The sequence below is a fragment of the Dendropsophus ebraccatus genome, chromosome 1 (genome assembly GCF_027789765.1).
Source record: "Dendropsophus ebraccatus isolate aDenEbr1 chromosome 1, aDenEbr1.pat, whole genome shotgun sequence".
NCBI classification, from domain to species: Eukaryota; Metazoa; Chordata; class Amphibia; order Anura; family Hylidae; genus Dendropsophus; species Dendropsophus ebraccatus.
The window spans coordinates 215,162,449-215,306,627 of record NC_091454.1 but is presented as its reverse complement, the minus strand read 5'-3'; the positions used below and the strand labels follow the sequence as shown (position 1 = coordinate 215,306,627).

At 46.9% G+C, this 144,179-nt stretch overlaps 8 protein-coding genes across 16 annotated transcripts in view; 7 read left to right on the top strand and 1 right to left on the bottom strand.

The window, feature by feature from the left end:
• Window positions 1–1,521, top strand: part of TUBB4A (tubulin beta 4A class IVa) — a 9,287-nt gene extending 7,766 nt beyond the window's left edge. Inside the window, exon 4 of the mRNA XM_069948130.1 lies at window positions 1–1,521. This exon is cut by the window's left edge and continues 566 nt beyond it. Within this exon, the coding sequence (XP_069804231.1) occupies window positions 1–492 (492 nt within the window). The 3' untranslated portion in view covers window positions 493–1,521.
• A 9,990-nt stretch (window positions 1,522–11,511) lies between these two features.
• DENND1C (DENN domain containing 1C) lies at window positions 11,512–28,788 on the top strand. Of its 2 annotated transcripts, none has more exons than XM_069948119.1 (22): window positions 11,512–11,860; window positions 13,124–13,188; window positions 15,821–15,864; window positions 17,647–17,696; window positions 17,776–17,892; window positions 18,253–18,322; window positions 18,403–18,483; window positions 18,564–18,617; window positions 18,876–18,986; window positions 19,265–19,365; window positions 19,454–19,499; window positions 19,581–19,682; window positions 21,861–21,986; window positions 22,730–22,831; window positions 23,766–23,853; window positions 24,182–24,222; window positions 24,598–24,669; window positions 24,753–24,809; window positions 26,543–26,647; window positions 26,780–26,838; window positions 27,104–27,296; window positions 27,379–28,788. In XM_069948119.1, the coding sequence occupies exons 1-22, from the start codon at window positions 11,844–11,846 to the stop codon at window positions 28,234–28,236; spliced, it is 2,559 nt and encodes an 852-aa protein (XP_069804220.1). In that variant the 5' UTR covers window positions 11,512–11,843; the 3' UTR covers window positions 28,237–28,788. The 2 variants fall into 2 exon arrangements, with proteins under 2 accessions (XP_069804220.1, XP_069804214.1); XM_069948113.1 differs by lacking the exon at window positions 11,512–11,860 and adding an exon at window positions 12,563–12,726.
• Window positions 28,789–31,949: 3,161 nt separating this feature from the next.
• Window positions 31,950–46,397, bottom strand: CRB3 (crumbs cell polarity complex component 3). The gene is made up of 4 exons (XM_069979353.1): window positions 46,166–46,397; window positions 44,880–44,993; window positions 34,583–34,626; window positions 31,950–34,395 (listed from the first exon to the last, which is right to left on the bottom strand). Exons 2-4 carry the CDS (start codon window positions 44,944–44,946, stop codon window positions 34,192–34,194), a joined length of 315 nt encoding a protein of 104 aa, XP_069835454.1. The 5' UTR covers window positions 44,947–44,993; window positions 46,166–46,397; the 3' UTR covers window positions 31,950–34,191.
• An 11,321-nt stretch (window positions 46,398–57,718) lies between these two features.
• Window positions 57,719–72,539, top strand: LOC138769543 (mitochondrial adenyl nucleotide antiporter SLC25A23-like). Of its 3 annotated transcripts, XR_011359266.1 has the most exons (11): window positions 57,719–58,010; window positions 60,250–60,376; window positions 63,398–63,485; window positions 64,045–64,156; window positions 64,537–64,695; window positions 64,787–64,939; window positions 66,982–67,089; window positions 67,219–67,386; window positions 67,465–67,618; window positions 69,483–70,116; window positions 70,248–72,539. XR_011359266.1 is itself a non-coding variant. In XM_069948094.1 (10 exons), the coding sequence occupies exons 1-10, from the start codon at window positions 57,870–57,872 to the stop codon at window positions 69,665–69,667; spliced, it is 1,395 nt and encodes a 464-aa protein (XP_069804195.1). In that variant the 5' UTR covers window positions 57,719–57,869; the 3' UTR covers window positions 69,668–70,176. The 3 variants fall into 3 exon arrangements, 2 of the variants coding, with proteins under 2 accessions (XP_069804195.1, XP_069804207.1); XM_069948094.1 differs by lacking the exon at window positions 70,248–72,539 and having other exon boundaries at window positions 69,483–70,176; XM_069948106.1 differs by lacking the exons at window positions 57,719–58,010; window positions 70,248–72,539 and adding an exon at window positions 58,649–58,698 and having other exon boundaries at window positions 69,483–70,176.
• A 10,527-nt stretch (window positions 72,540–83,066) lies between these two features.
• KHSRP (KH-type splicing regulatory protein) lies at window positions 83,067–103,582 on the top strand. 2 transcript variants are annotated; one of them, XM_069948083.1, is made up of 20 exons: window positions 83,067–83,235; window positions 95,093–95,186; window positions 96,407–96,445; window positions 97,243–97,279; window positions 97,361–97,413; window positions 97,529–97,600; window positions 97,967–98,024; window positions 98,228–98,399; window positions 98,520–98,618; window positions 99,071–99,214; window positions 99,298–99,400; window positions 99,490–99,590; window positions 99,680–99,821; window positions 99,907–100,067; window positions 100,776–100,885; window positions 101,844–101,974; window positions 102,074–102,274; window positions 102,486–102,557; window positions 102,642–102,850; window positions 102,931–103,582. In XM_069948083.1, the coding sequence occupies exons 1-20, from the start codon at window positions 83,161–83,163 to the stop codon at window positions 102,937–102,939; spliced, it is 2,082 nt and encodes a 693-aa protein (XP_069804184.1). In that variant the 5' UTR covers window positions 83,067–83,160; the 3' UTR covers window positions 102,940–103,582. The 2 variants fall into 2 exon arrangements, with proteins under 2 accessions (XP_069804184.1, XP_069804176.1); XM_069948075.1 differs by having other exon boundaries at window positions 83,078–83,235; window positions 101,874–101,974.
• A 6,460-nt stretch (window positions 103,583–110,042) lies between these two features.
• On the top strand, window positions 110,043–114,393 carry MRI1 (methylthioribose-1-phosphate isomerase 1). The gene is made up of 6 exons (XM_069979236.1): window positions 110,043–110,218; window positions 111,348–111,583; window positions 111,656–111,828; window positions 113,108–113,284; window positions 113,840–114,064; window positions 114,143–114,393. The coding sequence occupies exons 1-6, from the start codon at window positions 110,087–110,089 to the stop codon at window positions 114,262–114,264; spliced, it is 1,065 nt and encodes a 354-aa protein (XP_069835337.1). The 5' UTR covers window positions 110,043–110,086; the 3' UTR covers window positions 114,265–114,393.
• Window positions 114,394–116,651: 2,258 nt separating this feature from the next.
• C1H19orf53 (chromosome 1 C19orf53 homolog) lies at window positions 116,652–120,168 on the top strand. The gene is made up of 3 exons (XM_069979139.1): window positions 116,652–116,841; window positions 119,634–119,689; window positions 119,936–120,168. The coding sequence occupies exons 1-3, from the start codon at window positions 116,763–116,765 to the stop codon at window positions 120,080–120,082; spliced, it is 282 nt and encodes a 93-aa protein (XP_069835240.1). The 5' UTR covers window positions 116,652–116,762; the 3' UTR covers window positions 120,083–120,168.
• Window positions 120,169–120,803: 635 nt separating this feature from the next.
• On the top strand, window positions 120,804–143,865 carry ZSWIM4 (zinc finger SWIM-type containing 4). 5 transcript variants are annotated; one of them, XM_069948063.1, is made up of 14 exons: window positions 120,804–120,853; window positions 136,541–136,742; window positions 138,479–138,826; window positions 138,912–139,060; window positions 139,144–139,294; window positions 139,384–139,560; window positions 139,886–140,209; window positions 140,300–140,437; window positions 140,554–140,820; window positions 140,914–141,049; window positions 141,134–141,288; window positions 141,420–141,583; window positions 142,328–142,409; window positions 142,501–143,865. In XM_069948063.1, exons 2-14 carry the CDS (start codon window positions 136,628–136,630, stop codon window positions 143,376–143,378), a joined length of 3,084 nt encoding a protein of 1,027 aa, XP_069804164.1. In that variant the 5' UTR covers window positions 120,804–120,853; window positions 136,541–136,627; the 3' UTR covers window positions 143,379–143,865. The 5 variants fall into 5 exon arrangements, with proteins under 5 accessions (XP_069804164.1, XP_069804138.1, XP_069804130.1 ...); XM_069948037.1 differs by lacking the exon at window positions 120,804–120,853 and adding an exon at window positions 128,957–129,381 and having other exon boundaries at window positions 140,560–140,820; XM_069948029.1 differs by lacking the exon at window positions 120,804–120,853 and adding an exon at window positions 128,957–129,381.
• The last annotated feature ends 314 nt before the right edge of the window (window positions 143,866–144,179 follow it).

Below are 144,179 nucleotides of genomic sequence, written 5' to 3'. Positions count from 1 at the left end.
CGTTCCCTGACTGTCCCTGAGCTCACCCAGCAGATGTTTGACTCCAAAAACATGATGGCCGCCTGCGACCCAAGACACGGACGTTACTTGACAGTGGCCGCCGTGTTCAGAGGCCGCATGTCCATGAAGGAAGTGGACGAGCAGATGTTGAATGTCCAGAACAAGAACAGCAGCTACTTTGTGGAATGGATCCCCAATAACGTCAAGACCGCCGTGTGCGACATCCCACCGCGAGGTCTGAAGATGGCCGCCACCTTCATCGGCAACAGCACCGCCATCCAGGAGCTGTTTAAACGCATCTCCGAGCAGTTCACCGCCATGTTCCGGCGTAAGGCTTTCCTCCACTGGTATACGGGAGAGGGCATGGACGAGATGGAGTTTACAGAGGCCGAGAGCAACATGAACGACTTGGTGTCGGAATACCAGCAGTACCAGGACGCCACGGCGGAAGAGGGAGAGTTCGAAGAGGAGGCCGAGGAAGAGGTTGCTTAAATCCACACTTTACCCACCCACAAATACGCCAACCCTCCTCCCGTCGTGCCATCTTACGTCCCGTCACCAGGACAGCACCCACCACCCCCCTCCACAGACAGCAGAGCCTCAGAATAGGTGAATGCTCTTCCCCCCCCCCCCCCCCCCCCCCACACCACATTGGAACATGCACTATAACCAATCCGTTTTCCAGTACACTGGTATCTCTTGGCATCCATTTTCTTTTGTGTTGTAACTAAGCTGGTGCCAGGCCAGTCTATCGTGAAGACTTTGGTATTGTGATCTATAGCATGTGATGAAGTTTACGGATCCGTCTGAGCCAGAGAGAGAGACGCTCGCTCTCATTGATCATGGAGGATCCAGGAATAGTTCTCGTCTGGTTCAAGAAAGTCATTTGTGATTGTCCTAGAGGTCACCTTCTGCATATTGGACTGTGCCCATAGTAGCCGTGCCACGTGCACAGCCTCTGGATGCCCCTGACCCCCAGTGAATAGGAAACTAGAGGGGGGCAAGGGGCTAAAACGTTATTTTACCCCTCTGACTACTTGCACTGCCGTACCTGTTCCAAGGCTCCGCTGCCCACTCTTCTTACTGCCTCACCTGCCCCCCTATATTTTAATGCCACGCTGCGTAACCTCGGCTTCTGTGCATGACCAGTCTGTCCACAAATTTGGCCTGGGCCCCTTTAACTCCTTCCACGCCACGGAGGTAATAATAATGGCGCTCCCTGGGGAGGAAGGAGTTACAGCGGCTGTGGGTGGCACGTGTCTTTTTAATCTAGGAAAGATCCATTCCTTGCGCTTATGAGGATCGCCGATCCGGTGTGTCCAGATTACTCCTCCTTCCCCAGCCCCCGCCCCTTTGTCTTTTTGCTGCATTTCTTTTTGTCTGTATGGTTTCAGTGAGTACATACATGTGATTGTGAACCTGTCGCCCGTATCATTGGACCTGTCGCACAGGGTGACGGCACTTATCCCAGCCATGCTAATAAGTCTGCACACTACTGAATAAAAGCCTGTGCGAAAACTATTCTTGTGTCGTCTATTGACTTTAATACAGGGAAGGCTTCTTTACGGTTACAGCAGTCTATAGAATAATCAGTATATACAAAGCGAGTTAGCACTAGTGATGTCACGATACCAGAATTTTGAGTTCGATACCAATACCAACTTTTTTTTTTTTTTTTCAATGCTCGATACCAATTCGATACTTAATAAATTATATTTTAAAAAAAAAAAAACACAATAGAGATCCCCCCCCCCCGACTGTCAGGTCTGTACGAACCATATTACTTTATAAATAAAGTTTCCATTATTTAAAATAAATGTTCTTAAAAAAATAGCCCTATTCTGATTCCTAACATGGCTATGGGGCAATCTGTAGTTTTATTTAGTACCATGTTTTTATGTGGTACTGAATTTGGTGGTTTCTCCGCTTGCACCATTTACCGTGCGTCATCAGGAAGGTGATAATCTTATAATATGCACAATAACACTTCAGCTATCAGGGGGGATGATGGGAACTGTAGTCATGTGATACACTTCAGCTATCAGGGGGGATTATGGGAACTGTAGTCATGTAATACACTTCAGCTATCAGGGGGATGATAGGGGTTGTAATTGCACTATTTCAGCTGGATTCGGGGGGCAGAGTAATGTGCAGGCTACCGCCCCCCTCCCACTTCCCTTCACAGTCGCAGCCAGACCGACCTTTTATTCACCCCCCACATTGCTGATGCCGGCCCCAGGGATGTCCTGACGGCCCGGCCTCACAGCTACCTCCTGTAAGATCTCCTCCTCGCCTCCCCCACCTCCTGCGTTCTCCTCTCCCGGACTGTGCCGATCTCCTGCCGCCGACCCTGTGCTGCCCCTCTGCCTTTTCAGACACTCACCGGCCCAGCTGTGTCTCATGCTCGGTGCCTGTGGAGGGGGGGGGAAGGTCCTCATCTTAGCCCATAGGACCCGCAGTTGCCAACCCCGCAGTGACACACACGGGTCTCGGGGCTGGCACTGTCAGAGGCAGGAGCGGCGACGGAAAATTTGCCGGCGGCAGCTGCATGGTAGGTGGATGATCTGGGCCCGAGTGAGCGCGCAGGGTCCCGGGTTTGTGTCCGCAGGGGTGGCACAGAGAAACATGACAGGCGCTCAGGTAGCTGCCTGTCATGTTCTCGGCACTATATGTTAAACTACGCTATTTTGTAGTTTAACATAGTATCGATACCAGGAAATTCTGGTATTGAACAGTTTTTATTTTTTTTTGCCCCGAAAATCGATAGTATCAGTTTTTCGGTGCATCGTGCATCCCTAGTTGGCACTACGGCATGTGGTGCGTGTAGATAATAGTATACAGTAATATGAATTCCCCGGCACTCGCCACTGTAACTTGCAATTAAACTTTATTCCATACAGAGCTGCATGCAACACGGGACGCATTTCGCCGCAGTCTGTGCAATTGCGATGGACCATGCCGAAATGCGTCCCGTCTGTTGCGTGCACCTCTGTATGGAATATAATTTAATTGCAAGTTTACAGTCTATACCAGGGATAGAGAACTTTCAGCCCTCCAGCTGTTCCAAAACTACAACTCCCATCATGCCTGGACAGCCTTTGGCTGTCCAGGCATGATGAGAGTTGTAGTTTTGGAACAGCTGGAGGGCTGAAAGTTCTCTATCCCTGGTCTATAGAATAAAGCTGCAAATGGCTACTGTATTGCAAAAATAGCCACCCCAGTCCTCAGGGTGTGTGGTATTACAATTCAGCTCCATTCACTTTAATGGGCACTGTTTCTTGAACAGAAATGTTCCCACCATTTACCTTCTGGTCCTGTCACACCTCCATACTAGGTAATGCTGCAGATAAGCTGCTGTTCTCTCATCCAGGTGTGACATCACTGGTATCGCAGGTCGGGTGTGGCAGATGGATGACTTCATCGGGCGGAGACTTCAGGTGCTCAGGATACTAGATAGTGAGTGTCTAAGATCAGCCGTATATCAACATAGGGGCAAAGGTATAGCGGGAAACTGCTCTTTCTACTGTAGATGTTATATACTGCTCCACCTCTGTGCGTTGTGGGTAAGAAGCCTATAGCTGCTGCTCCACCCGTGACTCTGCAGTGGTTGATAAACTACAACTCCCAGCATGCCCCATTATTGCTGCCAATGTACAAGTGCTCAATCAGATGCTCTGCAGACCGTATGAGTGACTACAGTGCAGTTACATCCAGGTACTTTGTGGGGAGGTAGAAATTATTCCCTTGCCGTTCTCCATCTAGTCCAGACCACCATGAAGACTACTGACCATCACACGATAATTTGCTCAAACATCTTAGGCTCGGCTCCTTTCCTCCTCAATAACCTCTCTACCCCACGCACATACCCCAATACACTTTTTTTTAGTGCCCCCAGCTATGCTAATAAACTTTTTAGTGGCCATAAGACCCCGTTCACACTACAGAATCGGCGCCGAATCCAGCCTTTGAATGGGAGGGCGAGCGCCTCTCCACTTTGACGTCTCCCATTCGCCGATTCCATAGTGTGAATGGAACCTTACAAAAAAAACATTAGCCTCTCCCTTTTCCCACCCAAGTCCTAGCTCTGTTGTTCTTATGGACATGTGCCTGACCACCACTCTATCCAGTGGGGGCTTATAGGATCAGGCTCTCGAGTCACAGCTGTCAGATACACCGCAGTCACACTCTTACTGACGTGGCACGTGACATTGGGAGCAACTGGGGGCCATTTCTGCCCATTGCTTGTCAACTAGCTGCGTGAGTGATGACTGTATCTAAGCTACCATCCGGACGCCCATCCTGAAAAAAGATGTACGTGACACAATAGTAAAGTGGTACTCTGCTGCAAAAATCTTTTTCTTTCAAATTAACTGGTTTCAAAAATTAGATTTGTAATTTAATTCTATTTAAAAAAATCCCCAGTCTTCCAGTACTAATCAGCTGCTGCCTGTCCTGCAGGAAGTGGTGTATTCTCTCCAGTCTGACACAGTGCTCTCTCCTGCCACCTCTGTCCATGTCAGGAACTGTCCAGAGCAGGAGAGGTTTTCTATGGGGATTTGCTACTGCTCTGGACAGTTCCTGACATGGGCAGAGGTGGCAGCAGAGAGCACTGTGTTAGACTGGAGAGATTACACCACTTCCTGCAGGACATACAGCAGCTGGTAAGTACTGGAAGACTGGAGATGTTTAAACAGAAGTAAATTACAAATCTATATAACTCTTTGAAACCAGTTTATTTGAAAGAAAAAGGTTTTTTTTTGCCAGAGTGCCCCTTTAACCACAGGAAACAATTCCCTCTCATTGAACACGTAGAAATAACACGAAACCGATGCTCCAACCAGACATCCATGGCCTCAGAGCAATGAACGGCGGTCCATAGTCCATGTAAGCCGCGTGCTGAGCAGCTGTACTGCCGGGTGTGTCGCCATAAGGATCCACGTGTAACACGCCGCCAGCGTTTGTGTAAAGAGCGACTCGAGGAAGAAGTTTCCATTGACACGAATGATAAAAAAAAGCTAATAAAAACTATGTCAGGCAGATAATAGTGGATTATGAGTGAGCCGGGGAGTCAGCCAGCTGCCGGCTGGTAGTTCAGGGGTTAATATTTTCTGCATATGGATCTGACAGGATAATTATACAGCCCAGAAGTCGCTGACGCTGGGCCGGGAGCTGCTGTGACAGGACATTCCAGCATGGGGTCATCCCCACCGAGACAGCTGCAGCTCAACGCAAAGGGGGGCTGGAAGTCTGAGGCCGCGGTGCCCCCTACAGGACGCAGAGTGAACTGCACCTCATAACTGTGTGTACACCATATAATCTCCATCAGCTAACATACAATCTATAACGCCACAGTGCTGGAAAGTTTGTGAACCCCTCAGTCTACCTCACATTAGGTAATGTTAAGGGGATACTGCGGAGAAAAAATTATTTTTTACAAATCAAATGGGGTCAGAAAGTTCTATAGATTTGTAATTGACTTCTGTTTGAAAATCTACAGTCTTCCAGTACTTATCAGCTGCTGTATGTCCTGCGGGAAGTGGTGGTCTGACACAGTGCTCTCTGCTGACACCTCTGTCCATGTCAGGAACTGCATCATGTAATATACAATCTGTAACTATATTTATATACACTTTTCACCAAAAAAAATAAAGGGAACGTTTAGATAACAAATCCTAGATCTGAATGAATGATATATTCTCATTAAATACTTTTTTTCTGTACAAAGCTGAATGTGCTGACAACAAAATCTCACAAACATCATCAATGGAAATCACATGTATTACCCAATGGAGGGCTGGATTTGGAGTCACACACAAAATTACAGTGGAAAAACACCCTCCAGGCTGATCCAACTTCCAGGTAATGTCCTTAAAACAAATCACACTGAGGCTGAGTATTGTATGTGGCCTCCATGTGCCTGTATGACCTCCCTACAAGGCCCGGGCATGCTCCTGATGAGGTGTCTGTATGACCTCCCTACAAGGCCCGGGCATGCTCCTGATGAGGGTGTATGACCTCCCTACAACGCCCGGGCATGCTCCTGATGAGGTGTCTGTATGACCTCCCTACAAGATCCGGGCATGCTCCTGATGAGGTGTATGACCTCCCTACAAGGCCCGGGCATGCTCCTGATGAGGTGTCTGTATGGCCTCCCTACAAGGCCCGGGCATTCCCCTGATGAGGGTGTCTGTATGGCCTCCCTACAAGACCCGGGCATGCTCCTGATGAGGTGTCTGTATGACCTCCCTACAAGACCCGGGCATGCTCCTGATTAGGTGTATGACCTCCCTACAAGGCCCGGGCATGCTCCTGATGAGGTGGCTGTATGACCTCCCTACAAGACCCGGGCATGCTCCTGATTAGGTGTATGACCTCCCTACAAGGCCCGGGCATGCTCCTGATGAGGTGTCTGTATGACCTCCCTACAAGACCCGGGCATGCTCCTGATGAGGTGTCTGTATGACCTCCCTACAAGACCCGGGCATGCTCCTGATGAGGTGGCTGTATGACCTCCCTACAAGACCCGGGCATGCTCCTGATTAGGTGTATGACCTCCCTACAAGGCCCGGGCATGCTCCTGATGAGGTGGCTATATTGCAATGCCCGGGCCCCTAGGGGCCACTCCGCTGAGAAGATGTTGTTACTGGCAGGAACGGGGGCAGCTGCTGAGCAGAGGATTGTCACGGTTTTGGCACGAGGGCAACACAGCTGAGAACCGGGCTCCTGACCATGCGGGAATACTGGGCATGCAATTCTTCGTTGTCCTTAGTCAGGGCACCAATTATCACACCAATGCCAAGGTTCAGAAACAACGGTAGTTGTATATTTATTGTAACGGTGGTAACTAGTAGCAACAGTCTCTCCGGATGCAACCGGGAATAAGGCAGACTTGGATAAGGCAGAGTAATGGGTGATGCTGCAATAGGCTGTGATGATAGCGTACTGAATGATGGGAGTAGTAGTAGTGATACTGAGGATAAGAATCCTGTATGCCCCCCCCCCCCCCCCCCCCCGGCAAACACAGACAATGACACACATATACACACACAGAGGCACCATTAACGTATATACAGATCCGCCACTGACATACACACATATACACTGTAATGTGATTACACTAGTGCTGATGTATACACCATGAGTAGACTGTACACAGGGAAATCATCTCAGTGTAATAAGAAATACTCAACCAGATATAAAAGAAAATGCAGCAGATATTAGTGGTGGGTTCTTTTATTAGAGCCCAGCATTATTAGAAGCTGCTGCAAAACATCTTTGAGAGCAAACACACACATATACACCAGTGTTACAGACATTGCTGACATATACACACGTATATAGCCACAGATACATAGTCATACTGACATATAAATATATACACAGATACATATATACACACACTGACATATACATATACCCACAGATACATATATACACACACTGACATATACATATACCCACAGATACATATATACACACACTGACATATACATATACCCACAGATACATATATACACACACTGACATATACATATACCCACAGATACATATATACACACACTGACATATACATATACCCACAGATACATATATACACACACTGACATATACATATACCCACAGATACATATATACACACACTGACATATACATATACCCACAGATAAATATATACACACACTGACACACATACACAGCACTTACAGCTTCCCCCTCCTCCTCCTGTAGTCCAGGCTGATCTTCACATAGAAGTATTCAGGACCTTTGGGTCATGTGACCCAAAGGTCCTTCATCCCTCTCCTGTGCCGTCTAGCAGGTCCTGCTCCTCTGTTCAGCCCATTCACCCGGCACTACAGTGAGGGGGCTGAACAGTGCAGTGGGGGTCCCTCTTCCTCTCTGGACCCCTGGGGGAGCGGGGTACCTACCATGAAGGCAGGGCAGGCTTCCTCGGGCCCCCTTCCTGCAGGGGCCCCATAGCCGTTGCCTTCCCTGCCTTCATAGTAGCTACGCCACTGCATACAATAAATGAATGAAATAGCAGACCTGAATACTGCAGGGGGTGACACAACACACACAATTTGCAGTGGACCATAGCTTTCCAGAACAGGAATGGTTATAATAAAAGTGTGAGGATAGAACAGCAGACCAAAGGGCCTGTTCTGGGACACTGCAATATGACCTCCCTACAAGGCCCAGGCATGCTTCTAAAGAGGGTGTATGACCTCCCTACAACACCCGGGCATGCTCCTGATGAGGGTGTATGACCTCCCTACAACACCCAGGCATGCTCCTGATGAGGTGTCTGTATGACCTCCCTACAAGGCCCGGGCATGCTCCTGATGAGGGTGTATGACCTCCCTACAAGGCCCGGGCATGCTCCTGATGAGGTGTCTGTATGACCTCCCTACAACACCCAGGCATGCTCCTGATGAGGTGTCTGTATGACCTCCCTACAAGGCCCGGGCATGCTCCTGATGAGGTGTCTGTATGACCTCCCTACAAGGCCCGGGCATGCTCCTGATGAGGGTGTATGACCTCCCTACAAGGCCCGGGCATGCTCCTGATGAGGTGGCTTTATTACCTCCCTACAAGGCCCGGGCATGCTCCTGATGAGGTGGCGGATGGTCTCCTGAGGGATCTCCTCCCAGACCTGGACTAAAGCCTCCACCAACTCCTGGACAGTCTGTGCTGCAACGTGACGTTGGTGGATGGAGGAGACATGATGTCCCAGATGGGCTCAATAGGATTGAGGTCTGGGAAATGGCCGGCCAGTCCATAGCTAGGGCGGCAGTGGCGAATCTGCCAATCCTGTTGTTCTCTGGTGAATGCCAAGCGTCCTGCACAGTGTTGGGGTGTGAGCACAACCCCCATCTGTGGACATGGGGCCCTCATACACTCCTCATGGAGTCGGTTTATAACCATTTGTGCAGACACATGGATATTAGTGGCTGCTGGAGGTCATTTTGCAGGGCTCTGGCAGTGCTCCTCCTGTTCCTCCTTGCACAAAGGCGGAGGTAGCGGTCCTGCTGCTGGGTTGTTTCCCCTCCTATGGCCTCCTCCACGTCTCCTGGTGTACTGGCCTGTCCCCTGGTAGCGCCTCCAGCCTCTGGACACTACACTGACAGACACAGCAAACCTTCTCTCCACAGCTCGCATTGATGTTCCAGCCTGGATGAGCTGCACTACCTGAGCCACTTGTATGGGTTGTAGAGTCCGTCTCATGCTACCACGAGTGTGAAAGCACCACCAACATTCAGAAATGACCAAATCATCAGCCAGAAAGCATAGGTACTGAGAAGTGATCAGCCTGGAGGGTGTTTCTCCCCTTTAATTTTGTGTGTGACTCCAAATCCAGCCATCCATCGGGTAGTAAATATGATTTCCATTGATGATTTTTGTGTGAATTTGTCAACACATCACAGAACAACCCCACAATCTGAATGGCAAAAAAAAAACAAAACACAAAAACATTTTTCGTAAGAAACAATTCCATAAGCTATTATGTATCTCTATATGGAGTGAATTGCCTTCCATGTCCTGTAAGAGTTGGATCCTGTAAGAGTGGTGATCTGTGTACAGCGCTACAGAACAGGTTGGCTCTGTATATACACAGGATGAAGTAAGAATATCATTGCTGTGTGATACGCCACCTGGTGGTCATGTGTGGTAATGCATCTTATAACATCTGCCAGTCCATCCGTTCAGCAAACAGGAGGAAACTCCAGTGTTTTCCTATTTGGTAAAGGTGTTATCCCAGAATTACGTCCTATCACGTATGCACAGGAGAGCGGCACTCAGCTATGCCCAGATCTCCCATAGAGAGTGAATGGAGTGATGGGCCAGTATCATGTAATACATAGACATCAGGGGGGGGGGGGGGGGGGGCACAACACTACTTCCTCCAGTGTAATGTCTATTCTAATGGTAACATGTAGTATATAGACATCAGGGGAGGCTGCAGCACTAGTGACACAGACAGCTCCCCCAGTGTAATGTCTATTCTAATGGTAACATAATATATAGACATCAGGGGAGGCTGCATCACTAGTGACACAGACAGCTTCCCCAGTATAATGTCTATTCTAATGGTAACATGTATTATATAGACAGTAGGGAAGGCTGCAGCACTAGTGACACAGACGGCTCCCTCAGTGTAATGTCTATTCTAATGGTAACATGTATTATATAGACAGTAGGGAAGGCTGTAGCACTAGTGACACAGACAGCTCCCCCAGTGTAATGTCTATTCTAATGGTAACATGTATTATATAGACAGTAGGGAAGGCTGTAGCACTAGTGACACAGACAGCTCCCCCCAGTGTAATGTCTATTCTAATGGTAACATAATATATAGACATCAGGGGAGGCTGCATTACTAGTGACACAGACAGCTTCCCCCTGTGTAATGTCTATTCTAATGGTAACATAATATATAGACATCAGGGGAGGCTGCAGCACTAGTGACACAGACGGCTTCCCCCAGTATAATGTCTATTCTAATGGTAACCTGTAATATATAGACATCAGGGGAGGCTGCAGCACTAGTGACACAGACAGCTCCCCCAGTGTAATGTCTATTCTAATGGTAACATGTATTATATAGACAGTAGGGAAGGCTGCAGCACTAGTGACACAGACAGCTCCCCCCAGTGTAATGTCTATTCTAATGGTAACATAATATATAGACATCAGGGGAGGCTGCATCACTAGTGACACAGACAGCTTCCCCCTGTGTAATGTCTATTCTAATGGTAACATAATATATAGACATCAGGGGAGGCTGCAGCACTAGTGACACAGACGGCTTCCCCCAGTATAATGTCTATTCTAATGGTAACCTGTAATATATAGACATCAGGGGAGGCTGCAGCACTAGTGACACAGACAGCTCCACCAGTGTAATGTCTATTCTAATGGTAACATGTATTATATAGACAGTAGGGAAGGCTGCAGCACTAGTGACACAGACAGCTCCTCCCAGTGTAATGTCTATTCTAATGGTAACATAATATATAGACATCAGGGGAGGTTGCAGCACTAGTGACACAGACAGCTTCCCCCTGTGTAATGTCTATTCTAATGGTAACATAATATGTAGACATCAGGGGAGGCTGCAGCACTAGTGACACAGACAGCTCCCAACAGTGTAATGTATATTCTAATGGTAACATGTAATATTTAGACATCAGGGAAGGCTGCAGCACTAGTGACACAGATAGCTCCCCCAGTGTAATTTCTATTGTCATACTGTCATGCATATAAACATTTTTTTTTTTAAGTTTCTTATTGCTAGAATACCCCTTTAAGATTTCAGTTAAAAGCAGAATCTGAATAGGGCCATGTCTGTCTTGTGTGGTATAAGAAGATTGTACAGAGGAAGATGGAAAAGATATAATTGAGAAATCAGGGGAGGAGCGGTATCAGCCCCTCATACATTATATGCTATATTAGGTGCCCATCTGAGATGTCAGCCACCATTAGTCGGTCCTGTTGTATAGATATATAGCATATAGCTTTTCTGTCATCCTATATAGATATATGCAGCTAAAAAAGAAATTGTACATAGGTTAAAAACTTCTTGTCACACCAGACGACTTCCTCTACAAACCCACACAGGAAATCTGACAAGCTGAGCTCACCATCATAGACGACTCTCCGAGCTCCTCGAAAAGAGCAAACCTGGACCTCAAGTGACGGCGACCCCGGGGGTCTAATGAGCCCCGAGAAGCCCTGACAGCGAACACTATGCAATGAGCCTGCTACCCAAGACCAACGGAGACCAAGGACTGGAGGCCATGAGGCTGTAGGACACAAAGGACGAGAGTAGCTGGCACCGAACCGCCATGGGGTCCCGTATCAAGTAAGAAACTGATCATATCTGTGTCAATAGATCTGTGTAGTAACTGATCACCTTCCTCTTTCATCTGCGTCTTTCTAGCAGGAGGCCTCACATTTTGCAGAGTTAGGGCCCTATTCCACTGGACGATTATCGTTAACATTATCGTTAAATCGTTTGAATCTAAACGATAATCGTTCGGTTGAAATGCAGTTAACGATTAACGACTGAATGAGAAATAGTTGATCGCTTCATAAGACCTGGACCTATTTTGATCGTTGTTCGTTCGCATAACGTTCGCAAATCGTTCGCATTGAATAAGACGTCGTTCAGTCGTTCGCAGTAGATACGAACGCAATAGCGAAGAAAAAAAACAATCGCAAATACGATCATAAGTAACGATTATCGTTCCATGGAAATGAGTGAACGTTTTCATGAGTGAACGATAATCGTCCGGTGGAATAGGGCCCTTATACTAGTGACGTATGAGGCGATATACAGCTGGAGCAGAATTTACTCTCATCATTCTGTTAGTGCACGGTCCTTGCAGGAATTTACTTAATGGTTCATGTACAAGATAATGGAAAAATCCTCAAACTACCCAACTGGTGTCAGCACCTAGAGAAACTGGCCCAGTTGCCCCTAGCAACCAATCAGATTCCACCTTTCATTCCTCACAGACTCTCTGGAAAATGAAAGGTGGAATCTGATTGGTTGCTAGGGGCAACTGAGCCAGTTTTACTTTACACCATGTTTGATTAATCTCCCCCAGTATGTCTACAATAATATAGCAACCCAATGTCACTGGACCAATTCCCCCCGCCAGCAGAGAAAGCTTCCACCAAGCACAAGTGTGAACAAGGTCTTATCACTCACCATTGCTCCTGCAGGTAGAATGGGAAAAATAGTAGTTACTAGTCATGTGTGCACAGGTGCCTCCTGCTGACTGCGGTCACGGGGGTCTGACCAGGAGGATACACATAGTATACACTCCGGCTGGGATCTCTTGTGGCGCCGAAAACAACTAACATTCATTGAATAGCGGCCACAGAAAACCTCCGGCCACTCGCTCCATAGTGCGCAGTGGAGAGTTCTGGTGCGGGCGTGCAGGGATGCGCCCGCATCAGAACTCTGTGGCCTGAAAGATTATCCTACAGTACCGGCCGGGATGATCTTTTCAGAGAACGGCCGTTCTGTGATCCGGACGGGTCACGGAACGGCCGATCTCTTACATAGTAGGAACATAGCCTGATACTGTGTAATAATTGTGTATGGTTTTGTTTGCAGAGAGAATCCAGACAGAATATTTGAAGGATTCTTTGATGTTGTGTGTCCGGCATCTAAGGATAAAGGTGAGAAGTCTCTGTGATATACAGACACCCTTGTTTCCAGTTCTGCGTGTTATCCAGGATTGTGTCCCCCAATTCTATGGCGCTTCAGGCAGAATCCTGCATAAGACACTGCAGCTGCTGCAGAACCTCCTTTTAATCCATGAATGACATTTAGTTCTTCACAGTTCTAGAAAAAAAATCTGCAGCAGCTGAGGTGTATGATGAGGTTCTGCAGCAGCTGAGGTGTAGTATGAGGTTCTGCAGCAGCTGAGGTGTATGATGAGGTTCTGCAGCAGCTGAGGTGTATGATGAGGTTCTGCAGCAGCTGAGGTGTGTTATGAGGTTCTGCAGCAGCTGAGGTGTATGATGAGGTTCTGCAGCAGCTGAGGTGTGTTATGAGGTTCTGCAGCAGCTGAGGAGTATGATGAGGTTCTGCAGCAGCTGGAGTGAAGTATGAGGTTCTGCAGCATCTGAGGTGTGTTCTGAGGCTCTGCAGAAGCTGTGTGTATGAGGTTCTGCCGCAGCTGAGGTGTGTATGATGAGGTTCTGCAGCAGCTGAGGTGTGTATCATGACATGTATATATATATATATATATATATATATATATATATATATATATATATATATATTTGGCCTTATGTTAGGGGTGTTTCGGCCTTTCTATATTACGTCAGTCTCCGGCTTCCTGTCAGGTCTGAGCACAGATGGAGAAAGAGAAGAGGAACTATCTGTCCTCCTGCCCTGACGTGTGCTGTGTTATGTGTCTGTGCGGATAGTCTTCCGGGATACTGTGCTGCTGACCCGATGTATCTAAGCCTATCATGTGTGATACTATGTACTAAGCTGGGTATCTAAGCCGATCATGTGTGATACTATCTACTAAGCTGGGTATCTAAGACTATTATGTGTGGTACTATCTACTTAGCTGAATATCTAAGCCTATCATGTCTGATACTATCTATTAAGCTGGGTATCTAAGCCTATCATGTGTGATACTTTTTACTGAGCTGGGTATCTAAGCCTATCTTATGTGATAATATCTACTGAGCTGGGTATCTAAGCCTATCATATGTGATACTGTCTACTGAGCTGGGTATCTAAGCCTATCATATGTGATACTATCTACTTAGCCGGGTATCTAAGATTATCATATGTGATACTATCTACTAAGCTGGGTATCTAAGCCTATCTTATGTGATACTATCTACTGAGCTGGGTATCTAAGCCTATCATATGTGATACTATCTACTGAGCTGGGTATCTAAGCTTATCATATGTGATACTATCTACTGAGCTTGGTATCTAAGCCTATCATATGTGATACTATCTACTGAGCTGGGTATCTAAGCCTATCATATGTGATACTATCTACTGAGCTGGGTATCTAAGCCTATCATATGTGATACTATCTACTGAGCTGGGTATCTAAGCCTATCATATGTGATACTATCTACTGAGCTGGGTATCTAAGCCTATCATATGTGATACTATCTACTGAGCTGGGTATCTAAGCCTATCATATGTGATACTATCTACTGAGCTGGGTATCTAAGCCTATCATATGTGATACTATCTACTTAGCTGGGTATCTAAGACTATCTTATGTGATACTATCTACTGAGCTGGGTATCTAAGCCTATCATCTGTGATACTATGTACAGAGCTGGGTATCTAAGCCTATCATGTGTGATACTATCTACTGAGCTGGGTATCTAAGCCTATCACGTGTGATACTATCCACAGAGCTGGGTATCTAAGCCTATCACGTGTGATACTATCCACAGAGCTGGGTATCTAAGCCTATCCTGAGTTATAGTGTTTGCTAAGCAGATACATCTAACCCTATTGTGTATATTTGCTGTATCTAAGCCAGTCCCCTCTTAACTACAGTACTGGCATATAATACACTAATCAGAGGTGGAGCGGCCTTATATATAGGAGGAGCACCTATACATAGGAGCAGTCAGTAATAATAAAATGCTTTACCTGCAGCTGCCAATAGGGGGAGCTCCTTATATGCAGTCTTAGGGTGGTATTTCACGAAGCGATTATCGTTCGAATAATCGTTCAATCGGTCGTATTTGAACGATTATCTTTAAGTGTAATAGTAGACAACGATTAAACGACGAACGATTGGTCGCTGGTCGTTTAATAGGTTTTGAATCTATTTTTATCGTTTGTCTTTTACACATCGTTCGCACATCGTTCGTTTGAATAAGATGTCGTTAGCCGTTCCCTGTTCATTCGCAAATTGAAAGGGGAGTGTTCTTGAATTTTGTTGCTCCAATATAACCGATAATCTTTCCGTGTAGTAAAACGAACGATTATTAGGCAACCGCTATTGCGATCGTTGGAGATCGTTTATCGTTAATCGTTAATTGAAAAAAATCGCTTCGTGTAATACCACCCTTAGTATTGGGTTAGGGAGCTGTATAAATCTGTATGCTGTGAGCTCCCCCTAGTGGCGGGTGTAAGCAGAGAGCTATATATAATTTAGCTGCAGCTGTGTACCCAGAGATGTTCACTACTGTACATAATTCCTGAACCACTGTCTGCACTACTACAGCTCGCTTTACTGTCATATAGTGGAAGCAAAAGAAACCTATAACCTATTCCTTGGAATCGTTGCATCTCGTACTTGTTTCATTCCAGACCCCGAGCTAAAAAGACAATTCCCGGAACACTTTGATGACCAGGTAAGAAATAGATATTATAAATGTGGATTATATTAGATTGTGCCAGATGATAGATGACACCAACAGCTTAAAGGGGTTGGACACTCTTTAGTAAAATAGTTCAGTGTACAGTAATAGTAAGTGTACTCCCTGTATATACTGACAGCAGCTCCCTGTGTACTCACTGTATATACTGACAGCAGCTCCCTGTGTACTCACTGTATATACTGACAGCACCTCCCTGTGTACTCACTGTATATACTGACAGCAGCTCCCTGTGTACTCACTGTATATACTGACAGCAGCTCCCTGTGTACTCACTGTATATACTGACAGCAGCTCCCTGTGTACTCACTGTATATACTGACAGCAGCTCCCTGTGTACTCACTGTATATACTGCCGGCAGCTCCCTGTGTACTCACTGTATATACTGACAGCAGCTCCCTGTGTACTCACTGTATATACTGCCGGCAGCTCCCTGTACTCACTGTATATACTGACAGCAGCTCCCTGTGTACTCACTGTATATACTGACAGCAGCTCCCTGTACTCACTGTATATACTGACAGCAGCAGCTCCCTGTGTACTCACTGTATATACTGACAGCAGCAGCTCCCTGTGTACTCAATGTATATACTGACAGCAGCAGCTCCCTGTGTACTCACTGTATATACTGACAGCAGCTCCCTGTACTCACTTTATATACTGACCGCAGCTCCCTGTGTACTCACTGTATATACTGACAGCAGCTCCCTGTGTACTCACTGTATATTCTGACAGCAGCTCCCTGTGTACTCACTGTATATACTGACAGCAGCTCCCTGTGTACTCACTGTATATACTGACAGCAGCTCCCTGTGTACTCACTGTATATACTTACAGCAGCTCCCTGTGTACTCACTGTATATACTGACAGCAGCTCCCTGTGTACTCACTGTATATACTGACAGCACCTCCCTGTGTACTCCCTGTATATACTGACAGCAGCTCACTGTGTACTCACTGTATATACTGACAGCAGCTCCCTGTGTACTCACTGTATATACTGACAGCAGCTCCCTGTACTCACTGTATATACTGACAGCAGCAGCTCCCTGTGTACTCACTGTATATACTGACAGCAGCAGCTCCCTGTGTACTCACTGTATATACTGACAGCAGCTCCCTGTACTCACTTTATATACTGACAGCAGCTCCCTGTGTACTCACTGTATATACTGACAGCAGCTCCCTGTGTACTCACTGTATATACTGACAGCAGCTCCCTGTGTACTCACTGTATATACTGACAGCAGCTCCCTGTGTACTCACTGTATATACTGACAGCAGCTCCCTGTGTACTCACTGTATATGCTGACAGCAGCTCCCTGTGTACTCACTGTATATGCTGACAGCAGCCCCCTGTGTACTCACTGTATATACTGACAGCAGCTCCCTGTGTACTCACTGTATATACTGACAGCAGCTCCCTGTGTACTCACTGTATATACTGACAGCAGCTCCCTGTGTACTCACTGTATATACTGACAGCAGCTCCCTGTGTACTCACTGTATATACTGACAGCAGCTCCCTGTGTACTCACTGTATATACTGACAGCAGCTCCCTGTGTACTCACTGTATATACTGACAGCAGCTCCCGACATGGAGGAGCAGCGTTCTCCATTGGCAAATACAGGCTCCCAGGGAAACAGTGTATGCAAATAAGCTCTACAGTAGATCTCTCTAGTGCCACCTATTGGAGTTAGCGTTATAAAGCAGGAGTTCCTGACAGGATGTAATACACTCTCTATCTCCTCTCAGGACTCTGTAGTGACTCTGACAAAGTTCTGCTTTCCCTTTGATGTGGAGCGGTAAGTATCCCATTACCCTATGTCCCTATCCCCTATAGACTTCTCCCTCACCTATAATATATTTGTTCCTATAATCCAGATGGCAGAACTCGTCCGTCCAGCACTTCAGCTTCACTTTGACCGATCTTCAGGGTTACCAGCGCTTTGGGTTTTGTCGCCTGTCTGTCAATGCCAAAAGCTGCACCTGTATCCTCAGGTGAGTGACCCCAGGGCGTCTATATGTGTGAGGGGTCGTCTGCAGGGGGTCATGTGTCGGGGGCACTGTGTGTAGCGGGACTATACAAGGGCAGCAAAGGTGGAGGGTTACAGATGTAGGGAGGAACTTTTTTCAGGATCGGCTCTACAACCCACCCTATTTTGTGGTGGGGGAGGATGAGGGATGCCCATTAACCCATCATGGCACATGTACTGTGGCCAGAGCACTCGTGTGTATGGGGGTATCAGGAAAAATGTTGGCTGAGTGTTTGGCGTACAACTATATGAGTGTTTGGTGTACAACAATTGATGGCGTGCTTGGTCTACTTCGGCCAGTATTGACCCTTGATTCTTCTTCCAGCTGTCTTCCATGGTTTGAACTCTTCTACAAACTTCTCAATAACATTGCGGAGCATTTAGTAAAGGATCAGGTACTGTATACCGCCACTTATCTGGTTCCCAGCCCCCCTACCGCTCTCCTCTCACCCTGTGTCCTTTGTCTCATCTACAGGTCAGCGAGGTGACCGAGCTCCTCCAGGCGCTTTACGACCACCCCATACCCGAGGTGAACAAACCTCTAAACATGGACATGGTAAGTTCTCCATCCTGCATAGAACACCTAAAATATCCATTCATAGATATCCCAGGTCTTACACTTCTCTCCATTCACAGTTTTCATACTTTGTTGTCCCGGATCCGACAAAACTTCCATCAATCCCCGAAAACGTAAGTTTCTTCTCTGTTGCATTGTCCAGTCCAGGCCACCATCCTTTCTATCATCTACTTGTTCAACAGATGGTCTTTGGTTGACCACAAATGGGGCAATTCTTCATAAACATATGGCCGCCATTATATGTTATATACATTGATATAGCATAGGTGTCACATTGGAGTGTACCATAGACTTGGCGTCCACTAGACCCTTTTTACAGAACGATGACCACTGTGTCTAACCAATCTTGGACCTTCTTTCTTCTTCCCCAGAGAAATCTTACAGAGTTCCTCGTGGCCGTGCAGGTAGACACCATGGTGCAGTTGTACGCCAGCTTGTTGTGTGAGAGACGGATCCTCATAACTTCTAGCAAACTCAGTACGGTAAGCAATGGACCATTGTCTACCCATGAGTTAGGGGCAGAACTGGACATCAGGACCAAGAGAAAAAACAGGACCACAACCAAGACACAGGGCTGAGCCACAACCAGGAGAGGCCACACTACAAAACACCAAAACCAACCTGACAACGAATCTAGGGGACACCAGCAAAGTTTAAGTAGAAGGCATACCAAGATAGTGAGGACTATTCTGGACATTGTAGTTGCATAGACTTGTATAATATGGACCCTCATACATATGTCTTTGGTCTTCTCCGGCAGCTTACAGCCTGTGTCCATGCCTCCGCCGGTCTCCTGTATCCCATGTACTGGCAGCACATCTACATACCTACACTACCGCCTCATCTCCTGGATTACTGTGGGTCAGTCCATCATCGAATACTATACCAGTCTGTATTTTCACACTTCTCTACTCCTCTAACCTAACCCCATGTCTACGTTCCTTCCCAGTGCCCCCATGCCCTTCCTGATCGGGGTTCACAGCAGTTTAATGGAGGTAAGTAGTTTTTTCTTGTATCCATGATATTTGTTTAAATTGGATTTTGGATTGACTGTCCATCCATTCCTTCCTCTATAGCAAGTGAACTCTGGAGTCCTGGAAGATGCCGTAGTATTTGACATGGACACAAACAACTTGGAGACCCCTTTTCAGGACCTGGACAATCTGCCTCAACATGTGGTAAGACCAGCGGGTTCCTTTATATTACTAAATACATTTTTTACCCTTGCCCTGTGGATGTTTCTTCAATGTGCTCAATAAAATAGGTAAACAGTACAATTGTTTGTGTGTTATTAGTTTAGTTAGATGGTTATGTAATCTAATATTATGGACAAACCCAATCAGGCCTCATTTTAAAAGTTCAGGATATTCACTTTTTCTTTCTCCCTGCACTATAGATATTTACTCAGTGTGCTCAATAAAGGGTATGGACAGTACAAGCCTCTGTGTCTTATTAGGTTGGTTAGATTCTGTTTGTCTATAATTGTGATTTAGATAATAATCAGACCATATTTTATAAGTTGTTGGCACAGAAATGTAGGTAATTGCAATGCATTCACATAATTTTTTCACTGTGGATGTTTACTCAAGGATATGAATAGTACAACCCTCTGTATGATATTACATTAGTTGGCTTGCTATATAGATCACAATTATAGGCCAACAAAATTCGACCACATTTTATTAGAAATCAACACAGAAATCCAGGTAATTTTCATAAGGTTTTCTTACTTTTCCACCTGCACTGTGAATGTTTACTCAGTGTGATCAATAATGGACATGAACAGTACAACCCTGAGGGAGACATTTATGAACATTATGGCGTACACAGGGGAGAGGGCGCAGTTTTGCCTTTTCTCCCTGCCGTATGCCCTGCTTGCCTCATGGGTGGCAAGGAGGGGCTTGAGGGGTGTAAATCATGATCAAAATCTACAGCTGCTGAAAGCAGGCATAGATTTGGTACACCTGGCACAGGGTCGGGAGCCCGGCCGGTCGGATTCACTTAGAGGCGTTCGCCTCTTAGTGAATGAGGGAAAGGGGGCGACCGGTCTTAATAAATGTCCCCCTATGTGTTTTATTAGGTTAGTTAGATTGTATCTGTGTATAGTTGCTTCAAATCCAGGTAATTACAGCGAGTTCTCTTACATTATCACCCTGCATTGTGGATGTTTACTCCCTCTATACATGCAAATCTATCCATATGTATTCAAATAGATTTCCTGACCCACAGGGTTCTATTGGGCACGGACACCCTTCATGATTCATATGTATACTGTACTTCACTCTCCCAGTAGTTGGTGCCAAGTGATATGGGGTACCTCACCCCCTATCGTATAGTATCCAACTAATTACCGCACTTAGAAAGCAATGTGATTGCAAATATAGGGATTTATTCCAAAAGGTAACTAGATATACTCCAACCAGACGCGAAGAGCAATATCAAGTGATCATATAGGCCCAGTTCACACTGAGCAAGAACGCCATGCTCAGTGTCCTGCAGTGAGTGAATGGGAGGGCGCGCGCATGCCACAAGAGGCCGCTCTACCCCTAGCATTGTGACGCCATTCGCGCCCTTGCAGAGCCGTAAGAGAGAAGGAGAAGCTGGAGGATTGCACTGCTGCAACAGGTGAGTATGTCTTTTTTTTTTCCTGTTATGTTTTTACAGTCACGAAATACTGACGAGTTACCTGAAGTCTCCTGATCAGTGTTTCCTGATAGTAAAAACGTCCACAAACGTGTGCAGGAGGCCTAAATGGATGGTAAAACTGTTTGGGGGTCCAATTTAGTTACATTGTATTTGTCTATAATTGTGACTAAGGGTCCTATTAGATAAAGCGATTTTTAACAATTAACGAAAAACAAAGATTGTTTATGACTAACCTGAAATTGTTCCCCATATTACACAGAATAGTTGTTAGTTACCATCGTTACCATGATAGTTACTACGATCGTTTACTCCATCTGATCCCGGCAAATGAAGGAACGATGCGGAATTACAGCGAACGATTAATGGTGATGCTGGTGTCAGCACCAAATGAATGATGAACGATTTCTCGTTGGTCGTTTGATCGTTGGCACGAGTTTAAATTTGAACAATATTACGATAAATCACATGATATTCGTCACGTGTAATAGGGCTTTTAGATACATCATCTTCTTGCCATTGTATACGCCTCCATCCACAACATTACCGATGTGTCCATAAGTGGTTCATATCCAAACATGTACCATGCCGAAACTTCCATACGAGTCCATTCCATGTGTAGCTAATGGCAGAGTGACCAGCATACTGCCCAGCAGTGCTGAGGACTCTAGGCTGACTACTCTTTGAGGTTTTTTATTTCTCTGTGTTCTCAGGTTTCGTTGCTGAAACTGCGTCTGACAAAACAGTCCGCCTTAATGGGTGATGGGGTGTCACATGCATTCCTTGGAGCCCAGGCCTTGCTGTTCGGCAGCTATAGGGAAGCCTTGATCTGTAACCCGGTATGTGATGGTGCCATCGGTTCTGATGTAGGACTATAAGGGCCATTAATATTATTATATATTAGTACAATATCATGCAACATAATATCATAGCATGTTACCTGTCAGGCCTGAGTATAAGGCTTTTATAGGGTTACGGTACATTGACGACGTTTCTCTAGAATATGGGAGCCCTATGTTATATATAACCCCCTTGTCTCAGATTTACATCGTACAGATTGAGTTTGATCTCTTCGGCGCCTTCGCTAAGCTCTGTAATGGGAGGTCTGGGACGTGTATCCCAGGGGGCTGAACACTTGACTTATTTATTCTGTATATGTGTAATGGAACATCTCCTGCCAACTGCACATGAATTATTAACAGGACAAGATCTCCATCTATCTGAGACAAGATCATTTCTTCTTAAAGATGCAGTCACCATCACAGCCCTGCTGGAAATATTATATGATGTTTTATATAGCTAGGTCGGCCATTACTATGTAAAAATTGTGCAAAATACCAAAATAGACATCTAAAGAGATAGTGGTAATAATTTGTCATATGGGGTAGTATTATGTGGGTACTGTGTGGCGGTAACATTATTGGTTACATTAAGCTATCACTGGACGGCTGGGCTCTATATAATGTATTATTCCTATTACTAGTGCTAGCCACTGCCTTGATGGTGGCGCTGTACCACGTGGGTCGCTAAACTGTTTTCCCTGATAATTCCACCATTCACCTTCCAGTTCTTGTCCATTCAGGGGGAGCCCATTACCTTCTGCCAGGACACATTTCTGAACCACAAGTGCAGCTCCATGAGGACCTTCCTGCAGAACGCCGTGCACCTACAGCTCTTCAACCAGGTGGGACGGACGTTATATGACCCGACCAATGGGCAGTGCGCCCCCATGAGGATGCAGCTGGTATTCCAAGGGCCACACATTAGGACAGATGGATCACAGTAGTTAGAGTGAAGTCTCTGGGCCTGGGACATCTCTCCAAGCACACAGCAATGGTCACGTACAATAGCAGCATCAAAAATACATCATAAAACATGATCGGTATAGAAGGGGTTAATCGCACGTCCATTCACACCAAGGGGGTAAAATAAAGACAGGTGTAAACTGTCCCCAGCAACCAATCACAGCTCAGCTACTACTACTACTGCTACTACCACTTATTATTTTATTATTTACATGTTTCTACTATTTATTAATAGTATTATTGTTGTTGGTGTAATATATATATATATTACTATTTATTTATTGTTGTTCAAATTTATTTTATTATTTACATATTTTTACTATTTATTAGTAGTATTGTTATTTTATTATTATTTTTAATACATATTTTTACAATTTATTAAAAGTATTGTTGTTGCTATTTTATTTCCTCTTTTTACAATTTTTATTAGTGTTGTTGTTATTATTATTATTATTTACTATTTATTATTAGTATTTTTGTTATAATGATTTATTATATTTTATTATTTACATATTTTTACTATTTATTATTATTATTGTTCTTCTTGTTATTATTAGGCTTATATTGAAACTCTTCTGTATATGATGTACAAAGAGCTCATATTGACACATCTATTTTTATTTTTTTTTGTGCTTTTGATCTTCATCTTCTAAAGTAACCTTGTTTTTCTAAATCTGGATAACCCTTGAAATGTTAATCTTTTACACATTAAAAAAGTTTGAGAAGTGAAATGTGTGCTGTGTGTCCTCTATCAAACATATCAAAACTATCACATAAAAATGGTTACAGAATCCCTTTAATTTCCCCTCTTAGTTCATTGACAATCGATTGGAGAAGCTGAATTCTGGGGAAGAATTTACGGACGTGTTTGAGCAGGAAGTCACCAGCTGCGGCCTGTCAGGTATCGTATTCTAAATATTATATATATATATATATATATATATATATATATATATAGGGAATCTATAGGTGCCATATGTCCCTACATAGAGTGGGAGCCATCCATTGGAGGTATACATCTGGTATACAGCCTTCCTAACCTACACTTCAGTAGAAGGCTGAAATGCAATAAGAAACCAAATACGCTACAGCTTCAGGTGACTGAAGGAGTCAGGTACTGACAGGAGGTGTAGCAGAGCTGACATGACGCCATATGGTATTCCCATATAGCACTATAGAATCAGGTGTAATATTGTGTTTGTTGCTGAATGTTTTCTGTTCATTTTTAGGAGCTTCTAAGTCTTATCAGATGTGGCTGGAAAATCTCAAGGTAAAACTGTGAAGCATAAGATGTTTTGTATTAAAGTGATACTGTCAATGATTGTTTAGGGGTCTGTATGTTTAGGCCCCTACTGATCATCAGATATAACTGGAAGAAGAGCACAGCTGTGTACTTCACTCCCCAGCTCGCTGCTCTAAACTCTTTTAAATGTGACCACAAGGCTTCAATACCTGGCAGTCCCAGAAGGCCCTGATGTTACCTAGCATTGTGATGTTCCTGAAGACCAGCCCATCTGGAATTAACCAGCAATGCCAGATGAACAGTCCAATCCTGTCAGAATGTATACAACAGGACACTTCCTCACTGACATATGCCCCTGGATGTAATATCTCGATTTCATTATTCTCGTCTGTTTATACCTAGAAAGGAGGAGGCACACTGATCAATAACATGAAGAATCGCACTCATCCTACAGTAAGGAACATGCTGAGATACGTAAGTCACGGGGAGCTCGGATATTTGGAATGAGCTGACTACTTGTTTGTGTCATAATTATCTGATTTCTTCATGTTTCTTAGGCCAAGGGACAAGCCAAAACTGGTCTACAGGGAATGAAGCGGCGTATCAAACACAAGGTGAGAATAGAGATCACGGAAGGAAGATGACAGGTGTTATTGGTGTGGTGCCTCAGTCTCTGGTGTCATCGGGGTGGTGTCTCAGCCTCTGTTGTCATCGGTGTGGTGCCTCAGTCTCTGGTGTTATCGGTGTGGTGCCTCGGCCTCCGGTGTCATCGGTGTGGTGCCTCAGCCTCTGTTGTCATCGGTGTGGTGCCTCAGCCTCTGTTGTCATTGGTGTGGTGCCTCAGCCTCTGTTGTCATTGGTGTGGTGCCTCAGCCTCTGTTGTCATCGGTGTGGTGCCTCAGCCTCTGTTGTCATTGGTGTGGCACCTTGGCCTCTGGTGTCATCGGTGTGGTGCCTCAACCACTGGTGTCATTGGTGTGGTGTCTCAGTTTCTGGCGTCATCGGTGTGGTGCCTCAGCCTCTGTTGTCATTGGTGTGGCACCTTGGCCTCTGTTGTCATCGGTGTGGTGCCTCAACCACTGGTGTCATTGGTGTGGTGTCTCAGTTTCTGGCGTCATCGGTGTGGTGCCTCAGCCTCTGGTGTCATTGGTGTGGTGGCTTTGCCTCTGGTGTCATCGGTGTGGTGCCTCGGCCTCTGGTGTCATTGTGTGGTGCCTCTGCTTCTGGTGTCATTGGTGTGGTGCCTCAGTCCCCGGTGTCATCGGTGTGGTGCATCGGCCTTTGGTGTCATTGGTGTGGTGCTTCTGCTTCTGGTGTCATCGATGTGGGTCCTCAGCCTCTGGTGTCATTGGTGTGGTGCATTGGCCTCTGGTGTCATCGGTGTGGTGCCTCTGCTTCTGGTGTCATTGGTGTGGTGCCTCACCCTCCAAGGTCATTGGTGTGGTGCCTCAGCCTTTGGTGTCATTGGTGTGGTGCCTCAGCCTCTGTTGTCATCGGTGTGGTGCCTCAGCCTCTGTTGTCATTGGTGTGGCACCTTGGCCTCTGGTGTCATCGCTGTGGTGCCTCAACCACTGGTGTCATTGATGTGGTGCCTCAGCCTCTGGTGTCATCGGTGTGGTGCCTCAGCCTCTGGTGTCATCGGTGTGGTGCCTCGGCCTCTGGTGTCATCGTGTGGTGCCTCTGCTTCTGGTGTCATTGATGTGGTGCCTCAGCCTCTGGTGTCATTGGTGTGGTGCCTCAGTCCCCGGTGTCATCGGTGTGGTGCCTCAGCCTCCTGTGTCATCGGTGTGGTGCATCGGCCTTTGGTGTCATTGGTGTGGTGCCTCTGCTTCTGGTGTCATCGATGTGGGTCCTCAGCCTCCGGTGTCATTGGTGTGGTGCCTCAGCCTCCGGTGTCATCGGTGTGGTGCCTCAGCCTCTGGTGTCATTGGTGTGGTGCCTCAGTCCCCGGTGTCATCGGTGTGGTGCCTCAGCCTCCTGTGTCATCGATGTGGGTCCTCAGCCTCCGGTGTCATTGGTGTGGTGCCTCAGCCTCCGGTGTCATCGGTGTGGTGCCTCAGCCTCTGGTGTCATTGGTGTGGTGCATCGGCCTCTGGTGTCATCGGTGTGGTGCCTCTGCTTCTGGTGTCATCGGTGTGGTGCCTCACCCTCCAAGGTCATTGGTGTGGTGCCTCAGCCTTTGGTGTCATTGGTGTGGTGCCTCAGCCTCCGGTGTCATCGGTGTGGTGCCTCAGCCCCCAATGTCATCGGTGTGGTGCCTCAGCCCCCGGTGTGGTACCTCAGCCTTTGGTGTCCAGTCTTTTCTTGCTATACTTCTTATTGTATCTTGACTTGTGTTCCACATCAGGACCATCAGATGCAGCGAGTAGGTTCATTCAAAGTGGAGAAATCTCCTACCGTCAACCATGAGAAACTGCAGAACCGGCTGCCCATTACCCAGCACTTCGGGCAGGTAGGTGAACGTCCAACGCATGATGTAGCCTATTATTTGCCCATGGTGTAACTTTATTCTACGTGTGAATCGTAAGAATCTTATGATTCAGTAAGTTTCCAGAGATTTGTTAAAACTTCCCATTTCTTACAGTCTCGTCCCAGGAGACCAGGAAAGAAGTTTGCAGAAGAAGAAAGCTGGGAAAGCCAAAAGTGAGCGAATAGTCCTGGAATTCAGTAAATTATCCAGCACGGTGCAGACAAGTCCATGTAAACAAAACACAGTAAATTACATTGCATGGTGTTATCCAGATTACCGTATTATATTATACAGTGCTGGTGTTACTGCCATTCATTATTGCCAAGAATAGCAGAAATAACATGGCGGCCAATCTCATTACCGACTCGAAACGTCTCTAGATTTCCATTGTCCTCTTTGAGGTTTGTGGACTCACTAAACCAATGTTCTTTTCCTCAGACATGATGAAGAAGTAAAAGAAGGAGACCCTGGACCTGGTGACGACAACTTTCCTCTTCTAGATGAGGGGATGGATTTGCTAAATGAAATTTTTGAAACCCTAAATACAAGAGCTCCAGGTGAGGGACGAGCCTTATATGGGGCCCACAGCCTGGACTGCTTTAACCTGGATGATAGTCAATACTTCACACGGGTGAGTGAAAGACAACATGTACTGGAAAACGGGACCTCAATAGCCTAATGACTAACATGATTATTCTTCTGCTTCCCCCCAGTTCAACTCTCTATGTGCCCCTAGTGATGAGGACCTCCAGTTGAGTTTAAGTCAACCTAGAACTTCCAATCTCTGGTACCTACAAGAAGTGGACGAGGGATTGGTAGACTACAAAGAACCTGAACCTGAGGTCCCATCACCAACATCTGAGAGTATGGTGAATAAATCAGAGACCATGGAAGTCACATTACCTCTAGAGACAATACAGGACACCACAAGGCCCTCAGCATCGGCACCTGTCCAGAAACCAGAAGAGTTTTCCACCATTTCAGAGACCACAATGGTAACACCATCAGTTCCTCAGGTTAGTTTGCAAGATCCTATGAAACCAGATCAAGAAGTAATTGCCCTAGTTCCAGAGTCTGATGTCTTGAAAGAAGAGTCCAAAGAGGAGAAAGGTGTAGAGCCAAGCGTGACCACATGGGATACAAGGGCCACGAACCCCCCAAGCAGAACTCCCATCATTGTATCGGGACCCAATGTCCGCTCAGCTATCTCTCGTTTTCAGGCTGCTCCTATTGACCCACGGTTGGTATGGACCGGGACTAAGAAAGAATCCATAGAGGCAAAAAAAGTAGGAGGTCATGCTTGGTCCTTCAACACGACAAGACCTGTCTACAGTAGCCCAAAACCGTGCATCTCCACCTATAGTATCCGTCCTGTTTTCAACAGGAGTCAGAGCACGCCAAAGCTGGATGTACCCAAGAGCCCCACATCAAATGTCCCTAGACCCGTCATAGAGTCACACAGTGAGGCAGGAGATGAACCACCCAGCAAAGTTCTTCCACCACAGCCTATCGACTTGAGCTCATCCTTGCTTCCCAAAGTTTCAGAGTTGAAGAAAAAGTTTGAAACTTAAAGACAACTGTTTTTCTTACTATGAAGCCGACCTGGTGGTCAGAGGGTTGCCATAAGTCCGGTTTCTGAAAACCCAACCGAATAGCAAGTTAAGTTGGGCTGACCAATACTGTTAAATGGCGACCATTGAAATCAATGAGAAACCATGTAATGCAATGGCAAAAACCACAACTCTCAACATGCCCAGACAGCCGCAGGCTGCTCAGGGAGGGGTGATGAGCATGGTCACCCCTCATTGATATACATGTATTTTTTATAAGGCTTAAGACTGTCTTATTAAGACAGCTGCTTTAAAGGGGATATACAGAATTAGAAAAAGATGTCTGCCGTCTGCCAAACGTGTCCACAGGTGTATGCTGCAGTACCAGATACAGCCTATAAACAAGCGTGGCACTGTTTCAAGAAGAAAGCAATCACATTTTTCTAATCCTGTACAAGACCCTTTAAGATATGTCTGCTTATATGGTACTAAAGACTTACGGACTATGGAGCACAGTTCATAAAGTCAAGTTGGAAATAATATTTTATTAAAATTTTTTTGTCATTTTTGAAATTTCTGTTGTGTACATTATTGACGCTACATAAAGTTCCTTCCTGACTCCAGATATGGCCATTAAAAAAAATCCCTGGGTCTACATCATGTGGCAGAGAGCTCTACAGTCTTACTGCTCTGACAGTAAAGAACTCCACTGTGTGTGGAGAGATAACTTAAGGACAGCGTGAGTCAACGTCTGATCCATAAAAGAAGCTCTAAGAACCTGCTTTGTACTAAAGAGTGGCAAGAACCCCCAAAATTGCTGTCTATAGGTGGATAAGGGCCAATTATGGAGAATAGGAGAATAGGATTCTTGCCACAACCCTCCCCCTCCCGCTGATTGACAGGTGACTGCTTTTACACAGCATGGATAAATAACTGACGAAGAACAGCTGTTGGGTAGAGTTTTCTGCTTCTCATGAATATCCAGGACTACTAAGCTCATGCACATAATGGAGAGGACTACTTGTTGTCCATGTTAAGAGGATATCTGCGGATCAGCTACACAGAATAATGTAAGTGATACATCATTGTGTTCAGCTTCTCTGTCACTGGTTTATGCTACCCTGAGATGGGACACCATAAACCTGCTGACAGAGTCTCTTTATGGGTATGTTTACACTGAGTAAATCAGGTGGAATCCCGCCTGCCTCAGTGTGCCATAGCCTGTCTATGGGAGGGCTCAAGGAATTGACAAGTCACATCCCAATCAGAGCCATCTTTCCCATTGGGGATGGTAGGCGGTTACCCGAGGGCCCATGATTCGTAGGGGGTCCCTCTGCGCTCTGAGATGACTGTAATCACTTACTTTGACAGACAAAGGAGCAATGAGCAATTCTCTGTCAATGTCATTCTCTCTTGTAAGAACGGGGCCATGGACCACACCGCAGGGGGCCTTAATGCTGTTAAAACGGCCCTGGTCCCAATGTTGAGAGAGGCACAAGACCTGTTTTGTGTAGTTATAATATACCCGTGTGTCAGACTGCTGCACAACTCATCCTCAGGACGCCATGCAATGATTCCATGTAACCTGGTCCGGCCACAAGAGGGCGTAAGAGTGCTTCCTCCACTGTTGTAGAGACTGACAGAAGCAGGACGCTCATGTGGATGAATTTCCTGCCATCCAGGCCGTACTGACACAGCTGTGGGAGAATAATGGCACATAGGGAACAGGCTCCACTAGGGAAGACCGAAGAGCCCAAGCAGCCCCCACAGTTTCTGTGTCCACCATCCAGACACAGACGTCGCCTCCATTTCCCCCCTGTCCGGACCGTTCCCAGGGGTGTATTTGGTGTCATGGCCCATTATAAGTCCTGCCATAGACATCACCCTTACCTGCAGTGGTGTCCTGAACAAGAAACCTGGACTGCTAGGGACTAGAACCGTATCATCTTCATCAACAAATCCAGGTTGTGTTTGGAATGTGATGACAGTCGGGTTGGAGTATGAAGCCTGATGGTGAGCGCTTCAGTCCTGCCTGTACTTGGAAGGACACATTGTGATCGTATAGGATCTACAGGACGCCATACAGAACCTGTATCCTACATGTACCACCGTATTTCATCTTGTATCCTTCATGTCCAACTGTATCTCATCTTGTATCCAGGCTACAGCTGCCCGTCTGTATCTCATCTTATATCCTCCATGTCCAACTGTATCTCATCTTGCATCCAGGCTAGAGGTACCAAATTGTATCTCATCTTGTATCCAGGCTACAGCTGACCGTCTGTATCTCATCTTATATCCTCCATGTCCAACTGTATCTCATCTTACATCCAAGCTAGAGGTACCAAATTGTATCTCATCTTGTATCCGGGCTACAGGTGCCCAACCGTATCTCATCCTGTATCCAGACTAGAGGTGCCCAACCATGCAGGGCTCCTTCTGCCATTAGGCGAAATGAGTTTATTGCTCAGAGGCAGATTTTATGGATCAGTCATATATTATACTGTCTGCTACCCACCACTGACTTCATTGACCCCGTGACCTGTATTGATAGTCGGTCACAGTCAGAGAATGTAATATTAGGTTTTGGCTCCCTCAGCAGAAAACCTAGAATCGGCCCCACAACCGTATCTCATCTTGTATCCAGGCTAGAGGAGCCCAACCGTATCTCATCTTGTATCCAGGCTAGAGGTGCCAAACCGTATCATCATGTATCCAGGCTAGAGGAGCCCAACTGTATCTCCTCTTGTATCCAAGCTACTGTCCCCTAACAGGGTCCAAAACCCCCCTCATATTGCACATTTTTCCCAATATACCTTATCCCTTCCTCCAATATTGTAATCACTTATACTGTATATATCATTACCTCACACATATACATCATCCTTACATCACACATATACACCATCATGACATCACACACACATTACCACACACACACACACACACATCATCATTCCCTCACACACATCATTACCTCACACACACATCATCATTACCTCATACACATCATTACCACACACACAATCATCATTACCTCACACACAATCATCATTACCTCACACACACATTATCATTACCTCACACACACCACACGACACACATCATCATTACCACACACACACACATCATTACCTTATACACATCGTTACCACACACCATCATCATCATCACCTCACACATCATCATCACCTCACACACACACCATCATCATCATCATCCACACACACATACTTATTATCATCATTACATCACACATCACATCACAGTATTGGTTACTACATTACATAGCCCTGGGGACAGATATGGCGGCACAGTAGATCTCTAGGGCACATAGATCTATGAGGACCATTAGACCATGCTATTCGTTGTACTTGCTCTTTACTGATCTTGGCTGCTGATCACGTCCTCACCCACTAAGCGCTTACTTTATGCCCTCTTGAAGTATACCAATAAATCCTGCTTTTATGGTCTCACACTGTGCTGGAATTTCTTGTCTGGATTTCGTCTGAGTCACATGCAAAACTAAACTAATAATCTGGTCCCCCCCCCCTCCATACACAGAGCTGCTATAATAGCATTACTGATATACATGATCATGAGCTGTAACCATGACCCGGCAGATCCCAGGGAGTATAGAGGAACCACTCTTCTCTCATCTTCTGAAGTGACTCCAGGTCTCCAGTCCAATATATAATGGAGGAAAGAAAGAAAAAACACAGACGAGAAGAAAGTCATGATAAAATACTTTACGTTTATTTACAACTAAAATATGTAAAAAACAAAAAAAAACAAAAATCACAGGAACAGTACAAAACAAGGATCCGGATGCTCTGTATACAGTGGATTGTAATGGGTATTTGGCGTAACAGGGCGAGAAGGCACATGAGGCTAAGAAGCACTTGTGTGGATGTGTAAGTCAAGAACAGCACCCCCGGAGGCTGCCATAGTGTGGACCTCCAGCCTGTGATGTCATCAGTAAGGATCTAATCTATTGTGTGGACCTCCACCCTGTGATGTCACCAGTACGGATCTAATCTATTGTGTGGACCTCCACCCTGTGATGTCACCAGTACGGATCTAATCTATTGTGTGGACCTCCACCCTGTGATGTCACCAGTACGGATCTAATCTATTGTGTGGACCTCCACCCTGTGATGTCACCAGTAAGGATCTGATCTATTGTGGGAACCCTGAACATGTGATGTCGCTACTGAAGATTTCATTCTTGGTCCTTCAGCCTGTGATGTCACCAATAAGGATTTAATCCATTGTTTGGGCCTCCCACCTTTGACATCACCAGTAAGGATCTAATCTATTGTGTGAACCTTCTTCCTGTGATGTCACTAGTGAGAATCAGTTTTATTGCTTGGACCTCCCATCTGTGACATCACTAGTGAGGATTGGATCTGTCTCCATTATGTGTGTGAGTTATTGCATCACAATCGCTTAGACCCATAAGGGGAATGTCAAAAAAATCCCTATGAATTTCCCACCATCAGTGCTAAGCTACATACAATGTTGTAGGGCTGCAGAACTCTACAGAATTTTGAATGCAGCTCTGGAGAGGAATACAAAAATTTACTGTTTATAAATTACCGTATTTATGTCCTTAAAGGAGGATTATCACAACATGTCTATAGTGTTCCTTGAGAGTCTGAAGGCCACCACACACGTTACTGTAGTCTAAAGGTGTATGGGAATCCTTAGCGGATTTAGCCGTTTCTAGCCCTTAGACCCCAAACGATCAGTTATAATCTGTGGGAAACCCAGATGGTAACTGCTCAATGTCCCTGCAGCGCCATCACAGGAGAAGAGAGGCATTACGCACTGTCCACTCACATCAATGGGAAGAAGAGCAGGAGACGCTCTTTATACCCACTCCCTCCTTAGAGACAAGAATCCTGAACAGAGGACCCTCCATGAATTCGCTAACATGATGTATGGAACAAAACAACCCACTTAAAGGGATTATCCAAGATTAGAAAAACATAGCAGCCTTCTTCCAAAAAAAACCAAACAGCACCACCCCTGTCCTGGAGTTTTACTACAAATTAGCTCCATTAATTTCAAAAGAACTGAGCAGTAATACCGCACATCACCTGAGGACAAGAGTGGCGCTGTGCTAGGACGGGGGTGACATCTTCTGGGCCCTGAGCACCTGGTAGGTAGGAGTCTGTCTCACTCTCCAGACATCCCTAAGCCATAGAGAACAATATAGTGGTGTAATGTGCAAATAGAAAGTGCACTACTAAAAAAAATCTCTTATAAATTCTATAAAAATTTCTTGTACATACGCAGCTGTATCCTCACCAGATAGGACTAAAGTAAAATCATGAAAATATATTTATTAATGGATTAATTAAATAGACATCGCCGTATACGTTATCGCAATCTTGATTTTGTGGGTGCATAAATACAAAAATAATTCCGCTATCTACAAATGCATTAAAAGACGTGGGTTAAGAGAAGAAAAAGTTTGGGCCATATGTGATGTTTTACCCTGGCAGCCATTTTTTTTGTTATTTATCTAATACTGTTTTATGAGAATAGATGGGGAAGGGCTGAGCGCCATACCCCATGTCTTCTCATTCATCGCTCCGCAGGACGTGCTGCCCTGTGATGCCCGACTGTCTATGGGAAGGTCAGGTGGAGGATGAGTATGGTGGACATGACCTAAGTTCATGGCTCAAGGGGTAAGAGGCAAATATGACTTGAGGTATGGAGGACCGAGCGTAGACATGGTCAGCAGCGATCCACAGGTCTCCATGGTCAGCAGCGATCCACAGGTCTCCATGGTCAGCAGCGATCCACAGGTCTCCATGGTCAGCAGCGATCCACAGGTCGCCATGGTGGACATGCTCCAATATGATGCTGTCTATAAGCAGTACATTGCCCCCTGGCTCTTGACTGGCCTCAGTAGTTGTGAATATCCAGGCTCTCGCTGAGAGTCTCTGATACCTGCTCCGTCTCTTCTTATATCAGCCGTTCTTCTGGAGGAAGTTTTAAGGCGGCATTGGTCTCTACTCGAGACCCAACCTGCTCCTCGCTACTGGGCCGATAGGTTCCTTCCGTCTGACGTTTCTCTTTCACTTTGACTATGAAGAAGGCAAGGATACCGATTAAAATAATACCGCCCACTACTGATGGGACGATGATGGCAGCTAGTCGCTCAGATTCCTGAAAGAGTAGAGAGAAGGATTGTTAATAGGGATGGATGCTCCTTAGCCAGAACAGTCATTTAGGTAAACATTAATCTCAATGCCCTCCCAGAGGGATCAGCCACCAGATACCCTATCAGTGATAGAGCCAGTCAGATGTACCAACACTGATGCCACCTATAACTACTATAAGAAATCTCACTCACCGTCAGTCTCCCCGGGGACGGTGTGGTAGCTGTCTCATTTGCATCTAAAAAGTGAATAGAAAAAATATAAATTATATATCAAGAACTAAATATATTATGAAGACCTATATATAAGAATATAACTACTATAATACTGCTCCTTAGAGATGAGCTACCCTTGAGCATGCTCGAGTCTATCCAAACCCGATCGTTCGGCATTTGATTAGCTGGGGCTGCTGAAGTTCGATAAAGCTCTAAGGTTGTCTGGAAAACATGGATACAGCCAATGACTATATCCATGATTTCCACATAACCTTAGGGCTTTATCCAACTTCAGCAGCCACCGCTAATCAAATGCCGAAAGTTCGGGTTCTGATGGACTCCAGCATGCTCAAGGGTAGCTCATCTCTACTGCTCCTATATACAAGAATATAACTACTATAATACAGCTCCTATATACAAGAATATAACTACTGTAATACTGCTCCTATATACAAGAATATAACTACTATAATACTGCTCCTATATACAGGAATATACCTACTATAATAGTGCTCCTATATAGAAGAATATAACTACTATAATACTGCTCCTGTATACAAGAATATAACTACTATAATACTGCCCCCTATATACAAGAATATAACTACTATAATACTACTTCCTATATACAAGAATATAACTACTATAATACTGCTCCTATATACAGGAGTGCTTGGACTTATTTTCTATTTTATACACCGTACTGCCCTTGTCTCTGTTCGAGCACCGCGGCTACTTACCAGTGCAGTTTATTAGCCCTTAATCCAACTCCAGCGCACAGCTACTGATTGAGCAGTATTCAGACAGTGCCGACACCTGTATCTTCTTGAAGCATAACTACTATAATACTGCTCCTATATACAAGAATATAACTACTATAATACTGCTCCTATATACAAGAATATAACTACTACAATACTGCTCCTATATACAGGAATATACTATAATACTGCTCCTATATACAAGAATATAACTTCTATAATACTGCCCCTATATACAGGAATATAACTACTATAATACTGCTCCTATATACAAGAATATAAATACTATAATACTGCTCCTATATACAAGAATATACTACTATAATACTGCTCCTATATACAAGACTATAACTACTATAATACTGCTCCTATATACAAGACTATAACTACTATAATACTGCTCCTATATACAAGAATATAACTTCTATAATACTGCCCCTATATACAGGAATATAACTACTATAATACTGCCCCTATATACAAGAGTATAACTACTATAATACTGACCCCTATATACAAGAATATAACTGCTATAATACTGCTCTTATATACAGGAATATAACTACTATAATACTGCTCCTATATACAAGAATATAACTACTATAATACTGCTCCTATATACAGGAATATAACTACTATAATACTGCTCCCCATATACAAGAATATAACTACTATAATACTGCCCCCATATACAAGAATATAACTACTATAATACTGCTCCTATATACAAGAATATAACTACTGTAGTGGTCAGTATATGGCTATGTTGGTATATGGCAATCCTGTAGCGGTATACAGTATATAGTTTACAGCAGATATTCGCTGAGCACAGTCTCACCCCTTTCCCTGCCCCGTCCCGGAGGGCACAGGTGGCAGGACTTGGCACGTGTACATTCCAGGTGGCAGGCGTGTAGGAGCGGAGGACACCTACCCCCGGGGGGTAATGTTTGTGTAATAATAAGCAGCATATTGCGGTGACTGTGATGGTGCGGAGTCCGGGGGCCGCTCGGCGTCTTGAGAACACAATGTTTTCCTCACCTACTCATTAACCTCGGTAAGACGTTGCGCTCGCACTAAGGTTAAACATTACGAGGCTCCTGCGCTCTCCAGCCTCTTATAAGGACTTTGGAGGGAAAGCGTAAGGAATCGGCTCAGTGCCGGGAGATGAAGGGTTACAATTATTAATGGGCCGAATGCCCAGAACCACAAGAGATCCCAGACTCAGATGCCATCAATCACGTGGCAGCCGCTGGCAGCACATCGCACCGCTGTCAGTCTATTCTGGCTTGTGCAAGGTGCTGCAGACACCATGGCCACGGGCAAGTACAGTCAATAATCTACGCGGTGCACGCAACAAGACGTGACCCTCTTCAATGAACGCCACAACACCGGGGGGGGGGGGGACAGGTTACTGGGGGATAACTAACCAACTTGTGGGGTTCAATGTTCAGCAAGTGTCCCCTGTTTACTACAATACTTTGCTGATCATCTATTGTGACTCCTGCTGATCGTGATGGATCATCTGAAGGAACAGCGCCATAGATCTTATAGTGGCTGTACCTGGTACTGCAGCTCCAAGCGCATAGGACTGAGCTGTAGTACCAGGTATAGCCACTATAAAAGGTATGGCGCTGTGCCTGGTGAACATTCAGTTAATCGTCAAGAGTGATCAGATAGCGATGGCCGCACCCAAGGTCAGATCAAGGTTATATTCCCACAAATCTCCTGAATTATGACATAATGAAAAGTTTTAAGATCTCTGCTTGCTGTCAGTGACTTCTCGTGACCCAGTACAGCCCTGATGGTTTGTATTACAATGTAGGCAGATCTCTAAGCACAAGGACAGCATAAATCTCACTCCTGTCCTTGACTCCATAAGCTGAATGATTCCTAGTCACAGCACCATATGTCACTTTGTGGCTGTACCTGGTATTGCAGCTTCAAGTGAACAGAACCAAGCTGCAGTACCAGGCATAGCCACTATAAAAAGTATGGTGCTGCGCCTATTGAAAGTTCAACTGATTGACACAATCACCCTCACTGATCAGGACTTAAAGGGGAACTCCGGCGATAATATTTTTCTTTCATATCAACTGGTTTCAGGAAGTTATATAGATTTGTAATTTACTTCTATGTAAAAATCTCCAGTCTTCCAGTACTAATCAGCTGCTGTATGTCTCTCCAGTCTGACACAGTGCTCTCTGCTGCCACCTCTGTCCATGTCAGGAACTGTCCAGAGCAGGAGAGGTTTTCTATGGGCAGTTCCTGACATGGACAGAGGTGGCAGCAGAGAACGCTGTGTCAGACTGGAAAGAATACACCACTTCCTGCAGGACATACAGCAGCTGATAAGTACTGGAAGACTGGCGATACAGAGGTGCCAATAGTGTGACTATGGGAGCAGTCAGCTGGTCTGTGGCTGTTCTGCAGAGCTGAGAGGGTTCAGCCAACACACGGCTGCTACTTACTTCCCCTTTAAGGTGAAGAGGATGTGCTGTATCAGTGATGCAATGTTGTTTGTCTGACAGTCGGGAGCTTGTAAGACGGCTCACTCCCCTGAGGAAGACAGGTTCTCCAAGATGTGGAAACCCGCCGGGGGTGTAGTGGGGTGCGCATCTCTTAGGATGTATCACACAGGATAGACTTAGATACGAACGCTTAGCAAATTGTAATCCCACAGCTCGGAATTTTGTATCACGCAAAAAAAGCTTAGATACAAAAGTCTGAATCCTCTATCACATAGGATAGACATTGGATACACCGGATACAACGGACCAGCAACATTATATATTACACATGACAGCCTTAGATACAAAGTTTGACATACTGTATCACACAGTTTAGATACACATAAAGGACTGAGAAGACTATAGCATACATAACATGCTTAGTATCACCAAGCTGTGTAGCTAAGCCGGTCATCTGTGGTACAGTATACTAAGTAATCCTGTCATGTATGATATGTAGGATACACTGACGGACCAGTGTATCTAAACCTGTCATGTGTGACATGATACACGGCTCAGCAGATCCTATCACACACAACAGGTTTAGATACACTGGTCCAGCAGCACAATATCATACATGATAGGATTACTTAGTATACTGTATCACAGATGATAGGCTTAGATACAACAGCTTAACAGGCAGTATTAAACACTTGCTGAGCTGTGTATCTAACCCTATTGTCAGATATTGAGGGAGATTTATCACACATGGAGTAAAGTGAAACAGGCCCAGTTGCCCCTAGCAACCAATCAGATTCCACCTTTCATTCCTCACAGACTCTTTGGAAAATAAGAGGTGGAATCTGATTGGTTGCTAGGGGCAACTGAGCCAGTTTCACTTTACACCACGGTTTGATAAATTTCCCCTATTGTCCTTCTGGACCAGTGTATCTAAACCAGTCATGGGTGCTGAGCTGTGTATCCCACATGATGGGCTTAGATACGCAGCTCACACATAACAGGTTTTGGTAACTGGTTGATAATAGTTTCTGTTGACATGGTGTATCTAAGCCTACGATATGTGAGAGGCTTAGATACAGGCTGCACCCTTATTGTACAGTAATAATAGAGATAAGAACACACACCAGCTTGGGCAGTTCTTCTCCCCCATGGATGTTACGAGCTCGGATACAGCTATTGTACTATTAGCACATGTTGTCATCTAGGTGTGGTGAAATAACAGGAGGACGCCCGCTCCCCCCGCCTCCTCGCAGGCAGCAATCACAGTGCCATCAGCTCGCCAGCGGTCATGTATTATACCAGCCGAGAGACTGTGCAGATACAGCGGCGGCCATCGCTGTGCTAAAGTGACGGCTGTCCAGGCACCATGGGAAATGTAGTACTACAACTGCTGGAGGGCCGCAGGTTCCCCCATCCACACTTTAGGGGTCTGGCCTGCAGCCTGTATTAAACAATCTGATCTTGGGCATGTGTTAGTATCCAAATGTGTTTAGCCGGTCTGCTCTGGGATCTGCATGCGTTTAGGGGGTCTGCATGCATTTAGGGGGTCCTCTTTGGGGTCTGCATGTGTTTAGGGGGTCCGCTCTGGGGTCTGCATGCGTTTAGAGGGGGTCCGCTCTGGGGTCTGCATGCGTTTAGGGGGTCCGCTTTGGGGCCTGCATGTGTTTAGGGGGTCCGCATCCGTTTAGAGGGGGTCCGCTCTGGGGTCTGCATGCGTTTAGAGGGGGTCCGCTCTGGGGTCTGCATGTGTTTAGAGGGGGTCCGCTCTGGGGTCTGCATGCGTTTAGGGGGTCCGCCCTGGGGCCTGCATGCGTTTACGGGGTCTGCATGCATTTACGGGGTCTGCTCTGGAGTCTGTATGCGTTTACAGGGTCTGCATATGTTTACGGGGTCTGCTCTGGAGTCTGTATGCGTTTAGGGGGTCTGCTCTGGGGTCTGTATGCGTTTACAGGGTCTGCATATGTTTACGGGGTCTGCTCTGGAGTCAGTATCCGTTTAGGGGGTCTGCTCTGGGGTCTGTATGCGTTTACGGGGTCTGCATATGTTTACGGGGTCTGCTCTGGGGTCTGTATGCGTTTAGCGGGTCTTCTCTGGGGTCTGAATGCGTTTAGGGGGTCCGCTCTGGGGTCTGCATGCGTTTACGGGGTCCGCTCTGGGGTCTGCATGCGTTTACGGGGTCCGCTCTGGGGTCTGCATGCGTTTACGGGGTCCGCTCTGGGGTCTGCATGCGTTTACGGGGTCCGCTCTGGGGTCTGCATGCGTTTACGGGGTCCGCTCTGGGGTCTGCATGCGTTTACGGGGTCTGCATGCGTTTACAGGGTCTGCTGTGGGGTCTGTATGCGTTTACAGGGTCTGCTCTGGGGTCTGTATGCGTTTAGGGGGTCTGCTCTGGGGTCTGTATGCGTTTAGCGGGTCTTTTCTGGGGTCTGTATATGTAACGGGGTCTGCTCTGGGGTCTGTATGCGTTTAAGCCGTCTGCTCTTGGGTCTGTATGCGTTTAGGGGGTCAGCTCTGGGGTCTGCATGCATTTAGGGGGTCCGCTCTGGGGTCTGCATGCGTTTACAGGGCCTGCATGCGTTTACGGGGTCTGCTCTGGAGTCTGTATGCGTTTACAGGGTCTGCTCTAGGGTCTGTATGCGTTTAGGGGGTCTTCTCTGGGGTCTGTATATGTAACGGGGTCTGCTCTGGGGTCTGTATTCGTTCCGGTCTGCTATGGGGTCTGTATGCGTTTAAGCCGTCTGCTCTTGGGTCTGTATGCGTTTAGGAGGTCCGCTCTGGGGTCTGCATGCGTTTAGGGGGTCCGCTCTGGGGTCTGCATGCGTTTAGGGGGTCCGCTCTGGGGTCTGCATGCGTTTAGGGGGTCCGCTCTGGGGTCTGCATGCGTTTACGGGGTCTGCTCTGGGGTCTGTATGTGTTTAAGCCGTCTGCTCTTGGGTCTGTATGCGTTTACGGGGTCTGCTCTGGGGTCTGCATGAGTTTACAGGGTCTGCTCTGGGGTCTGCATGCGTTTATAGGGTCTGCTCTGGGGTCTGCATGCGTTTACAGGGTCTGCTCTGGGGTCTGCATGCGTTTACGGGGTCTGCTCTGGGGTCTGTATGCGTTTAGCGGGTTTTCTCTGGGGTCTGTATATGTTAACGGGGTCTGCTCTGGGGGTCTGTATGCGTTCCGGTCTGCTATGGGGTCTGTATGCGTTTAAGCCGTCTGCTCTTGGGTCTGTATGCGTTTTGGGGGTCTGCTCTGGGGTCTTTACCACCTGGTATGGGGTATGCATTTTTGTCTGGTTCTGGTGTATGGTCTGTATCCTGATTTGGGGGGGGGGGGGGGTGTTATGTATGCAGTTGCCATATGTTGAGGGTCCTTCCTATATATACGGTTGGTGCATATAGTGACACTTTGCTCAGCGTGCTCCCTGTGCCGCCTTCTATCCCTCCTCTGTTAGTACACGTTGTTCCTGGCGGACCCTCTTCCAGAACATTTCCCCTCCCAATTTGTATGAGTAGGCCAGGTTGTGTACACCGCCCCCCCCATTGTATCGCTGCCATATCCCCGTCCTGTTACTGAACATCACTTGATCCCTAGGCAGACAGATGTACAGCAGGGTTACTTCATGGCGCAGGTACAAAGGCTTTCCATGAGGCATCTGGAGGCTTGGCAGCCGCTCCCGGACGGAACGTGATCCCGTAGGGACGACGGCGGCGGCAGATCTGAGCTTCTTTATAATAAACTACCTGACACTTGTAAAGACATTTCCCCGATGTTCCCTCCATATTGGGAACAACAACCATTCCCGACCACACGATGAGTAAGAAGAGCTGCCGCCAGCATATACAGCAGCAGTGTGTGTACCAGTGCAGGGGGGGGTCACATACTTATACACCGTCACCCTCCCCCACCACAGGAGTGACTCACAGGGTAATGACACATTTACATGAAACAGAAACCGTGAGGAGGAGGAAGGAACGCTGAAATATGACGTCACAGGAGGATGAGATACTGTGACACAAGGATGCGGCAATAGCCCTAACTGGGGCAAAACCACAGCACACGACCATGAGGTGTGAATATACTGACACGACTGGGGAGGACTGGAAGTTTAGGTAGATAGGGAGTAGGTACCAATCCTCTCCTTGTCCAGATACATTGTTGTCCATGACCTAGTACAAAGCCCTTTATGTTCTGCCGTTATATGAGCTTCTGTACTGAGTGCGCCCCTCAGGCCCTCAAGCTGTTGCAAAATGACAATTCCCATCATGCCTGGACAGCCAGCCACGGCATGATGGAAATTGTAGTTATGTAAGAGCTGGGGGGGCCTAAGTTTGACACCTGTGGTCTAGGTTATAGGTTTGGGTATGTAAGTGGCTGTGCCAGTCTAAAGGAGTCACAGGGTCAGCCAGCTCCATAATCTGTAGACCAGTGATGGTGGTCCTCCAGCTGTTGCAGAACTATAATTCCCATAATGCCCCGACACTCAAAGCTTTACCTTTCACAAAGTTCTGACTATTCACAGCTGCAAGTGTGCAACGTCTTACATTACACAGAAATATGGTGTCCAGGTCCCAGGCTGACAAATGTTTCTAGTCCAAGTCCCTTAGAAAGGTGTACTATCTCTTTAATGAGGCCCTTAAAGTGAATCTCTACGGGCCACCACCCACCCCAAACTGTCGATACCGTTCTTTAATCTTCACAACGCCATGTCCGGTCCTGGCTTTTCTAATGGGGCCGGTATTATGGCTAAAAACAGCTTCTATTCAGGCGGCGCAGAGTCAATGAGGCGGAGCCTAGAGCATCTGTACCCTAAGGGGGAAATCTATCAAATATGGTGTAAAGTGAAACAGGCTCAGTTGCCCCTAGCAACCAGATTCCACCTTTCATTCCTCACAGACTCTTTGGAAAATGAAAGGTGGAATCTGATTGGTTGCTAAGGGCAACTGAGCCAGTCTCACCTTACACCATGTTTGATAAATCTCCCCCCTAAGGTCTGCAGCTCCTCCTTGGATGCGGGGAGAGAGGCACTGCAGGCCTAGGATACAGATGCTCTAGGCTCCGCCTCATCGACTCTCTGCGCTGCCTGAATAAAACCTATTTTTAGCCATAATACCGGCCTCAGTAGAAAAGCCGGGACCGGACATGGAGTGGTGAACACTAGAAAGCGGTAGCAGCGGTTTGGGGTGGGTGGTGGCCAGTCCAGGTTCGCTTTAAAGGGTAGGCTTTAAAAGCCTCTTTCTGTACTCGTGTTGGCTGTCTTCATTACAGAGGAGCAAAGTGAAGGCGGGTTTTGATGTGTCCATTATATCCTATGGAGGGGAGGGGGATGAGTGAGCAGGGAGAGCAGAGAAGCAGCTGTACAGTTTGCAGGCTGTCTGCGCACAAAAAACGGAGGATTTACAGATCAGAAAGAAAGGTCAGTGCTTACCCGGGAGCTTGGTGAGAGGAGATTGTAGGATGATGTGCTGTGCAGGGTTGTTTTTTTCTCCTGTCCGTGCTCACTCATCCCCCTCAGCCCCTCCCCTCTCCATAGAGCATAATGGACACAGAAATCCGGCTTCTTCTGAAGTGAGGGGGGGAAGGGGAGGTAGGTAAACTGCATTTTGAGTACAGAAGGAAACTCTGTTGCTTAATTAAACCTATTACAGAGTTTCTTAAAATCGCTTGTACTATTGATATTTATTGATTTAGGAAAAATGACATTTAAGTGACGGTTATGCTTTAAAGTCTCTCCATTATTTAACAGACAGTTTGACATGTAAACAGTTTTGATCGGTTGGGGTCTGGGTGTATGATTAGATACATAAGGGAGAAGCACACGGCTTAGTGCTTTGCTCCCTGGCTGACTGTGAATAATTTCTTTCCAGAAATAACACGTATAACACTGCGCAACGCAGGCCCTAAGCCGAGCCCTTTTGAAGCGTGTGCCGTCTCTAATTAAAGGGCCACTTAAAGGCACTTTATCAGCAGTTTTAAGCCATCAAGAATATGACAAGTGACAAATTTGGGTAAATGACAGGGACACTTTACAGCAAAGCTGTCAATCTCATCTGAAAGGGAGGGGCCAAGAAACCCAACCGGCAAGCTGGGACATCAAACAGCTTCCCTCGGTCATGGACTCCTCGCGCTGACCTCTCTTTGGGGATTAGCTGCAGTCTTGATGGCTGAAAATTGCTGACAGACTCCCTTTAAAAAAAAAAACACAGCACACTTATTGAATGGGCTGGGACTAAGATGGTGCGTGACTCTCTGCAGCTTGGGCGTTCTATAAGATGCATATTGCAGGAGATAGGTAGTCAGTATTCCAGGAAAGATGTTACCGCTGCTGTAGGATTCCCTTTAAATGGGTACTGTCACAATTAAAAAAATTATATTATATATATATATATATATATATATATACACACACACACACACACACACACACACACACACACACACACACACACACAGACATGTCAAAAGTTCTTAAAACGTTCTTTCTTCCAAATCAGGGATTTGTGATTTACTTCTATTAAAAAAAATTTTTCCAGTCGTCCAGTACTTATCAGCTGCTGTATGTCCTGCAGGAAGCGTTGTATTCTTTCCTGTCTGACACAGTGCTCTCTGCTGCCACCTCTGTCCATGTCAGCAACTGTCCAAAGCAGCAGCAAATCCCCATAGAAGACCTCTCCTATTCTCTAGACTGGAGAGAATACACCACTTCCTGCAGGACATACAGCAGCTGATAAGTACTAGAAGACTGGAGATTTTTTTTAATAGAAGTAAATTACAAATCTCTAGCACTTGCTGTGACCAGTTGATTCGAAAGAGTCTTTTTTTCTGTGGACAATTCTTTTAAGGGAATTACATAACAGGACTTAACAAGGATTATGTGGTCTGTGGTGCTTCAGCTGCTGCAAAACTACAACTCCCAGCATGCCCTGACAGGCTTCGGCTGTTTGGCTGTACAGGCATGATGGGAATTGTAGTTTTTCAACAGCTGGAGGGCCAGAGGTTCCTTAGAGGGAAGCAAGAGGCTGTATTTTCAGCTGTCTCCGCTATATACACCTGATCACTCACCTAAGGCCAGGCACAGGCCGCACAGAGCGGTAAGGAGCGGCAGCAGTAGCGGTATGGATGGATCCATTAGTCCAGGATACCTGGCGTATCTGTGAGCGCCCACAGGTACCGATCCTGGAAAGAATGGAGCATTAGATATGGTGGCAATGTATTCCTCACCCCACAGACAAGACTATGGTTGGGGGAACTACAAGTCCCAGCACTGCAGGGAGGAAGTCCTAGTCTAAGGGTGATCTGCAGTACTACAAGTCCCAGGACTGCAGGGAGGAAGTCCTAGTCTATGGGTGATCTGTAGTACTACAAGTCCTAGGACTGCAGGGAGGAAGTCCTAGTCTATGGGCGATCTGTTGTACTACAAGTCCCAGGACTGCAGGGAGGAAGTCCTAGTCTATGGGTGATCTGTAATACTACAAGTCCCAGCACTGCAGGGAAGAAGTCCTAGTCTATGGGTGATCTGTAATACTACAAGTCCCAGCACTGCAGGGAAGAAGTCCTAGTCTATGGGTGATCTGTAGTACTACAAGTCCCAGCACTGCAGGGAAGAAGTCCTAGTCTATGGGTGATCTGTAGTACTACAAGTCCCAGCACTGCAGGGAGGAAGTCCTAGTCTATGGGTGATCTGTAATACTACAAGTCCTAGGACTGCAGGGAGGAAGTCCTAGTCTATGGGTGATCTGTAGTACTACAAGTCCCAGGACTGCAGGGAGGAAGTCCTAGTCTATGGGTGATCTGTAGTACTACAAGTCCCAGCACTGCAGGGAAGAAGTCCTAGTCTATGGGTGATCTGTAGTACTACAAGTCCCAGCACTGCAGGGAGGAAGTCCTAGTCTATGGGTGATCTGTAGTACTACAAGTCCCAGGACTGCAGGGAGGAAGTCCTAGTCTATGGGTGATCTGTAGTACTACAAGTCCCAGCACTGCAGGGAAGAAGTCCTAGTCTATGGGTGATCTGTAGTACTACAAGTCCCAGGACTGCAGGGAGGAAGTCCTAGTCTATGGGTGATCTGTAGTACTACAAGTCCCAGCACTGCAGGGAGGAAGTCCTAGTCTATGGGTGATCTGTAGTACTACAAGTCCCAGGACTGCAGGGAGGAAGTCCTAGTCTATGGGTGATCTGTAGTACTACAAGTCCTAGGACTGCAGGGAGGAAGTCCTAGTCTATGGGCGATCTGTTGTACTACAAGTCCCAGGACTGCAGGGAGGAAGTCCTAGTCTATGGGTGATCTGTAGTCCCAGAGGTTGATAATACTAGCCACATAAAGCAGAGAGAAGAGCGATGGACTCACCTGTGTGCAGGCAGAGTGTCTGAAGGGGAGACTACAAGTCCCAGCAGCCCCCCGGCAGCGGTATGATGGCTCTCCTGTCACCCGCGGTCACGCGCCGCCCTCATCTATAGCAGATCAATACACCAATAGAGGACGCGCCTCACCTGCCCGAAACTGGCCGAGCTCCGCCCACACGGCCCCGCCCTCACACCTGAGGGACACTTCCGGGAACACCCGAAACCTTCAGCGCGACAGTCATATCCGGGAGCTCACCTGTACGGACTTCCGGGAGCTCACCTGTACGGATGACGTCACCTAGGGGGGAACAACTTCCGGGTGCTCAGCTGTGTATCAGCATGGACAGGTGGAGGAGGCAATGTACACCTGTATATAGCTGTATACCATATGTACTAGTGTGACCAGACTATACCTGTATACTCTATGAGCAGATAGACACCATGTACTTTATATAAGGAGGACAGGTGATATATATATATATATATATATATATATATATATATATATATACACCATGTACTGTATATAAGGAGAGCGGGCAGGTGATATATATATACCATGTACTGTATATAAGGAGAGCGGGCAGGTGATAGATATATATATATATATATACCATGTACTGTATATAAGGAGAGCGGGCAGGTGATATATATATATACCATGTACTGTATATAAGGAGAGCAGGCAGGTGATATATATATATATATATATATATATATATATATATATATATACCATGTACTGTATATAAGGAGAGCGGGCAGGTGATAGATATATATATATATATATACCATGTACTGTATATAAGGAGAGCGGGCAGGTGATATATATATACCATGTACTGTATATAAGGAGAGCGGGCAGGTGATATATATATACCATGTACTGTATATAAGGAGAGCGGGCAGGTGATATATATATATATATATATATATATATATATATATACATACCATGTACTGTATATAAGGAGAGCGGGCAGGTGATATATATACCATGTACTGTATATAAGGAGAGCGGGCAGGTGATATATATATATATATATATATATATATATATATATATATATATATACCATGTACTGTATATAAGGAGAGCGGGCAGGTGATATATATATATATATATATATACCATGTACTGTATATAAGGAGAGCAGGCAGGTGATATATATATATATACCATGTACTGTATATAAGGAGAGCGGGCAGGTGATATATATATACCATGTACTGTATATAAGGAGAGCGGGCAGGTGATATATATATATATATATATACCATGTACTGTATATAAGGAGAGCGGGCAGGTGATATATATACCATGTACTGTATATAAGGAGAGCGGGCAGGTGATATATATATATATATATATATATATATATACCATGTAGTGTATATAAGGAGAGCGGGCAGGTGATATATATACCATGTACTGTATATAAGGAGAGCGGGCAGGTGATATATATATATATATATATATATATATATACCATGTAGTGTATATAAGGAGAGCGGGCAGGTGATATATATATATATATCACCTGCCCGCTCTCCTTATATACACTACATGGTATATATATATATATATATATATATATATCACCTGCCCGCTCTCCTTATATACAGTACATGGTATATATATCACCTGCCCGCTCTCCTTATATACACTACATGGTATATATATATATATATATATATATATATATATATATATCACCTGCCCGCTCTCCTTATATACAGTACATGGTATATATATCACCTGCCCGCTCTCCTTATATACAGTACATGGTATATATATATATATCACCTGCCCGCTCTCCTTATATACAGTACATGGTATATATATCACCTGCCCGCTCTCCTTATATACAGTACATGGTATATATATATAATCACCTGCCCGCTCTCCTTATATACAGTACATGGTATATATATATATATCACCTGCCCGCTCTCCTTATATACAGTACATGGTATATATATATATACCGTGTTTCCCCGAAAGTAAGACAGTGTCTTACGTTCTTTTTACTCCCAAAAGTCCCACTATGTCTTACTTTTGGGGTATGTCTTATATTGGACAGGGGTGTATGACTGTATAGGGGGGGGAGACAGGGGTGTATGACTGTATAGGGGGGGGAGACAGGGGTGTATGACTGTATAGGGGGGCGGACAGGGGTGTATGACTGTAGTCCCCTCAGTAACAGTGCAGGACTGTAACATAGGAGGAATGGATGTGCTGCAGCTGGCAGGATAACACACACAGCTATAAGTTATCCCGCCTGCTGCAGCCCATTATTCCTCCTATCCTGTACTGTTACTGAGGGGATGAGATGACAGGTCAGCTGTCACACGTTGTCCTGTGTGTGCAGGGAGGCGGCCATGTCAGAGCTGGAGGAGCAGCAGCACGTGAGGGCGGCTGTCCTGTACTCCCCTCAGTGAGCAGGGACGCCGGACCGGACGGGTGGTGGGCGCATGGACGGTGCGGCAGGACGGGGCCTCAGAGAGGGCGGACAGGTGCGCGCACGGGGGGTGGGGGGAAGGTCGCTTGGACCAGACGGGGGCGGTGCGGGCAGTCACCTGGGCCCTGCTGCTCCTTCAGCTCCCGCACCAATACCGGCGTCCCTGCACATGACGTGCAGCGCTCGTGCCGGGCCGCGCGTGTGTGTGTGTGCGCGCGCGTGCGAGCCTCTGACAGGACGGGCGCAGGGACATAAAAGTACAAAAATACCGCCCTATGTACTATGTCTTACATTCGGGGTATGTCTTACTTTAGCCCAGCCCCCAAAAGTCCAACTATGTCTTACTTTCGGGGGTGTCTTACTATCGGGGAAACACGGTATCACCTGCCTGCTCTCCTTATATACAGTACATGGTATATATATATATATATATATATATATATATATATATACCATGTACTGTATATAAGGAGAGCGGGCAGGTGATATATATATATATACCATGTACTGTATATAAGGAGAGCGGGCAGGTGATATATATATATATATATATATATATATATATACCATGTACTGTATATAAGGAGAGCGGGCAGGTGATATATATATATATATATATATATATATCACCTGCCCGCTCTCCTTATATACAGTACATGGTATATATATATATATATATATATATATATATCACCTGCCCGCTCTCCTTATATACAGTACATGGTATATATATATATATCACCTGCCCGCTCTCCTTATATACAGTACATGGTATATATATATATATATATATATATATATATATATATATATATATATATATATATATATATACCATGTACTGTATATAAGGAGAGCGGGCAGGTGATATATATATATATATATACCATGTACTGTATATAAGGAGAGCGGGCAGGTGATTTATATATATACCATGTACTGTATATAAGGAGAGCGGGCAGGTGATATATATATATATATACCATGTACTGTATATAAGGAGAGCGGGCAGGTGATATATACCATGTACTGTATATAAGGAGAGCGGGCAGGTGATATATATATATATATATATATATATATATATATATATATATATATACCATGTACTGTATATAAGGAGAGCGGGCAGGTGATATATACCATGTACTGTATATAAGGAGAGCGGGCAGGTGATATATATATATACCATGTACTGTATATAAGGAGAGCGGGCAGGTGATATATATATATACCATGTACTGTATATAAGGAGAGCGGGCAGGTGATATATATATACCATGTACTGTATATAAGGAGAGCGGGCAGGTGATTTATATACACCATGTACTGTATATAAGGAGAGCGGGCAGGTGATATATATATATATATATATATATATATACCATGTACTGTATATAAGGAGAGCAGGCAGGTGATATATATATATATATATATATATATATATATATACCATGTACTGTATATAAGGAGAGCGGGCAGGTGATATATATATATATATATATATATATATACCATGTACTGTATATAAGGAGAGCGGGCAGGTGATATATACACCATGTACTGTATATAAGGAGAGCGGGCAGGTGATATATATATATATACCATGTACTGTATATAAGGAGAGCGGGCAGGTGATATATATATATATATATATATATATATATATATATACCATGTACTGTATATAAGGAGAGCGGGCAGGTGATATATACCATGTACTGTATATAAGGAGAGCCGGCAGGTGATATATACCATGTACTGTATATAAGGAGAGCCGGCAGGTGATATATACACCATGTACTGTATATAAGGAGAGCGGGCAGGATTATATATATAGCAGTTTGGACTGTGAGAGCAGGATGACAGATTTACATGCACACGTCTCTCAGCCAATCAGCTGTCACTAGGAAGTGTGTGCGGAGTAAATCTTGTGGTCTGGGATGTGGTGGAGAGCTGCAGTCATGCGGGGGGGCGTGCTCCGGAGCTGAACTCCTGCCAGGTCCTACCGCTTCATTCACAAAGCAGCGCTCCTGCCTGAGCCTGGTGTACGGCAGATGAGAGCGGTGGAGCGGCCTCATCAGGGGGCCCATAGAAACCCGCTGACTGTGAGCAGTGACACAACGCGTTACTTCTGCAGGAGCTGCCAGTGTGCTGCAAAATGTGTTAAAGTGTGCCACCGCTTTGCACTATATACTCCACAGTGAGCTCTGTATAACACCCCCCTGTATACAAAGCCGGAGTCGCCGCTTTTCTCTGGACTCAGAGCTGATTAATAATATAACAGCCGGGAGAAACCGCCCCCCCCCCCACACACACACACACTACTGCTACATACAGTGGCGGTCTTTGGCACCAAGCACCCCAAGCGATTGCTTGGGGCCCCCAACATCCAGGGGGGCCCCCACGCCCCGCTCTTGTGCTCAAGACCGCTGGACAGGGCCGCTGCCCCGCACGCTGCTGCCATCTGAACTGTAACTATGAGCACTCGTAATGAGCACTCATAGTTACATGCAGCAGCACTGACAGGGCGGGAGACATTGGCCCCCTTCCTGTCAGTCACTCTTGTGGCCGCAGGAAGGGTTTTCCCTGCTGTCACAAGTGGCCGCTTTGTCCTTGTGGTGCCAGCGCTCCAGTGACATCACTGGAGCATCGGCGCCAGGACAAGGGGAGTGCGGCCTCTTGTGATCATAGGGAAAACCCTTCCTGCGGCCACAAGGGTGCAGAGAAGAGGAGACGCCCGCACCCAGGTGAGTATGTGTTTGTTTTATTGTGTTATATACTATATGGGAGGGGGAGCACACAGGGGTCTGGTTTTTTTTCCTTCCCCATTTTATAACGTATATAAATATCCAACATAAAGAAGTTGTCATATATTACATTAGTTAACATAACACATTAACCAATAGTAAAACAAATCAGCATTAAATGCATAACAACTACACATAGAAATTCTGAAATCTGTGAATAATTTTAAATTGTGTCAAATTATGTTGGAGATTCACGGATACCTTAGCTAGGCTACCAATAATACTGTCCCAATCCTCTGTGGACAAGGGTCCAAGGTCTCTCTCCCAATGTTTCTTATAATTTTTTATATTTTTGTAATAGTAATATCTTATAGATTTTAGAGACTGTGTTTTACCCCTCTTATTCCCATAATATTGTGAATTCCTTCATTAAAATAAACAAAAAATAAACTTTTATCATGTGATTTCTCATATGCACTTTTTAGTTGAAGATCTCTAAATCTGTGTCCCCATTCATCCCCCCTAACTAAAGACAGTAAGGGTACTATTACACCAAGCAATTTTCCGACGATTAACGATAAACGATCTTAAACGACCCGAAATCGTTCGCCCAAGTACACGAAACGATGATCGTTATTGATGATCGTTCTTGCGGTCGTTTAGTCGTCGATATTGCGTACGTTTCAGCTGTGAATTCTTATTCCACCGAACGATATGCGAACGATGAGCGAACGATCAAACAATAAAAATAGGTCCGGATCCTATTAAACGATCAACGATTTCTTGTTGGTCGTTTAATCGTTGCCTGCTATTACACGAAATGATTATCGTTCAAATCCGAACGATTTAACGATTTTTCGAAAGATAATCGTTCCGTGTAATACCACCCTAAGGGCCCTATTCCACCGGACGATTATCGTTTGCATAATCATTAACGATCTCAAACGACCGCTATTGCGAAAGACCTGAAAACGTTCACTCATTTCCATGGAACGATAATCGTTACTTATGATCGTAATTGCGATCGTTTTTCTTCGCTATTGCGTTCCTATCTATTGCGAACGACCGAACGACGTCTTATTCAATGCGAACGTTTTGCTAACGAGCAACGATAAAAATAGGTCCAGGTCTTATGAAGCGATCAACGATTTCTCGTTCGGTCGTTAATCGTTAACTGCATTTCAAACGAACGATTATCGTTTAGATTCGAATGATTTAACGATAATCTAAACGATAATCATCCGGTGGAATAGGGCCCTAAGTCCATACCCTTTAGTCATTAACTTTAACATAGTGCAGTTTTTTTTTTCCCAATATCCTTGTGACGGAATCTTAGTGAATTCTATCATATTAATGTTCTCCCATAATTCAGTGAATTCTAAGCTCCCCCTTACCTTGCATATCCTTTTTATTCCTTTCCATACTTTACTACAGTGCCTACCAAACCAGTCTCTATTTATCGCATTAACATGTATCCCACCGGACTCCAGTTGAGTGACTATATCTTTCTTATTGTCTCTAAAACCGTTTTCGTTCCACCAAGTAGCGTCCTTGTGCGCCAGCAAACATCCCAGTTGGTAAGATAAATAATACAATTTGAAGTCAGGGAGTCCAAACCCTTCCCTCTTCATGGGCGGGCAGAAATGTAAATACTTCAATCTCACCCTCTTTCTCCCCCAGATCAGCCCGTTTAAGATCCTTTCGATCCTCCGGAACCACTTATCACTGATCCAGGAAGGAGCGGCGGCCAAGAAGAAGCCAATCTGGGGGAGAACCACCATCTTAATAAGGGAAAGCCTAGATGACATAGACACAGGGGTCTGTTTAACTGGGGGAGCGCACATCGGGGGTCTATATAAATGGGGGGAGCACACAGGGGGGCTATATAACAGGGGGAGCACACAGGGGGGCTATATAACAGGGGGGCTATATAACAGGGGGAGCACACAGGGGGGCTATATAACAGGGGGAGCACACAGGGGGGCTATATAACAGGGGGAGCACACAGGGGGGCTATATAACAGGGGGGCTATATAACAGGGGGAGCACACAGGGGGGCTATATAACGGGGAGCACACGGGGGCTATAGACTACTGGGGCTTCACAGAGGGGTCTATATACTACTGGGGGCAGCACACAGGGGGTCTATATACTACTTGGGGCAGCAGAATGGGGTCTATATACAACTTGGAGAGCACACAGGAGGTCTATATCCAAGTGGGAGAGCACACAGGGGGGCTATATACTACTGGTGGGGCACACAGGGGGTCTATATACCACTGGGGGAACATACAGGGGGTCTATATACCACTGGGGGAACATACAGGGGGTCTATATACTACTTGTGAGGCACACAGGTGGTCTATATATAACTGGGGGAGCACACAGGGGTCTGTATACTACTGGGGCAGCACACAAGGGGTCTATATAATACTGGTGGGGCAAACAGGGGGTCTATATACTACTGGAGGAGCACACAGGGGTCTATATCCAAGTGGGGGAGCACACAGGAGGTCTATATCCAAGTGGGGGAGCACACAGGGGGGACTAAATACCCCTGAGGGAGTACACAGGGGGCCTATATACTAGTGGGGGAGCACACAGGGGGTATATACAACTGGGGGCAGCACGGAGGGGGTCTATATACAACTGGGGCAGCACACAGGAGGTCTATATACTTCTGGGGGAGCACATGGGGGGGATATATATAACTGGGGGAACACACAGGGGTGTACATACTACTGGGGGAAGCAAACAAGGGGTATATACTACTGGGGGCAGGACACAAGGGGTATATACTATTGGGGGCAGCACACAAGGAGTATATATTACTGGTGGTAGCGCACAAGGGGTATATACTACTGGGGGCAACACACAGCGGTCTATTGTTTTGGAACACATGTCGAGGGGGGGGTCCTAGACATAACTTCGCTTGGGGCCCCAGAAATGCCAAGACCGCCCCTGGCTATATAGTCACCCTATAGTGCACAGCGCGCGGGAGTGGTAGGACATGGAGATATAGAAGTGGTGTCTGGCAGCACAGTGGATTATATGTGTGGCGGTATTATAGAGGGGGCAGTGTGTGGCAGTATTATATTATAGAGGGGGCAGTGTGTGGCAGTATTATATTATAGAGGGGCAGTGTGTGGCAGTATTATATTATAGAGGGGGCAGTGTGTGGCAGTATAATATTATAGAGGGGGCAGTGTGTGGCAGTATTATATTATAGAGGGGGCAGGGTGTGGCAGTATTATATTATAGAGGGCACAGTGTGTGGCAGTATTATATTATAGAGGGTACAGTGTGTGGCAATATTATATTATAGAGGGGGCAATGTGTGGCAGTTATATTCAGAGGGGGCAGTGTGTGGCGGTATTATATTCAGAGGGGGCAGTGTGGGGCAGTGTGAGGCAGTATATTATAGAGGGGGTAGTGTGAGGCAGTATATTATAGAGGGGGCAGTGTGAGGCAGTATATTATAAAGGGCGCAGTGTGAGGCAGTATATTATTATAGAGGGCGCAGTGTGAGGCAGTATATTATTATAGAGGGCGCAGTGTGAGGCAGTATATTATTATAGAGGGCGCAGTGTGAGGCAGTATATTATTATAGAGGGCGCAGTGTGAGGCAGTATATTATAAAGGGCGCAGTGTGAGGCAGTATATTATAAAGGGCGCAGTGTGAGGCAGTATATTATTATAGAGGGCGCAGTGTGAGGCAGTATATTATTATAGAGGGCGCAGTGTGAGGCAGTATATTATAGAGGGCGCAGTGTGAGGCAGTATATTATAGAGGGCGCAGTGTGAGGCAGTATATTATTATAGAGGGCGCAGTGTGAGGCAGTATATTATTATAGAGGGCGCAGTGTGAGGCAGTATATTATAGAGGGCGCAGTGTGAGGCAGTATATTATTATAGAGGGCGCAGTGTGAGGCAGTATATTATAGAGAGCGCAGTGTGAGGCAGTATATTATAGAGGGCGCAGTGTGAGGCAGTATATTATTATAAAGGGCGCAGTGTGAGGCAGTATATTATTATAGAGGGCGCAGTGTGAGGCAGTATATTATTATAGAGGGCGCAGTGTGAGGCAGTATTATATTATAGAGGGCGCAGTGTGAGGCAGTATATTATAGAGGGCGCAGTGTGAGGCAGTATATTATAGAGGGCGCAGTGTGAGGCAGTATATTATAGAGGGCGCAGTGTGAGGCAGTATATTATAGAGGGCGCAGTGTGAGGCAGTATATTATAGAGGGCGCAGTGTGAGGCAGTATATTATTATAGAGGGCGCAGTGTGAGGCAGTATATTATAGAGGGCGCAGTGTGAGGCAGTATATTATAGAGGGCGCAGTGTGAGGCAGTATATTATTATAGAGGGCGCAGTGTGAGGCAGTATATTATTATAGAGGGCGCAGTGTGAGGCAGTATATTATTATAAAGGGCGCAGTGTGAGGCAGTATATTATAGAGGGCGCAGTGTGAGGCAGTATATTATTATAAAGGGCGCAGTGTGAGGCAGTATATTATTATAGAGGGTGCAGTGTGTGGCAGTATTATATTATAGAGGGCGCAGGGTGTGGCAGTATATTATTATAGAGGGCGCAGGGTGTGGCAGTATATTATTATAGAGGGCGCAGTGTGAGGCAGTATATTATAGAGGGCGCAGGGTGTGGCAGTATATTATTATAGAGGGCGCAGTGTGAGGCAGTATATTATTATAGAGGGCGCAGTGTGAGGCAGTATATTATAGAGGGCGCAGGGTGTGGCAGTATATTATTATAGAGGGCGCAGTGTGAGGCAGTATATTATTATATAGGGGGCGCAGTGTGAGGCAGTATATTATAGAGGGCGCAGTGTGTGGCAGTATATTATTATAGAGGGGGCAGTGTGAGGCAGTATATTATTATAGAGGGCGCAGTGTGAGGCAGTATATTATTATAGAGGGCACAGTGTGTGGCAGTGTTAAATACGATAGTGTGTGCTGTATACCTGATGCTGTGGTGTACTGGTGTGTACATATATATACAGCTGCAGCACATCCCCCTCTTTATATACATATATATATATACAGCTGCAGCACATCCCCCTCACTATATACATATATATACAGCTGCAGCACATCCCCCTCACTATATACATATATATATATATACAGCTGCAGCACATCCCCCTCGCTATTAAGGTCCCAAAGCTCGCAACAGAGTGAGGACCTGAGGGACTACGTATCAGGGTGGTTTGGTGCTCTCCCCACTAGGAGGCACCCCTTGGCAATGGGCTTCCTTCTCTGGAGAGAGGGATATCTGGCTATTCCCGTGTTTTGAGACTCGTAACTGAGGCTCCACGGACCCCTTTTTTGCATATTCAAATTTTGTATGGGACAATCAATGGCGACTCGTAAATGAGTACTCCATTGGAATTTTTCACTGTTCTCCCTGAGTTCAGTGATTGTTGTGTTTTGTTGGTACTGTGGAACACATATATATATATATATATATATATATATATACATATACACAGCTGCAGCACATCCCCCTCACTACATATAGTGTATATATATATTTATACACAGCTGCAGCACATCCCCCTCACTATATACATATATATACAGCTGCAGCCCCCCCCCCCCCCCCCCCCCCACACACACACACACACTATATACATATATCCAGCTGCTGTGGTCTCTGCCTCCTGCAGTAGTTGCCATGTGAACCCTCTGTACTGTGGGGGATGAGCAGAGAGCGCGGTATATAGAGGTCTGTAGTATCCGAGCTGTGTCATACATTACTATACACCAGTATTCCACAGCATGCTGGGACTTGTAGTTTTATAAGCCACAGGCTGTCAGGGCATGCTGGGACTTGTAGTTTTGCCTCAGGCTGTCAGGCCATGCTGGGAGTTGTAGTTGTGTAAGCCTCAGGCTGTCAGGCCATGCTGGGACTTGTAGTTTTGCCTCAGGCTGTCAGGCCATGCTGGGACTTGTAGTTTTGCCTCAGGCTGTCAGGCCATGCTGGGACTTGTAGTTTTGCCTCAGGCTGTCAGGCCATGCTGGGACTTGTAGTTTTGCCTCAGGCTGTCAGGCCATGCTGGGGGTTGTAGTTTTGCCTCAGGCTGTCAGGCCATGCTGGGACTTGTAGTTTTGCCTCAGGCTGTCAGGCCATGCTGGGGGTTGTAGTTTTGCCTCAGGCTGTGGGCTCCCTGGGGACAGTATTAGGCAGCCCACCCTGGTACTGTGTATTGAGTTCTCCCCTCCATTAGAGCCTGGCACAGCCGCACAGGATGCTCAGTAATTCCTCCGGCACTACAGGTCCCAGCAGGCCGGTCACGTGGGGTGCGCCCTCCCGGCAGCCGCCGCAGTAGTGGTAGTAGCAGAGAGCCGCAGGAGATCGGTGCGGGCGGGCGCGGCACACACACTGTCCACACACAGCAGCACAGAGCGGAGGGCGCTGCGGCCGGGCCCGGGACAGGCCCCCGGGGGCCACTGGCTCCTGCTCCAGCCACCAGACATGGACGATCCCGACAGACACCGGAGGTACGCCGAGCTCTTCAGCCAGCTGGACGCCAACAAGGACGGACATGTGGACATCAACGAGCTGCGGGAGGGACTGGCGGCCATGGGCATGAGGGGCTGCACGGACGCCGAGCAGGTGAGTACACCCATACTGTATACACTGATATATACGGTATACAGCCAGGGGCATGAGGGGCTGCACGGACGCCGAGCAGGTGAGTACACCCATACTGTATACACGGATATATACTATATACAGCCAGGGGCATGAGGGGCTGCACGGACGCCGAGCAGGTGAGTACACCCATACTGTATACACTGATATATACGGTATACACTCATATATACTATATATCTGTCATATATACACTGATATATACTATATACAGCCAGGGGCATGAGGGGCTGTACGGACGCCGAGCAGGCGAGTACACCCATACTGTATACACTGATATATACTATATACAGCCAGGGGCATGAGGGGCTGCACGGACGCCGAGCAGGTGAGTACACCCATACTGTATACACTGATATATACGGTATACACGGATATATACTATATACAGCCAGGGGCATGAGGGGCTGCACGGACGCCGAGCAGGTGAGTACATCCATACTGTATACACTGATATATATGGTATACACCCAGCCCAGGACCTGTCATATATACACTCATATATACTATATACAGCCAGGGGCATGAGGGGCTGCACGGACGCCAAGCAGGTGAGTACACCCATACTGTATACACTGATATATACGGTATACACGGATATATACTATATACAGCCAGGGGCATGAGGGGCTGCACGGACGCCGAGCAGGTGAGTACACCCATACTGTATTCACTGATATATACGGTATACACTCATATATACTATATATCTGTCATATATACACTGATATATACTATATACAGCCAGGGGCATGAGGGGCTGTACGGACGCCGAGCAGGTGAGTACACCCATACTGTATACACTGATATATACGGTATACACCCAGCCCAGGACCTGTCATATATACACTGATATGTACTGTATACACCTAGCCCGGGATACCATATACACTGATATATACTATATACAGCCAGGGGCCTGAGGGGCTGCACGGACGCCGAGCAGGTGAGTACACCGATATATACGGTATACACTCATATATACGGTATACACTGATATATACTATATACCTGTCATATATACACTGATATATACTGTATACACCCAGCCCAGGACCTGTCATAAATATACACTGATATATTCTATATACACCCAGCACGGGATACCATATACACTTATATACAGCCAGGGGCATGAGGGGCTGCAAGGACGCCCAGCACGTGAGTACACCGATACTGTATACACTGATATATATGGTATACACCCAGCCCGGGATACCATATACACTGATATATACTGTATACACCCAGCCCAGGATACCATATACACTGATATATACTGTATACACCCAGCCCAGGACCTGTCATATATATATATATATATATATATATATATATACACACTATATACACCCAGCACGGGATACCGTATACACTGATATACAGCCAGGGGCATGAGGGGCTGCACGGACGCCCCCCACTGGTATATACTGGATACTATATATACTCATACTGTATACTCCCAGCCCAGGACCTGTCATATATATATATATATATATATATATATATATATATATATACACTGATATATACTATATACACTGAGCTGTCATATATATACTGATATACAGCCAGGGGCATGAGGGGCTGTACGAATGCTGCAGGTGAGTATACAGCCCGGGATACTGTAAGATTATACTATATACACTGAGTTGTCATATATAAACTAATATATACTCCATATATAATATACACAGGGACAGTCCTCATATATAATATACACAGGGATAGTCCTCATATATAACATACATGGGGACAGTCCTCATATATAACATACACGGGGACAGTCCTCATATATAATGTACACGGGGATGGTCCTCATATATATATAAATACACGGGGACAGTCCTCATATATAATATACATGTATATTCCTGTATGAGGCAGCCATAGTGCGGGCTGTGTGAGTAATACAGCGGGGTCCATCACATTTCTCCATTACATGAATATACAGAGAGGTCTTCTGACTCCACTGTGTACTGTGCGGAGGATAATGGTGGACGAGCGGTCATACGTTGTATGTCATCCACAGGACAGCTGTATACACATAGGTCACGTCCACCATTCACAAGGAGCCATTGTGGGGATAACCAAGGGGCTATTGGAAGATGACATAGTAACACACTATTCCCAGAGCCCTGTACCATGGATAAACAAGTCACCCCCTCTCCTCTCTCCCCTGCCCCCTCTATGTGTGCAGGAGATCCTTCGGGTCGGGGACACTGATCAGGACGGGCAGCTGGATTTTGATGAGTTCACCCGATACCTGGTGGAGAGAGAGAAGAGACTCCTCATCATGTTCAACAGCTTGGACCGCAACAACGATGGTGTGTGTGTGTATATATTTATGTATATATATATATATATATATATATATATATATATATATATATATATATGACAATAGGGATCGGATGGCAGTGATTGTGAGTTACTCCCATATCGGTTGCACTGTGATGTCTGTAATAGACACAACTAAACTAGAAGAACAAATGTGAAAACTGCTTTTGAATAGCTTTTTTCTATCCTGTGATATCATCTTATAAAGTTACAGGTCCAAAGCCTGAGGCTGCACTACTGAGACCGATGGCATCATAATCTCTCTGTTGTCATGGAGGCATTTTATGGGTTGAGATCATCATCCATATCCATGTCTACCTCCTCCCCAGCTTATGGTGCGTTTACACAGGCAGATTTATCTGACAGATTTTGGAAGCCAAAACCAGGAATGGATTTGAAAAGAGAAGAAATCTCAGTCTTTTTTTTATGACCCTTTCCCTGTTTATAGTCTGTTCCTGGCTTTGGCTTCAAAAATCTGTCAGATAAATCTGCCTGTGTAAAAGCACCATTACACAGTGACATTTCTACAGGGATATAGATGTAGAGAGTGTTTTCAGTCCACACATGGTTACCATGACAACACTGTTACTCATAACTCAGAATCAGTCAGTAGTGCAGCCTCAGGCTTTAGGCCTGTAAATGTAAGGTTATAGGTCTGTGTATTATTATTACGCATGTCCACAGATGCACCATACAAAAAAATATGGGGAAGTGGGTGTGGCTATTGGATAGTGGGTGTGGTCACAGTGGAGAAGTGTAGTGGGTATGGTTGCTATGGAGAAAGTTTGGTCACCATGGAGAAAGTAAGGTTACTATGCAGAGGGTGCAGTCACTATAAAGAGGTGCTCACTTCAGAGAGGGTGTGATTACTATGAAGGGGGCACAGTTACTACAGAGATTGTGGTTACTATAGAGAAGGTGTGGTTACTATGGAGAGGAATTGGTCACTATAGAGATGGTGTGGTTACTATGGAGAAGAAATTTTCACTATAGAGCTGGTGTAATTACTATGGAGAGAAAATGGTCACTATAGAGATGGTGTGGTTACTATGGAGAGAAAATGGTCACTATAGAGATGGTGTGGTTACTATGGAGAGGAAAAGGTCACTATAGAGATGGTGTGGTTACTATGGAGAGGAAATGGTCACTATAGAGATGGTGTGGTTACTATGGAGAGGAAAAGGTCACTGTAGAGATGGTGTGGTTACTATGGAGAGGAAAAGGTCACTGTAGAGATGGTGTGGTTACTATGGAGAGGAAAAGGTCACTGTAGAGATGGTGTGGTTACTATGGAGAGGAAAAGGTCACTGTAGAGATGGTGTGGTTACTATGGAGAGAAAATGGTCACTATAGAGATGGTGTGGTTACTATGGAGAGGAAAAGGTCACTATAGAGATGGTGTGGTTACTATGGAGAGGAAATGGTCACTATAGAGATGGTGTGGTTACTATGGAGAGGAAAAGGTCACTGTAGAGATGGTGTGGTTACTATGGAGAGGAAAAGGTCACTGTAGAGATGGTGTGGTTACTATGGAGAGGAAAAGGTCACTGTAGAGATGGTGTGGTTACTATGGAGAGGAAAAGGTCACTGTAGAGATGGTGTGGTTACTATGGAGAGGAAAAGGTCACTATAGAGATGGTGTGGTTACTATGGAGAGAAAATGGTCACTATAGAGATGGTGTGGTTACTATGGAGAGGAAAAGGTCACTATAGAGATGGTGTGGTTACTATGGAGAGGAAAAGGTCACTATAGAGATGGTGTGGTTACTATGGAGAGGAAATGGTCACTATAGAGATGGTGTGGTTACTATGGAGAGGAAATGGTCACTATAGAGATGGTGTGGTTACTATGGAGAGGAAATGGTCACTATAGAGATGGTGTGGTTACTATGGAGAGGAAATGGTCACTATAGAGATGGTGTGGTTACTATGGAGAGGAAATGGTCACTATAGAGATGGTGTGGTTACTATGGAGAGGAAAAGGTCACTATAGAGATGGTGTGGTTACTATGGAGAGGAAATACTTACTATGGAGAAGGGTTTTTCATTGTGTAGTGTAGTCACTATGTAGATAGTGTGGCCACCTTAAAGGGTTGCAGATACTATAAAGAGGGGGTGATTACAGGGGTTATCCAGGCTTAGAAAAACATGGCCCCTTTCTTCCAGAAACAGTTGAAGCAGAGAACAGCAAAGAAGGGAAATGGAAGACGGCGAGAAAGAAAAGCGGGAGGCGGCGAAGAGGGAAGGGGAAGCATAGGACGGTGAAGAGGAAAGGGGAAGCTGGGGAAGGGGAAGCGGAGGACGGCGAAGAGGGGAAGCAGAGAACGGTGAGGAGGGGAAGCTTAGAAAGGCGCAGAGGGAAAACTAAGAATGGCGAGGAGGGGAAGCGGGGGGCGGCGAAGAGGGAAGAGGAAGCTGTGGAAGGGGAAGCAGAGGATGGTGAAGAGGAAAGGGGAAGCTGTGGAAGGGGAAGCGGGGGATGGCAAGGAGGGGAAGCGGGGGATGGCAAGGAGGGGAAGCGGGGGATGGCAAGGAGGGGAAGCGGGGGATGGCAAGGAGGGGAAGCGGAGGATGGCAAGGAGGGAAGGCGGAGGATGACAAGGAGGGGAAGCGGGGGATGGCAAGGAGGGGAAGCGGGGGATGGCAAGGAGGGGAAGTGGAGGATGGCGAGGAGGGGAAGTGGAGGATGGCCAGGAGGGGAAGTGGAGGATGACAAGGAGGGAAGTGGAGAATGGTGACAGAGCTGCAGCCTCCTCCTTATACAGTGACCTATATTGGCAGGAGGTGAGGCTGGTGTAGGGGATCCAGATCCCTTCCTTATAGCCAGGGGGTCTCCATCTGGTTACAGTGTAATAATTCTAGTCTGAAGGTCGTGAGAAGCGGGAGCGGTGCCAGCCTGTGACTGTAATATAAGGGCGGTGCACCCGGCAGGTAGCTGGCAGCGCCACCACATGTCTTATATTTTCCTGGAAATGCCGGGTTTCAGCTAATATATCTTCTCTCTCCAGGTCACATCGATGCATCTGAGATCCAGGAATGTTTTCGGAGTCTCGGGGTCCACATCACGCTCCCCCAGGCCAACAAGATCCTACAGAGGTGGGTGAGGGGCCTGGACAGAAAATAATGCTGGAGGGACAAGTGGTCTTCTCATTACATGGACTCGCCTTGCTGACAGGTTCCACCTGTTTTGTACAGTTGTCACTACCCCCAACCGTTACCTGGGGGAGGGGAGGACCAGGACATGATATAAGTCATTAACCCCTTCCTGTCAGTACATCCAGGCTACAGTGGCTGCTGACTCCCCACTGCAATGGCCATGATGACCAGAGATAACTCCGATCCCGGCCATTAGCAGTGACCCAGTCAGCTTTGCTGGATTGTCCAGTGAACAGATCAATAGAAAGTCTATGAGACCTTATAGATCTGTACATCGCACACCCAGCTATCCTAGAAAAGACAGGAACACAGGGCATACCATTCAGCTTTAAATAAAGTTGTTTTTTGTTTTAAAGAAAGGGGTGTCATGTACTTAGAGCAGGGATCCCTGGCAGCACAGAGTATTTCAGGAACGGCTGGTTACATTATACCTTGCTGTAATACTGTCACCTAGTGGAGCTCTCTGGTATTACCTCTGTCTTCTCTTCCTGGCATACAGCATGGATCGTGACGGCACGTTAACCATTGACTGGTTGGAATGGAGGGATCATTTCCTGCTGAACCCCTTGCACAATATGGAGGCCGTGGTCACCTACTGGAAGCATTCCTCTGTGAGTACATTTATTATAAGGATCACTATTTCAGGGATTGGCCACCAATTTAGGGAAATGGAAACCATCAGCAGGCAGGCTGGATGGCCCTTAATATGAAGAGCAGAACTGTGGACCTATAGACATGTGACCCAATCAAAAGATCCGTCAACAGCAGCTAGAACAGTGAAAATACTAGCGGATGGATCCGTCAGATCATAGAGGAGCTGTCAGGTATTCTGTAAGAACAGAAGTCAAGGAACAACATGGTGTAGTAAAGACTTATACAGTTACTACGGAGTACTCCACAGCAGCACAGAGTATTTTAGGAGAGTCATCATCATTTTAAGCCTTTTAGACAAAATATTGACATGTCCCTCGCTGTGACTTAATAATTCCAGATGCTCGATATAGGGGAGTCCCTGGCCGTTCCGGATGAGTTTTCCCAAAAGGAGATCCGATCGGGCATTTGGTGGAAGCAGCTTCTGGCCGGAGGAGTGGCGGGGGCAGTCTCCAGGACGGGAACGGCCCCTCTGGACAGGCTGAAAGTGCTAATGCAGGTAATGTAAAGAAGATGGGTGTATATATATATATGTGTGTGTGTGTGTATGACCCCTCTGTGCTCATGGATCTTTGTCTTCGTGTCCCCAGGTTCATGGAACAAGATCTGATGGTCTCTCCATCCTGCGAGGTCTGAAGGGGATGATTGAGGAGGGAGGGATACGCTCACTGTGGCGTGGGAACGGGATAAACGTCCTGAAGATCGCACCGGAATCTGCTATTAAGTTCATGGCATATGAGCAGGTGAGCCCACCTAAGTTAGGCACTGTCTGCAGGGGACTGGGGTGGTGGCAAACCTGCTCCTCCATGCTGTACACTGCAGCTTTCCTTTATAACATTGTGTTCTGGGGTCTTTATTTATTCCAGGATCTGGTCTGGAGACTTAATTTGGGGTCGGTCATCACTTTGGGGTCTGCGATCTGTTATTACTTTGGGGTCTGCGATCTGTTATTACTTTGGGGTCCGGGGTCTGTCATCACTTTGGGGTCTGCGATCTGTCATCACTTTGGGGTTAGGGGCCTGCCATCACGTTGGGGTTCGGAGTGGGTCATCACTTTGGGGTTAGGGTCTGTCAACACTTTGGGGTTAGGGTCTGTCAACACTTTGGGATCTGCGATCTGTCATTTCTTTGGAGTCCGGGTTCTGTCATCACTCTGGGGTTGGGGTCTGTCATCACGTTGGGGTCCAGAGTCATTCATCACGTTGGGGTCAGTGGTCTTTCAGCACTTTGGGGTCCGGAGTCGGTCATCACGCTGGGGTCCGGGGTCGGTCATCACGCTGGGGTCCGGGGTCGGTCATCACGCTGGGGTCCGGGGTCGGTCATCACGCTGGGGTCCGGGGTCGGTCATCACGCTGGGGTCCGGGGTCGGTCATCACGCTGGGGTCCGGGGTCGGTCATCACGCTGGGGTCCGGGGTCGGTCATCACGCTGGGGTCCGGGGGTCGGTCATCACGCTGGGGTCCGGGGTCGGTCATCACGCTGGGGTCCGGGGTCGGTCATCACGCTGGGGTCCGGGGTCGGTCATCACGCTGGGGTCTGCGATCTGTTATTACTTTGGGGTCTGCGATCTGTTATTACTTTGGGGTCTGCGATCTGTTATTACTTTGGGGTCTGCGATCTGTTATTACTTTGGGGTCTGCGATCTGTTATTACTTTGGGGTCTGCGATCTGTTATTACTTTGGGGTCTGCGATCTGTTATTACTTTGGGGTCTGCGATCTGTTATTACTTTGGGGTCTGCGATCTGTTATTACTTTGGGGTCTGCGATCTGTTATTACTTTGGGGTCTGCGATCTGTTATTACTTTGGGGTCTGCGATCTGTTATTACTTTGGGGTCTGCGATCTGTCATCACTTTGGGGTCTGCGATCTGTCATCACTTTGGGGTTAGGGGCCTGCCATCACGTTGGGGTTAGGGGCCTGCCATCACGTTGGGGTTCGGAGTGGGTCATCACTTTGGGGTTAGGGTCTGTCAACACTTTGGGGTTAGGGTCTGTCATCGCTTTGGGGTTAGGGTCTGTCATCACTTTAGGGTCTGCGTCTGTCATTACTTTGGGATCTGCGATCTGTCATTTCTTTGGGGTCCGGTATCTGTCATCACTCTGGGGTTGGGGTCTGTCATCACGTTGGGGTCCAGAGTCGTTCATCACGTTGGAGTCAGTGGTCTTTCAGCACTTTGGGGTCCGGAGTCGGTCATCACGCTGGGGTCCGTGATCTGCCATCACGCTGGGGTCCGGGGTCTGCCATCACGCTGGGGTCCGGGGTCTGCCATCACGCTGGGGTCCGGGGTCTGCCATCACGCTGGGGTCCGGGGTCTGCCATCACGCTGGGGTCCGGGGTCTGCCATCACGCTGGGGTCCGGGATCTGCCATCACGCTGGGGTCCGGGATCTGCCATCACGCTGGGGTCCGGGATCTGCCATCACGCTGGGGTCCGGGATCTGCCATCACGCTGGGGTCCGGGATCTGCCATCACGCTGGGGTCCGGGTGGGATGTAGGAGTCATCTGCATCAGGTAGCAGTGTTGGGGGCCATGGCCTATGTATATAGGTACATGCTATATCGCTCTGATAAATGTGGTGACTTATTCCATGTATAGCCGCCTTCCCCCCTCCCCTCTGTTTTACTATCAGAGGTGAGAACCCCACATATCTGACTTTGTTGGTCTATGCTGAGGGTAAGCCACCACTGTTATATCCCCCAGCATGCCCTTGTGTCTGGGTTAGTGAGTAGATCTGATCATTGTCACCTCCTGTTCAGTCTCTGATCAGTGTCGTCATATTTCACAGATCAAGAAGCTGATCCGCGGCCAGCAGGAGACCCTGCGGGTCAGAGAGAGGTTCATTGCGGGGTCCCTGGCCGGTGCCATAGCCCAGACTGTCATCTATCCTATGGAGGTGAGATTTAGAGGGACCATTTAGGTAAAATGGCTTAAATCCAGTATCTAACAATCCAGAAATTCTGATATTCCGGCACCTAACTATATCAGGGGAGACGGATGTGAGATCTGTGACTTGTCCCTTTAGGTCCTGAAGACACGTCTGGCTCTCCGGCGGACCGGTCAGTTCTCAGGGATGTCGGACTGTGCACGGCACATCCTCCGCACTGAAGGGGTCCGGGCGTATTTCAGGGGCTACCTCCCTAACCTGCTGGGCATTGTACCCTACGCAGGCATAGACTTGGCAATATATGAGGTGAGCTGGTGGGCACAGATCTGTCTGTATTTCCCGTTGTCCTCTTACTAACCTCCTGGTATTGTGTCCATGATACAGACACTAAAGAACACCTGGTTACAGCGGTACCAGACGGGCTCCAGCCCCAATCCAGGAGTCCTGGTCTTACTGGCCTGCGGCACAATCTCTAGCACGTGTGGGCAGATTGCCAGCTATCCTCTAGCCCTGGTTAGGACACGCATGCAGGCGCAAGGTGAGGAGGGGTTTGCAGTGTTACCCTGTCATGCCCTGTGCTGAAAGTGAACATTTGGGGGGGGTGGGGGCTTTAGCCCTTAGACGACCCAGGGCGTATAGTTATGCCATGGAAGTCTGTCCCCAGACGACCTAGGGCATAACTATACATCCTGGGTGTTTCTCCGGCTATGAAGCGTACTCCGGAGCGGAGCGCGCTTCATAGCAGGTGGGGGCAGGCTGCAATCAGCAGCCGGGACCTCACCGGTAATGACACGCTGCATATAAAAAAATTTAACAAATAAACATATAATACACCGTAGCGTGCGTAATTGTCCGATCTATTAAAATATTACGAGCGTCATTGTGAACGGAGAACGGCGTACACGAAAAGAGGGGAAAAAATTAATAAAAAGTGATCAAAACGTCCGATCTTCACAAATGTGGTATAAGTAAAAACTAGAGATCATGGCGGAAAAAATGACACCCCATACAGCCCCGTAGGTGAAAAACTAAAACCGACACAATAGGCCCATTTTATTAATAATTAATTGCCAAAAAAAAGGATTTCATTTAAAAAAATATATATATACCATTAGAGAATCTGTGTAACCTGCATATGGTTGTGTTCGGGCTGACCTATAGAATAATAGTATCATGTCGCTGTTACCATATAGTGCATTACGTAGACACAGGAACCCCCCAAACGTTACCATATTGCATTCTTTTTTACGATTTCACCAATTTATATCTTCATAAATAATATATTTGGGATTCCATCATACATGTTATGGTAAAATGAAAGACGCCATTACACAGTACAACTATTCCTGTAAAAAACAAGCCCCCACATGGCTTGTAGATAGAAAACTGAAAGTGCTGGAGCTCTTAGAAGGAGAGGAGGGAAAAACGAAAACACTAAGATCAAAATTTGCGCGGTCCACTGGGTTATTTTGGGCCTGGTCCTCAAAGGGTTAAAGGGATTATCCAGGCTTATAAAAACATGGCCGCTTTCTTTCAGAAACAGCATCTCTCCCATCCTTAGTTTGGGTGTGGTATTACAGCTCAGGTCTCTTGAAGTGAATAGAGATTAAATTGTGGCATGGAGAGAAAGGAGCTGCTGCAGCTCACACCTATGGCTGACACTAATGCCACTCGGCTACATTTAAAAACCAACGCCAGGATGTTGGTACACGGGGCAATATGGTTTGATCAAATTATATACCATGTCCCGGTCTCCTGGTTCACACGGGTCCCTACACTAACTCCACACTTTGTCGCTGTTTTTGCAAGAAAGTAGCTATGCTTTTTCTAATCCTGGATAACCCCCATTTGACTTTAGAGCACAGTACACTATACTATAGTATGAGAGAGGTTACACCAAGCAATGAACTTCTGCTGAGACTAGAAGGAAGCCTTGATTTACACATAGCACATGCTAAGCCACACCCCCTGTGTTCTGTCCTGATTTAGCTGTTACTAGAGACAGATTTCCCCTAGCAACAGGCAGTGGACAGCAGATTGCAGAAAAGGGAGCAATGCCCCCAGAGCTATTTATCTGGCATATGGAGTCACTTTTGGTTAGGAATCACCTAGACTGTCACATGGGGAGATGTTGTATGACCATTTATTATGTCCAAAGACATGTACTATAAAACATTTTAAAAAGTCAGAATTACCCGCTTAGCTGATCACTGGCTGAGGCAGGATGCTCGGTGCATAGTGTTTGGCTAAGTGGGCAGACACCAGGGGGCGCTGCAATATGTAAATAGCGGAGGAGCCTGCTTAGCCTACAGCAGATATGCAATGTGTTTAATGACAGCAGAATCATGAATGCAGCTCTGAATGTATAGATCCATGTATGTGACGTCGTCTCTCTATTCCAGCTTCTATACAGGGGTCTCCGCAGCTCTCCATGATGGCCCTGTTCCGTTACATCGTGGCTCGCGAAGGAGTCCTCGGCCTATATCGAGGAATCGCCCCCAACTTCATGAAGGTGATACCCGCCGTCAGCATCAGCTACGTCGTCTACGAAAACATGAAGCGGGTGCTGGGCGTGACCAGCCGATAAGACTACTGTGAGACCATTGAGAGACTCCCGTGGTGTCACAAGACCCCCCAGTAGCTAAGCAATGAGCGGCTCCGGGGGGGGGGGGCACTAGTAAGGTTACCCCCTCTTTTTTTAAGGGCGTCTTTTTGTAATAATAGGGGTGTTTTGATTCGAGACTTCTGGGGTGCTTAATACTGCCACATGTTACTAGTGCCCCGGATGGGGCAGGTACCACTGTCTCGCCCCGAGAAGAGCAATGGTGGTTTTCTACGGAATGTATATTTTGCATGGAATAGAATTTGTGTCCCTGGAGAGGAGTGGGCTCCCTCCCCTGAATGTACACTGAATGTAAGCTATCACTCTGCAGCCAGGGGGCGCTGCAGGAACTCTCCTAGTCATCCTGCTGTTTGGACTACAGCTCCCAGCATGCATTCTGGGAATTGTAGTTTCAAAGCAGCATAGGACCAATGGTTTAGGGCTAGGATGGGGAACCTTTGGCCCTCCAGCTGTTGCAAAACTACCATTCCCGTCATGCCTGGACAGCCGAAGGCTGTCCAGGCATGACGGGAATGGTAGTTTTGCAACAGCTGGAGGGCCAAAGGTTCCCCATCCCTGGTTTAAAGGGGTTATCCAGCGCAAATCCTCTTTCAAATCAACTGGTGTAAGAAAGTTATACAGATTTGTAAGATTTGTAATCTCCAGTCTTCCAGTACTTATTAGCTGCTGTATGTCCTGCAGGAAGCGGTGTATTCTCTCCAGTCTGACAAAGTGCTCTCTGCTGCCACCTCTGTCCATGTCAGCAAATCCCCATAGAAAACCTTTCTAGCTCAGGACAGTTCCTGACATGGATAGAGGTGGCAGCAGAGAGCACTGTGTCAGACTGGAAAGAATACACCACTTCCTGCAGGACATACATCAGCTGATAAGTACTGGAAGTCTGGAGATTTTTAAACAAAAATGACAAATCTGAAATTTAGAAAAAGATTTTCACTGGAGTACCCCTTTAAGGTAATGTTCGCTAACCTGGTGTAAGACTACAATTCCCAGCGTGCAGCTTGCAAAACCTCAACCTCCATCTGTCAGGGCATGCTGGGAGTTGTAGTTTTGTAACAGGTCGGGGGGGGGGGATGACCGATCTAAGGGAATAATTCTTCTTTTAATGAATGTTAATATATCTTTTTTAGCCAGTCAGGAATGTGAATGTATTTATTGCGTCTGAGAGAACGTATCGTCCGGTCACAGAACAAACCTATTTATTCACGGCAAACAAATCCCGTCCACAGCTCGCGTGTTCACCCATCATCAACATCATATCGACTCCTATCGAAGCCTGATACCATATATATATATATATGTCTGCAGAGCATTGCACCAGAAGCTGTTCTCTGCAGAGCATTGCATTATAAAGATATGTGTGCGCGTGTGCAGAGCATCGCATTAGAAGCTTTGTGTTCTCTGCAGAGCCTTGCATTGTATAGGCGTTGGATATGAGCAGGAACATATCGTGGTATATTGTAGAAGGACGTCTGAATCACTGCAGAGCCTTGCACTTTAAAGATGTGCCTGGCTGTGCAGAGCATTACATCATCAAGGTGTGTATGCTCCGCTCATTCCTACTGCATCTCTCTGCAGAGCGTTGCACTATTCTCTATGTTTGGACATTTGGAGAACGTGTCAAGGTTGATTGTGTAGAATAGGAGGACGTCTCTTCTATGCAGTCTAATTCATCCCTACTGAATTACTGCAGAGCATTGCACTATAAAAATGTGCCTGGCTGTGCAGAGCATTGCACCTGAAGGTGTGTATTTTTCGCACATTCTTACTGTACCTCTGCAGAGCATTGCACTACGTTGTGTGGGGTGTGTGTTTTCTGCTGTCATTTTGATGGGAATGGACATCACTACTGGATGTCTGCAGAGCATTACACTTCTGCTTGTGTGTGTGTGTGTGTGAGGATGGAAACTGCAGTGATGTTGGAAACCTGCAAAGGATTTCATTGCAATCTGTGTGTGTTCTGAACTAACTGCAGACTATCGCCCCCAAGTCAGCATACATCAGATGAAAAGATAGACAGATGTGAAGGAGCCGCAGACTATTCCTCTGCTGCCTGTGTTATAGATCTACACCAATGCCTTAAACCAGTTGCAAAGCCGCAATTCCCATCATGCCCTGGAGAGCAACAGGTTAGGAACATTGATGCAGAGCATTGCAAAATGCTCTATGTGTACTGCAACCTGTGATTTAGTGTCGGTCTGCAGAACATTTCACCCATACTTGCGTGTTAAAGGGGCATCTGTACTGTTGCTATATGTGGACGTAGCATCATACCATGGCCTGTGTAATGTGAGCAAAGATGGAGACTTATACTGTGTTTCTGCAGAGCATTGCAGAATCTGGTGACTATTCCTACCACTATTCTCTGCAGAGAAATGCTCTGCAGCCTGTGTATTTTAAAATGTTTTAAAACCCCTACTGTATATCTGCAGAGCATTTCACTACATCCCTTGTACTAAGTTATCCTATGTATTGTACATGGAGATCGGCAGAGTATTGTGCCACTGATGGAAGAGTGTGGCATGCCTGAAGAGTATTGCACCGCTGCCTTTGTCTGTGTGTGAGCATTACGGCATCTGTTACTTGCACTGTTACCTTATAGTCCTTTTACACTGACAGATAATCTGACAGATTATTGAAGCCAAAGCCAGGAATGAATCTGAGAAGAGAAGAAATCTCAGTCTTTCCTTTATGACCTGTTCTCCGTTTATAGTCTGTTCCTGACTTTGGCTTCAATGATCTGTCAGATAAATCTGTGGGTGTAAAAGGACCCTAATGGATGTGTGTACCCTGCACTACTGTCATTTCTACACTGAATAAAATCCATTTCTGATTCTTCTGCTGTTTGTGTTTTCCTGTGTAATAACCAGAGTGACCACTGGGGGCAGCAGAGAGGCTCCCCAATCTAGAGATCAGTTACATCTATTAAAGCCAAGTCACATAGTACTGATCCTGAGTTACATCCTGTATTATACCCCAGAGCTGCACTCACTATTCTGCTGGTGGGGTCACTGTGTACATACATTACATTACTGATCCTGTATTATACTCCAGAGCTGCACTCACTATTCTTCTGGTGGGGTCATTGTGTACATACATTACATTACTGATCCTGAGTTACATCCTGTATTGTACTCCAGAGCTGCACTCACTATTCTGCTGGTGGGGTCACTGTGTACATACATTACATTACTGATCCTGAGTTACATCCTGTATTGTACTCCAGAGCTGCACTTACTACTCTGCTGGTGGGGTCACTGTGTACATACATTACATTACTGATCCTGAGTTACATCCTGTATTATACTCCAGAGCTGTACTCACTACTCTGCTGGTGGGGTCACTGTGTCCATACATTACATTACTGATCCTGTACTGATCCTGAGTTACATCCTGTATTATACCCCAGAGCTGCACTCACTACTCTGCTGGTGGGGTCACTGTGTACATACATTACATTACTGATCCTGTACTGATCCTGAGTTACATCCTGTATTATACCCCAGAGCTGCACTCACTACTCTGCTGGTGGGGTCACTGTGTACATACATTACATTACTGATCCTGTATTATACTTCAGAGCTGCACTCACTACTCTGCTGGTGGGGTCACTGTGTACATACATTACATTACTGATCCTGTATTATACTTCAGAGCTGCACTCACTATTCTGCTGGTGGGGTCAGTATTACGCCCTCATTCGCATTCTAGAGGTTTTGATACTTTTGTACCTCCTCTTCCTCCAAGGGGTTCTCCAGGCCACTTTCTTCCAGAAACAGCTCCTCTCCTGTCCTGGGTATTGCAGCTCCGTGCCATTAAAGTGAATGGAGCTGAGCTGTAATACCGCACACAGCCTGAGGGCAGAGATGCCGCTGTTTCTGCAAGAAGTTAGGTGTGTGTTTTTAAATCCTGCATAATTCCTTCCAGTATGAGGTGGTCACCGGCCTGTGCTCCGGCCTCTGCCTGTGGTTACATTTGGTGGCACTTACCATGCGGTTTATCCTATGTATGTGTTTAAGGGGGGGCTGCAGCTGGTATACAGGGGTTATATAGTAATCCATAGTGTATACAGGGGCTATATAGCCATCTATAGTGTATATAGGGGGTATATACCCATCTATATACTGGTGCCTTGGATTACGAGCATAATTGGATCCAGGACCGCGCTTGTAATCCAAATCCACTCTTAAACCAAAGCAAATTTTCCCATAAGAAATCACTGATAAGCAGACAATTGGTTCCACATCCCAAAAATAATGGTTTATTATTCTGAATAACAGGTAAAACTAATGAAACAAACAATGAGAAACAGCTGAATCTGTGATATTCTAAGTTACTGTACAGTATAACAACCAGCATGTGGTATATAATGTATAGTAACTGTATAACCCTGATAACACAGCAGCTGGATATGTGATATATAAGTTACTGTACAGTATAGCAGCATGTGGTATATAATGTATAGTAACTGTATAACCCTAATAACACAGCAGCTGGATATGTGATATATAAGTTACTGTACAGTATAACAGCATGTGGTATATAATGTATAGTAACTGTATAACCCTGATAACACAGCAGCTGGATATGTGATATATAAGTTACTGTACAGTATAGCAATCAGCATGTGGTGTATAATGTATAGTAACTGTATAACCCTGATAACACAGCAGTTGGATACAGCGTCGGACTGGGCCACCGGGGAGCCGGGGAATCCCCCGGTGGGCCCCACCCCCTCCTCCCTCTTGCAGGGCCCTTCCCCTAAGCCAGAGAGGGGACTCCTGTTTGGAAGCTGCCTGGTATCGGGAGCTCAATGGGCCCCCTGCTGGCTCCCACACTGCTGGGGTGAGTTCAGCACGGCATCAGGGCCCCTCCTTTGTATAATCATGGGCCCTCCCCTCCCCCTGCTCACCTGGCTCCTTACATCAGCTCTGGGCCTCAGCGCTGCCCTCTTCCTGCCTGTCAGGAGAGCAGCAGCAGCAGCCTCCTCCATCCCCCCTCCCCTCTGCAATCACGTGACTCTCCTGTTGCTATGTGTGCAGTCGGTGCACAGGAGATGGGGGGAGGCTGCAGGCTGCGCGGCCTGGCTGGGAGAAGAGAAGATGGAGACAAGAAGACTGAAGCCTCCTGCCCTGCTGAACATGTAAGTGTGTGTGTATATACTTGTCTATCTGTCATCCGTGTGTGTCTGTACATGTGTCATGTGTTTATGCATGTGAGTGATATATATATATGTGTGTGTGTGTGTGTGTGTGTGTGTGTGTTTTCTATCATGTATATAGTGTCTATTATGTAATGTAGTTCTATAGATGGTTTATATGTGTAATCTGCATGCTTTTGTATCTGTGTATCTATGTTGGTGAGTCTGTGTGTGTATTAGTATGATTAGATGTATATATGTAAGGTGTGTTGTGTCTGCATGTTTGTGTATGTCTGCAGTATGTCTGTGTATATATGTATACAGTGTGTATGTCTGCAGTATGTCTATTTGTGTATATATGTATACAGTATGTATGTCTGCAGTATGTCTATTTGTGTATATATGTATACAGTGTGTATGTCTGCAGTCTGTCTATTTGTGTATATATGTATACAGTGTGTATGTCTGCAGTATGTCTATTTGCGTATATATGTATACTGTATGTATGTCTTCAGTATGTCTATTTGCGTATATATGTATACAGTGTGTATGTCTGCAGTATGTCTATTTGTGTATATATGTATACAGTGTGTATGGCTGCAGTAGGTCTATTTGTGTATATATGTATACAGTGTGTATGGCTGCAGTATGTCTATTTGTGTATATATGTATACAGTGTGTATGGCTGCAGTAGGTCTATTTGTGTATATATGTATACAGTGTGTATGGCTGCAGTATGTCTATTTGTGTATATATGTATACAGTGTGTATGTCTGCAGTATGTCTATTTGTGTATATATGTATACAGTGTGTATGGCTGCAGTATGTCTATTTGTGTATATATGTATACTGTATGTATGGCTGCAGTATGTCTATTTGTGTATATATGTATACTGTATGTATGGCTGCAGTAGGTCTATTTGTGTATATATGTATACAGTGTGTATGGCTGCAGTATGTCTATTTGTGTATATATGTATACAGTGTGTATGGCTGCAGTATGTCTATTTGTGTATATATGTATACTGTATGTATGTCTGCAGTATGTCTATTTGTGTATATATGTATACAGTGTGTATGGCTGCAGTTTGTCTATTTGTGTATATATGTATACAGTGTGTATGGCTGCAGTATGTCTATTTGTGTATATATGTATACTGTATGTATGTGATGAGAAGTTCACACTCTGGAGGTCCAGTTGTGCAGGAGATCCGTGAGGCTTGGGCTCTGATCAGCTGAGGATTCTCACATCACAGATGATAGGAGTTGTAGTAGATATAACAGTAATGCTTTAATCAATGGATGACGTGTTTCATCAGATGAGATCATTAGATCTATTGAGGATTCCCTTAGAAATGCCTCATCCATTGATTTGTCTTACTCCTACGTCTACTACAACTCCTATCATCTGTGATGTGAGAATTCTGAATCAGCTGATCATCGCCCAAGCCTCACAGATCTCCTGCACAACTGGGACCTCCAGAGTGTGAACTTCTTCTCAACTATTGTACAGACTCAAGAATAAAGATATAAGCAGCAGACACAAGTGGGATAATGCCCCCCTCACCAGACTGCACCCCCTCCGGAGCAGTGGTATCAGTGATAGGTAGGATTATGCACCCCTCATCTGCCTGCACCCCCTCCGGAGCAGCAGCAGTAGTATCAGTGATAGGTAGGATTATGCACCCCTCACCAGACTGCACCCCCTCCGAAGCAGCAGTATCAGTGATAGGTAGGATTATGCCCCCCTCATCTGACTGCACCCCCTCCGGAGCAGTAGTATCAGTGATAGGTAGGATTATGCCCCCTCACCAGACTGCACCCCCTCCGGAGCAGTAGTATCAGTGATAGGTAGGATTATGCACCCCTCATCTGACTGCACCCCCTCCGGAGCAGCAGCAGAGGCAGCACTAAAGTAGTAAAAATTCTTCGTTTTAGTTCTGAGTAAGGCAAAACATTGCACAAGAGGGAGTTAATAAAGTCACAAGATTTTTTATTACTTTGGTGCTGTCTTCGCTGCTGAATTATTGTACCAAGTCTCCTGGTTCCGTTGAAAGGGCTGCAAGCGGCATCAAGGTGTATAAACCACTGCTAAAGTGACTGGCGGTATTGGGCTTGTAGCATGACCGCCCAAGGTGAGCAGCAAGTTTAGCCACTTACACACATTTGTTCTGCAGTAATACGCTATGTGCGCCGCATGGTGTTCTCTCTCTTCTACTAGTAGATGTATAAAATGGCAGATTACATCTTAAAGCCATGTTCACACAACATATATTTTGCATAAATCTTAGCTGTTGTTGCAATTTGCAATAACAGCCGCGATTTATGCAAAACATACGTTGTATTGGAATGAATGGAATCCCAGACGGGGCGTATACACATAGTATACGCTCCAGACGCACGAAAAACTGACATGTCATTTTTCTGCGGCCGTACAGACATGGCAGTTCACACAATGGAGTGTGCGGCTCCGGCCACACGCTCCGTTGTGTGCAGTGGGGAATTCGGATGCGGGTGCACACTGGTGCACCTGCATCCGAATTCAGCAGAAATGAAGATCATCCGGCCAGTACTGCAGTACTATCCGGGATGATCTCCAGTAACACCGGCTGCTCTGTGACCCAGCTGCATCACGAAACGGCCGGTGTTATATGTGGTGTGAACCCAGCCTAAATCTAGGTTCACACACAGTATTTTTGCTCAGTATTTTGCAACCAAAACCAGGAGTAGATTGAAAACACAGAAAGGCTATGTTCCCACACTGTAGAAATTTAGTGGATGGCCGCCATTTAATGGCAAATAATTGGTGTTATTTTAAATTTCAACAGCGTGTGAACAGAGCCTTTCTGTGTTTCAGATCCACTCCCGGTTTTGGTTACAAAAAAAATGACCAAAATACCGTGTGAACCTAGCGGTGTGACACCATGCTTACCGCTTTCTTTCCACTGGTGCACTCCTGCTGCTTCTACTGGTCCTGACTCGCTGACAACCCGCTCAGCCAATCACTACAATGACCTGCTGCAGCCATTGATTGTGAATATTTGCAGTCTTTAAAGTGTTAACTGTTATTTGAATGAACTTTTGACATATGAGAGGTTTAGCTTGGTCGGGGTCTCTCTATGATAGTAACAGCCAGGTGAAGCATCACTCCCAGACCTTGTGCGCAGTCCGGCTGATTACAGGTCACTGTCTCCACTATATTATATGAAGTTTGTTTCCTGTAATCAGCAGAACCCCTAAGAAATACATGTTATTAAATGGCCCAGATTGCAGCCGGGCTGCATAGACTTGGGCAGCGTGCGGTTATGGACGGTGCATTTATGGAGGCATACACGGATGTGTGCAAGAGCCTGGACTGTCATTATAAAAACTTTTGACATCATGCAGACGTGTGAAATGTTTCGGTCAGTCGGGGTGTCAGTGCTGAGACCTCATCTGGGGGCTAGATCATCACTCCATCAGTCATGTTACACATGACGGGCCCATAGACTATAATGGAACCCATCTCTTATAATGAGTGCTCAGCCCCTCACTTGCATTATGATGGACTGAATGACATTCTGGCCATTGTTGGGTGTCTCACCCCTGAGACAGATTAAACTTTTAATCACGTCTGTCTGACATTTTGTATTGACCTTAAAGGGGTACTCCAGTGAAAAATATTTTTTTAAACTAACTGGTGTGAGGAAGTTATACGAATTTATTTATTACTTCTAATTAAAAATCTCCAGTCTTCCCGTACTTATCAGCTGCTGTATGTCTTGCAGGAAGTGGTGTATTGTTTCCAGTCTGACACAGTGCTCTCTGCTGCCACCTCTCTCCATGTCAGGAACTGTCCAGAGCAGGAGAGGTTTTCTATGGGGATTTGCTGCTGCTCTGGACAGTTCCTGACATGGACAGAGGTGGCAGCAGAGAGCACTGTGTCAGATTAATAAGAATACACCACTTCCTGCAGGACATACAGTAGCTGATAAGTACTGAAAGACTGAATATTTTTAATTAGAAGTAATTTACTAATCTGTAACTTCTGACATCAGATTTAAACAAATATATATATATTTTTTTTTACCAGAGTACCCCTTTAACGCTTTAATGACCACTGATGTGCTTTTCATGATGGTCCTTTAAAGTCTTATTCCAGCCCAACAGCTTGTGGTGAGGCTAGAATAAACCGTCATGGGTCTCCTCTGCTGGAGATTGTAATAGAGGAGCAGACTAGATGGTCATTTTTTCCTTCATCTTCTGAGGCTGTGTTCACACATTACATTTTTGATGTGTTTTTACAGCAATATTGTTGGAATTTCATTAAAGTTTCTACCTAAATGGTGCAGTTTTACCACAACTGCATGAATCAGTAACAACTGTATAAGTGACTGGCAGTGCACTAGCATTGCTGCTCACATACACAGCTCTATGCAAAGTCGCTGTACTAAGGTGAAAGGTTTGGCGCTGATTATGTCTTTATATGTTGGGTGGGCCCCAAGAATCAATTTCCCTGGTGGGCCAAGGTACCCCAGTCCGACACTGGTTGGATATGTGATATATACGTTACTGTACAGTATAACAGCATGTGGAGTATAATGTATAGTAACTGTATAACCCTGATAACACAGCAGCAGCTGGATATGTGATATATAAGTTACTGTACAGTATAGCAGCATGTGGTGTATAATGTATAGTAACTGTATAACCCTGATAACACAGCAGCTGGATATGTGATATATAAGTTACTGTACAGTATAGCAATCAGCATGTGGTGTATAATGTATAGTAACTGTATAACCCTGATAACACAGCAGCTGGATATGTGATATATAAGTTACTGTACAGTATAGCAGCATGTGGTGTATAATGTATAGTAACTGTATAACCCTGATAACACAGCAGCTGGATATGTGATATATATGTTACTGTACAGTATAGCAATCAGCATGTGGTGTATAATGTATAGTAACTGTATAACCCTGATAACACAGCAGCTGGATATGTGATATAGAAGTTACTGTACAGTATAGCAGCATGTGGTATATAATGTATAGTAACTGTATAACCCTGATAACACAGCAGCTGGATATGTGATATATAAGTTACTGTACAGTATAGCAGCATGTGGTATATAATGTATAGTAACTGTATAACCCTGATAACACAGCAGCTGGATATGTGATATATAAGTTACTGTACAGTATAACAATCAGCATGTGGGGTATAATGTATAGTAACTGTATAACCCTGATAACACAGCAGCTGGATATGTGATATATAAGTTACTGTACAGTACAGCAATCAGCATGTGGAGTATAATGTATAGTAACTGTATAACCCTGATAACACAGCAGCAGCTTGTAGATACAGGGTGGAACTGCAGATCCCCATAATGCTGTAGCGTAGTACAACAGGCTAGAATAGAGAAGCAGGGCTGCTGTTAGAGGTCTGTGTGGTCACATGACAGCAATGGGAAAGGGGGGGTGGTCAGCATGGACCAATCAGGAAGTGAGAATCAGAGCTGTGCAGGAGGACTGTGATTATAGCAGCACTCTCAGTCCTGTCCCCTGATGCAAGCCCCAGCCTCAAGTGGATCTGCTATGATTTGGAAGGTGAGGGAGACTTCCTGGGTCAGAGTACAGTGCTGTAGACCCCGCTATGCAGACCAGGCCCCTCCCCCACTCCCCCTCCCACCCAGTACAGGGCGCTCTTACACCAAAGCAATGCTCTTAAACCAAGTCACAATTCTGAAAAACTGTGAGCTTTTAAACCAAAACGCTCTTAATCCAAGTTACTCTTAAACCAAGGTACCAGTGTGTAGCTGTCTATAGTGTATATAGGGGGTATATAGCCAAGGGGCATGGTGTGTAGCAGTATATTCTGGAAGGACCACATATTGCAGTATTATATTCAGGAGGCACAGTGTATCGCAGTATTACATTTAGGGGGTGCATTACATTCAGAGGGCGCAGTGTGTAGCAGTATTATAGTTAGAGGGCAGAGTGTGTGTGGGTATTATGGTGGAAGAGCACAGTGTGTGGCAGTATTATGGTTAGAGGGCGCAGTTTGTGGCAGTATTATAGTTGGAGGGCACAGTGCATGGCAGTATTATAGTTAGAGGGCAGAGTGTGTGTGGGTATTATGGTGGAAGAGCACAGTGTGTGGCAGTATTATGGTTAGAGGGCGCAGTTTGTGGCAGTGTTATAGTTGGAGGGCACAGTGCATGGCAGTATTCTAGTTGGAGGGCAGAGTGCGTGGCGGTATTCTAGTTGGAGGGCAGAGTGCGTGGCGGTATTCTAGTTGGAGGGCAGAGTGCGTGGCGGTATTCTAGTTGGAGGGCAGAGTGCGTGGCGGTATTACAGTATTATGAAGAGTTTAGTCTTCATATAGAGGATGATAATATCCAGCAGAAAGTGAGAAGCCAAAGATGCCCGGACAGCTGACTCTGAGGAGGTCAGACATAGTTGGAAGAAGTCAAGGTGCTCCAGAGCAGATGGAGGAGACGTCTCCTGTGAGTCCCTGATCTCCCTGTGTACTCTTCCCGTGTCCCATCAGTGCTGGGTTATGGCTGAAACAACAACTCTCAGCATCTCCCTCCCATGGCTGGGAGGAGTAGGTGCACATGGTATAACTTGGTGATTGGTAGGTCTGATTATTAAAGCGGACCACCGCAGGGATCTGTCCTAACAAATCCTCACTCCCCACCGGACATTCTCGTGTGTCCATGTGCTCTATGGGGTGGACGGACTATTACATGCGGGCACAAAAGGGGTTCTATTACTATTACTACATGGAGGCCCCAATGGATGAACTGGGCACAATGGGTGATGGAAAGGTAGAAGGCCCAAGATGGTGGTGCAGAATTTTCTGGAAGAAGTCATGGCGGTCAGGGCTGGAAAACAGAATGATTCTAAGATGCCCCCTATATTCCCTCGGTGTCTCTGTTCTGTAGTCGCCCCTATAGTCCCTGAATTTCAGTGTGTTGTACTCACCCATATAGTCCCTGCATTTCACTGCGCTGTAGTCGCCCCCTATAGTCCCTGGATATCACTGCGCTGTAGTCACCCCCTATAGTCCCTGGATATCACTGCGCTGTAGTCGCCCCCTATCGTCGCTCAATGTCCCTGTGCTGTAGTCACCCCCTATAGTCTCTGGATGTCACTGCGCTGTAGTCGCCCCCTATAGTCTCTGGATGTCACTGCACTGTAGTCGCCCCCTATAATCTCTGGATGTCACTGCGCTGTAGTCGCCCCCTATAGTCCCTGGATATCACTGCGCTGTAGTCGCCCCCTATCGTCGCTCAATGTCCCTGTGCTGTAGTCACCCCCTATAGTCTCTGGATGTCACTGCGCTGTAGTCGCCCCCTATAGTCTCTGGATGTCACTGCGCTGTAGTCGCCCCCTATAGTCTCTGGATGTCACTGCGCTGTAGTCGCCCCCTATAATCTCTGGATGTCACTGCGCTGTAGTCGCCCCCTATAGTCTCTGGATGTCACTGCGCTGTAGTTGCCCCCTATAGTCCCTGGATATCACTGCACTGTAGTCTCCCCCTATAGTCCCTGTGCTGTAGTCGCCCCCTGTAGTCCCTGGATGTTGCTCTGTAGAAGCCCCCTACATGCCAGTGCACTGGAATCACTTATATGGTCTCCAGAGCGCCTGATTGGATGCGGTTACAGGTGTGACTGTATGAACCTGCGAACATTTTTACATGATTTACTAAACGCAGCTGTGACCGCACAGTGTGACCGCGGCTGTATATATCGTACACAGTGCTCCTCTGTAGTGTGTGTAGGGGCAGGGTGGTGCTGCCGCCTGTAATCACGGGACACCAGCATCAATGGCCTCCCTGCACCGCACCTGCTCCATACAATAGCCAGTAATAATATTATACTCAACACCGCGTCACACTGCAGCTGAGCTCTGATTGGCTCCTTACGACGTCTCTCACAGCGTATTCAACCAATTCAGTGAATAAAACCTTTGAAATCCCCGCCCCTCTATCTTAAACGCTTAGCGACTCGTTGTTTCCCCCGTCCATTACCAGCGTGTTCCCACCTCATTGGCCGAGGCGGCCTGCAATCATGTTAGTCCCTCCCGCCTGTCTTTGTCCCTATCTACGCAAGGCCCTCTAACGTCATTGGCTGTTAGCGTTTGCCAATCACAAGGTCCGTGTCCATCCCCTTCCCGTGATTGGTCGGCGGTTTCTCCAACCTGAAGTACGATTGGTCAGTGGGGACATCAGTCACCGAGCTGCTCGTCTCCCCGTTTCCCAGTGTGCCCTGCGCGTCGCGGCCTTGTTCGCGCCTTCAGCCCGCGGAGGAGCCGCTGCCGCCGCCATGTCCGACTATCCCGGAGCCCAGACCGGGAACCGCAAGGACGCGTTTGCCGATGCCGTGCAGAGGGCTAGGCAGGTGAGGAGCCGGGAGAGGAGGGGGCCGGGGCTGCGGGGAGCGCTGAGGGGCGGAGGAGGGGACACGGGCTGTGTATTGTGTATCCGGCCGGCGCTGGCTCGCTGTGCTGGCTGTACGGTGTCTCCCGGGGACACGCCGGGGTAACGGGTCTGTCACAGAGCGCTGTACGGTGGGGAGCATCACCACACAATGGGGCAGGATCACCCAGCTCCCTGTCATCAGGGTCTGTTCACACACAGCGTTAACGCAGCCGTTTACTGGATGTCCGTGCACCAGGACACGCTCATGCACAGGCTGCCCTGAGGTCTATGGGGGTTTGCTTCATATTTTCTTCATTGATTTCAATGGAGGAAGAAAAATTGTAAAAGTATAAGTGCGGCCACCTTCCACATCCTGCACCGACCAATCACAGGCCGCGCTGGTCACATGGCCCATTTAATCATATAACACTGTGCAGGACAACGGCCGTTGTCCATAGCAACCACTCCCTGTGCTGTGATTGGTTGCTGTGTGTACTTTCTTTTTTCAATCAGATAATCTATATTAGTATTTTGTAAATTAACAAAGAACCTCCCAATCACTCAACACAGGGACGAACCCACCATTTTTTCCCTCCCCTGAACTGCAGGTGGAATAATCGGTTACCGAATTTACACCAGAATTGGAAAGATTTTGGGGGAGAATTATCAAACATGGTGTAAAGTGAAACTGGCTCAGTTGCCCCTAGCAACCAATCAGATTCCACCTCTCATTTTCCAAAGAGTCTGTGAGGAATTAAAGGTGGAATCTGATTGGTTGCTAGGGGCAACTGAGCCAGTTTCACTTTACACCATGTTTGATCTCCTCCATGGTGCATTATTATCTTCTAGCGTCATGGATCTGTATTATAGTGGTGTGGTGTGGTGTGGGGGGGGGGGGGGGGGGGGGGGTCTGACCGCAGGTCTAATACTCCAAATTCATAACATCCATAACAAGTGCCTGGACAGGGATGGGACACTGCGGCCCTCCAGCTAATGCTAAACTACAATTCCCATCATACTTTGGCTGGGAATATTTAGGCATGATGGGAGTTGTAGTTTTGCAATAGCTGGAGGGCTGCAGGTTCCCCATCCCTGATTTAAAGGGGTTATCCAGCACTACATAAACATGGCCACTTTCTCCTAGAGACAGCACTGCTCTTGTCTCCAGGTCAGGTGCGGTTTGCAATTAAAGTGACTGTACCACCAGGCCCAGGCTGAAGCACTGGAGGCGGCCGACCCACCCTTAGTGGGAAGAAACCCCAGCCCCTCTATGATAGGGTTCCATTGATTCTAATGGAGTCACGTCATGGAGGGGCTGGGGTTTCTTCCCACTAAGGGTGGGTCGGCCGCCTCCAGTGCTTCAGCCTGGGCCTGGTGGTACAGTCACTTTAAGCTCCATTCACTTCAATGGAACTGAGCAGCAAAACCCCGCCCAAGCTGGAGACAAGAGTGGGGCTGTCTCTGGAGGAAAGCGGCCATGGTTTTGTAGAGCCGGATAACCCCTTTAAGGAGTGTGTAACCTTACAAGATAATGGCCCATCCTCAGTACAAGGCCTCAGTATTAGCCCGGCGGGGTCTGATCCCTGACACAGCTGTGTGAGGGGGGATCGCTGCTGATGTGAGGACCCCAGCCTCCTCCGTGCTTATAAGTGCCCTGTCCTGTGGTCCTGGGGACAAGCACACTGCTGCAGAATGTGATATCTGTGTGACTAATAGCTGTGGGGGGAACACTGAGAGGAGGGGGAGGGGACCGCTACAAAATCTCATGTCGATGACATCTCCCAAGGATGGACCGTCAGGTTCGTAAGGTTGGATAAACCCTTTAAAAGGGGTTGTTCACAAAAATGTTTTTCTTTCAAATCAACTGGTTCCAGGGATCTGTAAATTACTTCTATAAACAAATCTTATCAGCTGCTGAATGTCCTGCAGGAAGTGGTGTATTCTTTCCAGTCTGGAGAGGTTTTCTCTGAGGATTTGCTGCTGCTCTGGACAGTTGCTGACATGGACAGAGGTGGCAGCAGAGAGCACTGTGTCAGACTGGAGAAAATACACCACTTCCTGCAGGACATACAGCAGCTGATAAGTACTGGAGACTTTTAATAAAAGTAAATTACAAATATCTGGCACCGGTTGATTTAAAAGAAATATTTTTTTGCTGAACTACCCCTTTAAACTCTGTCAGGCTGGGAGCCTTCGCTGTATGATATATTTATTTTTTTGTGGTTCAAAATGACTGTCAGTCTTTTCATAGCAAACAGTTATGGGTCAGCTTAAATCAGATAATTTTTTTTATTGAACATTTTTCAATTTTACAATAAAACAATCTCCTCCTCCCTCTAGAACATTATGTCCTTAAATGGCACATCACAATAAGGAGTGTATAGAAATAAGGCAGAAGTGGGACATAGAAATAGTTTCCCAACCAGAAAAGATAAAATGAGAGCTTACCCTGACAGGCAGGCGGTCCGACCCACATACACCATTCATACAACCATTCATTCCCACAGACACTGAGACCTATACCTTAAAGGGAACCTGTCACCCCCCGTGCCGGGTTGACAGGCTCCTGACCCCCCCGCTACAGCCCCCTATACTCACCTGATCCTGCCGGGTCCCGCTTCTGGTCAGGTCACGGAGTTCTCAGCTGCTGCATCCCAGCGTGCGCTGAGAAATGAGTCTAACACTCATAGAGAATGACAGAGCGCTGGACTCCCCTGTCATTCTCTCTGAGCGTTGGACTCATCTCTCAGCGCGTGCAGCGGCTGATATCTCCGTGACCCGGCGGGATCAGGTGAGTATAGGGGGCTGTAGCGGGGGTCGGGAGCCTGTCACCCCGGCACGGGGGGTGACAGGTTCCCTTTAATAAAACATCTACCCATTTTACTGTTTTTTAAAGGGGTTATCCAGTGCTACAAAAACATGGCCACTTTCTTCCAGAGACAGCCCCATTTTGGTCTCCAGCTTGGGTGGGGTTTTGCTGCTCAGTTCCATTGAAGTAAATGGAGCTTAATTGAAAACCGCACCTGAACTGGAGACAAGAGTCGTGTTGTCTCTGAAAGAAAGTGGCCATGTTTTTGTAGCGCTGGATAACCCTTTAAGGCCTTCTTCTTGCAGCTGCCCTATTCTGATCAGCTAATAGTAGAAACGCCTCCATGGGATTACGTTTTAAGAAGTAAGATGGTGGACCTGGACTGTCCCCCCACGTACCCCATATGGCTTCCTACTTTTTCATTGCTTTCCTCTTCTTATATATCCCTTTCTCCAATCTCATTGTGGAATTTAAAGGGGTTATCCAGCGCTACAAAAACATGGCCACTTTCCCCCTACTGTTGTCTCCAGATTAGGTGGAGTTTCAAACTCAGTTCCATTGAAGTAAATGGAGCTTAATTGCAAACCGCACCTGACCTGGAGACAAGAGAGGGAGGAAAGTGGCCATGTTTTTGTAGCGCTGGATAACCCCTTTAATGTATTAGTCAGTTCCGCCATTGTGGGAGGTTCAGCTTGTAGCCAGTGCCGAGCTATCAATTTACAGCCTTGGTACAATATACATACACTTGTATGCTCGGGGAGCTAACCACCAAACCCAATATACACTGCAGTGGCTCAAGGGGACAGGGACAGCTCCAATGTGTCTCTAATTCTGCAGCTTTTATTTCTTAATAAGTTATAGTAAAATAACATCTCTGCTGTGATTGGTCACTATGGGCAGATCAGACACGTTTGCTCAGAGCCCAACACAACCCCCAGCTCCAAGAAAAGTGTATACAGAAAATCTATGGCCTATAGGTCAGGAATGGGGAACCTCCCGCCCTCTGGCTGTCAGCTGTCCGGGCATGATGGGAATTGTAGTTTCCCAACAGCTGGAGGGCTGAAGGTTCCCTATAGCTGAGATAGAAACAACACTCCTAGAAAGAATTACCTGATGGTTATCCTGTATATAGAGGACAGGGACTGGCTGACACGCAGGCAGATGCTGCCTCATTGGCTGACACGCAGGCAGATGCTGCCTCATTGGCTGACACGCAGGCAGATGCTGCCTCATTGGCTGACACGCAGGCAGATGCTGCCTCATTGGCTGACACGCAGGCAGATGCTGCCTCATTGGCTGACACGCAGGCAGATGCTGCCTCATTGGCTGACACGCAGGCAGATGCTGCCTCATTGGCTGACACGCAGGCAGATGCTGCCTCATTGGCTGACACGCAGGCAGATGCTGCCTCATTGGCTGACACGCAGGCAGATGCTGCCTCATTGGCTGACACGCAGGCAGATGCTGCCTCATTGGCTGACACGCAGGCAGATGCTGCCTCATTGGCTGACACGCAGGCAGATGCTGCCTCATTGGCTGACACGCAGGCAGATGCTGCCTCATTGGCTGACACGCAGGCAGATGCTGCCTCATTGGCTGACACGCAGGCAGATGCTGCCTCATTGGCTGACACGCAGGCAGATGCTGCCTCATTGGCTGACACGCAGGCAGATGCTGCCTCATTGGCTGACACGCAGGCAGATGCTGCCTCATTGGCTGACACGCAGGCAGATGCTGCCTCATTGGCTGACACGCAGGCAGATGCTGCCTCATTGGCTGACACGCAGGCAGATGCTGCCTCATTGGCTGACACGCAGGCAGATGCTGCCTCATTGGCTGACACGCAGGCAGATGCTGCCTCATTGGCTGACACGCAGGCAGATGCTGCCTCATTGGCTGACACGCAGGCAGATGCTGCCTCATTGGCTGACACGCAGGCAGATGCTGCCTCATTGGCTGACACGAGCCGTTGTGCAGCTTCAAAAACTGTAACCAGAGGATGTGGGGGCGATGATGATGGTGAATGATTGAACCTTTGGCTCTCCAGCTAAAGCTTTGGCTGTCCAGGCATGATGGGATTCCAAGGCTCCCCATCCCTGTTATAAAGGCTCCATAAACCTGTGGTGATGAAAGGTGTAATATGTGACTAAAAAGGTTGTCTGGGGAAAAAAATCATATGTGGGGACATGTCAGTAATAGTGATGTCACGATACCAGAATTTTGAGTTCGATACCAATACTTGATTTTTTAGTTCGATACTCAATACCAGTTCGATACCTCGAAAAAAAATACACCCCCCCCTTATAAGATCAGCACCCTCCTCTCCTGACATCCTCTGTGCTGCTGTGACCTCCCCATAGATCAGCACACTCCTCTCCTGACATCCTCTGTGCTGCTGTGACCTCCCCATAGATCAGCACACTCCTCTCCTGACATCCTCTGTGCTGCTGTGACCTCCTCTATAGATCAGCACACTCCTTTCCTGACATCCTCTGTGCTGTTGTGACGTCCCCTATAGATCAGCACACTCCTCTCCTGACATCCTCTGTGCTGCTGTGACCTCCTCTATAGATCAGCACACTCCTTTCCTGACATCCTCTGTGCTGTTGTGACGTCCCCTATAGATCAGCACACTCCTCTCCTGACATCCTCTGTGCTGCTGTGACCTCCCCATAGATCAGCACACTCCTCTCCTGACATCCTCTGTGCTGCTGTGACCTCCCCATAGATCAGCACCCTCCTCTCCTGACATCCTCTGTGCTGCTGTGACCTCCCCATAGATCAGCACACTCCTCTCCTGACATCCTCTGTGCTGCTGTGACCTCCTCTATAGATCAGCACACTCCTTTCCTGACATCCTCTGTGCTGTTGTGACGTCCCCTATAGATCAGCACACTCCTCTCCTGACATCCTCTGTGCTGCTGTGACCTCCCCATAGATCAGCACACTCCTCTCCTGACATCCTCTGTGCTGCTGTGACCTCCTCTATAGATCAGCACACTCCTTTCCTGACATCCTCTGTGCTGCTGTGACCTCTCATAAGATCAGCACACTCCTTCCTCTCCTGACATCCTCTGTGCTGCTGTGACCTCCCCTATAGATCACCACCCTCCTCTCCTGACATCCTCTGTGCTGCTGGGACGCTGGGACCTCCCCTATAAGATCAGCCCCCTCCTCTCCTGACATCCTCTGTGCTGCTGTGACCTCCTCTATCGATCAGCACACTCCTCTCCTGACATCCTCTGTGCTGCTGTGACCTCCCCTATCGATCAGCACACTCCTCTCCTGACATCCTCTGTGCTGCTGTGACCTCCCCTATAAGATCAGCACCCTCATCTCCTGACATCCTTTGTGCTGCTGTGACCTCTCCTATAAGATCAGCCCCCTCCTCTCTTGACATCCTCTGTGCTGCTGTGACCTCTTCTATAGTATCATCCCCCTCCTCTCCTGACATTCTCTGTGCAGCTGTGTCCTCCCCTATAGTATCAGCCCCCTCCTCTCCTGACATCCTCTGTGCTGCTGTGTCCTCCCCTATAGTATCAGCCCCCCCCTCCTCTCCTGACATCCTCTGTGCTGCTGTGTCCTCCCCTATAAGATCAGCCCCCTCCTCTCCTGACATCCTCTGTGCTGCTGTGTCCTCCCCTATAGATCAGCACCCTCCTCTCCTGACATCCTCTGTGCTGCTGTGTCCTCCCCTATAGATCAGCACCCTCCTCTCCTGACATCCTCTGTGCTGCTGTGACCTCCCTATAAGATCAGCCCCCTCCTCTCCTGACATTCTCTGTGCTGCTGTGACGCTGTGACCTCCCCTATAAGATCAGCCCCCTCCTCTCCTGACATTCTCTGTGCTGCTGTGACGCTGTGACCTCCCCTATAAGATCAGCCCCCTCCTCTCCTGACATCCTCTGTGCAGCAAGGGACCAAACATTGTGTTTATTGGGGACAGCATGGGGGGGGGCAGTAGTGGGCAGATTGACGGGGGGGATCCAGGTTGGGTGAACAGTCCAGGGCCCAGGGTACATTTAATCCGCCACTGGGTACAGACTACAACCCCCACACTGCAGGGAGCTGGTGAAGGCTGCCAGGTCTGGACAGACAAGAGAGGGTTACTCTGCCTGGCAGGTCAGTTCCTGTCAGAGGGCAGGGGTTTAAGGGCAGGAATGTTAGGGGCACACCAGAGGGCAGGGATGTGGGGGGGGGGGGCACACCAGAGGGCAGGGATGTGGGGGGGGGGGGGCACACCAGAGGGCAGGGATGTGGGGGGGGGGGGCACACCAGAGGGCAGGGATGTGGGGGGGGGGGGGGGCACACCAGAGGGCAGGGATGTGGGGGGGGGGGGGGCACACCAGAGGGCAGGGATGTGGGGGGGGGGGGGGCACACCAGAGGGCAGGGATGTGGGGGGGGGGGGGGGGGGCACACCAGAGGGCAGGGATGTGGGGGGGGGGGGGGGGGCACACCAGAGGGCAGGGATGTGGGGGGGGGGGGGGGGGGCACACCAGAGGGCAGGGATGTGGGGGGGGGGGGGGGGGCACACCAGAGGGCAGGGATGTGGGGGGGGGGGGGGGGGGGGGGGGCACACCAGAGGGCAGGGATGTGGGGGGGGGGGGCACACCAGAGGGCAGGGATGTTTGCAATGTCTGCACACATCCCCTGCTCTCACTTACTGCGGTACCACTTAAAGCATGAGGCTTGTCAAAGCAGAGGGGAGGGGGGATTTGTAAAGGGAGTTTAAGGTGGAACAGACAACCTGAACCTCGGCCAGCGGGAAGATTAACCTTTGCTGCTGGCCAAGATTCAGGCTGTATGTTCCACCTTAAATTAGCTCCCTTTACAAATCCCCCTCCCCTCAGCTCCGGGAAGCTCCCAGCTGTCGGACCTCCGTTCCTCCGTGCATATTCATGTGTGCACACTCAGGCCGGTCAGGAAGCGCAGCCACCGAGAGTGTGCACACATGAATATGCATAGGAACAGCGCCGCAGATGGACGGCTGCATGACAGGAGGTACAGGAGGCTGAGGTGTGACTGGCTGCGGGTCATTAGCAGCGGGGGTCTGCTACACATAGTAGCCGACCCCCACTGCTTCTGGAGAGGCTCAGGATGGGTCAGAGGCCGCTGTCAGTTGTGACAGCGGCATCTGCACAGTTATATAGCCGGCACTAGCGATCGCTGTGTGCCGGCTATAACTTCTCACTGCAGTGAGCGGAGGAAGGGGCGGGCGGAGGAGGAGGAAGTGACGCCAGGGGGCAGAGGGCAGCACACAGAGAACATGGCCGGCGCTTAGCTAGCCGCCGGCCATGTTCACTGCTCTATACTTTATATTAAGCTGCGTTATTAGGCAGCTTAATATAAAGTATCGATACCAGGAAATCCTGGTACCGAATCGTTTTTTGGCCCGAAATATCGATAGTAGTATCGATATTTCGGTGCATCGTGCATCCTTAGTCAGTAATGTGTACTTACCTGGGCCGCCTGCTCTGCCCCACAATTAGTGTTCCTATGACCCCTGATGACAGCCCGGGTAAGTATCACATCACTGACTGTCCCCTGCAGTGTGGCGACGTGTGAATTTTTCCAAGACAACCCCTTTTAATTACAGGGGCACTTGGGCTGTTACTTGTGTACTTGTCGTGACGCCCCCTGCCGGATCAGCAACCAGTTCCTTTGTTAATCTGGGGGTTCGGGTCTCTTTGGATACCAGAACATTTTAAAACCATAACCAAATCAACTGGTGTTAGAAGTAAATTACAAATCTATATAACTTTCTATTTATAAATTTCCAATCTTCCCATACTTATCAGCTGCCGTATGTCCTACAGGTAATGTTGTTATTTTCAGTCTGACACAGTGCTCTCTGCTGCCATCTCTGTCCGTGTCAGGAACTGTCCAGAGTAGGAGAGGTTTCCTATGTGAATCCCTATAGAAAACCTCTCCTGCTCTGGACAGTTACTGACATGGACAGAGGTGGCAGCACAGAGCACTGTCAGACTGGAGAGAATATACCACTTCCTGCAGGACATACAGCAGCTGATACGTATGGGAAGACTGGAGATTTTTAAATAGAAGTAAATTACAAATCTGTATAACTTTGACACCACTTGATTTGAAAGAAAAATTTTTGCTGGAGTACCCCTTTAAGGTCTCATTGCATGTTGGTCACATGGTATAACCAGAGTGCAGGAACAGCGTTAGGAAATCAGGTGTCACCTCATTGGCAGTAAGGCAGAGAATACATAGTTTGGGGAGCCGGATGTGTATATTACCGTCTCGGGCCTCTTGTGCACATCCACATCTTTGTGTGGGATTGTGGAACCATTCTAGTCTATGGGCTGATGACTGTGGGGTTTATGCCCGGAGCACAGAGTGTATATAGGATCCTATATGATACAGTATCCTGTGCGTAATGGCGGACACATGGAGCCGGGGGCCTTCCTGTGCAGGATCTGAGCTGTAGAGGGCGCTGCTGTGTCCTCCTGAGCTCCAGGGGCCTTTGTCCTAGAGGTCAGTGAGGTGGGGGGGATGGGGGGGTATAGTTCTAGTATTGTAATAGTAGTGGAGTGGAGTATGTGGGTGGGGTGAGCTTTAGCACATCTCTCCCATTGTAGTGATCATGTGATAGGTCATGTGACTGATGATGACCCAGACGTGTATGACAATCAGGAATTGCAATGTGGCATGTAACCCGCCGCACCTCCACCCTACCATGTACCCCGCTGTATTGTGCGATGTAATATTGTGATGGTACATCGGCCTGTAATAGTTGTATATGGCTGCCGGGGTCCTGTCCATCCTCATCCATCCCCCCGGGGACTGTGTCCATACAATGAGCTCCTCTCCATCCATCCACCATCTGCAGAGGACAGGATGCTCCATGTGTCTGGGCTGGGGACGCCCTATAGGGACACTATTGAGTTTCACCACCTTCTGCCATCTGTCTCGGGGTCGTGCTGCTTCATTTGGGATGGGGGGGGGGGGGGGGGGGGGGAGGTTTTTATTTTCTTAAGTGTTGTAGATAATCGAGTGGTTAAAGATCGCGTGATAGACTGAAGTGTAGCATGTGGGGTTGGCGCTTATTCTGTGCCGGCTTTTCCCCACCCTGGGATTGTTCCTTACAGCTTCTGCTAAACTACAACTCCCAGCATGCCCGGACAGCATGCCTGGTCTGTCTTCTCATCGTATATGACACGCCCCCTGCGCTCAGTCTTCTCGCTGTTTACTACACACACACCCCAGCGCGGGCGCTCAGTCTTCTCGCCGTATATTATACGCCCGTGCTTCAGTCTTCTCCCTGTATATTACACGCCCCCCCCCCCCCCCTCCGCGCTCAGTCTTCTCGTCGTATGATACACGCCCGCGCTCAGTCTTCTCGCCCTCGCCGTATATTACACGCCCGCGCTCAGTCTTCTCGTACGATACACGCCCGCGCTCAGTCTTGTTGTACGATACACGCCCGCGCTCAGTCTTCTCGCCCTCGCCGTATATTACACGCCCGCGCTCAGTCTTCTCGTACGATACACGCCCGCGCTCAGTCTTGTTGTACGATACACGCCCGCGCTCAGTCTTCTCGCCCTCGCCGTATATTACACACCCACGCTCAGTCTTCTCGCCCTCGCTGTATATTACACACCCACGCTCAGTCTTCTCGTCGTATGATACATGCCCGCGCTCAGTCTTCTCGTCGTATGATACATGCCCGCGCTCAGTCTTCTCGTCGTATGATACATGCCCGCGCTCAGTCTTCTCGTCGTATGATACATGCCCGCGCTCAGTCTTCTCGTCGTATGATACATGCCCGCGCTCAGTCTTCTCGTCGTATGATACACGCCCGTGCTCAGTCTTCTCGCCCTCGCCGTATATTACACGCCCACGCTCAGTCTTCTCGTCGTATGATACACGCCCGCGCTCAGTCTTCTCGTCGTATGATACACGCCCGCGCTCAGTCTTCTCGTCGTATGGTACACGCCCGTGCTCAGTCTTCTCGCTGTATATTACACACTCGCGCTCAGTCTTCTCGTTATATGATACACTCCTGTGCTCAGTCTTCTCGTCCTCGCCGTATGATACACACCCACGCTCAGTCTTCTCGTTATATGATACACGCCTGTGCTCAGTCTTCTCGTCCTCGCCGTATGATACACACCCACGCTCAGTCTTCTAGTCGTATGATACACGCCTGCGCTCAGTCTTCTCGCCCTCGCTGTATATAGTACACACCCACGCTCAGTCTTCTCGCTGTATATATTACACGCCCGCGCTCAGTCTTCTCGCCCTCAGGGCGTCTTTCCCATCACCTGTAACTTAGACCTGGTTTATGGCTCCTGTGATCTCGGTGACGACACCTCAGTGTGCTAAGTCCCATAAAGTCATAACCAGCACCCGGTCTGTCTGATGGTGTCCGTCACCGCATACATATGAAATCCTTAGGGTGCCCCCTCACCCCATATTATACTTTTTGTGCCTGGCTGTGTTCTGGGCTTTACATAAAGACATGGGGACCATTCTCCTTGTCTGTCAGACACCTGACCCATCCTGTGTCCCTGTGACAACTCTTCCTGCCTGTGGGAGTCCAGGGCACCATTCACAGAGTAATGGAGGAAGTTGTCATGAAAAGTCTCTGCAGCTCCCAGTATAAAGGTAAATGTCAGGGTACAGATGGCTGTACCTTCACGAGAGGCGGCTGGCGGAATAAACCTGCAGATCCTTACAGCTATTATGAGGAATACATGAAGCACCTCACATCCAGTGACCGGACATTGTCTGTGACTCGTAGGTCTCCAAACTGCGGCCCTCCACCTTTTGCAATACTACATTACCCATCATGTCTGGACAGCCAAATCCAAAGCTTTAGCTGTCCAGGCATGATGGGGATTGGGGGTTTGCAACAGCTGGAGGGCCGCAGTTTGGAGTTGCATGATGTGACGGCTGCTCCGTATCGCCTCATATTACCTGCATGGTGACCCCGATCTATGTGTATAAGTGACTGTGACTGCATCTGTCATAGTGACATGTTCTCTCTCTCCTCTTGTATAGATTGCAGCAAAAATTGGCGGTGACGCTACGGGAGGAGTCAACAACACCCAAGAATTCAATTTTGGCGGTCAGAAAAGGCAGCTAGAAGATGGAGGTGAGGAGGAGAGATGAGCTTTGTTACAGGGGTTATGCCTAGATGATAACTGGAAGTATCTGATCAGTGGGGGTCCAACCGCTGGGACCCCGAGAGATGACAACACTTGAAGCTTCTTGTCTCCTAAGGGAATAGAGCGGCAGAGCACTCAACCACCCATTCAGCTACTCTATGGGACGGCTGCAGAAAGCGGGGGGGCAGGGCTGGTGTGTAGGGGATAAGTTATAAACTGAGCATGCAAAGATCCCTTTACTCAATATCCAGCTCAGTTAAGAGTCTGATGCTATAACCAGGGTAATACCAAAGCCAGGTATCCATCTATGATATTTCCCTGGTCATAGCATTAGACTTGATACTAACTGAAGGGGCCACCTGATATGGTGGTTTTGGTGGTCTCCGAACAGGAGCCATCCCTTTGCTGGGTCCTTCCCTGGGGGGGATGTCCTGTGTCTCATGTTGTGAGACTCATAACTGAGGCTCCACGGACCTTTTTGCATATTGATGTTAGGTAGAGATGAGCAAACCTGGAGCATGCTCGAGTCAATCCGAACCCGAACTTTCAGCATTTGATTAGCGGTGGCTGCTGAACCTGGATAAAGCCCTAAGGCTATGTGGAAATCATGGATATAGTCATTGGCTGTTTCCATGTTTTCCAGACAACCTTAGAGCTTTATCCAAGTTCAGCAGCTCCCGCTAATCAAATGCCAAAAGTTCGGGTTCGGATCGACCCGAACCCGGTTCACTCATCTGTTAGGACCTAGGATTTTACTGTATTGAGCGCTTTAACCAGCGGCTGACTGTTCTTTGACTGGTCTTCCTCAGATCAGTGATCTTTTTTGCTGTAATAATCTTGACATAACCACTTTTAAAGCGTTACCGTCATTAGAAGTGAATGATATCATCAGACGTTACTGGTGGCATGGGGTCTCACTCCTGATATACAGCCGGGGGAAGTGCAGGCCTTTCTGGCTGTCAATTAGACTCAATCATTTATAGTCTGGGTAGTGGAGCACCCTGCTGTATACTCCCCCACCCCACCCCCAAACTGTATCTTAGGATCGCAGCGCGTCTCAGGAGAGAGAGATGTCAAATGTTACTCCAAGTGACAATAACTCATTGATGTATAGTGAGGCCAGAGGTATGATATGTCTGAGCCGCTACAGCTATGCCATACACACATAACCTTGACCTGTCTTTTTTATTTTTTTTTCCCCCCTCAGACCAACCAGAGTGCAAAAAAATGGCAACACAAAGCGAACGTAAGTTTTCTTCTTCTTTTCAGAGTTTCTGTAGTAGATCACTAGCCTAATGCAGTCATGTTTTTGCATCTGTAATATGGTTACAAGTCTCATCCTGATTCGCCATCACAAGTCATGCTCCTAATGGCTTCCATAATACAGGTGAAAAATGTGTCCATGTCAGGCTAGTGTGAACCTATTATATATCACGGGTGTCCTGTCATATGGCCCAGCACATACATTCAGCTGTAGCAGCCCTCCCAAGCCAGATGAAGGCTGGTAAAGTGGGGTTGTGTAGCCCCTCTGTCTTCTGTCTGATATCAGACATGGAGAGGCGCTGCCGCACACTGGGTAGTGGTACATTTGCCAGGGCAGCACCCAATGACCAATAGGTACTGCACCTGCGTCCTGTATATTAGACACATTAGAAGTTGTCTTGGCTACTGTCCCATCCAGCATGACTCTGCAAACCTGATGTGAGATTGGATGGAAAAGAGAGCAGCACTGCCCATTCCCCTTCTTAGCCATCACCCTGTATAACCGGGGTCAAATATGTCCCTCTAGTGGTTACAAAACTACAGTTACCATCATGCCTGGACAGCCAATTTGGTTGTCCAGATATGATGGGAATTATAGTTTTGCAACAGCTGGAGGGCATCAGTTTGACATCCCTGTTCTGTATAATGGGCCTGTACAGTGTATCAGCCATTCAGACAGGAGCCGGGATCACTGTGCTGATCGGGGAAAGCCTGAGCGCTGTTACCAATTGACTTTTACCCTGTAGGAATCTAATCTGTATTTTGTTTGTTTGGTTTCAGCGATCGCCCCTCCTCTCACTCCTGTACATCAGCCTCGGTAAGTTTCCTCCTCGATTGTTATTCTTCATTATGTTTTGTTCCCTTGTTCTTTCCTGTAACAAGACTTCTCTGCATCTAGGGCAACATCCTTGACAGAAGAATATCGTGTACCTGACGGCATGGTGGGACTGAGTAAGTGCGGAAATGGCGGCAGTAATGGGAGCAGATGACGCTGTAATGGTGAAAGGAGGGAAGGAGGAGCTGGAGGAGTCGATGGTGTTAATAATATACTGTCTTTCGCTTTCAGTCATTGGCCGTGGAGGAGAACAAATAAACAAGATCCAACAAGAGTCTGGCTGTAAAGTTCAGATATCCCCAGGTGAGATGTCAGTCTCTTTACCCTCCTCTGGGAGAAGCAGGACAACATCCTTAACAAAATGGTGTCCTAGTCCTCCTGCCCCATCAGGTTTCCTGCATTATATTTTTACCATACAGCAGGTTGAGGAACCTTTTGGCTCTCAGGCTGTTGCAAAACTACGATTCCCATCATGCCTGGACAACCAAAGGCTGTCTAGGCATTATGCGACTTGTTGTTTGCAACAGCTAGGGGCAGACTGTTCCCCATCCCTGCCATACAGCATCAGTGTTTGACCTCCGGGCCCACTAACTGTGCCATACTTCAATATGAATGATGTGCTCTGGTTACATAAAGAGCGTTACTTATAAGGTCTCTTTTGTATTACAGACAGTGGCGGGCTCCCAGAGAGGGTGGTGTCACTAACTGGTTCCCAAGAAGCTGTGCAGTAAGTAAATGACCCCTATAACCGTTGTAGCCTCTGTTATTCCTGGCATGTGATAAAGCAGCTTTCTAAGTGTGGTGCTCCCCTTTTCCCTTACACATTTATCTGGCTGTGTTCACTTTGCAGTACTGTTCATGTACCACCAGGGGTCCTTTTCTAGATGATGTCCCACAGTCTAACTTTTTGTCCATCTGTTTTTCTTGTAGAAAAGCGAAGATGATGCTTGACGAAATTGTGGCTCGGGGCCGCGGAGGACCACCTGGCCAGTTTCACGATAACGCCAACGGACAAAACGGCTCCTTACAAGAAATCATGATCCCTGCTGGCAAAGCCGGCCTGGTTATCGGGAAGGGGGGAGAAACAATCAAACAGTTGCAGGTATGTGCCACCATGCAGCGCCATAGTTAGAGTCGCCTCCTAGTGGCACCAGCCTATACCCCAATGACATGAGCAAGAAAAGGCGGGGTACAGTTATTTTTACGTAAACTTATATTCCAGGAGCGTGCCGGAGTCAAGATGATACTCATACAAGACGGCTCCCAGGGCAGCAATGTGGATAAGCCTCTACGCATTGTAGGGGAACCCTTCAAAGTGCAGGTACGTCTCCGGATGATGAAGCGGTCGCTGTTCACTCGCGCAAAATTACTTTATATGTAGGGCAGCGGTCTGATTCCGTTAATAGGTCATTGACATTACCCGATCTTCTGTATATAAGGTTATATGTGGGCACAGTTCTGCGCTGGGATTCTTTTATTAATACCTTTTTGGTGTAAACTTTTTAGTCTGCAAGGGGGAATTGCTCATGCAAGACCACAATCTAGTGCGGAGAGGATCGACCCTATTAGGACACATGTGTCAAACTTGCGGCCCTCCCGCAGTTGCAAAACTATAATTCCTATCATACCTGGACAGCCAAAGGCTTTGGAACAGCTGGAGAGCAGCCACTTTGACACCTGTGTCCTAAGGGGTCGATCCTCTCCGCACTAGATTGCGGTTGTCTATATATTCAGTAACCAGAATCCTTACGTCCCCCGTATATTCTCCTGCAGCAAGCCTGTGAGATGGTTATGGATCTGTTACGAGAACGAGATCAAGCAAACTTTGGTGATCGGAACGAGTATGGCTCCCGGGGGGGAGGAGGAGGAGGAGGAGGAGGTGGAGGAGGAGGAGGAGGAGGCGGCGGCGGCATAGATGTAAGTAGCAGCTACAGCTGACTGTGGTTGTGGACTACATAAAGCGGGGGTTGTTTCAGGCATTGACGTCTTCTTCCGTGCAGGTACCAGTTCCTCGGCACTCAGTCGGAGTAGTAATAGGACGCAATGGAGAAATGATCAAGAAAATACAGAATGACGCTGGTGTCAGGATACAGTTTAAACAAGGTGGGACCCCCATCTGCTTCCTCTATATATCCTGTGTACAGGACCCTATACAACAAAGATTGACTAACTTGCCTATGACATCCATATAGATGATGGATCCGGTCCGGATAAGATCGCACACATCATGGGCCCACCCGATCGCTGTGATCACGCTGCCAGGATAATAAGTGACCTGCTGCAGAGTTTAAGAGTAAGAAGTTGTTGTAGTATTGAGAGTAACTTATCTCATACAGAGTCCATATTACATGAGCTTACTGTGGCCTTGCTTTTCTTCTATAGAGCGGTCCACCAGGACCTCCGGGCCCTGGTATGCCACCTGGCGGCAGAGGAAGGGGCAGGGGGCAAGGGCCATGGGGACCTCCTGGAGGAGAAATGACCTTCTCCATACCCACACATAAATGTGGCTTAGTCATCGGTAGAGGTGAGTGGACGCTCGGTGCTGGGAGTCTGTTGAGTTCACATAACTTCCTTCGGACACCTTACATCTCGTTTCCTCCTTTCTGCAGGTGGAGAAAATGTGAAGGCCATTAACCAACAGACTGGAGCTTTTGTGGAGATCTCACGGCAGCCGCCACCCAACGGAGACCCCAACTTCAAAATGTTCATCATCCGCGGCTCACCACAACAGATCGACCATGCCAAACAGCTGATCGAAGAGAAGATTGAGGTGAGTCCTGGGGCCCATGCATTGTTCCTCAGCCATGTGGACGTCCGCAGAGCAGGCCTGTGTGCAGACTGTACCATACCCCCGCCATAGACAGGCCTATTACTTTGTGACAGCTGGAAAACTTGAACTGTTTGTACTGAGAGTAGTAGATGCTTGTAACAAACTTCTAGCAGATGTGGTTGGTAAATCTACAATAACAGAATGTAAACCTACCTGCTATAAACATATATCTCTACTAAGATAATAGGAAGGAAAATACTAAAAGATGGACCCAGTGGTGTTTTTCTGCCAACAATCTTCTATGGTTTATCTAACCTAAAGGTCCCCATACACCTTATACTTCAGTTGGCTAAAAAAAAAAAAAAAAATCACCTCTTGACCTCTTTGTTCTATAAGAGATAAGCTGCAGTGTGGTTGTGGCTTACCCCTCCATGTACAGAACACAGGATGGCTCGGCTGCACTGACCCTCCCTGTGTATGGGGGAGGATGGGAGAGATGAGGGACGGACCATGGTTCTGCTGTCGGCTATTGAAGGTGTATGGGGACCGTTACTGTTCAGGGTTTATGACCTTTCTGAATGATGGAATATAAATCTTCATTTGCTGAAGTTTCCATCAATTTCTCTTCTGGTTCCGAGACCAAAATAAATCGAATCTTTAACTATTGTTTTTACTGATAAAATGTAACATTGCGTTTTCTTTTCCCAGGGTCCTTTGTGCCCGATTGGCCCCGGCCCTCCTGGTCCTGGTCCAGCTGGCCCCATGGGTCCGTTTAATCCAGGCCCTTACCCTCCTGGACCTCCCGGAGCTCCGCCACAGTACGTATCTGACTTACCGTCTCTTAATAACCTGAAATGTTAGATTCAGTTTACACAGTGCAGGATTGTGCAGCTAAAATATGTGGATAAAGTTTTCTTAAAGGGGAAACTTTGTCAACTGGTGTCAAAAAGTCGTAAATTACTTTTATTTAAAATTCTCCAGTCTTCCAGTACTTATCAGCTGCTGTATGTTCTGCAGGAAGTGGTTTCTTCTGTCTAGTCCGCCACAGTGCTCTCTGCCACCACCCCTGTCCATGACAGGGACTGTCCAGAGCCGGAGAGGTTTTGCTACTACTCTGGACAATTCCTGCAGAGAGTACTATTTCATAAAGAATACGCCACTTTCTGCAGGACATACAACAGCTGATTAGTACTGGAAGACTGGAGATTTTTAAAGAGAAGCAATTTACAAATCTATATAATTTTCTGACACCATTTGATTTGAACCCCCCCACCCCCCCCCCCCCCCCCCCCCCCCCCCCCCCCCCCCCCCCCCACCGCCCCTTACTCTTACTCATATACTCATAAATCAACCTTTATGTTTAGATCTGCAGCATGTCCATGAGATTAACAGGTTTTGTGGATTTTGCATTAGTGATCTGTCTTGTAGCCTGGATGTATTTGTTAAAGGGGTTCTCCAGCGCTACAAAAACATGGCCATTTTTCTCCAGAGACAGCACCGCTCTTGTCTCCTGATTGGGCGGGGTTTTGCTGCTCCGTTCCATTGAAGTGAATGGAGCTTAATTGCAAACCGCACCTCCTGAACTGGAGACAAGAGTCGTGCCGTCTCTGAAAGAAAGTGGCCATGTTTTTGTAGCACTGGATAACCCCATTTAATGCTGTAATCTTCTGTGGGTGTAAAATATATATATATTAAACATGGGGGGGTGATAGCACTTAGTGATGAGCTCTGTCTGTATTTGTCTGACTGTTGTTTTTGATCTCTCGCTGTATGCAGGTCTGATCTGATTTCCGATTTCTATTGCAGTCCGGGGCCACCGCCACCTCCACCCCCTCACCAATACCCCCCACAAGGCTGGGGCGGCACATATCCCCAGTGGGGGCAGCCGCCAGCCCCTCACGACCCAAGTAAGTGTCAGCAGCAAATAGCAAAGTCTAAGGGTTAGTGGGACAATGGTTTCATGTATGAACTTCATTATTCATATTGGTTTCTCTATTTCTTCATAGCAAAACCCCCAGCCCCCACAGACCCCAATGCTGCCTGGGCCGCTTACTACTCACACTACTACCAACAGCCCCCTGCTCCTGTGCCCGGGCAGCCCCCTGCTGTCCCCGTCCCTCCACCTCAGGGGGAGCCCCCCCAGCAGCCCCCACCTGCCAGCCAGCCGGACTACACAAAGGCTTGGGAGGAGTATTACAAGAAGATGGGTGAGTAACGTCCACAGGGTTATCTGTCTTATAGGCCAGACCCGCGGCCCTCCAGCTATTGCATAACTACAATTCCCATCATCCTTGGACAGCCAAAGCTTAAAGCATGATGGGGAATGTAGTTCTGAAACAGCTGGAGGGCCACGGGTCTTTATAGGTGGCTGTGTTCTGTATAGACCTTCTATTGACCATCATGGCCTCCACCTTACAGGTCAACAGACGACTCAGCCCACAGGACAGCCGGATTACACAAAGGCCTGGGAAGAATATTATAAGAAACAAGGTACCGTCTCCCCCGTACCCAACGTCTCTATATCTCCACCTTCTTGTGCGTCTTCCTAACACCTCTTCTGTGTTTCTGTTACAGCTCAAGCAGCAGCTGCTGCAGCTCCCGGCGCCCCAGCTGCAGCCACAGCGGCGGCCGCCACAGCAGCAGTGGCATCGAGCGCTCCCCCGACAGCACAACCAGACTACAGTGCGGCGTGGGCAGAATATTACAGGCAGCAGGCAGCATACTATGGACAGGCACCAGGAGCGCCCCCCACACAGCCTCCTCCGGCACAGCCGGGGCCACAGGTCAGCCCCCAGTACCTAGACCTGATGCGTGACCTGCCCGCCATGGATGGGATGTAGCTGACGTCTCTGTTCTCTTCCAGGCCCAGTGAATGTCACCTTGTGTCGTCACTCATTACCAGTCTGGAGATGGGAGCCTCTGTTGCTGACCTCAGTGAGGGGAGAAGCTGTTTGACAAAGTCCCCTAGTTGTATTTTTTATTTTATTATTTTTATTTTTTTAGGACATTTATTTTTGTTTTGTTTTTTTTCTGTTTTTTGTCCTTCATCCTTTCCTGGTTCTTTTTCATCTCGGCCCCCGTGGAAGTCGATTCAGTGAAGGGCAGGTTCTAGACATTAGGACTAATCTGAGCGCCTCCCGTCCACTCACCTCCCAACAAATATAATAAAAAAAACTACAAAAAAAACACGGTTTTATTCACTGGAGCTGCCTGTGAGTAATGAATTATTATATATATAATTTTTTTTTTTTCTTTTTAACGTAAAGAGAATTATTTCCCCTCCCCCCCACCTCCTACGTCCCTGTGCTTTTAGTTGGTTGAACATTCCCTGGTGACGCCCCCATGCTGTCTGCCGGTCCCACCCCTGCAGCTGGGGCCTTGTGAAGTGCGCCGGTCCCTCCCGCCAGTGGGGGGGTCGTGATGTGTTTTGTCTGTTCAGAGACATGGAAACTGTACGCTGAGTTTTTACTTTTTATTGCCTGTTTTTAACTTCACAATAAACTATGACAAAACTCTCCCGACTTCGCTCTCTGCTCTGTTCTTCCCTCCTCTGTTTTGTAGTCTGTCATTCAGGTGGATTTTTTTTTTTTATGTAAATGTTCCTCGTGATGAATTCTATGCTGTTTTTTTTTTGTTTTTGTTTTTTGGAACGGCTGAGGGAACCGCAATAAATTTGTGAAAGAAAATGGTCTTAGTCGTGTCTACATGGTTCACTATTATACACTTGTGGAGGTGCGGCCTATGTATATACACTCTGCATTGTTGTCATAACTGCTTTTTCTTTCAAATCAACTGGTCCCAGCAAGTGCCAAAGATTTGTAATTTATTTCCATTTAAAAATCTCCAGTCTTCCAGTACTTATCAGCTGCTGTATGTCTTGCAGGAAGTGATGAATTCTTTCCAGTGTGACACAGGGCTCTCTGCTGCCACCTCGGTCCATGTCAGGAACTGTCCAGAGCAGTAAACCCCCATAGAAAACCTCTCCTGCTCTCCAGACTGAAAAATACCCCTACCTGCAGGGCATACAGCAGCTGATAAATACTAGAAGACTTGAAATTTTATGATAGAAGTAAATTACAAATCTCTGGCACCATTTGTTTTAAAAGAAAAAAAAAAACTTTGAACTACCCATTTCTGCTCAGTCTTTAGATCTCCAGCCTTGGTCTGCATGTCACATCTGTACCACCAGGCCCAGGCTGAAGCACTGGAGGAGGCCGACCCACCCTTAGTGGGAGGAAACCCCAGCCCCTCCATGACGTGACTCCATTAGAATCAATGGAACCCTATCATAGAGGGGCTAGGGTTTCCTCCAACTAAGGGTGGGTCGGCCGCCTCCAGTGCTTCTGCCTGGGCCTGGTGGTACAGTCACTTTAAGGAGGAAGCCTGCTATTGTAACAAACCCTACAAGGTTTCTGGATTTGTCTAGAAGCATTAGCATATGGCGTGTTTCTTATGTACTGATACCTATACAGAACTGAGTCTGTCTATAGAACCACTATTTGGCCATATCTGGGCCTCCGGCAGAGCCTGTCATGTGGGTGCCCACTTAAGTAAAAAGACTGCTCATCCTGGCCTGGCCTATACAGTAAAGCTGAAAGATGAGCTACAGAGAAGAGCAAGTGACAAACTTTAGCCTCATCTGTGTATAGTTTTAGTATTCTGCCATCTCTAAGCCTTCAGCACTGCTAGTTATCTGCTATTAATATGGCCACTTTCTAATCATACTGATGAAATGGCTCTGCTAATCTTGTCCTAGTATATACAGCAGAGCTGACAGGTTTCACCATATTTTGGAAGCTGCAATACATTTGGGATACCTTCTGTTTTGATCTGTGATAAATTTCTTAAAATAGCGTGGCGCAAAGTAACACAAAATGAAGATGGACAATTACAGCATCAGCATATAGCATTATATAAATTGCTTTTTAACATGAAACTTTTGGGTACCAGTACAGACTTTAAATTCATTCCTTAAAATAATAATCTCTGGATTAGTGTATATAATGCTTCTGTGTATATATATTCTGCAATCACTATAAAAACCTGTACAGACCTTATATCTGTTTGGTTTGTTGCAGTTATATCCATGATTTACCTATTCTGTACTGATCCTGAGTTACATCCAGTATTATACTCCAGAGCTGCACTCACTATTCTGCTGGTGGGGTCACTGTGTACATACGTTACTGATCCTGAGTTACATCCTCTATTATACTCCAGAGCTGCACTCACTATTCTGCTCCAACATCGGCATTACCTATTGGTACAGTGTTTGCTTGAGCACTAACTACTGGAATAGTGAGTGCAGCTCTGGAGTATAATACAGGATGTAACTCAGGATCAGTAATGTGCACAGTAACCCCACCAGCAGAATAGTGAGTGCAGCTCTGGAGTATAATACAGGATCAGTAATGTAATGTATGTACACAGTGACCCCACCAGCAGAATAGTGAGTGCAGCTCTGGAGTATAATACAGGATGTAACTCAGGATCAGTAATGTAATGTATATACACAGTGACCCCACCAGCAGAATAGTGAGTGCAGCTCTGGAGTATAATACAGGATATAACCCAGGATCAGTAATGTAATGTATGTACACAATGACCCCACCAGCAGAATAGTGAGTGCAGCTCTGGAGTATAATACAGGATGTTTGTTTGTAAGGTGGATCTTGTAGACATGACTAAATTTACAGTAAAACCAAGTGCTTTATCACCTCTGCAATCCTCTCATCAGCCGGCTTCCATTTCACTGACTGCCGCTCCTCCCCGTGTGCTGGGAAAAGCTGGATCCAGTCCTGGGAAACATCATTCCAATTTTCCAGCACCCGGGGTGGAGCTGCAGTCAGTGAAATGGTGGAAGAAGGCTGATGAGCGGATTGAAGGGATAACACTAAATTCAGTCATGTCTAGCAGATACTAGGGCTGGGTGATATTGGCCTAAATCAATATCGCAGTTTATCGCACATGTAGCCGCACTAACGATAATTCAACGATAATTATGACACACCCCTTTTAGCAAACCACACCCACTTGCCGTGCCAAACTGGCGATATTTTGATTAGAAAAAGTAAAAAAAGAACTGAACAGCAACCCATGGTTAGTCTATTATCATTATTACTATTTGTCATTATTAGGGGTCTCAGCAGAGACCTGGATGTGTATATACAGGTATACAGCCTCTACAGGATGTGTATACACAGGGGGTCATATAGGAATACATGTGTATAACTATATGGGGGGTGGATAGGTGTATATGACTATATGGGGGGATGGATTGGGGTGCATTACTATACAGGAGGTACATAGGGATGGGGGTACAGAACTATACATGGGAGTACATAGGGATAGAAGTGTATGACTATATGGGGGTGGATTGGGGTGTATGACTATACAGGGGGCACATAGGGATAGGGGTGTATGACTATACAGGGGGCACATAGGGATAGGGGTGTATGATTATACAGGGGGCGGGGCAGGTAGGGGTGTATGACTATACAGGGGGCGGGGCAGGTAGGGGTGTATGACTATACAGGGGGGCAGACAGGGTTGTATGACTGTACCGGGGGGGGGGGGGGCGGACAGGGGTGTATGACTGTACCGGGAGGGGGGGTTATGGCGCGGACAGCGGTGTATGACTGTACCGGGGGGTGAGGTTGGCGCGGACAGCGGTGTATGACTGTACCGGGGAGGGGGGGTTTATGGCGGGGACAGCGGTGTATGACTGTACCGGGGAGGGGGGGTTTATGGCGCGGACAGCGGTGTATGACTGTACCGGGAGGGGGGGGGGGGGGTTATGGCGCGGACAGCTGTGTATGACTGTACCGGGGGGGGGGTTATGGCGCGGACAGCTGTGTATGACCGTACCGGGGGGGGGGGTTATGGCGCGGACAGCTGTGTATGACCGTACCGGGGGGGGAGGGGGGTTTTATGGCGCGGACAGCGGTGTATGACTGTACCGGGGGGGGGGGTTATGGCGCAGACAGCTGTGTATGACCGTACCGGGGGGGAGGGGGGGTTTATGGCGCGGACAGCGGTGTATGACTGTACTGGGAGGGGGGGGGTCGGCGCGGACAGCGGTGTATGACTGTACCGGGGGGGAGGGGGAGGGGGAGGGGGGGGGGGTCGGCGCGGACAGCGGTGTATGACTGTACCGGGGGGGTGAGGTTGGCGCGGACAGCGGTGTATGACTGTACCAGGGGGGTGAGGTTGGCGCAGACAGCGGTGTATGACTGTACCGGGGGGGTGAGGTTGGCGCGGACAGCGGTGTATGACAGGACTGTAACATAGGAGGAATGGATGTGCTGCAGCAGGTAGGATACCACACACAGCTATAACTTATCCTGCCTGCTGCAGCACATTATTCCTCCTATCCTGTTCTGTTACTGAGGGGATGAGATGACAGGTCAGCTGCTCCCAAGTGCTGCTCCTCCACCTTCAGCTCTGACACAGCCGCGTCCCTGCACACACAGAACAACGTGTGCAGCGCTCACCGGCCGGGTGTAGGCGGGGGGCGCTCGGACAGGACTGGTCCGGGATGAGGGACCAGCACAGTCCCGTCCGAGTGCCCCCCCCCCCCCCCGGCCGGCGAGCGCTGCACACGTTGTTCTGTGTGTGCAGGGACGCGGCCGTGTCAGAGCTGGAGGGCGGCTGTCCTGTACTCCCCTCAGTGAGCAGGGACGCCGGACCGGACAGGTGGTGGGCGCATGGACGGTGCAGCAGGACAGGGCCTCAGAGAGGGCGGACAGGTGCGCGCACGGGGGGGTGGGGGGAAGGTCGCTTGGACCAGACGGGGGCGGTGCGGGCGATACCGGCGTCCCTGCACATGACGTGCAGCGCTCGTGCCGGGCCGCTTGTGTGTGTGTGTGTGCGCGTGGGGCTCTGACAGGACGGGCGCGGGGACATAAAAATACAAAAATACCGCAATTACCGTCCTGGCTGAGTTGAAGTCGGTTAACCGACGCCAGTGACGGTATCGGTATTTTTGCGGTATACCGCCCAGCCCTAGCAGATACCATGACCTATTTAAAGGGGTACTCTGGGCACTTATTTTTTTGTTGCCATAGTGCTGGGGTGGTATGGAAAACATAACCCTTCTTACCCCCGGGCTCCTCCTGTCACATCTTCAGGTCTCCTTAGGACGCTGCTGCTGTCGATGCTGAGATGGACGGTGATATTGTGGTGGCAGTGATGGGGGCCCGATAATGATTGTAAATGAGCGCCTATCTGGTAGATCGGCGCTTGTTTACTGGACCTACACGGCCCGATAATCGTTAAACAAGGGCTGCACCGACATCGGTACTGATGTCCATGCTGCAGGGCTCCCCTTGCGGTGCTCTTCTCACTAGGTCCCGCGCTTCAGCTTCAGAGCGCTACTACACCGCTATTACACGTAGCGATGAGCGGTCGGTGCCGACAATTCTAGGTCGACGATCAGCTTGATGACAACTATCACCGGCTGATCGTTGTTAATTACACAGAACGATAATCGGCCGGATAGGGACGATTATCGATCCGTGTAATAGTACCCTTATACTGGCAGTCTATGGGAGGTTCGCGCGCCTCCTCTCTCCGCTCGCAAGATTTGTGCGGGAGCCTCCCATAGACTGCCAGTATGACACAGAGGCTGGTGGGATTCCGCCAGTCTCAGGGCCCTATTCCACCGGACGATTATCGTTCAGATTATCGTTAAATCGTTCAAATCTAAACGATAATCGTTTGGTTGAAATGCAGTTAACGATTAACGACCGAACGAGAAATCATTGATCGCTTTATAAGACCTGGACCTATTTTTATCGTTGCTCGTTCGCAGAACGTTCGCATTGAATACATCGTTCGCACTAGATACGGACGCAATAGCGAAGAAAAAACTATCGCAAATACGATCATAAGTAACAATTATCTTTCCATGGAAATGAGTGAAAGTTTTCAGGTCTTTCGCAATAGCGGTCGTTAGAGATCGTTAATCGTTAACGATTATGCGAGCGATAATCGTCCGGTGGAATAGGGCCCTTAGGGTCATGCTACACTGAGCGATTTTTAACGATAAACGATCGCAAACGAGATTGTTTATCGTTAACCTAAAATCGTTCATCATATTACACAGAACGATAATCGTTATTGCGATCATTCCAATGATCGTTTACTCTGATCCCAGAAAAACAATGAACAATGTGCAATTACACTGAACGAATAGTGAAAAAACGCGCAACATGAGCGAACGAACGTGGAATGACAGCGAACGATTAACGATAATTTTAGGTTCAGATCTAAAACAACGATCAACGTCATACGAACGATTTTTCGATCGTTGCCTGCAATTACACAGAACGATTATTGTTTAAATTAACGATTTTTCGCACGATAATCGTCCCGTGTAATAGGGCCCTTACTCCCATGTGACCTGGTCCTAAGTATTTCCCTCCTTATTATCATAGGATAGATATATGTGTATTCCTGACAGGTTTACATTCTGTTATTGTAGATTATAGCTACCACATCTGCTGGAAGATTGTTCCAAGTATCGACTACTCTTTCAGAATAGTAATATTTTCTTTACTGAGAGAGTAGTAGATGTCTGATGGATGTGGCAGGGTCAGGATGCTGAGTGTGGGATATATGGAGAGATGAATAATAATACTTCAGGTTGGCTTTCCTGTATGGGAAGGTAACGTGTGAAGCTCCATTGTCTTGTATGGGAGCGGCTCATCTCCTCTATCAGATATCCGATATACATATACATTGGTTACCAGATAGGATAAAACAGGGATGAGGAATCTCCAGCTCTCAGGCTGTTGCAAAACTACAATTCCCATCATGCCTGGACAGCCAAAGCGAAGCTTTGGCTGTCCAGGCATGATGGGAATTGTAGTTTTTCTATAGGGGGTAGAAAATGTCGGCGTTTAGGCAGCAATAAAGCTGTTACAAAATTAACACCGTAGTGACGCGTTACGAAGCCACGCCCCATACTGAAGCCACGTGGTTATTACAACCACGCCCCCGGAAGCAAAGTGTTCGCCATGTCGCTGGAGTCTGTGCGGTACAGCCGGGGCTCCCTCCTGGTGCTGAACCAGCTGCTGCTGCCGCAGATCAGTCAGTATGATCCGGTGACCGGGGTGCGGGAGGGAGCAGACGCTATCCGGACCATGAAGGTGAGCGGGGATGTGGTAAGGGGGCGGAGCCCGGTGACACGTGACAGGCGCTCTTAAAGGCGATTGGCTGAATTACTTCAGTGGGGTTCGAATAACCAATCAGATCATTGATTTCATTTTAGAGAGCTTGTAAGTCATTGGTTGCCATGAGCAACGCCTAAATTTTATGCGTGTCTGCCTTATACTTTCTGAACACTCTGAAAGCATGTGAAACCCATTAAAGGGGGTTGTTCACTAATTTTTTTTTATTATTTTAAATCATTTGGTGTCTGAAAGTGACAGAGATTTCTAATTTACTTCTATAAAAAAAAAAAAAAAAAAAAAAAAAAAAATCTGTCTTCCCATACTTATCAGCTGCTTTATGTACTGCAGGTGGTGTATTCTCTCCAGTCTGACACAGTGCTCTCTGCTGCCACCTCTGTCCACGTCAGGAACTGTCCAGAGTAGCAGCAAATCCCCATAGAAAACCTCTCCTGCTTTCTAGACTGGAAAGAATACACCACTTCCTGCAGGACATACAGTAGCTGATAAGTACTGGAATATTTGATATTTTTAATAGAAGTAAATTATAAATCACTTTCTGGCTCCAGTTGATTTGGAAGAAAAAAAAACTGGTGAACAACCCCTTTAATAGCGTTGAAAAAAGCTTGGCCTGAGAAGTTACGTGCTGTCCGTCCCCAGCCCAGCTGACCACTCAGGGCCCCCGTGCTCTATTGGCAATCCATATGGTCACCCTGTATACATTGTCACTAAACTAGGGTTGTTACACTCTGTCCGGTCCAGACAATGCTCTGTGAGCTGCCCTGTACTGACACATTGTAACAAACCAGAGAGATCTGCTCCTGACCTCAGGATTGTTTAGACTACATGCGACTGTAACGAACCCTCAGCTCTGCGGCTATATACTGATGCAGTGACTACATGCAGAGAACTGGAGCATTCTGTATATCAGGAAGCTGCTGAACTGATTATTATAGAGAGAATAAAGGTTATCTGTAATATTGGAGTTCCCCTTTAAGATAGCAAAATGGCGTCCATACAGCTTAGAGTAGGGATGGCTTTGATGGGAATTGTTCGCCATCTCAGAAGCCAACCTTCGAGTATAATCATGGCCGTTTCCTTCCTCCAGGTGCGGGGTGCTCCGGCGATCGCCATCGTGGGCTCCCTCAGCCTGGCCGTAGAGCTGACCTCCAGCCCACCCCGGCAGACGTCCGACCTTCTGACATTTGTCCGGGAATCCATGGATCATTTGGTGGGCGCCAGGCCGACTGCTGTCAATGTGAAGAAGGCGGCGGACGAGCTGAAGACGTTCCTGGCACAGGAGGCAGAGAAGCCGGGGGTCAGTGCCCAGGAGCTGACTGACAGGTAGGCATAGTGCCAGCCATACCTGTGCCCAGCCTCCGCCACCTCCTCTCACCCCAGTCCTATCATTGTCAGGGTGATCCAGTGGGCGGAATCCCTCCTGGAGAAAGACGTCAAGGACAATCGCATGATCGGGGACCTGGGGGCACAGCACATCCTACAGACCACTAATGCCCCCGATGGGGTGATTGTAATGACCCACTGCAACACTGGCTCATTGGCCACGGCTGGCTATGGCACTGCCCTGGGTAAGACAAGAACTTATCATAGTCACGGGTACCATTATACTGACATGCTTACTAGAGTAAGGACTGACACTACTATAGGTAGAGTGATGGGAGCGGAGGGTGTATGCAGGCATACATGGGGGCATTCAGGATCTTAGGAAAGTTGGGTGAGAATCCCTAATGCAGCTGTAACTCCCATCATACACCATGTAATAGTAAACTATAGAAGCAGATCACTATATGATGTATAAAACTAGAGATTGGGTAGTTAAAGTGTCACTGTTGTTTAAATTTTTATTTTTTGCAGAAATCAAGTGCATGGCGATTTTAAGAAACTTTGTAATTGGGTTTATTAACCAAAAAATGCATTTTTATCATGAAAAAGCAGTTTGAAGCTCTCCCCTCCCCCCTGTCTTCATCGTTCTCTATGGAGAGGGGAGGGGTGGAGGGAGATGAGGCACCAAAACAGGACAACAAAGAGTTAATTTACAGCTACATCACCAGCTATCTCCTCTGAGGTCAGCACTGACCTCTCTGACCTCTGAATACCAGCTTTCAAACAAGTCCCGCTGTGTAATCCTTTGTTCTCTGCTCCCTGCTGGCGACTAATCTTCCTCCTCCCCCTCCCCTCTCCATAGTTTACACAGGGCACGACTGATGTAAAAGAGTTGAGATTTCCTGATAATGAGCAGTGAATGAGAGAGGATGGAGGGGGGGGGGGGGGCTGGGGAAAGTCTTTTTGAATGCAGACAATGGCAGATTTGACTAATAAACCCAATTGAAAAGTTTCTTAATCACCTGTAATAAAAAAAAAAAAAAAGAAACACGGCTGTGACACTTTAAGTATTGGACCCTCCTGTGACCACCACCCATTATGATAATGGGGCTCCCTTGTCCCCTGTGTGATTGGAGCCATGGTCGGGCATGTACTCTGCTTGCTATGGGGCAGAGTACAGTGCTTGGTCCTATAGTGACATGTACAGGGGGTCACACTCATGGTCAGTGGGGGTCCCAATAATCAGATACTCAGGACTACCATAGATAACTTGTGGACCCTTCCAGGGTGGTGAATATTATACAGCCTCCTCCTGTCCCATTATAGCATCAGAGTCCCGTTCTCTCCCTCCTCCATGCTTTATACTGCAGTTCTGATTAGCTACTGTGTATAAGCTTGAGTTCAGTGGTCCTCCATCTTGTGTGGAGCTCAGACTGCCTTCATGGCTTCCTCTGCAGCCATCTTATGAGGGTCCGATCCTTGTATTCTGTTAATGAACAAAAGATCTGGTGTCCCCTTTACCAGGCGTGGTGCGCTCCCTTCAGGCCATGGGCCGTCTGTCCCACGTTTTCTGCACAGAGACCAGACCCTATAACCAGGGCTCCAGGCTGACGGCGTATGAGCTGGTGTACGAGAAGATCCCGGCCACCCTCATCACAGACAGCATGGCGGCGGTGGCCATGAGGAAGCGCCAGGTCAGCGGTAAGTACTGTCCTACTGATCACCCACAGGGGGCAGTCATAGAGCTACCAGCAACCACTACTAGGGCTCTCCAGGTATGATGGGAATTGTAGTTCTGCAACAGCTGGAGGGACACAGGTTCCCTAAGTAAATGGTTTTCAATGTCTGTGTACATTAATTGGTTAAAGGGGTTGTCCAGGGAACAGAAGGCTTTGGCCGATCCCCCCTTTACCAGCATTGGGGTGGTCTGCTCTCTTTCTGAGACATAGGAGGGGGAGATTTATCAAATATGGTGTAAAGTGAAACTGGCTCAGTTGCCCCTAGCAACCAATCAGATTCCACCTTTCATTTTCCAAAGAGTCTGTGAGGAATGAAAGGTGGAATCTGATTGGTTGCTAGGGGCAACTAAGACAATTCTACTTTGCACCAGTTTGATAAATCCCCCCCTAGCGTGTGCCCCCTGAAGCCAGTAGATGGGTTAACACCCCTAGACCACCAGGGATATTCGCTGGGATACAGCCATCAGCCTTCACGTCCTCATCCTTCCCTCATCCTGTATTCCCCCTCTCCCCTCAGTTGTCGTAGTCGGAGCCGACCGTGTGGTTGCCAACGGTGATACTGCAAACAAGGTTGGCACTTACCAGTTGGCCGTCCTAGCCAAGCACCATGGGATCCCCTTCTATGTGGCGGCCCCCAGCACTTCCTGTGACCTCAGCCTGCCCACAGGGGACAGTATTGAGATAGAGGAGAGACCCAGCCAAGAGCTGACCGACATTAATGGGGTCCGTGTGGCGGCTTCAGGTGAGTGACGGTAACCATGACTGATGGGGGGGGGGGGCAGTGTATAATAGTGTTTGATGACGCTTCTCCCCCTGACAGGTATTGGGGTGTGGAACCCTGCATTTGACGTAACCCCACACGACCTGATTACGGCCATAATCACCGAGCGCGGAGTGTTCAGGCCGGAGGAGCTGAAGGATGGACTGAGCCGCAGCCTCTGATACTGAGTGACTGGTTAACCTCTGCATGACCGCTCCCCTGCCGCTTCACTGTGAGACACAACTCCCATCCCGCAGCTCATCATCTCCAATAATAAAAGCCAATGTTTATAATAAAATTATTTCATCTTATCCCCTCCTTTATTTATTTATTTATGTGTATATATATATATATATATATATATATATATATATATATATATATATATATATATATATTTTATATCTCTGGTATCATACAGTGCAGGAGGGGATATATCCTATATAACAGGGATGGGGAACCTTGGCCCTCCAGCTGTTGCAAAACTACAATTCCCATCATGCCTGGACAGCTAAAGCATGATGGGAGTTGTAGTTTTGCCACAGCTGGAGAGCCAAGGTTCCCTACCCCTGCTAAATGAGATTACACCTGGTGTTACTGTGTAGTAATTGCTGTATACATAGAGCATGACGTACCCTGCAGTACACTCTTCCTGCCTCTAGGCGGTGTCAATACTAACTTTGTGAGAGAGATGCTCTGTAAGGATGGGAACAACCAGTCGTGGGCAGTCCTAGTAAAGGGATATCCCTATCTATCTCAGCAAATATACTTGTAGATCTTGTCAGGTTGTATATTTTTGCTCTTTCCCTTCCATTGTTGACAACTTGTGTTGTTTAAATTACCAACCACCACTCTGCTCTAAAAGCAGTGGTCTGGCTGGTATATATAACTATAGTATACAATATAGATACTTCTATACGTCTGTATTGTAGCTATATATAGTCTCCAGCCAAGACCACTGCTTTTAGAGCAGAGTGGTGGTCGGTAACCTAGACAACCAGTCACTAGGAAGTCCGACTATTACAAGCACTGGGGTCCTACACCTGAATGGAACAGTGGTCCCACATGTACTGCTACTATATTCACTTTCTATGGTATTCAGATGCTACATTATAGCTCTGCTAGTTTTGTACTACACACACAGCTCTGCTACTTATATACCTTCAAGTATATAACACAGCTCTGCTAATCAAAGACTACATACATAACTCTGCTACATCCATGTCACATACAACTCTGCTGGTTATATACAGTATTGTACACATCTTCCCATCCTATACTGCACACACAGCTCTGCTACATGTATAGAACACGGCTCTGCTAAGCATGCACTGCACACACAGCTCTACGCTCCTCGCTCTGCTACATGTATAGAACACAGCTGTTAAGTGGATATCATACACAGCTCTGCTAAGCATATACTGCACACACAGCTCTGCTACATGTATATAACACAGCTCTGCTTCGTGGATATCATACACGGCTAAGCATGCACTGCGCACACAGCTCTACGCTCCTCGCTCTGCTACATGTATAGAACATAGCTCTGCTACATGTATAGAACACGGCTGTTACGTGGATAGAATACACAGCTCTGCTAAGCATACACTGCACACACAGCTCTGCTACATGTATATAACAGCTGTTATGTGGATATCATACACGGCTCTGCTAAGCATACACTGCACACACAGCTCTGCTACATGTATACAACACTGCTCTGCTACATGTATATAACACAGCTGTTACGTGCATAGCACACACAGCTCTGCTAAGCATACACTGCACACACAGCTCTGCTACATGTATATAACACAGCTGTTATGTGCATAGCACACACAACTCTGCTAAGCATACACTGCACACACAGCTCTGCTAAGCATACACTGCACACACAGCTCTGCTAAGCATACACTGCACACAGAGCTCTGCTAAGCGTACACTGCACACACAGCTCTGCTAAGCATACACTGCACACAGAGCTCTGCTAAGCATACACTGCACACAGAGCTCTGCTAAGCATACACTGCACACACAGCTCTGCTACATGTATATAACACAGCTGTTACGTGCATAGCACACACAGCTCTGCTAAGCATACACTGCACACACAGCTCTGCTAAGCATACACTGCACACACAGCTCTGCTAAGCATACACTGCACACAGAGCTCTGCTAAGCATACACTGCACACACAGCTCTGCTACATGTATATAACACAGCTGTTACGTGCATAGCACACACAGCTCTGCTAAGCATACACTGCACACACAGCTCTGCTAAGCATACACTGCACACACAGCTCTGCTAAGCATACACTGCACACAGAGCTCTGCTAAGCATACACTGCACACAGAGCTCTGCTAAGCATACACTGCACACAGAGCTCTGCTAAGCATACACTGCACACACAGCTCTGCTAAGCATACACTGCACACAGAGCTCTGCTAAGCATACACTGCACACACAGCTCTGCTAAGCATACACTACACGCACAGCTCTGCGCTCCTCGCTCTGCTACATCAGTCCTATCCAGTACACTGCAGGACTGTGCCTAACCTGCCTGGCTCCTCCCACCCACGTGACTGAGCACATGGCGGTGACGTCACCTCGGTTCCTGGTCGGTGTGTGAGAGTGGAGGCCGGGCCTGTATCCGCTGTGTTGTCTCAGGGATCCGGTCATGGCTCAGGGGGCGCTGAAGCTGAAGGCAAAACCCAAGAAGAGCGGAGCCAAGAAACCTGCGGGGCTGAAGAAGGGCGGTGAGTACGGGACTACATGTACCAGCATGCCCCGCTGCCGCACTGCACGCTGATTGGTTACTTAGTGTTCCGGCCTAGTCCTGTGTACATGGGCCGTGTTACAGTGTGTATAGGACAGTGGTCACCAAGCTGTACAAGACTACGACCCCCAACGGGGCATGCTGGGAGTTGTAGTCTATGTGAAGCAGCATAGCTTGGGGATCAGTGATGTGGAATTACCTGGATATAACTGCAGTAACATGTCTTCCATCACTGACAGCAAGCATACATGTATTAACCTCGTCACATGACCCATATGCCCTAGTGTGCCCCATTACTACAGGTCACATGACCCATATACCCTAGTGTGCCCCATTACTACAGGTCACATGACCCATATACCCTAGTGTGCCCCATTACTACAGGTCACATGACCCATATACCCTAGTGTGCCCCATTACTACAGGTCACATGACCCATATACCCTAGTGTGCTACAGGTCACATGACCCATATACCCTAGTGTGCCCCATTACTACAGGTCACATGACCCAAAGATGTACGCATATACCCTAGTGTGCCCCGTTACTACAGGTCACATGACCCATATACCCTAGTGTGCCCCGTTACTACAGGTCACATGACCCATATACCCTAGTGTGCCCCATTACTATAGGTCCCATGACCTATATAACCTATTGTGCCCCATTACTACAGGTCACATGACGCATATACCCTAGTGTGCCCCATTACTACAGGTCACATGACCCACATACCCTAGTGTGCCCCATTACTACAGGTCACATGACCCATATACCCTAGTGTGCCCCATTACTACAGGTCACATGACGCATATACCCTAGTGTGCCCCATTACTACAGGTCACATGACCCACATACCCTAGTGTGCCCCATTACTACAGGTCACATGACCCATATACCCTAGTGTGCCCCATTACTACAGGTCACATGACCCATATACCTTAGTGTGCCCCATTACTACAGGTCACATGACCCATATACCTTAGTGTGCCCCATTACTATAGGTCACATGACCCATATACCCTAGTGTGCCCCATTACTACAGGTCACATGACCTATATACCCTAGTGTGCCCCATTACTACAGGTCACATGACCCATATACCCTAGTGTGCTACAGGTCACATGACCTATATAACCTAGTGTGCCACATTGCTACAGGTCACATGACCCATATACCCTAGTGTGCCCCGTTACTACAGGTCACATGACCCATATATCCTAGTGTGCCCCGTTACTACAGGTCACATGACCCATATACCCTAGTGTGCCCCATTACTATAGGTCCCATGACCTATATAACCTATTGTGCCCCATTACTACAGGTCACATGACGCATATACCCTAGTGTGCCCCGTTACTACAGGTCACATGACCCACATACCCTAGTGTGCCCCGTTACTACAGGTCACATGACCCATATATCCTAGTGTGCCCCGTTACTACAGGTCACATGACCCATATATCCTAGTGTGCCCCGTTACTACAGGTCACATGACCCATATACCCTAGTGTGCCCCATTACTATAGGTCCCATGACCTATATAACCTATTGTGCCCCATTACTACAGGTCACATGACGCATATACCCTAGTGTGCCCCATTACTACAGGTCACATGACCCACATACCCTAGTGTGCCCCATTACTACAGGTCACATGACCCATATACCCTAGTGTGCCCCATTACTACAGGTCACATGACGCATATACCCTAGTGTGCCCCATTACTACAGGTCACATGACCCACATACCCTAGTGTGCCCCATTACTACAGGTCACATGACCCATATACCCTAGTGTGCCCCATTACTACAGGTCACATGACCCATACACCCTAGTGTGCCCCATTACTATAGGTCACATGACCCATATACCCTAGTGTGCCCCATTACTACAGGTCACATGACCCATATACCCTAGTGTGCCCCATTACTACAGGTCACATGACCCATATACCTTAGTGTGCCCCATTACTATAGGTCACATGACCCATATACCCTAGTGTGCCCCATTACTACAGGTCACATGACCTATATACCCTAGTGTGCCCCATTACTACAGGTCACATCACCCATATACCCTAGTGTGCTACAGGTCACATGACCTATATAACCTAGTGTGCCACATTGCTACAGGTCACATCACCTATATACCCTAGTGTGCCCCATTACTACAGGTCACATGACCCAAGGCCAGGCAAGTATATCCTAGTGTGCTCCATTACTACAGGTCACATGACCCACATACCCTAGTGTGCCCCATTACTACAGGTCACATGACCCATATACCCTAGTGTGCCCCATTACTACAGGTCACATGACCCATATACCCTAGTGTGCCCCATTACTACAGGTCACATGACCCATATACCCTAGTGTGCCCCATTACTACAGGTCACATGACCTATATAACCTAGTGTGACCCATTACTACAGGTCACATGACCTATATACCCTAGTGTGCCCCATTACTACAGGTCACATGACCCAAGGCCAGGTAAATATGTCCTAGTGTGCTCTATTACAACAGGTCACATGACCCACATACCCTAGTGTGCCCCATTACTACAGGTCATATCACCTATATACCCTAGTGTGCCCCATTACTACAGGTCACATGACCCAAGGCCAGGCACATATATCCTAGTGTGCTCCATTACTACAGGTCACATGACCCAAGGCTGTGCACATATACCCTAGTGCGTTCCATTACTACAGGTCACATGACCCAACTGTCATGGCGTTACCTACTGACTCTTATTCTATATTCACAGCCCGAGTCATCGCTCCCAAGAAATCCCGAATCATCCACCAGCAAAAGCTGAAGAAGGTGAGTGACCTGCTGGGAGTTGTAGTCCTATAACAGCTGGAGGACCTCCCACCCCCCTCCCTTGTACAAGCAATTGCAGTCACGTATCCAGCACACTGCAATACTCGCACATGTATTGCAGTGTACTTTCAGTTTCATTATATTTTATTATGCTCTGCGTATGGCAGACTGTAATGAGATTCCTTACATGGCAGCCAGGGGGCAGTCCTGACATTGATAACATTATACCATCTGCTGATCCTCCAGAACCTAGAAGTACAGATCCGGAGTAAGATTGAGCATGAAGTCACCATGAGAGCCGCTGCCAACATGCCTAAGAAACTCGCCGTGCTGAAAGCCCCACAACCGGACAAAGCCGAGAAGAGCGCCTCCGCTGGAGGGAGCAAGTCATGACGCCCTGACGTCTCCACCCATTCTCTCCGCTTCTGTATATATTATGTGTGTGTCGGCGTTTCAGAAATAAATCTATATGGCCCTTTTATTGTGTCTGACTCCACAAGTCACGCTGATCTCCGTCTGCTCCGCTCTCAATGGAGTGCAAGCTCTTAGGAACAAAAAGCCTTTGTGAACATCACCGGGGGAGAAACTCAACCAGAATAATGGCAGCGTTGTGTAGGGAGCGGCACAGCATTCCCGGTGTCACCCTGTGACCAGACACACACATCCCTTTTATCTCATGTATAATGTAAGGTTCTTATTCAGGGAAAACATGGCTGACTGCATGAGGGACAAGGAGCTCTGCAGCGGCCGTGACTAGATGTATTTACATAGCGGCTGGCGGCCATTTTGTCTGTTGGAATCTATAGGCCTGGGTCAGTGTGGCACTTTGTTGCCCATAGCAACCAGTCAGTGGGTTATAAAATGAAAGCTGCCTTCTGATTGGTTGCTGCATTTAGGATACACAAGAGCTTTATGAGACCTCATTGACACCACAACATTTTGTTTCCCATGTGACACCACATTGGTACTCCTATTGGTTGCTGCCCATAGCTGTCAAGAGAAGGTGACCTATGAGGCAGTTACTGTCATGAAGTACGCTGGATCTGGTGCAGCTTGTGTTTCATTTACCACATGGGGTCACGCGTTACAGACCCGGCATGGTCTACGTGGATACCCGAACATCTGGTGGCATGCTGCGCTAGGCCCAGTGTACCTTTATGACAGGTAGCATTTAAAGGGATTATTTAGGGATTAAAAAAAACATTGAGGAAGACTTATCAAACATGGTGTAAAGTGAAACTGGCTCTATTGTCCCTAGCAACCAATCAGATTCCACCTTTCATTCCTCACAGACTCTTTGGAAAATGAGTTTGCTAGTGGCAACTGAGCCAGTTTCACTTTACACCATGTTTGATAAATCTCCCCCATTGTTTTCTTCACAAAACAGCACCACTCTTGTCTTCAGGTTGCTTTTGGTATTGCAGTTCAGTTCCATTGAAGTGATGACAGCTGTGACGCTGTGTTTGAAAGAAAGCAGCCATGTTTTTTTTTGGTTTGTTTTTTTTAGAATCATGGACAACCCCATTGGAGAAAATCTGTACCGGACACCACCTGTACTGTCCTTTAGTTGTCACCATGCCATGCCCAGTCCTGGAATCGTCCTTTCTCCTGGGGCCGGTAGTATGGTTGAAAACAAGTTTTATTCTGGCGGTGCAGCAAGACAGGGAGTCAAAGGGCATCCGCGCCCTAGGCCTGCAGCGCCTCTCCCCGCCTCCATCCATCCCTGGGGCCTGCCCATAAATAAGAGAGGAGGGGGGTGAAGCGCTGCACACCTAGGGGCACGAATGCTGTAGGCCCCGCCCCATTGACTCCTCACCAGAATAAAACTTGTTTTCAACCATAATACCGACCCCAGAAGAGACGCTTACCCCGGCACCGGACATGGTATGGTGATGACTAGAGAACGGTATCGGCAGGTTGGGGGTAGGTGGCAGTCGGTACAGAATCACTTTCAGGAGATCACATCTGCAATTGGGTATATAAACCTTGACAACTGATCCTCAGTGCATCACCCATTGCTCTATGATGGTTGTGCACCCCACCCAGCTTTCCCAGGAAGGGATAAATAGGAAAGGTGACAGAAGAGGAGGCCGTCCTGAGAACACACTGATCAGCCAGAACATTATAATCTTATATTGTGGAGGCCCATAGACCTGTGTAAGGGTAGCAGCAGATCCTGTTGGATTCCTAATCCAGTAGTCTAGATCCCATAGTGCCAGTCCTCCTCCTGCCCCGGACGTCAATGATATTGTAACCCACTGACAATGATGTTTCTGGCTGGAGGGGGGAACACGGCCTGCAATCTGCAGCCCCCATGTTCCTCCCCTACACACCATGTCAGTCTATTGTCATAAAGATTAATGGTACGTTCTCCATATCCTCCTCTCTGTATTGTCTCCAGCCGAGCCTGACATATGGTAAATCAGTGCACGGGGGGGAAACATGACAGGCCCCACATCCCAAATTACAAAAATTATAATCCTCCTAAATTTATTCAGCATCTGAAATAATTTCACGGCCTCTTGTGAATACAACTCCATTGACTGAGCGTATCAGGGATACAGGCTCAGGCCTGCAAAATGTCCGCCGCTGCTTATGAGGAGCCTGGTGAAACACCTGCTCACATATGATATCACATTCATACACCATATAATAGGCTTAGATACACTAGATGAGCAAATAGTATCACACATGGCGGGCTTTGATACGTTGGAACAGCAGACACCATCACACTTGGCACACTTACACAGAAAGAATATCTGCCAAAGATTTGAAGCCAAAGCCAGAAACAGACTATAAACTGATGTGTGAATGTAGCCTTAGCTTTATGGCTCAGCAGTCAGTATAACACTATAGGCTTAGCTGACACTATCACACATTATAGGCTTAGATACACAGGCTTAGCAGATACTATCACACATGATAGGCTTAGATACACCAGCCCAGTAGGCAGTATCACAAGATATCCATATATACATAGACGCAGCTGACAGTATCACACAATAGGCTTATATACACAGGCTCGGCATACGCTATCACACATGATAGGCTTAGATACACCAGCCCAGTAGACCGTATCACATAATAGGCTTACACTACAGCAGACAGTCGGCTGACACTATCCCACATGATAGGTTTAGATACACTGGTTCAGCAGACTCTATCACACATGGTAGGCTTAGATACACAGGCTCAGCATACACCATCACACAAGACTTAGATATACCAGCTCTGCAGACAGTATCATACCAAAGGCTTACACTAGCTCAGCAGAAACTATAATACAAAAGTTTAGAGTGGCTCATCAGTGTGTATCCCACAGGGTAGCTTTAGATATACAGTTCGTCAGACAGTATCATGATAGGGTTAGATACAGAGGGTCAAAGGACATATGATAGGCTTAGATACACTGGCTCAGTGGGCACTATGACACATGATAGGCTTAGATACACTGGCTCAGTGGACACTATGACACATGATAGGCTTAGATACACTGGCTTAGCAGGCACTATAACACATGACAGGCTTGGATACAGCTTATTTGGTTCCTTTTGCCCAGTTCACCCTGCAGTGGCAGTGAATAAGCCCCCGGAGCCCCCCATGGCTCCATACATCCCAATGTGATGGGCGGAGAGGCCTGTTCCTGAGATAATTTAATCTTTTACCTCCATTAAGTTCTTAGCAGCCTCCAGGCTGGGCCGCACACACAATAGACTTTGTATAGCGTCATCTGCCCGGCTTAGTTGTCATCGGCCTTATTGTCTCCCGGGAACAATACAGATCTCCTGTGTTTCATGTGAATGGGGGCAGATACCGTAGCTTTACACCCCACCCCCTATGTCCGCAGCCTGTGGCAATACCCAGAGCACCGGGACCTCATGTGCTTTATTCCTCTTACATAACACCACAAACACCCCTGTATTACAGCGGATAATGTGGATACTATGTGCGGCCGCTGAACGTTTCATTCCTAGCTGTAGGCCGCCGTTCTCCACGGGTCTTCGCACTGATAACCTTTGACATAACAGATGGTGAAATCACTGTAAAGCCATTATAAGCCATGTCTGGGGGGCATGGTGGGTACAAGAAGCGGCATCTGTGTATATGAAGTCCCAACAAACCATCATATGTTCTTCCGAAAAGTCACTAAGATCCACCCATAGAGCGAATAGAGTTTGGCGCCAATAATGACAAATTTTACATATGTATAGATTATAATATTTGGTCACCCATAGCAACCGACCATATTCCATTTATTTTATGGCTACAGTGACTTTGGCCACAATGCCACATCACCATGCGCAAATCTGTCTTGTATCCAAAGTCGCCATGTAGCGCTAGTTTAGCACAACAATGGTGCGGTATACATTGAGGTATTTCACAACTTAAAACACACAAATTAAAAAGTTTTAAAAATGAATCACCTAAAAAGTTACATAAAACATGTAACTTTCATAACTTTAGCACTGGCGGCCATGTTGCCGGTTTCCTTTGTGCTGCAGGAAGTAGTAACGTCCCCCCATCTTTGTGGCATCCTCACAGCTGACTTGCTCTTTCTCAGTGTCTGTCTGCGCTTTTTGTGTATCCGGGTCCCCATGTGTTTGTGTATTGTGTGTCATGTCTCCTCTCAGATAAAGTGATTCATTAGGCCTCACAAAGGGAAGGTGCTCACAATGAGTTTGGATGTGAATTCTCCATTGACCCTTGGGGGCTTCTCATGTAAATGAGGCCTTAGCTCCTTTTATTTTCCTAATGGAGCCCACCCATATCCTGTGTAGTGGCCACTCAGATAAGTTGAATCCCCTCCATGTTGAATCCCTTCCATAGAAATCCCTCATTTACATTAGACACTCATGTGTTGTTTTCAGCATCCTCTCCTCATGTTATTCACCACTCTTACCACTTACTGGGGGCGGCCATCTTGTGGATCACACAGAATGATCCAATTCTACAGTTCTGTGCAAAATGGAAATTCACAATATGATTTTATTTTACATTTCGGGGACTATTGACTTGCATTAAAGACAATGCTGGAGACTTGCAACCAAAAATTCATTTGCAACGTGACATCATTAACTAACATTACGTGCACTGTGCATTTTTTCTCTCAGGGTACGTGCACACTGTGGAATGGCGGCGGATAACCCGTTGCGCATTCCGCAGCTCGTGCCTGCCAGCAGACTGAGGCGGGTGCGCCCGTCTCCTCCCGTGTCATAGACTCCATTCTATGCACGGACGGATTCCGTCGTCCGTCCAACGAATGAACACGTACATTCTTTATACGGAGGGCGGAATCCGCCCATGCATAGCATGGAGTCTATGACACGGGCAGAGACGCGCGTGTCCACCTCAGTCCGCCAGTGGGTGCGAGCAACAGGTTATCCGTCACCATTCCGCATTAAGGTACTTAAGACCTTTAGACTGGATTCACAGGTTAAGTAATTTTTGGGCGGATGGTGGGAGGTTTTCTATGGGGATTTACTGCCGCTCTGGACAGTTCCTGACATGGACAGAGGTGGCAGCAGAGAGCACTGTGAAAGACTGGAGAGAATAAACCACCTCCTGCAGGACATACAGCAGCTGATAAGTACTGGAAGACAAGATTTTTTTAAAAGAAGTAAATGACAAATCTCTGACACTTTCTGGCACCGGTTGATTTGAAAGTTGTTGTTTTTTTTGTAAACTAACCCTTTAAATAAGTGGGAATGGTTTAAAATGTATTTTTTATGTATTTGTGGATGTTACAGACTTTTTTTGCATTAAAATTCAGAACTCTCCCATAGATGTCTATGGGACAATCAGTGCTGCAATTATGGTCCGTATTAGAGCTTGTCAGTAGTTTTTCCAGATGCAATGCAAAAGAAATTATTGGGCCCTAAATTTGCCTGTAATTGCTGATCCGCAATTATGGAAAAATTTACAGAACGTGTGAATAAGGCCTTAGACTTGGCCAAAAACGCCAATATGTAACCCTTTTTTTCTGGTTATTATTCCCTATAGAAGTCTATGGGGGAAAAATGCTGATTGCATGCGATTTCCAAAAAATGCAAACGCAGTCCACAGCGTTTGTTAACCCCCCCAAAAAACGCAATCTGTGTGTAAGAACATGACCTTACTGTTATGTGCAAGTATACGTAGGCGGACATTTTTAGTTCGATTCAGTTAGTTAGTTCCCACAATTAATCAATCATGTGATCGGTTGTTTTGCGCTGCATACCAGGCTTTGGCAGTTTTTGCGCTGCCTACCAGGCTTTGGCAGTTTTTGCGCTGCCTACCAGGCTGTAGCAGTTTTTGCGCTGCTTACCAGGCTTTGGCAGTCTATGGCCGTATCACTACACTACAGAATACAGCTGATTACCGAAAGGTTTGTCATAGTGATGGAGTTTGTGAGACCATCACTGTATGTGTTAGATTAAAAATGCATAATCAGGGCTAAAGATAAGCAAATCCTTTTAGTTGTAGAAATGCGCATAGAATCCCAGAGGGCGAAGGATTGTGATGTAAAGGGCCCCCCTTTATAAAAGGGGGACACACGGGATTGCGCCCCCACCCCCCTTTTTAGTACAAGTTTGGTTTTACATGTATGTGGTAGTTGTTCTCTCCCCCCCCCCCTTCTTTCTATTCCTACAGGTACCACAAGCCTTGGAGATTCTGCTTAGCAACAGCCAGCGTTGTGATTGGTGATTACAGCTGTGTGGGAATACAGTGAGCTAAAAATAGAAAGGTGCCCTCTGTTTGGATTGGTCAGCTGGCTGAGAGCGGGAGATTTGGAATGGTATTTATAGGGGAGCCGGCTCTCAGCTGTGTCAGTCAGAGTAGCTATACAGAAGAAGCTGCTCCCACCCGCCCTCCCTTATGTTCAAGGACTTTGTCGTGGCACTTTGATAGAGGGGGTATTGTCGCCCTGCTCTCAGGGCGGGCATGTCCTTCTGTTAAGCTATGGCTCGGTTATTTATTTATTGATTTATTTATTGATTAAATTATTTGATTATTTATGATATTGGTGCTTAACAGTGTATTTGCTTACCCTTATTAAAGTGCCACGGCCTTTATATTCCAAATGCTTGTTAGTCTTATTTCAGGGGGGGTATTGGGGGCTGCATTTCCGTGTAAAGGGGTTTGTGGTCGCCACATGATGGCGGCGTTTAACACATGACATTAGGCCATGTTCCCATGCGTGTTTTTCATGGCTTTTTCACGATGGAATACCAGAAAAAAATCATTCAATGTTCAACATGTTCAATGTCAAGGTGTCACTCATTTGCGGAAGCCAGAACATGCATTGACCCCACTGACCGAGACTACTTTACATGCAATATGGCGGCTAAATACACACCAGAAATCTCACACGCTGTGGTACAGTAATAGCATTCCCAAACTTGTGGCTTTCCAGCTGTTGCAAAACTACAACTCCCAGCATGCCCTGACATTGCACATCTTGAAAAACTACAACTCCCAGCATGCCATGATAGAAACCATCTGAAGTAAAAACTCTTTGTTGCCCATAGCAACCAATCACAGTTTTGCTTTCACTTTGTGCTCTTGAACAATAAATCTGGTTGCTATGGGCAACATTAGGAAGTCTGCTGTGCGCAGGAAAATATCTTCCCCGATACAATATTTTGGCTCTGTATAATAGAGAATATGAAGATGACTATTCCGTGTAGTGGTGATGAATTTGTCGCTGGCGATCTCTAGAAACCCATCCAGCTCAACCTGTTTTTGACTGTGGGGAAAAAAAACTTTATTTACATAAAAACATATCAGGCATCCGACACAACCTGTGCTTAATGCGTTATTGTCTGCTCAGCTGTTGTGGGACTACAAGTCTCAGCAGGCACTGAGAATTCTTTTCATGTTATACGCCATGTTTGCTCATGAATACCCCCCAGAGTGTGTACTCACCCAGCTAATACACAACTCCTGCTGGGACCTATGAGTGAAGGCTGCAATACACACTTACCTCTGCTATGTCTAAGTATATGGTATTTAAGGACACTGTGACACACAGTATTTACTCCTGACGAAGTCACCGGAGGGTGACGATACGCGTGGGGTTCTTTGCCGGGGGTAGCAGCTCCATGACCCTGTATCCATCCAGGCACCGAAATATATACATTTTCTGCCTGTGTAGCGCTGGGTGACATATATTTTACAAAATTTCTTAGCCTCATACATCTATATATCTTTTATGGTTTGGCATTTTGGTTTGTTGCTTTGCCGATATCTTTGATTTATTTTTTGGGTCGTGTTGACAATATTATTTGTTTGCTACCCCCCGTAGGTCTGATACCCTTTATTGATTGTGTGGGTAGACCGTAGACTTGCATGTTCCTTATTGGAATTTTTAAATGTTTTTAAGTGTATTGTGTAGTGGTGTTTTTTGTGAGTGTTTTATATGAGTACTTTCAACTAATAAAAATTACATATATATTTTTCTGGACATATATCTTTATGTACTTATTATATGGTGGAGTGCACTTAATATTTGTCTAGCTCTTTGTCTCTTTGTGGGTTAACATTATTGCTATCTAGACATTGAGTGGCACCCCCGTTATTTCACACAGTATTTGGTTGAGCCACCTGTTGTTTCTTATGCTTATCTGCTATGTCTAAGGGCCTGCACCTACACGTCCCTGTGTCCTGCCCTGCCATTACATTGCTAATTACAAGCCTATTTGTCTCTATAAGACGGCCATTACCACAGGATGCCTTGAGCCGGGTCTGAATGCTCTATATGACCATGTCCATGAACCAGAAGAAATCACTCCTTACTAATAGACAATCCTTTTTAACTATATCAGTCATTTCGTAGGAATATTGGTTTTTGGGAAAGCCGATTGACAATCAATATGTCCACCATTTTCTTTAGTCTCTTGAAGATCCAGTGCTCTTAGTTATATAGGGAAATAAGAAAACTGGTGCTGTATATTAAAGACCTGTAAGTTATAGTTCTGTAGATGATAGCCATGTACATTACAGACCTGTAGATTATACACATGTATATTATAGTCCTATATATTATAGAAATGTAGATTGCAGACAGATAGTTTATAGACATGTATATTATAGTCACATAGATTACAAACATGTATACTATAGCCACCATAGACATGTAGGTTACGGTCACATCCATTATAGACCTGTGGATTCTAGTCATGCACATTACGTTCATGCACTTTATATATAGTGTAGATTATAAACATGTACAGTGGCGTAACTACCATGGAGGCAGACCACGCAGCTGCTATGGGGCCCGGTCAGCACAGGGGCCCAGATGAACCCATGGCACAGTGTGGCCTGCTTCCATGATTGTAGGGCACTCGCAGCTGGGGGGACAGCCACATACGCAGGGGGACAGTGTCTCAGGGTCCTTCCCTCTTGTTGGCAGCACAGTGTGTCAGAGCAACCTCAGTGCCTCTCTGATGCCCTGCCCCGGCAGCCTTCAGCCACAGCAGCCAACCCCCACAGCGTGTCACATCAGCCCCACCACCCTTCTGCCACAGCCACCCCTTAGCCCACGGTACGCAAGGTGGTGGCACGGTACAGGAGGGGGAGCCGGTGGCATGGTACTGGAGGAAAACCCAGCACCACAGCTCACAGTGTCTCACAACTCCCCCAATTTATACACACTTTGCCTGGCGCATCGCTCCTTTGTTTGCCCCAGCTCCCAGGAGACCGCGCCAGACCAGGTGAGTATGCTGGGGACCTATAGAGTTTTTTTTGCTATGGGGTCCCATCCTAGTTATGGGGCCCCTGAGCATGTATATTATGGACATCTAAATTACAGCCATGTACTTTATGGTCATGTAGATTACAGTCTTGTATGTTATATTTAGTCATGTAGATTACAGATATGTATGTTATATATATAGTCATGTAGATGATAGATATGTATGTTATATATATATATATATATATATATATATATATATATATATATATATAGACATGTAGATGATTGATATATGTTATATATAGTCATGTAGATGATAGATATGTATGTTATATATAGTCATGTAGATGATAGATATGTATGTTATATATAGTCATGTAGATTACAGATATGTATGTTATATATAGTCATGTAGATGATAGAGATGTATGTTATATATAGAGAGACATGTAGATGATAGATATGTTATATATAGTCATGTAGATCAGTGATTTTCAACCTTTTTTGAGCCGCGGCACACTTTTTATACTTAAAAAATCCCGGGGCACACCACCAACCAAAATGGCACAAAATGACACTAAAACAGTACATATTATACATATAGTTAATAATATACTCTAAATGCATTTATACTCACTCAGTGTGAAACTTGGCCCTGTTTTCTTCTCCCCCCTGTGCTTCTCTCCTGTGCTTCTCTCCACCATACTTCTCCCCCCCCCCCCGCTTCTCTCCTGTGCTTCTCTCCACCATACTTCTCCCCCCTGCTTCTCTCCTGTGCTTCTCTCCCCCATGCTTCTCTCCACCATACTTCTCCCCCCTGCTTCTCTCCACCATACTTCTCCCCCTGCTTCTCTCCTGTGCTTCTCTCCCCCATGCTTTTCTCCACCATACTTCTCCCCCCTGCTTCTCTCCTGTGCTTCTCTCCACCATGCTTCTCTCCCGTGCTTCTCTCCACCATACTTCTCCCCCCCTGCTTCTCTCCTGTGCTTCTCTCCACCATACTTCTCCCCCTGCTTCTCTCCACCATACTTCTCCCCCCTGCTTCTCTCCTGTGCTTCTCTCCCCCATGCTTCTCTCCACCATACTTCTCCCCCTGCTTCTCTCCTGTGCTTCTCTCCCCCATGCTTCTCTCCTGTGCTTCTCTCCACCATACTTCTCCCCCCTGCTTCTCTCCTGTGCTTCTCTCCCATGCTTCTCTCCCCCATGCTTCTCTCCTGTGCTTCTCTCCACCATACTTCTCCCCCTGCTTCTCTCCTCCATGCTTCTCTTCTGTGCTTTTCTCCCCCCCCATGCTTCTCTCCTGTGCTTCTCTCCACCATACTTCTCCCCCCTGCTTCTCTCCTGTGCTTCTCTCCCCCATGCTTCTCTCCACCATACTTCTCCCCCCCTGCTTCTCTCCTGTGCTTCTCTCCACCATACTTCTCCCCCCTGCTTCTCTCCTGTGCTTCTCTCCACCATACTTCTCCCCCCTGCTTCTCTCCTGTGCTTCTCTCCCCCATGCTTCTCTCCACCATACTTCTCCCCCCTGCTTCTCTCCACCATACTTCTCCCCCTGCTTCTCTCCTGTGCTTCTCTCCCCCATGCTTCTCTCCACCATACTTCTCCCCCCTGCTTCTCTCCTGTGCTTCTCTCCCATGCTTCTCTCCCCCATGCTTCTCTCCACCATACTTCTCCCCCCTGCTTCTCTCCTCCATGCTTCTCTCCTGTGCTTTTCCCCCCTGCTTCTCTTCTGTGCTTTTCTCCCCCCCCCCCATGCTTCTCTCCTGTGCTTCTCTCCACCATACTTCTCCCCCCTGCTTCTCTCCTGTGCTTCTCTCCCCTATGCTTCTCTCCTGTGCTTCTCTCCCCCATGCTTCTCTCCTGTGCTTCTCTCCACCAAACTTCTCTCCCCCCTGCTTCTCTCCACTGTTTCTCTCACCCATCCCCAGATTTCTCTCCCCCCCCCCTTCCTCCTCACCTCCTCCGAGAGGGTTGCCGCTGCTGTCCGCCTCACCTACTGGCCGCCCGTAGGGCCCGGACATGCTCCTCCAATCAGCGGAGACCGGGAGCGTGGTGCGCTGCGGCAGGCCGTAGCGCACACGTTGATTGGATGCGTGCATCAGGGCCCGCCGCAGCGCACCCCGCAACCGCCCACTTTATAATCTGCCACTGATCGATGCGCATTGCCGGGGAACAAAACAAAGGGACACCATAGTTTGGGGAACTTTCCCCGCGGCACACCCGACCATGTGTCGCGGCACACTGCTTGAAAATCACTGATGTAGATGATAGATATGTATGTTATATATAGTCATGTAGATGATAAATATGTATGATATATATATATATATATATATAGACATGTAGATGATAGATATGTATGTTATATATATATATAGTCATGTAGGTGATAGATATGTATGTTATATATAGTCATGTAGATGATAGATATGTATGTTATATATAGTCATGTAGATGATAGATATGTATGTTATATATATAGTCATGTAGATGATAGATATGTATGTTATATATATAGTCATGTAGATGATAGATATGTATGATATATATATATATATATATAGACATGTAGATGATAGATATGTATGTTATATATATATAGTCATGTAGGTGATAGATATGTATGTTATATATATAGTCATGTAGATGATAGATATGTTATATATATATATATATATATATATATATATATATATATATATATATACATGTAGATGATAGATATGTATGTTATATATATAGTCATGTAGGTGATAGATATGTATGTTATATATAGTCATGTAGATGATAGATATGTATGTTATATATATAGTCATGTAGATGATAGATATGTATGTTATATATAGTCATGTAGATGATAGATATGTATGTTATATATATAGTCATGTAGATGATAGATATGTATGTTATATATATATATATATATATATATATATATATAGACATGTAGATGATAGATATGTATGTTATATATATATAGTCATGTAGGTGATAGATATGTATGTTATATATATAGTCATGTAGATGATAGATATGTTATATATATATATATATATATATATAGACATGTAGATGATAGATATGTATGTTATATATATAGTCATGTAGGTGATAGATATGTATGTTATATATAGTCATGTAGATGATAGATATGTATGTTATATATATAGTCATGTAGATGATAGATATGTATGTTATATATATATAGTCATGTAGGTGATGTAGACTGTAGTGACGTATCAGCTCACTATATCTAGTGTATTATAGATACCTGAATATTCCGGGTTCTCTGGGTTTAGTACAGACACATGTGACTGTTTGACCTCAGGCAAACACATGAATGAACTGATTCCCAGACGTTTTCCCCGCCCACTTTTTCCTTGTAAGGAACATCCGTTCAGTTAAAGAGCCTCAACTCGCTCTTCGATTGGCCGCGGCTCCCGGTGATTGACATGTTCAGAACTTCCTCGTCTCGTAGAGCTATAGTGAAAGGGGCGGGGACATATGTTAACGACCTGGCGCCGCCATCCAATAGCTGGCCGGGATTCCTGAAGAGGGGGCGTGTCCACAGGGCCGAGGATAAAGATCGCGATCCCCATTGTTAAGGAGATTTAAAGGGGCCGCTGGACAGGGGTAGGCGGAAGCGAGAGGCCGGGCCGAGGGATCTACAGCCGGCCGCGCCCCGTGGGAAAGTCCGGGGATCGCACAGAGGACAGGCCTGGAGTGTGCTGGATATCAGGGGGGGAGACGCTGTGGAGGACAGAGAGGGAGGCAGTGAGCCCGGGGGGACGCGGAGAGTGCAGCATGGAGCCCCCAGCCTCCAAGAGGAGGTGCCCCGGCCTCACACCCCGATACAAGCCGGACTCCTTACTGGACCTCAGTGCCAAGAGGGTGGCCGAGAGCTGGGCCTTCGAGCAGGTAATGGGGAGGCACGGGTTAATATGTGTATATACCATGTATACAGTGTATCCGTATACCGGGAGCAGAGCGTATACAGGCTGTATATACACCATATGCTCATCAACATGTGTATATATATACACTGTATACATCCACCACTATATGTAGTGTCATCATAGTGTATACAATGTGTATATACAGGGATTGTGTGTGTGTGTGTGTGTGTGTATATACCATGTATACTGGGAGCAGAGCCTATACAGGCTGTATATACACCATATACTCATCAACATATGTAGTGTCATCATAGTGTATACAATGTGTATATACAGGGATTGTGTGTGTGTGTGTATATACCATGTATACAGGGAGCAGAGCGTATACAGGCTGTATATACACCATATGCTCATCAACATATATATATATACACTGTATACATCCACCACTATATGTAGTGTCATCATAGTGTATACAATGTATATACAGGGATTGTGTGTGTGTATATACACCATGTATACAGTGTATCTGTATACCGGGAGCAGAGCGTATACAGGCTGTATATACACCATATGCTCATCAACATATATATACACTGTATACATCCACCACTATATGTAGTGTCATCATAGTGTATACAATGTATATACAGGGATTGTGTGTGTATATACCATGTATACCGGGAGCAGAGTGTATACAGGCTGTATATACACCATATACTCATCAACATATATATACACTGTATACATCCACCACTATATGTAGTGTCATCATAGTGTATATACAGGGATTGTGTGTGTATATACCATGTATACAGTGTATCTGTATACAGGCTGTATATACACCATATGCTCATTAACATTATATATATATATATGTATATATATATATATCCACCACTATATGTAGTGTCATCATAGTGTATACAATGTATATACAGGGATTGTGTGTGTGTATATACCATGTATACCGGGAGCAGAGCGTATACAGGCTGTATATACACCATATACTCATCAACATATATATACACTGTATACATCCACCACTATATGTAGTGTCATCATAGTGTATATACAGGGATTGTGTGTGTGTATATACCATGTATACAATGTATCCGTATACAGGGAGCAGAGCGTATACAGGCTGTATATACACCATATGCTCATCAACATATATATATACTGTATACATCCACCACTATATGTAGTGTCATCATAGTGTATATACAGGGATTGTGTGTGTATATACCATGTATACAGTGTATCTGTATACAGGCTGTATATACACCATATGCTCATTAACATTATATATCCACCACTATATGTAGTGTCATCATAGTGTATACAATGTATATACAGGGATTGTGTGTGTGTATATACACCATGTATACAGTGTATCTGTATACCGGGAGCAGAGCGTATACAGGCTGTATATACACCATATGCTCATCAACATATATATACACTGTATACATCCACCACTATATGTAGTGTCATCATAGTGTATACAATGTATATACAGGGATTGTGTGTGTATATACCATGTATACCGGGAGCAGAGTGTATACAGGCTGTATATACACCATATACTCATCAACATATATATACACTGTATACATCCACCACTATATGTAGTGTCATCATAGTGTATATACAGGGATTGTGTGTGTGTATATACCATGTATACAGGGAGCAGAGCGTATACAGGCTGTATATACACCATATGCTCATCAACATATATATATACTGTATACATCCACCACTATATGTAGTCATCATAGTGTATATAATGTGTATATACGGGGATTGTGTGTATATACCATGTATACAATGTATCCGTATACAGGGAGCAGAGCGTATACAGGCTGTATATACACCATATGCTCATCAACATATATATATACTGTATACATCCACCACTATATGTAGTCATCATAGTGTATATAATGTGTATATACGGGGATTGTGTGTATATACCATGTATACAGTGTATCCGTATACCAGGAGCAGAGCGTATACAGGCTGTATATACACCATATGCTCATCAACACACACACACACACACACACACATAGTACTTGGTCAGTAAATGCTGTATACACCCACCACTATAGATACTGTCATCATAGAATATAGTGTATACCATATGTATGTGCTCACTATAGACTGTATACAGTGTTAGTGTGTGTGTGTGTGTGTATATATATAATCACACTAGCAATACAGTGATCGTAATGTGTGTGTGTGTGTGTGTGTGTGTGTGTGTGTGTGTGTGTATATATATATATATGTAATGTATAGTAACCTCCAAATGTATATTATTAAATTAGACTGTTTGTGTATATACTAGAATCATAATATGTATCATATAGCATATAAATAATCAGTATAGATGGTACTCGGTCATCTGGAAAAAGGTAAATTTAAAATAAATAACAAAATAAAAAAAATAGTTATATATATATATATATATATATATATATATATATATATATATATATATATATATATATATATATATATATATATATTAATTATAATATAAACACAAATACAATGTAGCCTTCTGCCCGGGGCAGGTGTGTGTCTATATTTTGCTGTGGTGCATCATAGTATCAGCGTGACCTCATCACTTCCTCATACTACATCCACCCTCTCCCTAAATACCGCACGAGATGCCATCACTGCGGGGAGTGTCACCTGTCACTTGACACACCGGCTCATAAACGTGTACAGCTCCTCTAATGGATTCTTCTATGGCTTATATCCTATGCAGGGGCCTCTCCTATAGGCTTCTGTCATTCCTGGCTAAGGGGGGGGGGGGGGGTGTAAGCTGGGATCCACAATGTCGCAATCAATAAGACTATGGGACACTGGGCACTAATAAGCAGCGCTTAATAAATGTCCACCCCTCGTCCGTCTCTTTTACTGACTTATTGCTCATGTGTTATAAAGACAAGTCAATGCTTTGTATATTGGGATTGATTTTTTTTTGCGCTCATCGGCCTCTTTTCATTGACTGTACTCCCCTGTGTACATCACAGCACCCTCTACGATCAATAGGAGTGTGAAAAATTACGTCTTGTTTGAGAAGTTAAATCTAACGCTCTATAACTTTGATCATTTCCCCATATAGCTCAATAACCTCTATGTAGTATATATAGCTGTATGTAACTGCGCCCTCTAGAGTCTATAATTATAAAATCTAATTATAAAATCTATAGAATATTATAATGTCATTTATATCTAGTTATACACGGATTTATTTTTTTCTTGCAGGTAGAAGAACGATTTTCCCGGGTACCAGAGCCGGTTCAGAAGCGTATAGTGTTCTGGTCCTTCCCGCGGAGTGAGAAGGAGATCTGTATGTATTCCTCTCTGGGTTATCACCCTCCGGAAGGCGAGCGAGACTCCAGGGTCCCCTTTAACAGGGGGCTTCAGCTGCTGCAGTCGGGGGCCGTACAGAGAGTACTACAAGTCGGTGAGTGTGCTGCGGGCCGTGCCGGGCATTGTGGGGCACTGCTTTTATGCGGTGTACAATGAGCACAGGGTGTCGGCATTGTGCTGCCTGCGGCGCCCCGGGGGATGGGGGGGGTTCTTGCAAATCAGGTTTAACTGAATTATTGTGACTACAAACAGGATTGCTATTGAAGCAGGTGCCAGTGTGTACTCTGTGAATGGGCTGCATTGTGCGCCCCGGGGTGCAGCTCCTGGAGCCCCAGAAGTGACGTGCAGTGAAGGAGGACAGCACGGTCCACACCTGAGGCGGCAGCGGCAGGCAGCGACATGTAATATAGGTGACAGCTGGTGACACGGCTTTTGTCCCTGTGTGAGTCAGTGGCCTGAGAGCGGCAGCTTGTCCGGACTTGTGGCTGAGAGCGGGCACTTCCTAGCACGCCCGTACATGTGCCAGGGCTGCGTCTCTCATCCGTTTCTGTGTGATGCCCTCCATCCATCCGTCCGTCCCCTCCCTGCTTTATTAGGATATCAGACTCCAATGGCTAATCCCTGTTTTTTGTCTTCCCTCTGAAACCCCCAGGGACCCCCCCCCCCCTTCCCTTTCTTCTCATCTCTCTGGGTGATTGTATTTTGTACACAGTAGATAAAAGTGCCATTGACAGAGAGGGGCCTGAGGCGTGTGACGGGGACAATGTGGGGCTGATACTGGCCCGGCGTCATGCGTCACAGATCCCACACATGTCCTGACCGCCGGGACCTGCCGCCTGTCAATGGGGCCTATTCAGGGCTTGTGTTTCCAGCTATCGTACACTGGGGGGGGGGAATTCTGTATTTTATAAGTCATGTAATATAGCTGGAGATCTATATGTAATTGTCCGTCCATAATGATTCCTCTATGTGCCCATTCAGGATAACCCATGCATGTAGGAGTCCTTGTTGTCTGGCCCCACCCCATTGTAGAACTGGGTTAAGGGGGGGGGGGGGTGAACAGATGGGAAGCGTAGTCCTACCCCCACTACTCCTGAGAGTCTCGTATAAGGGGCTGGCTTACATCAGTGATGGGCAACCATGGTGCTCTCGGGAGTTGCATGGTATATAATTTGTGTATAAACCAGGGAAGCCTCAGGACCACTAAGGCTGGGCTCACATGGCTCTTTCTCCAATAAGAGTCAATGAGGGGGTTGGGCAACCACATTCACATTTCTCAGAAATTTGATGACAATGGGGCAGATATCTGGAGTCGGCCAGTGTTTTGAGAGTTATTTTTCTGCACGTCATAGGCAGAGATGCCCTGCTGTGAATTATAGCTGTGCATGGCGTAAGCTGTCTGTATGCTGAGAGTTGTAGTTTTGCAAGAAGATGATTGTCAGGGCATGTCAGGAATTGTTGTTTTGTGAGCTGAGAAGCCCTCCTGTGAGTTGGATTATTGTGTACTGTCAGGGCATGCTGGGAGTTGTAGTTCTTGAAGTTGAATATTGGTGCATTCTAGGAGTTGTAATTTTGCATGGCTAAGAGTTGTTCTGCAAGCTGTAGGCCGAGAAGCCCTGCTGGGAGTTGTAGTTTTGCATACTGTAGTACATTAAAACCTATAGAGACTCTCATTTGAATATATTACACTTGCCTTTAGGATCCTGGATAAGCTGGGTGGCAGCCTCTGTGCCCAGAACATGCCCTTTACAGCCCCGATGTGTCATACAGCCCATCTTGTCTATGGTACACCATCTATTTATCATTAACTCTGCATTCTCCTTCTTTCAGGCTTTCACCTCAGCGGATCAGTCACAGAATCAGGGGAACCAGAAAGAACCTACCAAGTATCCATCAGCTTCGACCGATGCAAGATCACGTCCGTCAGCTGCGGCTGCGAGAACAGAGACATATTCTACTGCGCCCATGTGGTGGCGCTCTCCCTGCATCGTATCCGGCGGGCGCGGACGGTGGAGCTGCGGCTGCCCATCTCCGAGACACTCTCCCAAATGAACCGGGATCAGCTGCAGAAATTCGTTCAGTATCTGATCAGCGAACATCACACAGAAGTTCTCCCTACGGCCCAGAGATTGGCGGATGAGATCCTACAGCTGGGGTCCGAGATCAACAGAGTGCATGGTAAGCCGGAGGAGTGTCTACTTCGGCTGGGGTACTACAACTCCCAGTATGGCTTTCCATGGCTCATATGTACTTTCTCTTTCAGGAGCCCCAGATCCCACGGCGGGGGCTGGGCGTGAGGATGACAACTGCTGGCATCTGGATGAGGAGCAGATTCAGGAGCAAGTGAAGCAGCTCTTGTCTAATGGCGGTTACTACGGAGCCAGCAAACAGCTGCAGTCCATGTTCAGCAAGGTGACTGATGTGTTTTAGCACTGTGATGTATCCTGTAGCATCAGGACTACATTCTCTTACCCATCTGGGTCCTGTCCCTCCAGGTGCGGGAGATGCTGAGGATGCGAGACTCCAATGGTGCCCGGATGCTGATCCTGATGACCGAGCAGTTCCTGGAGGACCCGCGGTTAGCTCTATGGCGGCAGCAGGGAGCTGGAATGACCGATAAATGTCGGCAGCTGTGGGATGAATTGGGTAAGAGTTGTTCTTGTACAAGAAAACTATGGGCTGAGGCATGATGTAGACCTGAATGTGACCACCTTTGTATCCTCTCTCCTTGACAGGTGCCCTTTGGGTGTGTGTGGTGCTCAGCCCTCACTGCCGTCCGGAGGAGAGGGAGTCCTGGCTGGACCTGCTGCGGAGGTGGAACGCCATGGACATCTGTCCTCTGGAGGAAGGAAACTATTCTTTGGATGGTCCGGGGGCACAAAGTACATCTCAGAGCTCTGTTGGAGGCCAAGGTATGACAATAGAGAGTGCTATAGGTCATGTGACTTGTTGTTACCCTATAGATGGGACATAGTCCTACTTGCCATAAGCCAGGGATGGGGGAACCTTCAGCCTTCCAGCTGTTGCAAAACTAAAATTCCCTCTATGATTGGACAGCCAAAGCTTCGCTTTGGCTGTCCAGGCATGAGGGGAATTGTAGTTTTGCAACAGCTAGAGGGCCGAAGGTTCCCCATCCCTGGTATAAGCTGTTCAGGCATCTTCTGCTATTAAGAGTTATAGATTCTCTCTCTATACTCATAGCAGTTCTTTAACCCTACACTTTGTCTTTATTTCCAGTCATCACTCCCCGTCAGACTGTTTTCGCCCGGGCTCTAAAGGCGGGGGAACTGCGCTGGAATGACCCCCACTTACAACGGGTGCTAAACGGCGACACCTGCACTTCAGGAACGAGCGTGAAGTGCAGCACAGACAAGCTGTCCTATGACCCCCAAGGCCGCCCACTCTGGCTTGGAGACCACTTTCCAGTAGCATGTGCCCGTGTTGACGCCCTAAGATCTCATGGGTATCCGACCCAAGCTTTAAGACTGGCGGTCTCTGTGGTGAACACCATGAGGCTACAACGTCAACACCAGATGGAGGGACTGAAACAGCAGAGGAAAGGTGAGGCGAGAAAGTGGTCCGATGGTGGGAACTGGGCGGGGGAGCGTCTTTGGGTTTGTTGTCAACTCATTCTCTTTCTCTTCCTGATAGAGCTTCAGATGAAAGGCAGCACAACCCTCACTAATCTGGAGGGATGGATCGGCCACCCACTTGATCCCATTGGGTGTCTGTGTAGGACATTCCTGGAGGCTAGTCTACCGGAGGATGAAGGACCAGCTCCCTATCCAGGTATGTCCAATGTGGACTGACTATGGACTATGTAGTCAAAGGTGGACTGACTACTGACCCATACATGACCTCTTACGAACAGTTTGTCCCCAGCCATTCTGACTTTGTTTCTCTATTTGCAGAGCTTGGTGGAGAGCAGAGGAAAGTGATGTACCAGCACGTCCCTGTACCTGGAGGTTCCCCCTCAGGAGAGTCCCTTCTCTGCCTGGCTTTAGAAGTGGCCCTTATGGGCTTGGGACAGCAACGAGCAATGCCTGAAGGCCTCTATGCACAAGACAAGCTAGTGAGAAGTGAGGAGCAGATTATTGGCCTTCTGGGAACATTGGACATGGGGGAGAGGCTGGTGCAGGTGCTGAGAAAGCAAGCCATATTACTCTTAGAAGGTTAGTAGTGTGTTACGTCAGGGGTTGCACATCGATAGATCGTTGTTGCTGCTCTGTGGACCGATATACTGATGCTGTTTCTTTTTCTTCTAGGTGGTCCGTTCAGTGGATTCGGAGAAGTGATCTACCGGGAGAGTGTTCCCATGCACACATTTGCACGCTTCCTCTTCACGGCTTTGCTCCCACATGATTCTGACCTGGCATATCGCGTCGCTCTAAGAGCCATGCGGTAAGTGCGCTGAGCTATAAATGGCCTCCGGTGAGCCTTATATTGGTGGTTCTAGCATCTAAACTTGGTTCTGTTTATTTCCAGGCTTCCGGTCCTTGAGTCAGTCATTCCTCCTCATGGATCTGACATCATGCCGCTGGACTCCATGCTGACCAGTCGCTTTCCCCGCTGGTTTATTCTGGGGCACCTAGAGACTCGACAGTGTGAACTGGCATCTGCCATGTTGACGACAGCTAAAGGTATAGATCCTGGAGGGGTTTAGTGGTTGCTGTGGTCATGGGAAGTTTATAGAACCTTTCTATAGCAGATTTCTTGTACTAACTGGGAAAATAATAAATTCAATCTAATGCTTCCTATTCTTTCATCACAGGAGACCCAAAATGGTTGCACACTGTCTTGGCCTCCATTCAGCAACATATCCACTCCCCAGCTCTGCTGTTCAAGCTGGCTCAGGATGCCTGCAAGACTGCGACTCCCCCCAACTCTCCCCCTGACACCACGCTGCTAAACATCTCTCTGGAGCTAGGATTGCAGGTAAGACTTTTTAGGTTTCTCCGTGTTCTTAAAAGGGGTTGTCCAGGATTCAAAAATAGCACAGCCACTCTCTTGCAAAAACAGTGCCACCTGGTCCACAGGTATTGTAGTGCAATTGTGCTTCATTATCTTCATTAGAACTGAGCTGCACTACCACACCCAAACTGAGGACAGGAGAGGCACTACCACACCCAAACTGAGGACAGGAGAGGCGTAGGCAGTAAACTGCCTTGTTTTTCTAAGCCTGGACAAATACTTTTAAGGCTATGTTCACACTATGTAAGAGACCGGCCGTTCCGTGACCCCAGCCAGATCATCTCTGCCGGTACTTAAGTACCGGACGGATGATCTTTCCGGCCGCAGAGCTCTGATGCAGGCGCATTAGAGCTTCCCATAGCACACAGTGAAGCAAGCGGCCGGAGCCGCTCGCTTCACTGTGTGAACTGACAGGGCTTTCTGCGGCCGGAATTCACTGAATTACGGCCGCAGAAAACTGACATGTCAGTTGTTTGCGGCCCCGTATGGGATCCTGGCCGGAGCATATACGATGTGTATACGCTACGGCCGGGATTCCATAAAGAAACAGGCATTGTTCCACCACGCTAAAAGTACGGCCGTTGTTGCCATCGGCAACAACAGCCGTACTTTTACGTAGTGTGAACATGGCCTAAAGCTGTCACTATTGTGGCACCGGGAATATTTTTATCCACTGTGTTGCTCATCTCTAACCCTTCCATCCTGCAGGTGATGAGAATGACACTGACCACTCTGACATGGAGACGGCGGGAGATGGTTCGCTGGCTGGTATCATGTGCCACAGAGATTGGTAAGTATCATGGCTGGGATTTGGCTTTCTCTTTAGTCTCTTCTTTCTATAGGCATCTACATTTAACCCATTATTCTCCCTGTCTCTCCAGGTGCCCAAGCCCTCATCAGTGTCATGCAGAACTGGTACACCCTCTTCACCCCCATTGAAGCGACCAGTATCGTTGCAGTGTCTTGCACCTCTCCTGCCACCCTCCTGCGTTTCAGTCAGGACCCCAGACAACGAGAAGAGCTTTGTTCCTGCGCGCGGGCCTTGGCCTTACAATGTGCTATGAAGGACCCTCAAAGCTGTGCCCTCCCCGCCCTGACTTTATGTGAGAAGGACCACACCTCTTTTGAAGCTGCTTACCAGATAGTTCTGGACAGTGCCAGCTCCGGCCCTGGCGCACATTCCCACCTCTTCACAGTCGCCCGCTACATGGAGCACCGTGGCCTACCAATGAGAGCCTTTACCTTAGCCACATTAGCCCTATCCAACCTGACAATAGGTTTTAGCCAAGACTCTCACCCTGCTGTCAGTGATGTCCTGTGGGCATGCTCTCTAGCACACTCATTGGGCAAAGTTGAGCTGAGCACTGTGGTACCCCTAGTTATTAAAAGCGTGCAGTGTGCCCCTGTCCTATCCGATATTATACGCCGCTGTAGCCTTGCACCCCCTGGCCTGGCACAGGCCCTCTCCGCTGCTAATAACCCAAGAGGCCGGGGAACGGTGCCACGAGCTGACAAACCTCCGATCTGCCAACTACTGGAAGCCGCAGTTGGTGCCTATATCAGCACCACCCACTCCCGCCTCACTCACATCAGTCCCCGACATTATGGCGAGTTCATAGAATTTCTTGCAAAAGCTCGAGACACTTTCCTGCTGGCACCGGATGGCCATCGCCAATTTGCCCAATTTTTGGATAACCTGAAACAAACTTACAAAGGGAAAAAGAAACTAATGCTGCTGGTGCGGGAACGATTTGGCTGAATTAGACTATAGGCGATAACCCTAAAAGACTTTACTCTCCCTTATTTAGGGACCCCCAACCCCCGGTAGAGGGGATGGAGCGTATGACCCTCCACACTACGGATATATCGTAATGCTGGCGGAGGAACGCTGTAGTGAAGGATATATTTTTATTTTTCCCATTTTATTTTTGAAGAATCGCCACGGAATCCCCAGTGGAATTGAGAATTTTTTTGTTATAATAACTTATATTTATTTATATTCTGCCCGCCACAAGGACTGTACCATTACCCCCATACACAGAGGGTTCACGGTATACAATGATGGACTATGAGATGCCCCTTGGACTTGACTGCAAGCCACAGAAGGATCTGGTTTTGCCAAGCGAGGGTTATAATGGCGGGAAGACCTATCTGCAAAAAGCAGAATTTATATATTTATTTCTGAAGGATTTTCTGTATTAACTTATTTAATAATTTTTTTGTATCTTTTTTTTTTTTTTTTTTTTTTTTTTTAAAGAAAAAAAGTCTGAGAATATATTGTAACTGAGCACCCATCTTATTGCATATTGGCCTGTTGTCAGGTGAATGTATTATGGCTGCAAGTCCCGGCTTATGACCAGTGATTGGGCCAGGCTTCGCATTTTTAAAAAAGGCAGCCATATTCTGCTCATCTGATGCCGGTCTAAGATGTGAAGCGACTCTTCCCCACCCTTCAACCCAGTAACCATCTTTTCTGTAGCAAAGCTTTGTAACAGGCCCTAAGCAGTATTACTCCAGCCTGTGCTGATGGCGGCCATATTGAAAATATGGATCCATTTTT

What these genes read in the sequence shown, in the direction of transcription:
- DENND1C (XM_069948113.1), top strand. Translation starts at nt 12,635, where the DNA reads ATGTCACTGGACCAATTCCCCCCGCCAGCAGAGAAAGCTTCCACCAAG. An exon ending in ACAATCTGCCTCAACATGTG is followed by an intron (nt 19,683 to 21,860) that starts GTAAGACCAGCG and finishes CTGTGTTCTCAG; the next exon opens with GTTTCGTTGCTGAAACTGCG. An exon ending in ACCTACAGCTCTTCAACCAG is followed by an intron (nt 22,832 to 23,765) that starts GTGGGACGGACG and finishes TTCCCCTCTTAG; the next exon opens with TTCATTGACAATCGATTGGA.
- CRB3 (XM_069979353.1), bottom strand. Translation starts at nt 44,946, where the DNA reads ATGGATCCATCCATACCGCTACTGCTGCCGCTCCTTACCGCTCTGTGC. An exon ending in CGGCCTGTGCCTGGCCTTAG is followed by an intron (nt 34,627 to 44,879) that starts GTGAGTGATCAG and finishes TTCACTTTTTAG; the next exon opens with ATGCAAATGAGACAGCTACC. An exon ending in CGTCCCCGGGGAGACTGACG is followed by an intron (nt 34,396 to 34,582) that starts GTGAGTGAGATT and finishes CTACTCTTTCAG; the next exon opens with GAATCTGAGCGACTAGCTGC.
- LOC138769543 (XM_069948094.1), top strand. Translation starts at nt 57,870, where the DNA reads ATGGACGATCCCGACAGACACCGGAGGTACGCCGAGCTCTTCAGCCAG. An exon ending in CCTACTGGAAGCATTCCTCT is followed by an intron (nt 64,157 to 64,536) that starts GTGAGTACATTT and finishes TAATAATTCCAG; the next exon opens with ATGCTCGATATAGGGGAGTC. An exon ending in GACACGCATGCAGGCGCAAG is followed by an intron (nt 67,619 to 69,482) that starts GTGAGGAGGGGT and finishes TCTCTATTCCAG; the next exon opens with CTTCTATACAGGGGTCTCCG.
- KHSRP (XM_069948083.1), top strand. Translation starts at nt 83,161, where the DNA reads ATGTCCGACTATCCCGGAGCCCAGACCGGGAACCGCAAGGACGCGTTT. An exon ending in GAGGCGGCGGCGGCATAGAT is followed by an intron (nt 99,215 to 99,297) that starts GTAAGTAGCAGC and finishes TCTTCCGTGCAG; the next exon opens with GTACCAGTTCCTCGGCACTC. An exon ending in GCCAGCCCCTCACGACCCAA is followed by an intron (nt 101,975 to 102,073) that starts GTAAGTGTCAGC and finishes ATTTCTTCATAG; the next exon opens with CAAAACCCCCAGCCCCCACA.
- MRI1 (XM_069979236.1), top strand. Translation starts at nt 110,087, where the DNA reads ATGTCGCTGGAGTCTGTGCGGTACAGCCGGGGCTCCCTCCTGGTGCTG. An exon ending in GAGGAAGCGCCAGGTCAGCG is followed by an intron (nt 113,285 to 113,839) that starts GTAAGTACTGTC and finishes CTCTCCCCTCAG; the next exon opens with TTGTCGTAGTCGGAGCCGAC. An exon ending in GGTCCGTGTGGCGGCTTCAG is followed by an intron (nt 114,065 to 114,142) that starts GTGAGTGACGGT and finishes TCCCCCTGACAG; the next exon opens with GTATTGGGGTGTGGAACCCT.
- C1H19orf53 (XM_069979139.1), top strand. Translation starts at nt 116,763, where the DNA reads ATGGCTCAGGGGGCGCTGAAGCTGAAGGCAAAACCCAAGAAGAGCGGA. An exon ending in TGCGGGGCTGAAGAAGGGCG is followed by an intron (nt 116,842 to 119,633) that starts GTGAGTACGGGA and finishes CTATATTCACAG; the next exon opens with CCCGAGTCATCGCTCCCAAG. An exon ending in ACCAGCAAAAGCTGAAGAAG is followed by an intron (nt 119,690 to 119,935) that starts GTGAGTGACCTG and finishes CTGATCCTCCAG; the next exon opens with AACCTAGAAGTACAGATCCG.
- ZSWIM4 (XM_069948029.1), top strand. Translation starts at nt 128,998, where the DNA reads ATGATTGTAGGGCACTCGCAGCTGGGGGGACAGCCACATACGCAGGGG. An exon ending in AGCCATATTACTCTTAGAAG is followed by an intron (nt 140,821 to 140,913) that starts GTTAGTAGTGTG and finishes TTTTTCTTCTAG; the next exon opens with GTGGTCCGTTCAGTGGATTC. An exon ending in CATGTTGACGACAGCTAAAG is followed by an intron (nt 141,289 to 141,419) that starts GTATAGATCCTG and finishes CTTTCATCACAG; the next exon opens with GAGACCCAAAATGGTTGCAC.